General features: G+C 37.4%; 1 protein-coding gene and 1 pseudogene across 1 annotated transcript; one reads left to right on the top strand and one right to left on the bottom strand.

Moving 5' to 3' along the window:
- Positions 1-47,604: 47,604 nt before the first annotated feature.
- LOC149249689 (AT-hook motif nuclear-localized protein 14-like) lies at positions 47,605-114,837 on the bottom strand. The gene is made up of 6 exons (XM_089458761.1): positions 114,683-114,837; positions 113,807-114,583; positions 111,750-111,802; positions 90,973-91,101; positions 48,334-48,495; positions 47,605-48,253 (listed from the first exon to the last, which is right to left on the bottom strand). Exons 2-6 carry the CDS (start codon positions 114,303-114,305, stop codon positions 47,936-47,938), a joined length of 1,161 nt encoding a protein of 386 aa, XP_089314887.1. The 5' UTR covers positions 114,306-114,583; positions 114,683-114,837; the 3' UTR covers positions 47,605-47,935.
- Positions 114,838-131,228: 16,391 nt separating this feature from the next.
- Positions 131,229-144,179, top strand: part of LOC149249688 (putative DEAD-box ATP-dependent RNA helicase 29) — a 15,820-nt pseudogene continuing 2,869 nt past the window's right edge.

Below are 144,179 nucleotides of genomic sequence, written 5' to 3'. Positions count from 1 at the left end.
GCCCTTCTTTTTATCTGCGGCAGCTTGTCCTGCAACTGATGTAGCAGAGGAACCCGCGGTCTTCTTAGATTTCTTTCCCATCTTGCTCAGGCTTCTCTCGAAGGATGAATTATACACAAAGGCAAGAAAAACCGTAACATAGAAACATAACAACAAAAATCTATAGTGGGAGAGATATATCAATCGAAGCGTGCCGAGAGATTAACTCTCAAAAATGGCTGCGGATCCAATCACTGGGAAGATCTTACAGATACATTAAATGGCAGTTTAAGGCCTGCTACTCTTTAAATGCTTATTACACCATTATCCAACTGAATGACCCCCTTAAGCGTGCAATGGATATTTTGGCGGTTGAGCGCAGGTAATCGTTAATCGAAGGGGCAAAACTTTAAATACGAATGCATCACCTTATCCCTCCATTTAACGGCTTTTTCGAAATCCGCGCTTTATCAATCGGATATCAATAATACTTTAGATCTTCAAGTTATGGCTTTTGAAACGCCGATCGCTGATAGCGATATCGCATCGCTTTAGGAGAATAGGTATTATATAACCATAAGCATAGGATCCTCCCGAACGCCGATATGCGACATCGCATCGGATAGTGTGGAGAAATATAACAAGGTGCATTTAGAGTGAAGTGTCGATTCTCCGATCGCCGATATCGCGTCGCATCGGTGGTTAGACCTGGGTGCCTTATTAATGTGCATGGGATGTTGCCGACTGCCGATTGCGAAATTGCATTGGATCGGAGTAAATGTCTTAAGATGGTTTGACCGCATACGAAGTATCGCCGATAGCCGATCGCCGATTGCGCATCGCGTCGGAGCTTATGTTATGTGTGTTTTTTAAGATGTGTATGGAGTATTGCCGATCGCTGATAGCGAAATCGCATCGGCGGAGATCATTGTGCCACTTAAATGTTTTTTCCATGTCATTGCGATATGCGATCTTGCGATCGCTTTATCGCAATAATAAAAGATTGTTTTATTTGTTGAGAAATGGTTGTTCTCAAGGTTTAAATAAATGAGCTCATTTGATCATCGGACCTTTTTTGAACAACAAAAATATTGATACCAATTAAACTTTCAAAGGGACCCATTCCATATGTTAACCTTTATAAATAAAAATGATATGAAATGGGGGGTTGTTGTAGAGCACAACAGAGCCCAAGGTCTAGAAAAAAAAGGAGAATTCAGAGCAGTGCAATGTTGTTTTAAATGCTCATAATAAAGACAGTAATTGTTACTTTGATAGTGGTTGTTCTAGGCACATGTTAGGAGACAAAAGTAATATTTTGACATGGAAACCAATTGAGAAAGGTAATGTCAAAATTTGGTAATAATGCACCAAGCAAAATTGTTGGCAAAGGAGTTGTTAGTATGTCAAATGGCAGAGATAAAACAAAAAATGTATTGTTTGTAGATGGGTTGAAGCATAATCTAGTTAGTGTATCTCAGATGTGTGACCAAGGCTATAATGTGGTTTTCAAGGCTAATAATTGTCAAATCAAGTCTAAAAGCACTGGTGAAGTAGTTGTTGAAGTTGTGAGAACATATAGAAATGTATATGTTCTGAAAGAGAAGACAGAGAGGTGTTGCTTGTAAAATGTTAATGAGATTCAGTTGTGGCATAGGAGACTTGAACATCTGAATTTTGATTAGATAGTCAGATTGGGAAAAAATAATGCAGTCAAGTATCTTCCAAAGCTATCAAATCTTGAGAATACTATTTGCAATTCTTGTCAGTTGAGTAAGCAATCTTGAGTACCATTCAAATCCAAGGATATCTCATAAACTAAGCCATTACAGTTAGTACATATGGACTTGTGTGACCCAACAAGGACGTAAACACCCGCATGTAGATTGTATTTCATGCTTATTATTAACAATTTTAGTATAATGATGTGGGTCGCTTTTCTTAGAGAGAAATCTAAAGCCTTTGAGAAGTTTAAGGACTTTAAATCCATGGTTGGGAATGAGACTGACCATAAAATCAAAATCATAAGATTTGATAATGGAGGTGAGTTTATTTCAAAATAATTTGATGAATTTTGTAAGAAGTATGGCATCAAAAGGCAGTTCACTATAGTCAAGACTCCACAGCAGAATGGTGTAGCAGAAAGAGCAAACATATATGTACAGAAGTTAGCCAGAACCATGATGGGAGAAAGGAATGTTCAGCAAAGGTTTTGGGATGAATCCATTCACACAGCGGTAAGTATTTTCAACAATGCACACTTTAGATCAAATAGTGATAAGACTCTCCATGAGCTTTGTTATGTGAGACTTGAAATAGTCAAGCATTTTAGATTATTTGGAAGCAAGTGCTATATCAAGAGGAACAATGAAAAGCTAGGTAAGTTTGATGCGAGGGATGATGAAGGCATTTTTCCTGGATATTATTATAATAGAAAAAGCAATAGATTCTACAACAAAAATACAAAGAAGATTGTTCATTGTATTGATGTCAAAGTGGACGAGTATATTGAATTTGAAGAGAATCATCCAGCAAACACCAGCTCCACTGGTCTGTTGAAAAGTGTAACTAGGTTCGGTCTTCATAATGACATGTAATTGTGACATTTTTAAATGATGTAATGAAATTATTTTTGTAAGCCTTGCTTCATGGGTTTCATGAGAAAGTGATTTTATTTTAGGTGGCTCCCATTGAGAGCCTTAGGATTTGTCATTAAAGTCAATGAATCAATGTCATGTATTAAGATCTCTTCTTGAGCATATGTAAAATGTGTATGAGTCAATCTAGTGTCTAGAAAGCCCTCCAAAAGACAAGCACAGTCCTCTTCACTTGATGTCAGCCTGCAATATAGATTAATAACTTATGTCGGCTCACCTAAAGTATCACACCAATTCAAATGGTAATGTCAGCTTGAGTATGTTATCACAAAATCTAACCCTGATAGGCTACTGATCAAGGAGACTCTGAGTAACTCTTTCAAACCAATCTTTTGGTTGAGCCTTAGCCTCCTCAACCTAAGACGGCTCTCTCAATAGGTTTAAGATTTTTAATTAATGATTAGATTGCTAACTCTAGGAATAGAAATGGACAAATGTATAACTGGTTGACTGGTTGAATCAAAGATTAGCAAACATCTGTTGGGCTATGGAGTCAAGATAGACTTCAAAAAAACAACATGATCAGCAAAACATGGAAGTCAAGGCACTTAGAGTTTAGGTTTGTAAATAAAACAGTAACACAGTGAATCAACACAGTATACAAGCATGTGAAGAAAGTTAGAGAATTTTCCAATGAATTCTAAGTATCACAAGCTCGTACTACTGCAAATAAGTAATTTTAAAAGGCCTTAAGAACATCAAACACATAAACTCCTTGTGAATCTTGAGTAGTCAAACTGATCTCTATATTAAGTTTGAAAAACCACAGTTTCTTACAATAACACAACTTTATTTTGCCAATGAAATTACCAACCCTGAGGAATTCGATTCTTAAGCTTTATATAGAGTTTTACAACCTTGGATACTATGATCCATATTTAGGGGGATTCAAATTCCTAACTTTGACACCTATCTATTCATAAAACAAACTACTTAATTACAACTTGACAGCTAGTTGTTTTTAAGAGTCGTAATAAAAATAGGAGTGAAACTCCTAAAACATGCTTTCAACAACCTTATCTATGACTTCAATACATTCTTTAATTATCTGCCAACCCATGTCTTCGAGCTTGATGATGTCCACAATGTTGTTGCAAAACCTGCTGAGTCATGACCTAACTGTCCTGAAAACTAGGAGACAGAGTTCCTCCTTTTAAGGCCCTTAATCCTTTATGCTTATCTTCGAGCAGTTTTGTTGGTGTACATGTGGCATGCATTAATAATCCATTAAAATTTCATTTTCCACTTGTGCAAAAAAGGAAACTCGAAAATATGGAGGAAAGGATGAAACATGACTGTGCTACGAAAATACTTTGTTTTCGTAGCACAGCCTTTACATCACTTATGAAATAATTCTTGGAAGTTTGCTTTCTACACCACTTCCATCTGAAACTTCATATATGATCCCATGTCTACCAGCAACTTCAAAATTTGGAACTAATCAGACCCTACCTCTGGAAAGCATCCATAAGTGCTAAATGATCATCCTCAGCAATTTCGTAGCGCGCTACAAAACTGCTGTGTATGCTCTTTTTCAACACAACATTCAAAAATTTGTAGTTTGGGAGTTTTTCAAAATTCCATGAAGACTAATATGATCAACCAAAAATCAAAACCACTTACCCTTATAAGATGTTCTTCTTCACAGTTGTCCTTCCTTTTATATGCCAAAACTCTTTTTATGTGCCAAAACTGTTTTAAGATATATCCTTCACTGCCCTTTTTCATCACCCTGTTTCATTATTGTTGTAGACCCTTTTCAAGATTTGGTTAACTGTATTTCTAGGTATTCAATTTGTCTCTTCAATCTCTTGTTAGTAGCTCTCCACTGAGCATTAATCCTCCTTACAAATCTGGCTTCTTTGATTGCAGGAACAGTGCAAGTAAAGTATTGAGTTTCATTGTTGATTATTTCTGGTTTGAAAACTTTTTCATCTTCCCAGAGAGCCTTTGTCCTTTTGAAATTTTTCCTTTCAGCTGCATGCCTTCTTGCTCTCACTCTCAGTCTATCAATTTCATTATTAGCATCTTTTAACCTTTCTTCCATTTCTTTGTAACTGGCTTTTTCTGTTTGAGTGGAAATAACTGCGTTTTTGTCACCTTCAAGTCTTGGAGATGGAAAGTCTATCAACTCTTCTTGAACAGCGGAGGTTTCTTCTATTCTTCTCAACTCAATGTTGGATTCTTGCATCTTCTTGGATTGCCTGGTTAAGGGCTTTCTGGGTTTGAAAACAAATGCTGTAACATCATCCTCAAATTCCAGTTTCTTAAAGGATTTCATTTTCTTTGACTTTCCTTGATCAAATTTTATTATATCTGCCTGCACCAAAGGGGATTCTGCAATATCAATGGCTTTTAAAATATCAAAATCACCCTTTAAGCATGAACCTTCTCTCGAGATCACTGTTTTACCTTTCTCCTTTGCAATTTGACTTCTAGTCAATCTCCTTTGAACTAGTTTGTTGGTTGACTATTCTTGTGTCATTATTTTAACCTCAGATATCTTTTCCTTTGTAGATTTAGGAGTTTCAAGAATGACTACTGGTGTTTTGCTTACTTGCTCTTTCACCTGCTTCCTAGGTTTCAACTTAACAAACCTTTTTGCCCTGGACATTACAGACTTGTTGGTTTCTGCTGATGGAGTTCCTTTAACCCTAGGGCTAATGTCTACACCTTGATTTTCTACTCCAAAGTCACATAGAAACAAAAATGAAGACCATTCTTTGTTGATCCTTTTGAGTTCATGTAGAAATATCAGTTTAATTAGACCATGATGAAACAGGGAAGTTTCACATCCTTGAAGGGTTCCTCCATGCAACAGCAACAGCAAAGGAATACGGTCATGACAGAACACAGGACCATCTTCTCCTCACCGACAGGGGTACCACACAAGTTTCAAGTGGGCGACAAAGTTTGGTTACCTCTGCACAGAGAACGCCTTACCAGAACCCATCAGAAACTCAGACCACTCTGACATGGTCCTTACACCAGTACCAAGGCTACGGGAAACAATGCTTTGAAGCACGACATTCCTCCATTCCTTCGCTTGCACCTAGTGTTCAATGAGGACCATTGTCGACCATGCTTCCCACCATTTCTGGACACATCAGAGATTGCAGAACAGCTCACCAAAGACCCAAATCAGCAAAAGCTTCCTCATCTCAAGGAGGAACTCAACGCAATGGGTACCATTGCTTCCTAAGGGAGGAGGAATGATCCAAGTGGATGTTGGTGGCCACCCACCTATCCCATTTGGACCCCCACAACTGTCTCTTTCATCATTTTTAGTTTCCTAAATTGCAGCACAGTTTACTATTTTTAGCAGTTTTTCGGGTCCTGAACTTACGGAGCCGTTTTGAAGCCCTAAACGACATTTTTTGGGAAATATGGGGGCAACATGGGTCCATAGACCAATGTTTCCCTTCCCAAAGTTGTATTTCTTGGATATATCTTTCTAACGAGCTATTTTACGCGTCAAACGGAGATCGTATGCCAAAGTTACGACCCCGAGAAATTGATGTACCAATTTACCCAAACGGGGCCCACAATTTGGCATTTCATCTTCTAGCGTTAGGTTTTGGGATGTGAAGGGTTTTCCATTATTTCTCAACAATAAATAGGCCTTCGAGCCTCATTGTAACACAGTTCAGAGGCATGTAGCCGCCACATCTCTTCTCAGAGATAAGCTACCATCACCCTAGCTGGTTTATTTCCATTACTGTTTGTAAGCATATTTCAGTATTTTACATTAATGAAATGAAGTATTATTTCCGCTGCATCTCTGTGTTTATGGTTATCTCTGTAATTTGTTGCGTTCCTGTTTAAATCTGGATCATCTAGGAATCATTCAGAAAAGAAGTTGGATAGCATATCAAAGGAATCTAGTGTGGCTGAGAATCAGTGGTCTGAAGATATAGAATGTTATGAGAATCATCAAACTAATCATGACTTTTTTGACCCTATAGCTGATTACATGAAAAGATTTACTCTTCATATTTCCAGTTATATTTTCATCTTGAAGATCATTTACATCTCATGTTGCCTCGGTTATTTCAGTCTCATGTTTATTTTTTCTTCAAGAACAGTCAAGAGATTCAAGTGTCAGATCATATCAATGACTGCTTCATTGGAAGTTTCATGTTCCTTGACCTACAAATGGAGATTGCAACTGATAGGGTAGGTAGGAGTGTGTGAATAAGCTCAAAGTTGACTGAGCATCTTTTCAGTAGATATAGATTTGTTTCTTCTACAGTGATCATCAAGCTTGAGCCCGAGGTGAAGGCCATTAAAGCTTGAGGAGAAGCTTGATGAAATTTTAGAGTTTTATTGTAAAGGATGGATAGCATCACTGGAGCTATCGGTTCTTAGTGTACCACTGGGGCACACTATCCCTAGTGGAGCCACTATTTTCACCCAAAAAGATTCTCAAAACATCATTGTGTCAACTCTGCTTTTGGTCATGATTTCAAGGAGGTCTAAAGGTCATTTTAGTCTTGATAATGGGTAGGTGATAGGTTAGGAGTCTCAAAGGTTTCATTTTTCATATCCAAATAAAATCTAACATCCTTTTTCCATGTTTCATGAGTCTTACATTCTTTTAAGAAACTCACAGCTTAAGCCCTTTTGAAAATTTTTGGAATTAGCCCCGAAACCACGTTTTCGTAGCGTAGACAGTGTAAAATCTCTGTTTTTCACTACGAAAACGCTGCTCTTTTTGTAGCGCTTTTCCCTGCGCGCTACGAAAGCACGGATTCGTAGAACAGTCTTGTCAAACATCAATCTGTTAATATCCCATTAAAATTTTCATTATTAGATGTCAGCTAGGAGTCAGTCCTTAAGCATGCCGCCATCCAAACTCATCATTTCGAATTTAGGGCTCATTATGAAAGATAATTTCAAATTCGAAAGGGATGGCTAGTCTCATCATTTTAGTTTGCATGCAAACCCTCAAACAGAATTGTTTTCGAACAATATGCTTTGGTAATTTTTCACCAAGGTTTTCCTCATCCATAATTCAGGTGAGGCTCACCACCATTGGCAAGCGAGGTAGGTTTTGTTACAGGAATTCAAAAGGAAAGATGACAGAGGAGATTAAACGTCATAGGTATGGTCATTGTTTAAGAATAGAGCCTAAAAGCACCGAGGTCTTAGTCAGAGATAAATCAGTTGTAGAAGCCTTCAAGAAAGCAGGATGCTGGAAGTTTTGTAAGAAATTACAGGGAGGACATACTCAAGTGACAAAGGAGTTTGCACTACATTTCACCGGCTCAAGCACAAAGGTCGGAATCCTGAACTTGAAAATTTCTCCGGAAGTCATAACTTTGGTGACAGAGATTCCTAGGGGGCAAGATACATGGTTCAAAAACTTCATATTTGAAATGGAACCATGTAAGGTGTTTATAAAGCCAGAGTTTGTAGAATCAGACTTAACCAAGGCAGTTCCTAGAGACTACATCAAGGACAGCTATGCCAACTTGCTCTTCAACATTCAACGTTATTACCTATGAAGGCAGATATCAGAAGGTTTATTCATATCATTTTAAACTCCTGCTACATTTTACTGGTATGATTTCTTTAGATTTGCCTTACTTCTTATATCGAAGTGTAGCTAAGATGGCATATAAAGTACAGTTGAAATCTCAAGGATGTGAAACTTCCCTGTTTCATCATGGTCTAATTAAACTGATAGTTCTACATGAACTCAAAAGGATCAACAAAGAATGGTCTTCATTTTTGTTTCTATGTGACTTTGGAGTAGAAAATCAAGGTGTAGACATTAGCCCTAGGGTTAAAGGAACTCCATCAGCAGAAACCAGCAAGTCTGTAATGTCCAGGGCAAAAAGGTTTGTTAAGTTGAAACCTAGGAAGCAAGTGAAAGAGCAAGTAAGCAAAACACCAGTAGTCATTCTTGAAACTCCTAAATCTACAAAGGAAAAGATATTTGAGGTTAAAAGAATGACACAAGAATATTCAACCAACAAACTAGTTCAAAGGAGATTGACTAGAAGTCAAATTGCAAAGGAGAAAGGTAAAACAGTGATCTTGAGAGAAGGTTCAAGCTTGAAGGGTGATTTTGATATTTTAAAAGCCATTGATATTGCAGAATCCCCTTTGGTGCAGGCAAATGTAATAAAATTTGATCAAGGAAAGTCAAAGAAAATGAAATCCTCCAAGAAACATGGATCATATATGAAGTTTTAGATGGCAGTGGTGTAGAAAGCAAACTTCCAGGAATTATTTCATAAGTGATGTAAAGGCCGTGCTACGAAAACAAAGTATTTTCGTAGCACAGTCATGTTTCATCCTTTCCTCCATATTCTCGAGTTTCCTTTTTTGCACAAGTGGAAAATGAAATTTTAATGGATTATTAATGCATGCCACATGTACACCAACAAAACTGCTCGAAGATAAGCATAAAGGATTAAGGGCCTTAAAAGGAGGAACTCTGTCTCCTAGTCTTCAGGACAGTTAGGTCATGACTCAGCAGGTTTTGCAACAACATTGTGGACATCATCAAGCTCAAAGACATGGGTTGGCAGATAATTAAAGAATGTATTGAAGTCATAGATAAGGTTGTTGAAAGCATGTTTTAGGAGTTTCACTCCTATTTTTATTACGACTCTTAAAAACAGCTAGCTGTCAAGTTGTAATTAAGTAGTTTGTTTTATGAATAGATAGGTGTCAAAGTTAGGAATTTGAATTCCCCTAAATATGGATCATAGTATCCAAGGTTGTAAAACTCTATATAAAGCTTAAGAATCGAATTCCTCAGGGTTGGTAATTTCATTAGCAAAATAAAGTTGTGTTATTGTAAGAAACTGTGGTTTTTCAAACTTAATACAGAGATCAGTTTGACTACTCAAGATTCACAAGGAGTTTATGTGTTTGATGTTCTTATGGCCTTTTAAAATTACTTATTTGCAGCAGTATGAGCTTGTGATACTTAGAATTCATTGGAAAATGCTCTAACTTCCTTCACATGCTTGTAGACTGTGTTGATTCACTGTGTTACTGTTTTATTTACAAACCTAAACTCTTTTGTTGATCATGTTGTTTTGTTGAAGACTATCTTGACTCCATATCCCAACAGATGTTTGCTAATCTTTGATTCAACCAGTCAACCAGTTATACATTTGTCCATTTCTATTCCTAGATTTAGCCATCTAATCATTAATTAAAAATCTTAAACCTATTGAGAGAGCCCTCTCAGGTTGAGGAGGCTAAGGCTCAACCAAAATATTGGTTTGAAAGAGTTACTCAGAGTCTCCTTGATCAGTAGCCTATCAGGGTTAGATTTTGTGATAACATACTCAAGCTGACATGACCATTTGAATCGGTGTGATACTTTAGGTAAGCCGACATAAGTTATTAATCTATATTGCAGGCCGACATCAAGTCAAGAGGACTGTGCTTGTCTTTTGGAGGGCTTTCTAGACACTAGATTGACTCATACACATTTTACATATGCTCAAGAAGAGATCTTAATACATGACATTGATTCATTGACTTTAATGACAAATCCTAAGGCTCTCAATGGGAGCCACCTAAAATAAAATCACTTGCTCATGAAACCCATGAAGCAAGGCTTACAAAAATAATTTCATTACATCATTTAAAAATGTCACAATTACATGTCATTATGAAGACCGAACCTAGTTACACTTTTCAACAGACCAATGGAGTTGGTGTTTGTTGGTTGATTATCTTTAAATTCAATATACTCGTCCACTTTGACATCAAATTCAATATACTCGTCCTCTACTGAAATGAGGTTCTTTTGGCTGCCACTATCGACAATGAATTGCAGAGGTGAACCCTTCACCCACATTTGTGAATGGAAAAGACGCTCCCCTTCCTCTGGATTTTCGGGCTCATTTTTCTGGATCTTGGCGGTGGCAACAGTGGCACTGGGATCCGCATCAATGATCTGCTTCCCTTTTCCATTCCCCTTGTCGGGTTCTGGCTCAGGGTCAGAACATGCATATAATTCGGAAGCCTTCAACTCAGCCACCAGTGACTGCTTGGTCCGACACTCACTTGTGTTATGAGTGGGACTCTTGTGGAACTCACACCACTTTACTGTGTCCTTCTTCAGCTTCGTGGTGTTGTTCTTTTCTTGCAGCTTCGACGGGTTGTCTTGGGTCACCCTGCCTTGGCTTTGTCCTTTGGGCTTCGAATTTGCAAATCCAAAGTTTCGCTTCTTCTGTTTGAACTTTTGCTCGATTTTGACAGCTTATCGGTACGTCGTGCCGAGCGAGGAGATGTTCAGGAACTCCATCTCTTCCTGGATGTATCTGTGTAGGCAGTCGTGGTATTTGAGTACCAGATGCAGATCAAAATCTTTGATACCCAACTATGTGCGAAGGGTATGAAAAATGTTGGTGAACTCTGGGACATCTTGGTCCCTTCCCTACCGCAGTGTGGTCCATTTGATGTATTTGTCCTCATAGCTTTTGACAGGGTAGTACTACTCGTTGATGCATCCCGGAATGAATCCCAAGTGGGTGCGGCTAAAAATAGTGAGCCTTTGATTTCATTCTTCTGCTCGCAGTAGGTTTCCCACCAATCCTTGACGTGGGGGGCTACTTTGAGAAGAGCGAAAATAATCTTTTCCCGACTTGAAAGTTCATGAACAAAAAAAATACCCATCTAGCGGATTTAACCATTTATCTATGGCATCTGCCTCTATTTGACCCTCGAAGATGGGGATTTCAAAATTAACTTGTACCTTAAATGGTGTGGCATTTCCAAAGTAGCTGTTGGAAGCCGATGCATCGCCTCTGGGTAGCCGTTGAAGGATCTGCGGAAAGCTATCCATCATCGCGTTCCTTTGTCGCTCGAGGGCTTCTTCGAGCAAGCTTTTGATAGGATCTCCTGCCCCCTCGTCTTTCTTTTCGTCTGCCATGGGAGGCCGTTGGGATTTGCGAGGCTGGTCTTGCAAAGGTTCGACCAGTTCAAGCCCTAACTCCTTATATCCCGACCTCGTTGGGGACATGCAAAGAAAAACAGAAAAAAAGCAGACCGTTATAACATCACTGATCTAGATTTAAACAGGAATGCAACAAATTACAGAGATAACCATAAACATAGAGATTCAGCAGAAATAATACTTCATTTCATTAATGTAAAATACTGAAATATGCTTATAAACAGTAATGGAAATAAACCAGCTAGGGCAATGGTAGCTTATCTCTGAGAAGAGATGTGGCGGCTACATGCCTCTGAACTGTGTTACAATGAGGATCAAAGGCCTATTTATTGTTGAGAAATAATGGAAAACCCTTCACATCCCAGAACCTAACCCTAGAAGATGAAACGCCAAATTGTGGGCCCCGTTTAGGTAAATTGGTACATCAATTTCCCTGGGTCGTAACTTTGGCATACAATCTCTGTTTGATGCGTACAATAGCTCGTTAGAAAGATCTATCCGAGTACTACAACTTTGGGAAGGGCAACATTGGACCCATGTTGCCCCTAGATTTCCAAAAAAAAACGTCGTTTAGGGCCTCAAAACAACTCCGGAAGTTCAGGACCCGAAAACTGCTAAAAATAGTAAATTGTGCTGCAATTTAGGAAACTGAAAAAGATGAATGGGGGTCCAAATGGGATAGGTGGGTGGCCACCAACATCCACCTGGATCACCAGAAACAATGTAATTTTCCTCACTATTATGATCATTCTTTGATGTAAGCTGTTGCAAAGTATGACATAAAAAATCAACCTTTTCCTTTGCTTGAGGGTCATAAAATCTATCTTCCAGTATTTCTTCTTGGTGTTTGCAATGATTTTCATACTCTTTATGATCAAAAGACCTGCAAGTTTTCTGCATCTTTACATTAATCTCAGAGGATGTAACATGGTTTTCATAAGTAAACCCCTGTTGATTTTCACGTTGCATTTTATGGGATGTTATCCTTTCTTATTGGTGTTGAAATGTATTGTTATGAAGAGCCTCTAAAATTTCTTCATCCATGAATTCATCATCATCATAACAATCCTCCAAATATTGAATAAAACTCACAGAATGTTTACAACAATCTTTGACCAGCAATAAGGAGGGATGACGCTCTTTATACATCTCATAGAATACCTCATGGAAATTAGCAAGAGAATATAATGAACCATTTTCCAAGCCTTTATACCAAGACCATGCTTTTCCTTCTAAAGTGGTCATAAACATCTTCATGAGACAATCTTCAGGGAACTGAACCTTAAGACTGCGTAAATGCAAATGGAACCTAACCAAATGAAGAGTAGCATTGGCTTTCTTTTCATCTTTGAATATTGGAAGATCATCTAACCATTCAAACTTTGGCATAGGATTTGGAAAACCAGGGATATGAGACTGATTCATAGGGGCATACTTGGCATTCATTCTTGCAATGGCACTCATATTGAAACTTCATCAAGCTACTGATCTTCTAGCAATGGAGTCACCTTCCAATTTGTTATTTGATGTGTGGAGTCGCCAAGGTATATGTAGCCTAGAACAACTTCCTGAGCTCCTGCTACCTTCAGAAGTTCAGCTTCTTGATTTCGGGAACGAGTAATCTTCAGGCTCCCGGCAAACGCACCAAAATGTTATCACAAAATCTAACCCTGATAGGCTACTAATCAAGTAGACTCTGAGTAACTCTTTCAAACCAATCTTTTGGTTGAGCCTTAGCCTCCTCAACCTGAGAGGGCTCTCTTAATAGGTTTAAGATTTTTAATTAATGATTAGATCGCTAACTCTAGGAACAGAAATGGACAAATGTATAATTGGTTGACCCGTTGAATCAAAGATTAGCAAACATCTGTTGGGCTATGGAGTCAAGATAGTCTTCAACAAAACAACATGATTAGCAAAACATGGAAGTCAAGGCACTTAGAGTTTAGATTTGTAAATAAAACAGTAACACGGTGAATCAACACAGTCTACAAGCATGTGAAGGAAGTTAGAGCATTTTCCAATGAATTCTAAGTATCACAAGCTCATACTATTGCAAATAAGTAATTGTAAAAGGCCATAAGAACATCAAACACATAAACTCCTAGTGAATCTTGAGTAGTCAAACTGATCTCTGTATTAAGTTTGAAAAACCACAGTTTCTTACAATAACACAACTTTCTTTTGCCAATGAAAATACCAACCCTGAGGAATTCGATTCTCAAGCTTTATATAGAGTTTTACAACCTTGGATACTCTGATCCATCTTTTGGGGAATTCAAATTCCTAACATTGACACCTATCTATTCATAAAAAAAACTACTTAATTACAACTTGACAGCGAGTTGTCTTTAAGAGTCGTAATACAAATAGGAGTGAAACTCCTAAAACATGCTTTCAACAACCTTATCTATGACTTCAATACATTCTTTAATCAGCTGCCAACCCATGTCTTCGAGCTTGATGATGTCCACAATGCTGTTGCAAAACCTGCTGAGTCATGACCTAACTATCCCGAAAACTAGGAAACAGAGTTCCTCCTTTTAAGGCCCTTAATCCTTTATGCTTATCTTCGAGCAGTTTCGCTGGTGTACATGTGGCATGCATTAATAATCCATTAAAATTTCATTTTCCACCTGTGCAAAAAAGGAAACTCGAAAATATGGAGGAAAGGATGAAACATGATCGTGCTATGAAAATACTCTGTTTTCATAGCACAGCCTTTACATCACTTATGAAATAATTCCTAGAAATTTTCTTTCTACACTACTGCCATCTGAAACTTCATATATGATCCCATGTCTACCAGCAACTTCAAAATTTGGAACTAATCAGACCTTACCTCCAAAAAGCATCCATAAGTGCTAAATGATCATCTTCAGCAGTTTCGTAGCGTGCTACGAAACTGCTGTGTATGCTCTTTTTCAACACGGCCTTCAAAAATCTGTAGTTTGGGAGTTTTTCAAAATTCCATGAAGACTGATATGATCAACCAAAAATCAAAACCACTTACCCTTATAAGATGTTCTTCTTCACAGTTGTCCTTCCTTTTATATGCCAAAACTCTTTTTATGTGCCAAAACTGTTTTAAGATATATCCTTCACTACCCTTTTTCATCACCCTGTTTCATTATTGCTATAGACCCTTTTCCAGATTTGGTTAACTGTATTTCTAGGTCTTCAATTTGTCTCTTCAATCTCCTATTAGTAGCTCTCAACTAAGCATTAATCCTCCTTACAAATCTAGATTCTTTGATTGCAGGAACAATCCAGGTAAATCACTGAGTTTCATTGTTGATTATTTCTGGTTTGGAAACTTTTTCATCTTCCCAGAGAGCCTTTATCCTTTTGAAATCTTTCCTTTTAGCTGCATGCCTTCTTGCTCTCACTCTCAGTCTAGAAATTTCATTATTAGCATCTTTTAACCTTTCTTCCATTTCTTTGTAACTAGCTTTTTCTGTTTGAGTGGAAAGAACTGTGTTTTTGTCACCTTCAGGTCTTGGAGATGGAAAGTCTATTAACTCTTCTTGAACAGCGGAGGTTTTTTCTTTTCTTCCCAACTCAATATTGAATTCTTGCATCGTCTTGGATTGCCTTGTTAAGGGCTTTCTGGATTTGAAAACAAATGCTGTAACATCATCCTCAAATTCCAGTTTCTTGGAGGATTTCATTTTCTTTGACTTTCCTTGATCAAATTTTATTACATCTGCCTGCACCAAAGGGGATTCTGCAATATCAATGGCTTTTAAAATATAATTTAAATCACCCTTCAATCTTGAACCTTCTCCCGAGATCATTGTTTTACCTTTCTCCTTTGCAATTTGACTTCTAGTCAATCTCCTTTGAACTAGTTTGTTGGTTGATTGTTCTTGTCTCATTCTTTTAACCTCAGATATATTTTCCTTTGTAGATTTAGGAGTTTCAAGAATGACTACTAGTGTTTTGCTTACTTTCTCTTTCACCTGCTTCCTAGGTTTCAACTTAACAAACCTTTTTGCCCTGAACATTACAGACTTGTTGGTTTTTGTTGATGGAGTTCCTTTAACCCTAGGGCTAATGTCTACACCTTGATTTTCTGCTCCAAAGTCACATAGAAACAAAAACGAAGACCATTCTTTGTTGATCCTTTTGAGTTCATGTAGAACTATCAGTTTAATTAGACCATGATGAAACAGGGAAGTTTCACATCCTTGAGATTTCAACTGTACTTTATCTACCATCTTAGCTACACTTCGATATAAGAAGTAAGGCAAATCTAAAGAAATCATACCAGTAAAATGTAACAGGAGTTTAAAATGATATGAATAAACCTTTTGATATCTGCCTTCACAGGTAAAATAACGTTGAATGTTGAAGAGCAAGTTGGCATAGTTGTCCTTGATGTAGTCTCTGGGAACTGCCTTGGTTAAGTCTGTTTCTACAAACTCTGGCTTTAGAAACACCTTACATGGTTCCATGTCGAATCTGAAGTTTTTGAACCATGTATCTTGCCCCCTAGGAATCTCTGTCACCAAAGCTATGACCTCTGGAGAAATTTGCAAGTTCAGGATTCCAACCTTTGTGCTTGAGCCAGTGAAATGTAGTGCAAACTCCTTTGTCACCTGAGTATGTCCTCCCTGCAATTTCTTACAAAACTTCCAGCATCCTGCTTTCTTGAAGGCTTCTACAACTGATTTATCTCTGACTAAGACCTCGGTGCTTTCAAGCTCTATTCTTAAACAATGACCAGACCTGTGACGTTTCTTCTCCTCTGTCATCTTTCCTTCTGAATTCCTATAACAAAATCGGCCTCGCTTGAAATTCTGTTGATCAGCCTTGCTTGCCAATGGTGGTCAACCTCGCCTGAATTATGGATGAGGAAAACCTTGGTGAAAAATTACCAAAGCTTACTGTTCGAAAACAATTTTGTTTGAGGGTTTGCATGCAAACTAAAATGATGAGACTAGCCAGCCCTTTCGAATTTGAAATTATCTTTCATAATGAGCCCTAAATTTGAAATGATGAGTTTGGATGGCGGCATGCTTAAGGACTGACTCCTAGCTGACACCTAATAATGAAAATTTTAATGGAATATTAACAGATTGATGTTTGACAAGACTGTTCTACGAATCTGCGCTTTCGTAGCGTGCAGGGAAAAGCACTACGAAAAGAGCAGCGTTTTCGTAGTGCAAAACAGACATTTTACACTGTTTGCGCTACGAAAACGTGGTTTCGGGGCTAATTCCAAAAATTTTCAAAATGGCTTAAGCTATGAGTTTCTAAAAAGAATGTAAGACTCATGAAACATGGAAAAAGGATGTTAGATTTTATTTGGATATGAAAAATGAAACCTTTGAGACTCCTAACCTATCACCTACCCATTATCAAGACTAAAATGACCTTTAGACCTCCTTGAAATCATGACCAAAAGCAGAGTTGAAACAATGATGTTTTGAGAATTTTTTGGGTGATAACAGAGTACATGGACGAACTACTATAAATAAGTGGGTATGATCTTTGCATAAGGACAGTTCAGAAATTCGGATACCTTTGTAGTTTTCAGTGGGTAATCACAGTGAAACGTTCAGATGGAAAACCACAAAGAACAGACTTCGCATATCTCTCTATTTCAGAAAAGGGAAAAGGAGTCTTGGTGAACTTTGTTGAATCAGTGAAGGTTCCAAGAATGTGTACTATAGTTCTATAAGGGACTTCGAATCCCTCTCATCTAGAGATCACAGTAACATTGAATAAGAAGGAGAAACTACAGTTGGAATGTCGGTGGCCTCTCATGGTGACTTCAAAAGACAAGGACAGTGGCATAAGTGCGGAAGATAAGGGGAATGTAGTAACATTGTCTCGATGTTGAGGAGAGTCCATTGTTTGTAAGAAGACTATGTTTCGGATCAAGTTCTGTTTAGAAACCTCGGTAGAAGGATCCAGTGCTAAGTCTCAATGATGTTGTTCGGACATGCTTATAGTACAGGGATATTACAGTGATAAATTTTGGATTGCTATCTCGTGAAAGTCTCTAGTATAGCCTCAGCAGTGAAAGAAGCATCGAGAAGAGAGATGCAGAAGAGGACTCGTGTCTTGATCATGGAGTCGCTAATAGGTTAAGGGTTTTGGTCTTGGTCTTGGTCTTGGTATTCATCAATTAGAATCTCTAGAAGAAGAATTTGTGTGGGTTTTCCTCTCAAAGAGTGAGAGGTTTTGACCCTGGCTCATAGCCTACATGCTATATCTCCTGTTTATTTATGTTCTTGCATTGGTTATTGTTTGATGAAGAAGAACACTGAGAATCTAACATAAAGAAGATCCTAATCTAATCAAGTAAAAGCATTCACAAGCAGTCACCAAAGAAGAAAAAGCAACTAATTCTAATGCCCTAGATTTCTCAACATGGTTCGGTCAGCAATGATGAGAAGTATGATGAATCACCTTCAAATGAAGACAATGAAGAACCATTAGAGAAAATTTCAACCTAAAAGTATTCATGAAATGTTAATGTAATTCCCATGTCATGATATGTACACCAATCAAAATAATTTAAATTTAAAAAGAGCAACATGTAAATATTTTGGAGGGAAAAGAAGAAAAACCACTTTTTTTAATTGTATTTTTTGTTTATCTCCTTATAGGATTACGCAAATTTCAAGTGTGGGCATCTGTTGTATGCGGAATTAAATTCTGCATCCAATGAATACCCATTATGCATACTTTTGAGAAGACCCACATTGATAAAAATTGAAAATACATTAAAAAAATGTGTTGAAATTTAATTTTGCATCCAACAAGTGTCTACACTTGAAATTTAAGTAAACCTATAAGGAGATAAGCCAAAAATGGAAGAAAGGAAGCCAACAAGTATTTAACATATCAAGATGAAGTTGTCAGGTCCATGGGATCAACAAGAAATAGGAGATTGTTGACAGGGGGAGCATATTGGTGTTTTTTCCATTGATGTCAAAGGGGGAGAAGTGTTGATGATAAAACAAAGGAGAAGAAATTCAAACAAAGAGGGAGATGTCTTGGTAATAGAATAAGAGAAGCTTTTTATACAAAGGAGAAGTACCACAGTAAATGAGGAGTGAATTTCAGGGGTAGTATCATCCAAAGCAAAAGAAAAAAAAGAACACTTTGTTTCTTTATGGTGATGATTTTGTTTGATCAAGGTGTTGCCCATCAATGCCAAAGGGTGAGAATGTCAAAAATGTGTTGTCAATGATGCAAAAGGTGATGAGCATGAAGGAAGGAGAAGAGAAGATTGAAAGAAAAATGAAGATCAGCTCAAGGTATGTGGAAGGCAAAGGTGGAGATGGTGGAAGTTCTTTAAATCCATTTCTAACTCATAAGATCTCTTCAAACACAGTCGAGACCCACAGAGATAGAAAGAGCTCTAAAAGAGCTTCCTAGCGGTATGTGGAAGATCAAAAATGACCTCGTAGATTGCAATTTATTACTAGTCAAATTTTTGTATCCCCCCAATTCAAAGTCGCAGAGTTAAACTGAAGAAGAACCCCTTGGACCAAGTTAGTTTGGCATTTTGCCAAACATGGCGAAGTAATTTAACAAAGCAACTATCCAAATGACCATGCAAATGTGGCAGACATTGGAGTGGCAACAAGTGGTTTAATTAGTTGATGGTGGAGCCCCACATAACGACTCACCCCAGCGGGAGACTTCCCCGGAAGGTACAAAGGAGCACGAACAAAGGAATGCCTAGGATGACATAACTCCGAGTGGAGTTAGCAAGTGTCAAATTATTAGATGCTCTACAGTGGCAGACTGTAATGGATAGCTCATCCCAGAGGGACCTTCCCAGAAGAAATCAAAGTTGCATTATAGAAAAGAGGTCGAGATGACATAATATTGGGATGATGTAAGCCTGAGTGACAGGGACAATCACAGTTGATTGGCGAAGTTTTAGAGTGGGAGGCCCCCACCTAACAGCTAAGCCCAGGAAGGCTTGCCTAGAAGGATTTTAAGCATTGCAAGAGGTGAGGCATGGGAAAATTAGGTGTTTGGCTAGCATAGCGAAGAACAGTAGCAGATAAGCACCAATAGATACAGAGTTAGGAAATTATGGCAGTTGCAACAATATAAAGGGCTTCAACCCAGTGATTTTTTGTTTAAAACATTAATGAATAAATTCAACAAAAAACAAAAAATATCGGGACTCTTTCTCTCCTCTATGGGAGACATGTTGTAGCATTTTAGTGGCCCATAATGACATAAACATGATGTTAGTGCGAATGATACATGATGAGAAGATTCAACATTTTTGGGGGGCCAAACTGAAGTGACACGTGTCACTACAGAACTACCTCATGGCATTTATGAAGTAAGCATGATGTCATCCCGGAGGCCTTGTCTCATAAGGTTTATAGAGTGCGTAAAGGAGGAGGCTCTAGGATGACTAGATGTCGGGCAGATGCAACAAGTGTCAGAGACGGATCATCCCGACAACATTGTGATTGGTTCACAAGTGCAGCAGTGGAACCCATAGGGACATGTCATCTCATAGGCTTGAACCGGAAGGACTCTTAAGAGTGCAAGCCTAGGAATTGTCGAGCTAACAGTGCACTGGGACAGAATGGTAGTACAGTTGGGCAGCGCAGGACCAATCAAATGAGTACAAGGTGCAGGGAGGCCCCATGCAACAAATCATCCTAGAAATCAAAAGAAAACAAAGGTGCATAAAGGAAAATGGTTGGGATAACAGGCCCAAGAGATGGAAATATTTCCAACAAGTGAAGTTTCGTCATGTAACAGAGAGCACGTCGGGACGCGGTTTTGTTGCAGTTCATTGTGTATTATGATCGAGAACCCTCGGGCTAATTGCAATATAAAAAACATTATGCAAAATTAAAAAGGCTTAGCGCCTTAAGTATGAGTGGGTAGGAAGCTATGAGTTAATCCCTAGGGGCTATAGTAAAAAGAGGGCCCACGCTAGATGAGTCTGCAGCTTTGGAATTTTGTTGTTTATGTCATATACAATGGAGCACTAAAAAAATGAAAAACAAGCACATGAACGAGTTGGCATGTCTAATGGCAGCATGGATATTGTTACACAGTAATTTGTCACCATTGGTCACCGTCCCTATCGCCCCGTTTCCGTACATTGGAGGACACATTCCGGGACCTGTGAGCAGTGACATAACCCAAAAACACTTGCATTATGTTCCCCTGAGTATGCACTTCATGTTCCCTGAAGACACCTTCTGCAAATTATCCCTGAAAAGTGCTCTTTTTCCATTGGTGCAAGTCCACAGTGTCTTACCCGCGCCAATCACTGAGATCCTCAAAAGGGGGTGCGACCATTGGCGCTATGTCACAGAACAACACCCGCGCCAACCAAGTTTGGTAATGATTTTTGGCAAACGCGCACCCATATGTTTTTTCCCTTCAGATCACGAAGTCTTTTGAGGGTAAAATCCATCTGATAGAGGTCGAGAGTCATCATCTATCCTTGACATCTATCCACAGTGGCTTTTCGGAGATAATTTCAATCCACAATGAGTGTCCTGGTGCATTGTATCTTCCTCCCTTCTCCATCTATAAAAGTCCATCCTCATTCATTTGACAAGCTAGTTCTTGAGTTCTGAAGTATTGCTGATAGTGCTAGTATTGATTATACTTGTATTGAGTGAGGTTATGTTGCTGGAAGTCTGAGCTGTGTATCCACAAGTAAAGAGAGAGAGAGATCTATTGCAAGGCATATGTAGCTGCTCGCCCAGCCAGAGGAGAGATTCAGCGTCAGAACATTGGTTGTACTTTTCTCTGCTTGTTCATTAATAAACGACTATTATTATGGTTCCAATCTCACTGTTCATAATGATGACGTTTGATTTATGTCCTTTCTGACTGATATATAGTTGTATATCGTGGATTTTATGCTTGTATTCGCTTCGTTCTTTGCATGTGCAGGTGTCCATACGCAGAGATCGCTAGGATTGTGACCTGCCGGAGCTGAGGAACGGGGATATCAACTCGTCTATGACAATAGCGTTGGATTCCAGGTTGGTTCTTCATATCCACTTTTGATTTACAACTAGGAACTTGCATAATAGCGTGATTGATTGTTGCTAGACCCATTTCGGGCTAGTGGGATCGCCTCTGTCCGCAGAGGGGATTTACCTATCCAACAATTTGGCGACTCCACTGGGGAGGAGCTATTTGTTGTTTGATTCATAAACCTTGGACGGAGTCTGAAGCACAGCCAGGCAGCCTTTGAAACGCTATTGCTTTGCATTAGTGGAGTAGATCAACGCCACTTCAGTCAATCTCCGGTTTGGTTTATGAACCGAACAGCTTGGAGTTTGTCTTGCATGTTAGTTTTCTCTTGCTTGCTTGTGTAAATGAGCTTTCTGGGTCAGTTTTAAAGTTGTTATTTGTTGTTTGATCTGTCTGAGTACTGTCGGCCAGACCCTGGATTGCTTTATTTATTTTTTAGGCCAGCAAACTCTGTTGGCGCGTTTTTTTGCATGACAGTCGCGCCAATTGGCGCCACCTGCCAGTGTATAGCCCGTGCCAACCCTCAATTAGCGCAGTTTTCTTCCTGACAGTCGTGCCAACCCTGTGAACTTGTTCATTTTGCTTGTTTACAGCCTCCCAAGCTTGGGTTTCCTGTTTTGTTCAATCATTTGAATGTATCAGAGTCATTTTTGACTGGGTTTGAGTCTTTTTCTGGCAAATTATTAATTTGATTTCCTTTGATCATTACTCGGAGGTTTGTCTCGATCTTTTCACAATTTTGCATCTTTTTGCTTTTGTTTTTGCAAAAAAAATTCCCCCTCATTCGCCGGGGGGGGGCTAAATTGTGTATGAGTGTTAATTGCCTTTGAGTGTTTTTAGTTTATGCTCTTTGGAACTCTCACCCGTTTTTCTTGGTTTACACTTGATTGGTTCTTAGATTACATTAGAATCATCGTGTGTTTGAGAATTCTCTTGCATAGATCACACTTGCATAATTAGAATTCTCATTTTCAGGATATGAATGAAAAGTGTGCATAGATTACATTTGCATACTTTGGGTGTTTGCCAGTTTCTGTTTCGGTCTTCTCTTGATCCGGTCAACTTTTTGGATACTCTTTTGCATATGTTTGGTGGTTGTTGAAGCTTGTTTTTGGGTTATTCGAGCAATTTAGTTTTTTTTGCTTGATTTCCATATGGCTTCGTTTTGAGCCTAGATCACATTGCTCATTGAGATTTTGGAGTTTTTCTTGGTTTGAAGGATTGCCTTTTTTTTCAAAGACTTGATTGTGTCCATTGAGTGAAATTTGCTTTTGTGCTCTCTGTTATCATATCTCTCAAAATTTACTTAGTGCATTTTGCCAATAAAATAAAAACGAACAATCTCTTTTGCGTTATATTAGTTAATGGAAATTAAAGTTTTTCGTTGTTGTTAGTGATTAATGACTTTAAAGAAAAGTTTCTTTTATTGCCATTAGCTGCATTAGAGTTATCATTGTTTGTTTTATGATCGTTTTGTTCGCTTGAAAGATCTCAACTCTCTCGTAGTTAGCATTCATCGAATGAAATGGTATATTTTGGCATATAGTTTGCATCTAGGAAATTTTGAGATATTACATACGGTAAGGCCTGCAAATCGAAACCTAATTGAAGATCAACTGTAAAATAAACCGAATGAATCTAACAACGCATTGGAACCTAACGCACATATTCTAGAGGTCTAGGCTAGAGACGTGTTCCGGCGTCGTAAAACCTGGTAACTATTGCCTCACTGATGGTTGGGTGATTCCTCCTGAGAGACAATAAGTACCAGTACGGACTGAGCTCCCACGTACCGTCGCGTATATACGGGAGACCCCACTAGGCTATCATCCTTTATCCATAGGAAGCCGAGTCTGCCACCTTCCAAGCCGTAATGCACTGAACACAGCATTCGGGAAGATTGACTGCAGTACGGGAAGTCCTTGGTTTTCATCTGATTGCCAAGGTGTATAAGCAGTTTTACGGATTGTTTGGTAAACCCTTTGTCTAGAGTCTCCAGAGTAGTCACTTTTGATCCTTTTCGGACTCCTTAAAAGAAAAGGTGCCAGTGAGCGTCTTGTCACTTCGTGCTCATTAAACATTCGAAGGAGACTAGAGTCATCTTTTCGTCCTTTTCTCGACTCTTAAAACATGAAAAGGTCAAGTTCAGTTCCTTTGTCTTAAAATTTATTCGGCCACGATTCACATTTACCCGGTTAGATCTTGTTCGCGTTAGCTTGAGTAGGGTTTTTTCTCGTTTTCAATGGCAACCTTCCCCGAGTCTACCGGCCAAGGTGTTCCCCTGGATGGAAACCCTAGTTCATTTCCTTCTTTTGGAAATGCCGGTGCTCCGTATATGGCAACTTTGTCTTTGCCTGGGTTAACCATCGGTTTGCCCATATGGTTGTTTTCAACCTCGGTGGTCCCGAGTGTGATGACTCCTGTTCCACCGTCTCCTCCACCCGAACAACATCATGTTGATTCCAAGGTGGACCTCTCCCCTTCTTCGCCTATTTCTGTGTCCTCATCTTCTACTTCGCCTGGCGAAAGTCTGGATTCAAGTAACCAGGTGGCTAAGAAGAAGAAGAAGAAGACTCCTAAGCGAGAGGTTAAAAGTACAACTCAAGTCGGGCCACCTTCTGCTCCTCCGTGGAAGGTCAAATTTCCTTGTAGGTTGTGCAAGGAGGACCATCTTCTTCGCGATTGTCCTGGCATTCCCAAGGTCTTAGAAGTATGGTCTCGCGATCCGGCCCGCCCCTCATCGTCCTCTGAAGCTCACGGCGATGCTACACTATCAGCTGGAAATGTTAAGGGAAAAGGGAAGATTCGAATCCCCTGTAGACTTTGTGAAGGCAATCATCCCCTTCACCTTTGTCCGCTCATGGATAAAGCCTCTGTTGTCTTGGAAAGTCTTACAGCTCCCTCACCCCAACTTCCCGTTGGTTATCAACGTCTCTCTGCAGCCGCAGATCGTTGCCCTGCTGACAAAGAGATCGACCAAGATTCCTCTCTAGTCCAGCCTCCTCTTCTTGAACCTGGCTCTGCCAAGCCTGTTCCAGACCAACCATTGGTCGGAAAGAGTGTCCACTCGAGTTCACCACTCGACCACTCTATTTCAGAAGAGCAGCATTCCCATGTTCTTCTCGTCTCCTCAGATTCTCCTAAGTACGGAAATGACTCTCCTATCCCAACTGTTCCAGAGAGTCCTGCTTCGGTCCCTTTAGAGCAGGGGGGCAATCATACGAGTCCTCCACCAAGTATTTCAGTGGTTTCCTTCGACTGGAGTCGTTTGACCACCTCCCGCCTTCCGTCCCATGTGCCTTTCTGGGTTACGGTACACGCCTATAATAAGGCGATACCTGGCACTGTTTTGGATGAGGGTGCATCTGTCAGTCTTATGCCTGCCACTACTTGGCAAGCTTTGGGTTCCCCACCGCTTGTGCCAGTCGCGCCGAATCTGACAGCTTTTGATGGAGGAACTAGTCAACCATTAGGGATCCTTCCAAAGTTCCCTATTACTTTGGGAGGCAAAACCGTCTATATAGACGTATCGATTACCCAAGGTGCTTTAGATTTCGGTCTTCTCCTTGGCCGTGACTATGTTTATGTCATGGGGGCCCTTGTCTCTTCACTTTTCCGTGTGGTTTGCTTTCCACACGATGGAAGAATTGTGACTATCGATCAATTATCGTTCGTTCGTCCACGGGTCCCTCCTGCGCAGTCGTCATCCCCTCCTGGTTTTCATCCACCAGTTGCATCTACCCCACCACAGATCAACTACGTGGCCACCTATCCCGTGCCTGTATCCAGCGATGCCGCCGTCGTGCACAGTGTCCTGGGGGCATTGGGTCCTGACTTCCGAGATGTTGTCCTTCCATCGGGAGTGGCACTCTTGGAAGCCCCGACTTCCTGTTCATTATGATGAAGTTTGGGCGGAGCATAGTTCCTTTCCTGTGTCAAGCTCCTTAAAAAATGAAACTAGGTCTTGCATGGAGCATAGTTCCTTTCTTGTGTCAAGCTCCTTAAAAAATGAAACTAGGTTTGGCCGGAGCATAGTTCATTTTCCTGTGTCAAGCTCCTTAAAAAAATGAAACTAGGTGTCCGAGGATAGTTTTGATTTGTGGCGACCTCATTAAAAAATGAAACAAGGGTTATGAGGATAGTTCTTTTACTGCGTCAACCTCATTAAAAAATGAAACAACTCCCTTTCCAAATCGAGTCTTTTGATTAAGATCTTGTAAAATACAAGTCAAGTCTTTCATAGATCTCGAGAGTGAACCTTCATTCCATCCACTTTGTTGAATGCAATGAAGCTTGGGGGGCATGTACCTCGATTTGCGTTATTATGCTGGGGGCATGCGAACTTATAACAAGCATAGTTTTTCGTTTCAAGCTTGTGTAAACATGAAACCGAATCTAAGCAGAGTTCTCCATGGTTCAAGCTTATGTAAAAATGAACCCATACCTGATTTACATCTCGTGATTGCCTATTCGCTAAATTTTGTTAGATGAGCCTTGGTTGTTTCATTCCATCGTCACCATCTCTTTGGCCGATCATATGCTTTCACTTGGTTGTTTATCCTTTCCTGAGGAACCGCAGTGATGAGTGGTTTTATTAGCCAGCCTCTTGACCATTATATGTTTTGAGTAGTTCCACCATTACCGGAACCAGTTACTACCCTTTATACCACTCGTTCCTCCAAGACGAGTCTCCTTTTAAGCTCTTTTCTGACTCATAAAAAATGAAAAGATTGCCGAGTACTTTTCCCTTTTTGACTCGTTAAAGAGAATAAAGATGGAGGTCCTCTTTCAGCTCTTTTCTGACCGTTTAAAGACGAAAAGATTGCCGCGTTACTCCTCTTGACTCGTTAAACGTTAATAAGGGGCGGTCGTTTTAAGTTCTTTTTGTCGACCGTTAAAACATAAAAAGATTGCCGGGTTTTTGTCGTTTCAGACTCGTTAATGGTTACGAAACGACGTGATTTTGACTGCTTTTTTACTTTTTCAGGTCGGGATCACTATTTATGAAAAGTACTCCTCGATCGTAATGGTCGAGCGGTTCTTTCGAGCATTGTTTTATACTTTTTCGGGCTCGGGAGACACAACTTTACGAAAAAGGACACCCCTGGAGTTTCCTTTTCTGCTGTCTTTTCAAACTCTCTAAACATGAAAAGACGCCGAGTTCTTCCTTTGTCAGACTCGTTAAAACCTGATGACATCGGATTTTGTCGAAGTGACACACCATAAGCATATGCTATCCCCATCAAGCTTGTTAAAAATAACTGGGGTACTCGCCAGAAATGGTGGGGGAAAAGAAAATTTTGGAACCGTAATCATTGTCGTGTCGGCAGTATGTCGCTCTTGAACATGGCACTTATCTGCTTTCGTGTCTGGGTGGGGATATCTCATCTCATTTTTCACTGGCCTCCATGGATTTGGGTAATCCTATTTGACCTCTCATCTGCTCATTGCCTCGTCATCATGACCTCTGATCCGTTGATGTCAAATACTGCCAATTCCACTATCGTGCCGCCGATATGTTCAAGAGAAGTTGACCTCTGAAAAGAAACAACCTCCATCTGATAGTTCACATACTCTTGATCCACAACATTATCTCTCTGTCTCGTGTCGATGATGTGGGAAACATTATGGCCCACCTTCGATCAAGGTCACTTCCTGTCGACTTCAGCTCATTATCCAGGAAGTTGATCTAGAGACTCCGTGCCGGTGCCTTGGAGTCTGCATGCCTTAATGGCAGGTTCTTCGTGTTCGACGTGAGGTTTTCATCACTGGCCTCCGATCGAATGATTCTACACGTGTTCAACTTCAGATCACTAATTCACACGCCGTAGATTGTACCTATAGTACCTTGAGGACCATTGTCATTATTGGTGGTACCTCTCGCGTCTGTTAACAGTTTCCAATATTGACTGGTAATCAGACGATGTTCATGCATGTTCGACTTCAGCTCACATATTCACATGCTTGAACTTGTACTTCTGTTCGGGTCGAGATGGAGCGCAAGACCCTGGATTGTGTCTGTTGTAATCCAGGTGTGATTCTTGATATATGACTCATTCACTGGATGGCTGCGACCATACCTGAGTCAATTCATTGATCCTAACCAGATGGTTGCGCCCATACTATGGATCTAGATTGTCATGTACTCTCTTATGGATGGCTGCGACCATATCATGTACATCATGTATTTGAGCTATCAATTGTATTTCTCAATGCAGATTCTCGGCGGCAGCTACATGTGTTCTTGTAAAGCATTTCACCCCCCTCTCCCTTTCGGGCCTCATGCTTTAGGGGGCATCTGTTACACAGTAATTTGTCACCATTGGTCACCGTCCCTATCGCCCCGTTTCCGTACATTGGAGGACACATTCCGGGACCTGTGAGCAGTGACATAACCCAAAAACACTTGCATTATGTTCCCCTGAGTATGCACTTCATGTTCCCTGAAGACACCTTCTGCAAATTATCCCTGAAAAGTGCTCTTTTTCCATTGGCGCAAGTCCACAGTGTCTTACCCGCGCCAATCACTGAGATCCTCAAAAGGGGGTGCGACCATTGGCGCTCTGTCACAGAACAACACCCGCGCCAACCCAGTTTGGTAATGATTTTTGACAAACGCGCACCCATATGTTTTTTCCCTTCAGATCACGAAGTCTTTTGAGGGTAAAATCCATCTGATAGAGGTCGAGAGTCATCATCTATCCTTGACATCTATCCACAGTGGCTTTTCGGAGATAATGTCAATCCACAATGAGTGTCCTGGTGCATTGTATCTTCCTCCCTTCTCCATCTATAAAAGTCCATCCTCATTCATTTGACAAGCTAGTTCTTGAGTTCTGAAGTATTGCTGATAGTGCTAGTATTGATTATACTTGTCTTGAGTGAGGTTATGCTGCCGGAAGTCTGAGTTGTGTATCCACAATTAAAGAGAGAGAGAGATCTATTGCAAGGCATATGTAGCTGCTCGCCCAGCCAAAGGAGAGATTCAGCGTCAGAACATTGGTTGTACTTTTCTCTGCTTGTTCATTAATAAACGACTATTATTATGGTTCCAATCTCACTGTTCATAATGATGACGTTTGATTTATGTCCTTTCTGACTGATATATAGTTGTATATCGTGGATTTTATGCTTGTATTCGCTTCGTTCTTTGCATGTGCAGGTGTCCATACGCGGAGATCGCTAGGATTGTGACCTGCCGGAGCTGAGGAACGGGGATATCAACTCGTCTACGACAATAGCGTTGGATTCCAGGTTGGTTCTTCATATCCACTTTTGATTTACAACTAGGAACTTGCATAATAGCGTGATTGATTGTTGCTAGACCCATTTCGGGCTAGTGGGATCGCCTCTGTCCGCAGAGGGGATTTACCTCTTCAACAGATATGTTTGGAGGAAAATTTGGCCAAAGTGCTAAGTTTGGAGAATCACCAAAATAGGAGCACTAATAAATTCTAATAATTTCCAGAATAGAAAAGTTAAGCAGTTAAGATCAGTTTTTCAAGCAAAAACAGGTAAGGAGAGTTTGAAGACTTAGAGAGCAGATTCAGATGACTTAATAGAAGCAAGACAAAGAAAAAAATAAAGTACTCATGCAAGAAAAAAGTGGAAGATAACATAAGCTTCAATTCTAAAATTATCAGTCCAAATTATTTTATAAGCATAGTTGAATTCACAAATCGTAGGTGAACAGGTGTGGAATTTTGTTGGTGAGATGGATTGATGCTACTAGTGGATGGTGGTGGATTTTTCAGAAATCAAAAACTGTTGAAGGTGTTTTAATGGTGGTTTTGGTGAATGATTGAGGAGTCAAAGTTATTTGTTTATGTATGAAAGTGGGCTTCATAATTTGAATATCAAAATTGTATGAAAGATGAATCATTGAAGTCATGCAAGTTGTAGCTTGCAAATTAGGGGTTATAGTTCCTTCCAATAGTTGTTGGTAAATACAAAGGGGTTGAAGCTCCTTTTAGTGGTAGCTAATAAAGTCATGGGTTGTAGCTCTTTTCAGGTGTAGTTGATAAATCAGGCAGTAGTTGCTTCCTGTTGGTTGTAGCCAGAGAACCTTATAACAGCAAGTAATAGTTTGCTCTTGTGAAGATATAGAAGGAACTTTTGAAGAATCAGTGTACTATTTGTGCTATTTATGTTGATTCTTGTCATGTTCATATGAAATTAATTGTTGAAGTGTGTCTTGGTGTCCTAAGTTTCATTACAAGTGAAAAAAAGCTTTAAAATTCCTACAATATTTATTCAACCCACCCTCTCGGTATTGTCCTAGTTTCTAACATAAATAAGGTTTAGGGGGAGTGTTGACGCAAGAAGGTCAGGTGGTAAGCTATGAATCTTGAAAGCTTAAAAACTAGAAAATGAATTATGCTACCCATGATTTAGAACTATCAGCTATTATCCATGCCTTAAAAATGTGGAGGCACTATCTTACAAGGAGGAAATTCCAATTAAAAATTGATAATGTTATTCTCAAATATCTATTGATCAGCGAAACTTCAATGCTAGGTAAGCTTGGTGGTTGGCATTCTTTAGTGAATATGATGTTTAAATCATACACATTAAAGGAAAAGAAAACAAAATAGGAGATGCTCTTAGGAAACTAAATAAAACCTACATTATTTCTTAAGTAATTAACAAACAAATTTGACTGAATAATAATAAAATAAATAATAAATCAAATAATAAATAAATAAATCAAATAATTAATTAATTAAATAATTAAAAAATAAACAAAATAAATAAATAAATAAATAGCTAGCAAATTTGGATAAGAATATATTTTTTTGTCAAGTTTTCTATGATCCTCCAGCCTTGACCTATGCCTTGAGGAGCCGCAACCCGGGTGCATCTAAGTCGTCAAAGTCACCCGAGGATCGCACCCAGCCTGCGCCACACCAGTTCTTTGCTGACTAGATTTTCTAGCATGTCTCCTCCCCCTAGCACAAGGCACAACCACCCCCGCGAGGTTTGATCCTGGGTCGCCTTGCTAATGAAGCCCATCGTTAATCAATTGTGCTAGTAGGCCTTGACTGGATGAAGAATGTGTTAAAATCAAGGAGAAAAATAAAAAAATAAGATTCTAGAAATGAGGAAGAAAATGACTTTTCAATTAATGAAGAGGATTTGTTGATGTATAGGAATATAATTCATACTCTTCTAGAAATGAGGAAGAAAATGACTTTTCAATTAATGAAGAGGATTTGTTGATGTATAGGAATATAATTTATACTCAATGAGCAAAACATAAAATCATTTATCCTTAATGAATTGCATAAAAAGCCTATAGTTGACATCCTGGGCATAAAAAGCTCATAACTATGTTGAGCAAGGACTTGTAATGGCCTAATATGAACTCAAAAACAGCAAAATATGTAGCAAGATGTTTAGAATGTCAATAGGTTAAAGCTTCCCATCAGCGTTCGGTTGGATTATTATAGCCTTTACCCATTCTAGAATGGAAATTTGAGGTAATATCCATGGATTTTATCACTAGTTTGTTGAAGACAAGAAGACAGCATGACTTTATAATGGTTGTGGTAGACAAATGTAGTAAAGCAGCGCATTTTATACATGTAAAGTCTACTTTGAAAGCCATTAATATAGTCGAAATAATCATGAAAGAAATCTTTAGACTACATGGTATGCCTAGAACTGTAATCTCATATCGAGATGTGAAATTTACTCTTAGGTTTTGGAAGGGTTTATTTGAAGGCATCGGCACAAAACTAAATTTTAGCACAGCTTATCATCCTCAAACGGATGTTCATACAGAAGGGACCAATCAAATTTTGGAGGACACGCTGCAAATGTATGTTATGGATAGGCCCGCTAAGTGGGAAGACTACCTACATTTAATTGAATTTGCCTACAATAATGGTTATCAGACTTTACTAAAGATGATTGTTTTTGAGGTAAAATCGGCAAAACTTGTTAATCACTTCGTATTTCCAACACTATAATTTCAAATAATGATTGTAAATGGAGGTACCATAAATTGTTCAAGGAAGTGTCATAATATTAAACTAAATATGGGAGGCGGGGCAGGGAGTATTTATTGGTAAGTCCCATGATTACAATCCAAATGGGTGGTGTTTACATTGTATTAGGGGTCCAATGGTTACATTATTGAGAACACTGGCCCTTAATTTTCAATATATTTTCATGAGATTTTCCTCCAAAGGTAAGGGAATTGAACTTAGAGGTATCAAAGGAGAACCTTCTAAAGTGATGAGTTGTAATAGCATGACAAAAGTATTTAACAAGAGACACCATGGTGTAATTGCACAATTGTGTTCATTAAATGTTCAAACATATATATCTTCCGCTCCAATGGACCACTGAAAAGTTATCAACAATCTTCCAAGGTATTTGGAGATAATCCTAAAAGTCTTCCACTTGCTCGAAACCATCATGACCATGTTATTCATTTGCAACTTGGAAGTGTACCATCGAACATTAGGCCTTACAAGAGAGATTGAGAATATATTTCAAGAGATGTGAGAGGCTGTCATCATTCAACCAAGTCAAACTTCTCTCTTCACCAATAATGACAATTACAAAAAAAATATGGTTCATGGCACGTGTAGAAATAAATTAATATTGAGGTATTATGGACCCTACAAAATGTTGCAAAGGAGTGGAATTGTGACTTACACGTTGGAATTGCCTTCATTTTCACGTGTACATCTCATCTTCCATGTTTTTGGCTTAAATAAAGTAATAGGTGACAAGATCTTAGTTCAAACTACTTTACCAGAGATTAATGAAGGGAAAATCATATTAGAACCAGAAACAATCCTTGAAAAAAGGATTAAGCAACTGAGAAATCAAGCAATTACTAAGTACCTCATCAAATGGAAGAACCCACCAATGGAAGAGGCGACATGAGAAGACGAGTTATTCATTCAAAAACACCCACAATTAGTTTGTTAAGGACAAAACTTGTTTGAAAGGGGGAGGCATGTTAAGCCCTAGACAAGCCCCATGTTAACCCTAAAACCCCTTATTAAAGCCCTCACTATTGATTTACTACATTTCTATAGTTATATTGGTATGTAGGCTAGAACCTTTCATTATACCATTCCATTAAAATTGGACACTTTGTTTATCCACATACACACACACACACACCAATGATACCTAGACTTAGGATCATCATACATTGTCTTGTATTGTATTCATTGACTTCTTATCATTATTAAGGCATAAGGTTCATAACAAACACATTAGCGCCAAGTTAAGCAAGTGACTCACCCATTTTCCTAACAAATATTGGCAGTGTGCCAAAACACATAAGATGAATAAATGTTATCAATGAAGTTCCACTAATTCCTACCCTATTCAAATTGAGTAAAAACAAATGACTTCCCTAAATTTTTTCATATTTTATATTTTCATATACATGTTCACTTCTGACATAGAGTAAGGTTTAGGGTGTGTTTTCGTTCTTTCTTTGAAGGGGTGTTGATGGTATTAGATAATTGATTCTCCTTTAAAATATATTTCTCAATAAAAATTGATCTAGCCATGAGTCAACCAATTTGAATTGGAATTTACAAATAACTACCTTCAACCATCAAATTCATGTGTGTGCATGCCTATGCATATCTAATTTTCTCTTATGAAAATAAGCAAGTACCTTTACTATTATCTTTATTATATTACACCTCTAGCATATCATCTACAATATTTCACTTGCTTTGAAATTAAACATCCCCTTATTAGAATATAAAAAGAATAAAATAGTTGCATTAACCCATAATAATAATAATTTTAATAAAAAAAACTCCATAAAACATTTTTTTGTTCTCATAGTCCCTACGCTTTTATAGTATTGTAAATGTCTATACATGGACAAGAAAGTTGCAGTGTGCCAAACTTTATGCAATAAGTTGTAATAGAAAAAGGAAATGGTTTAAATGACAGGTACTCACATAAAAATAAATTACCAGTCCTTAGAATTTTAGGTTTGTTATTTTAACAATCATAGTTTTATAAATGTTTGCAATGTTCTTTATATTGATAAAAAATGTATTTTGTTTTGAATTAAAAATTTCTTCATAAAAACAATGTCTAACATCACAAAAGAAAGATAATATAAATGGAAAACCATTGCATAAATAAAAATAAACTATAAATCACAAAATAAAAATAAGTTAAATATGAAAATAAAAATACTTCAAAGATATTCACATAAAAGTACATTAATGGCCCCAATGAGTTTTGGCTTTTTAATCTTGAAAAACTTGTAATGTTTTATAATATAGAAATCACAATTATATTTTGAATTAGCAACATAAAGCACAAACTATGAATAATTGTATGTGAACCAATCAGCTCAAGAAAAAGAAAATATAAACCCCAAAATATGGATAACCAAATTGGACACTTTGTTTATCCACACACATGCACACCAATGAGACCTAGAATTAGGATCATCCTATATTGTCTTATATTGTATTCATTGACTTCTTATCATTATTAGGTTCATAACAAACACATTAGGGCCAAGTTAAGCAAGTGATTCACCCATTTTCCTAATAAATATATTGTCTTGTATTGTACTCATTGACTTCTTATCATTATTAAGGCATAAGGTTCATAACAAACACAGTAGGGCCAAGTTAAGCAAGTGATTCACCCATTTTCCTAACAAATATTGACCGTTCACCAAAACACATAAGATGAATAAATGTTATAAATGAAATTCCACTAATTCCTAGCCTATTCAAATTGAGTAAAAACAAACGACTTACCTAAAAAATTTCATATTTTATATTTTCATATATATGTTTACTTCCGATGTAGAGTAGGGTTTAGGATGTGATTTCCTTCTTTCTCTGAAGAGGTGGTGAGGGTGCTAAACAATTGATTCTCCTTTAAAATATTTGTCTCAATAAAAATAGATCTAGCGATGAATCAACCAATTTCAATTGGAATTTACAAATAACTACCTTCAACCACCAAGTTCATGTGTGTGCTTACATGTGCATATCCAATTTTCTCTTATGAAAATAGGCAGGTACCTTTAATATTATGTTATACCTATAGCATATCATCTACAATATTTCACTTGCTTTGAGATTAGACATCCCCTTATTAAAATAGAAAAAAAGAATAAAATAGTAGCATTATCCCATAATAATAATAAAATTAATAAACAAATTCCTTAAATTTATTTATTTTTCTCATAGTCCCTACACTTAAATAGCATTGTAAATGTCTATACATAGACAGGAAAGTTGCAGTGTGTCAAACTATATGCAATAAGTTGTAATAGAAAAAGGAAATGGTTTAAATGACGAGTACTCACATAAAAATAAATTACGGGTCTTTAGAATTTCTGGTTTGTTATTTTCATAGTTTTATAGATGTTTGCAATGTTTTATATAGTGATAAAAAATGTACTTTGCTTTTAAAGTAGAAGTTTCTGCATAAAAACAATGTTTAACATCACATATATATATATGGAAAATGGAAAACCAGCATAAATAAAAATAAAAATAAACTATAAATCACAAAATATAAATAAGTTAAATATGAAAATAAAAATACTTAAAAGATATTCACATAAAAGTACATTACTGGCCCCAAAAAGTTTTGGCTTCTTAATCTTGGAAAACTTGTAATGTTTTATAATATAGCAATCACAATTATATTTTGAATTAGCAACATAAAGCACAAACTATGAATAATTGTATGTAAACCAATCATCTCAACAACAAAGAAAATATAAACCACAAAATACAGATAACCAAATATAAAATTCATATTTGAGTTATATGTGAAGTATAAACCTTGATAAGATAGTTTGAAACAGATGGAAGATAAAGAAACATGAATACATAAGGAAAGATTTAGTGGTTTAAAGGCCAAAAATCCAAGTTAACTATTCAAAAACTTCCCAATAAAAATCATTGTGAATATGGATGCACAAAGGAAAGACTAAGATTCAAAATCCAAGTTGCCTATTCAAGGACTTTAATGATATCATTATAGCAATTCTTATTGAGCAAAACGGTATACCCAACAAGTCCATCTAAACAAAAATTACTAATTATGAAGATTCCATGGGATCTTGAGTAAATGTAAAAACCCTAACCCTGATTTTAGCTCCAACAAATTGGAAATAAAGCATTTCGAATCATTCATTTATTACAACCAAGTGTATAATCCAAACAATTTTCTTAAAAACATTCAAAAGAATTAAATCCCAAACATTATGTTCCGAACCATCCAATTTGGAGAGTGAAGCCACAAGTTAAATGGCCATGAAGCCTTTCTACAAAAGTTGCCCACTAAAACACACAAAATGTGTTTGTTGGGGGATTGTAATTCCTGCATTAGTAGTATGGATGTGAAGTTTCAAGCTGCAACATCTATAAAAAATCACGGGAGGTGACCAAATAAATCTAAAAGTGTTTTAAATTTATACTTTCAAAATTAAAAGTAATACATCCTATCCTATCTTTATACAAAATGATAATTCCAGCATTTTTTATAAGGCCATAAATAAGTACCTAATATAAATGCACAAGATGATTAACACACTGGAAGCCCCATAAAATAGTACATTTTAATAGCAATGTCTAAACGTTTTTGCCTTTTCACTAAAATCTGCTTTTATACAATTCTCGATAAAATTGTACGCACAAGATGATTAACACACTAGAAGCCCCATAAAATAGTACATTTTAATGGCAATGTCTAAACGTTTTTGCCTTTTCACTAAAATCTGCTTATACAATTCTCGATAAAATTGTTAGTATTTTTGAATGCATAATAAATTTAAAATCCTAAAAAATCTCAAAAACAGTCCATATATATATATATATATATATATATATATATATTTTTTTTAACCACATGGTGAATCGGTAACTATCAAGTTTAATCCACGGGAGACCCAGGATCAATGCTCATAGCTGCCACTATAACACCAAGAGCATAACCAACCACCTGCAAGTCGGGTATGCTAAGATCCTATGATTTTAGCAAGAGCAGACCCACGGTCAGGGGGGGTCCGCCCCTCTAGCCGCCACCACAGCAGGTCACTGTACTCAATGAGATTTGAACTTTGGTCTCCCGGGCTTCGCCCGTTTGACTTACCGTTAAACCACACATCACTGTACCAGTCCATACATATTTAACAACTCATATTTAACAAATCAAAGGCCGTCTATACATATTTAACGACTCAAATGCCATTCCAACCAATGTTCGGCCAAATTTCAAATAAACCTTATCGGAAAATATGCCCAAAAACAAACATGTAAAACATTTAGACTGCGGTCAATTTAATGCTAGAGTTTTTCCTCGATTGAAGTATTTTCCGTATCAGCCTGTTATTAGTTTGGATAAAAACAGTGCTAAATAATTTTTATGCATGTCCATTTTCCTTCGGAACTAGTATTGAACAGCAAATGTAATAAATATGTTTAAGGCATTATCATCCAAGTCCCTATAGTGTAGTATTTGTTTCCACTTAAGATCTGTTTTGATGACCTGGAAGCATGGCTATAGCATAACATTTGTTTCTACTTGAGATCTGTTTTGATGACCTGGAAGCATGGCTTCAGCAGTTGACAGGTCATAGGATCTCAAAATGTCCGTAAATTAACATATGCAACACCTTTTTCCACATAACATTGGTTTCTACTTAACATCTGTTTTAATGACCTGGAAGCATGGCTTCAGCGGTTGACAGGTCATAGGATCACAAAATGTCCGTAAATTAACATATGCCACACCTTTTTCCACAGCGCTTTCGCAAACACTAGGCTAGGACGTGCCAAGAGAGACGAACCAAAAAGCACCCATTCTGAAGCTATCTCCATTCCAAACTAAGATATATGAATAAATGAGTGAGAAGTGAACTAGAAATATGACCGCTAAACTACACAAATTTGAAAATTAGAAATTGTTCACTCCAGGTGGCGTTTGGTTGAAGCTTTACACAAGTGTATCCTATGCATCATCGCTGGAAATCACACCCATTCACATGCTGAGTGGACACTTGGGACGTGATGTTTACTACATTGTCGGTGTTTGCATCGTTTGGCCAGCAACAAGGCTTCCAACTAATTCAAGGCACATTACCAAATGTCAAGGAAGTCTGTTCATGTGAAGTAAGTTTCGGAGCAGTTTATCCAGGCATTTACGTTCGAAATTAAAGGGAGAATTGAAGGCACATTACCACATGTCAAGGAAGTCTGTTCATGTGAAGTAAGTTTCGGAGCAGTTTATCCAGGCATTTAAGTTCGAAATTAAAGGGAGACCACAAACAGAAGCAATAGCCATGCATAGCATCCCACTCTTGGCTATCTTCTTTGATGTTCAGCCTCTATGTAGATATCTCTATTCAACAATTTTATTGCAACATAATGATGGATCGACAAAGAAATACTAAAATCTAATGAATCCATAAAGACTACTTTCATATGTGACCCTCGTCGACGTCTACTAACAAGGTACTATACAAAATATCAAGGTAAGTTTAGCCATAGACTTGTCCATGCAAGTGGCATACAATACAAATACTAGCAGATATCCCTAACTTCTTAAATAATGAAATGGTTTTGAATGTTTAACCATTATACTAGCAGATATCCCTAACTACTTAAATAATGAAATGGTTTGAATGTTTAATCATTACTCTGTATACTTACATTTGGTTAAGATAAACCAATAAAAAGAATGTGTATATAAATTAATTTTGTATTAGGAATATACATATTTTAGTTTTCGATGGACTGTAAACAATGAAACCATTACAATAAAGTTCATCATATTACTTACAGGAACTGAACCTGGGTGGAGAGGATAACATTCATTCCTCCCAACCATCCGAGATAAACCCAATTGACATGTGTGTGTATCACGAACATGAGAAATGTTTTTATATTCCATATCAGTAATATACATGTTCCAGTCCTCAAGGGACGGTTCAGACAGGCTTGAAGTCATTGCAACAAAGCTCATAATCATCATCATATGCCATTACACCAAAGCTCATCATATCTTATTGTGTGTGTGAGAGAGGAACATGAAAAATATCTTTATATTTCATATCAGGAATAAAAATGTCTGAGTCCTTGAGTGACTGTTCAGTCTCAACAAGACTTGAAGTCATTATAACAAAGCTCATGATATCACTTACAAAATAAACCTGATTGGGGAAAGATAACACAATCATTCCTCCCAACCACCCAAAATAAACATAAATGAAAATACAAACAAAAATCTTATTTATATATATATATATATATTTTGAGACCCACACGATGTGAATTTAACCAAGATGTTCTCAAAGTACTCACCTAAAAGCTCACCACCCGTGGAAAACCTATATATATATATATGAAATAAAATAAAAAATGTGTATGTTATGAGACCCACGAGTGTTCACAAGTTTGACCGACATGCTCACAGAATGAATACTCACCTGGAAATTCAGCACCAGTACAAAACTCGTGAAACTTTGTAAACTTACCAGTAACTAACACAAAACTTTCCATGATTGTTGAGCTTTGTCCAGCCCAAAGTTTGACAAAGCTTTTGCGAAGCCAAGTTCCGGGTATATATATAATCCATGTGAAAATAGTATGTCTATGCCAAGATTCATGCAAAGAAGGTGACGAAATCATAGACAACAATCATCCATGTGAAAATAGTACGTCCATGCCAAGATTCTTTGATTCATGCAAAGAAGATGACTCATAATAGACAACAATCAAATAGGCCAGGCAAGTCGCAAGTCACATGACACAAGGACACGAGACACAAGAGGACATGTAAATATGAGTATTCGACATGAGAAACAGTGATCCCGAAAACAGGACATGAGGGACACATTATATATATATATTTATTAAATTATATTTATATATATATATATATATATATATATATATTTATTAAATTATATATATATATATATATATATATTATTGAAATATAGTTCCTGATCCATATTAAATTATGGAATTATAGTATTTGTTTATTAATTTACTACATCAATGATGTTCAATAATTCATTATTTATTCATAGTTCAATGTTCATTCTTAATCTTCATGTTATTAGCTTACTAACGTTTGTACAAGGTTACAAGCAAATAAGAGAAAACTCACCAGAAATTTGGAAGAACTTAGATATTAAAACCATAAAATGCATATTTTCCATTAAGTAAAACGCAGGAAGACACTTCCAATAGTAATGACATGAAATTGCTTGTTTAAGACCACAAGCAACAGAATGCAGGTTCTATTTCAGAAATGTAGAAAAGCTTTTTGCATTCACTTTGTTGGACTAAATCTAATAGTTTTTAACTTTTTACAAAGACAAGCTTGGAGACAATTCCAAAGGTGTATGCTGCTCCAACATGTGAGTTGCAAGAATTGCTCCAACATGAGCTGCACACTTCTCTTGACCTCCACTTCAAGCCTCATCACATTCCTGTGTGAAGGTGTGAGGACTTGAAAGTCAGGCAACTCTCCATTGAATAATGAAGATCACCCTTCTGTGACTGGTTACATGCAGCCTTCTTCTATATCACCAGCAGCAGAGGGCATAACCCATTTGCTTAAGAATGATGTCAGGTGCAGATTTTGGCAGTTTAAAGAACAAGTCGTCAAATAAGATAGGGTGTGCCATGTTAGGCATGAAATCTATTATTTTTAACACACCTTATCCCATTCTATTTTTATCCTGAAGTCATGCACATGTATACTATGGCACTGGAGGTTTTCTTTATTGGAAATTCGCTTTATTTAATTGGCACAAGTGCATGTGCATCCTGGAAGAGGATTCGATGGGCTGCTGAGGTTGGTGTATTCCTGGAAAGACGGCCATTTACTATGTCAATTTCTAGCTAGATAACTGAGGACATTCTTGTCCATATAACTATCCTATCAAAGCCATCGTCTTCAATCAATTGTGAAAAACGGTACACTGGCATTTTCTTTTAAGAAATTTGGACACACATTTTGAGGTAGAGGAAAGCGTGCAAAGCATCATACAGTATACCTCACCAACTTTATGAAATAGTTGTGCAAAACAATACAGCATCCTCCTAAACAAAAGATTTATGGTTGAAAATCACCAAAGGATTTAAATCACACCGTCCAAACTCCAAAGAATAATTATTATGCAGCATATAAGAGAAACATAATATTCTGAACTCCCCATAGTTCATAACCAACTTTGAAAGCACACTTACAAATGGAGCACAAAGAATGTTCTCAGTGATTTGACCTATGAGATGCATTCGCATATCATAGCATTTATACACGAAATCTAACAAACTTTGAATAAAAACTTACAGATGGAGCACAAAAAAATGTTTTCAGTGACTTAACCTCTGAGATGTAATCACATACCAGAAATATTCATAGCACTTAAACACGGAATCATTATTTCATCAAAATATTTTCTAGGTGTAGGCAGTTTTAACATGTGCCCAAGACGGAATACAGTATTCTAGGCCATCAGTATAAGCACAATGTCTTGTAACATAAATGCATAGGTTTGAAATACAATGTCCTCCAATCTTGCACCACACATCCAAACAGAAGATGCTAATCCACCTACAGGCTACATCTCTTTAGGGAGTGCCAAGCTAGTGGAGCATAAAACATAAAGCATCCAGTTCTGACTAAATATACCCCATCTAAACAACTCTCTTTCTTAGATATCAACCGATAAGATGGACAACAATGTTAAAGAGACCAGCATGCTCATCAACGAGGCACACATTGTCCAACATCTATAACATCACAACTGAAACGATGGTAAGAGCCGCCAGATTACTCCCTAACCACCTCAAACTTAAAGGTAACAAATGAAATTCAGAATAGGAAGTACAACTGCTGATGACTATAAAATTTCATACCACCAAATAAATTATTTCCTCGTCTCTTACAGAAGGCTACACAGACTATCAGCTGCTGGCCAGAGAGGGCTACTCATGTACCATAATGGAAGTGGTCATTTTATATTTTTATGTTAGATCTAACAGAAAGGGAAGTGCTGATGTGAAATGAAACCGCACCATAGGGATAAGCCATTGTACTAAGATAGCACGATACATTACACAGATATAACCAAAAGCCAGAGTCGAATAACAAGGCATCACACCAAAACTGCCAGCAAAGTTAATACTGAAGTGACGGAGTATACTCCAAAGCCAACTGTCAGATTGGCAAAGTTTTTGGTCCAAGTTACCAGGATCGAGATCCTGGTATGGATCCACCAAATTTTAAAAAACCAGCATCTGGATAGGGTGGGGAAACAGCATGTACAAACATATATATAAATATTAATATAGATTGATTATGTGATTTTGCCGAAGATTATCTAAACAATGTTATGGATCACAGAAGTCTAAATTCCTTAATATTAATATAATTTTAAAAATAATAATAATTTTTATTTTTATTTCTATAATGCAGATGCTTTGATCTTGAAAATATCCAGACTGATTGCAGATTCTCCGTAAAAAAAAAAAAAAAAAAAAAAAAAATTGGAATTTTTCTACAAGATGCAGAGTCCAGCAGAATCTTAGTAGTCCTTAATATGCTCAATTATAAGGCATAGGGCAAGGCCTGTTTCCAGCAATAGTGAGAATGCTTTGAAGGTTAGGAACCAGACACGATCAGAATTAGGACTGCATAAGCTCTTTTTCTATCTGTATCACATAGGTTTTGAATTTTAAAAGGAAGTATCAATTTCAAGAGCGAATTATTACCCACCAAAAGCAGGTAAACGCTAGGAGAAAATGTTTCTCACCATCAGTATTATTTCTCCCCAGCAGCCCTATGATGATCCACATATAGCTTTACTTCAGAGCTCTCCACCCATGCTCCAGCCAGTGCTCTCTCCTATCTAGCATACTTCTTGAAGGAAGGTTGGTCATCTATCAGAAGGTACACAAACCATTTTTGTAATCATGTGCTCTCATTTAATGTTTGGGGCATTGCTAATATGGATCACAGGCCAAGCTAGATGATTGACCTATCTTTATTGTACCCTTGTTCCCATACTTCATATGGGAGATTATCTTTCGCCCCAAGTCCAATGTAACCTCCCCTGAGGCCCTTTTCTTCCACTATTGGGAAGGACACTAATTGATATAGCGTGCTCAAGGTAATTCATACCATCTTCCATTTCTCCTTTCATCCACTTCCATTCTTTGGGTTGATTGCCATTGGCGCTAACAACCTATATCCTTGTCTCTAAGTTAGGGCCTAGAAATTTGCCCTAAGAGGTTGATGCAGATGAAAGAACAATAAAAGCATATGAAGCCACAAATGAAAGAAAATTAAAGATGCAAAGGATAGCTGGAACATATAGAAGTGCGTGGAAAAAAACCTGCCATGAGCTCCACCCACCTCTTTAGCCATTACCCAATTCATATGGATTTCATGCTCTATCTAAACAAAGGAACTTATGAATGTCCCAACCCCAATGAGAAATAAACTACTACATCTTTAAGGGGTACTGAAAAAGCATAAAGCAAGTTGGGTCACCTAAGCGATGCAAGAAAGAGAGACAAATCATCAAAGTAAAAGACACACCAAACGGGTGGAAAAACATGATAAGGAAAAGTAACACATGTATCCACGGTTGCTCCCTCTTCTCATCGTACTCAAGATGTTGGACCTCCTTTAGTTGGTACCATGATTATGGTCATCTTCCTTGAAGTCTTTCCCATTCCATGACCACATTTATCATATGCATCTATGGATTGATGGGTCTACATATGAAATTTCTTACACAAGGAAAAGGATGTCTAGCCCAACTTTGAAAGCACATATGGCATTGCAACCCCAATGTTGCCCCTCCTGAGATGAATAGTGGGATTTGAGGAGCCCCCACGTGGTTGTATTCCTCTTGCTACACCTCCAAATGCTAAAACGTTGAGCCAAGACGCCGAGGCATTGGCTTGATTGATGATGTGCCCAAATGGACCCAAGATGCCCCTATGCTAGCCTTGTAATTGTTTGATGGATATTGCCTATTTCAAAGCCCAAATGATGATGGAAACCACTTGAGATGATTTGGGAGGGCCAGCACACCATGTTTTGATGCCAATGCTTGATCCTAGGGCTACCATGTCATCCATGCATGTCTTAGAAGGGTGGCGCGAGCCTACTTCATGATGACATCATGGGGGAGGAGATGTTACTTAGAGATCTACCTATGCACTGATGATGTCCCTTGGAGTGATGAGCACCCTTGGACCCACTTTGTCACTTGCTTGATGGAAATGCCACTTTTTTTATGGATGACCTCATGTTGGAAGCCTCTCTTCCCACACAAGTGGAGGATTTATGACTTATTTCTTATGTTTTATCATTTTGTAAAAGTTATCTTGAAGTTGACTTGTGACCTTCTAGCTTAGTTGAAGGCTTTAAGCAAACTTTTACTATTTTTTATTGTCAATTAGTGGAAAATGACTCGGTTTCCCTGATATAAATAGAAGATTCAAGTAAGTCATTTTCACTTATTCATCATCACATGCACTAATTTCTTCTCTCTTGAGTGAGTGTAGTAGCTTTCTTGTATTTTTCTCTTGGTCGCTATGGAGGAATGATGGAGTGAATTGTCTTGGGAAAGATATTTTTGCATCAAGAGACTATCTTTGGATTGATGAAGTGATTCTTGATTGAATGGTGCAAGTTAATTGTCATTTTTCTTATATTTTGCATGCTATACTCTGGAATTATGATTTCTATTGTGCCATATTAAAAGTGCAAAATCTTTTATAAAATCTTGTTTCCACATGTTATGCAAAATTTGTCATTCGAAAATCCATCAAAGGAACTTCTTGCATGTATCCTTTGACCTTAAATCTCCTACAAGAAGTCACTAGAGTTTCTAAGATAAGTTATTTAGTCTTCCAACCCCCCTCTTCAACCAAGTCCTATCATTCACCTAGCCTCTTTGACTCCATAGCCCAATTGAATATAGGCACTAGTCCGATTGTGGGATTACCTTTTAAACATTTCTATCTTTCCTTTATTTCTTGGTACCTAGGGTTAGGGTTTGGTTTAAATCTACATTCAATAGCATTTTTGTTCCTATATGTTATTGCCCGTTAGGTGTGAAGAGTATTTATTAACATTTGAGAAGCAAAGTCAAACGTGTTGCACATTTTTATACATATTTATGGCTGATGTCTAGGGTTTATGTTGTTTTTCTATGCATTTTTAACCATTAAAAACCTAAAGTTGACCTATCCATTGCTTACCTCTTTGATAGCGTTCAATCCTTTATTGATTTCATCATTTATAGGATATTTCCTCGCTGTTATATGTTTTTGCATGTTGTAAATCTGCATATCATAAAAACCCTAGCTTATAACAACTTTCCTCTAGTTTATTGGGGTTAGTGGAGAACCCTAGCTTATAACAACTTTCCTCTAGTTTATTGGGGTTAGTGGAGAGTGTACTTGAACATTTGTAATTCTTATCTTGGCCTTCAAAAGTTTATTGATACCTTCTCCCATAACCATTAGACTCTTATCACCTTTGAACCCTCCTTTATTGAAGACCTTTTTAAGTGATTTGTCTACAAGCTCATTAGAGAACCATTAGAGAACCATCTGGCTTGGAATCCTGGTCATCTAATCTTTGCCAGAGAAACCTCCCTTGTGGGAATAACATCCAACCACTAAATAGCAGGTGAAAGGCCATTGAGGTGAAAAAGGTGGCTTATCTCTTTGTTGCCATAAGACATAAATTACGTAGTGAAGCTTTGCACTAGGCCTGCTCGATTTTGCAGTAACAAAAACAACATACTTTGCAGTAGAAGTAAACTAGATCATAATTAATCAGTTGCATTGCGTGTGCTTTCCATTCAAGTACTCTCCATGCAACAAATAATAGACATCCAACAAACTAGACAGAGCAACCATAAAAGGGCAGTTAGATTTCTGTGATCGTTTTTAAACTTCGTAACATTTCTCAGGACCTATTCATGAGTCAGTTGATATCCATGAGTCGTTGAATTTTGAAGCACTTCAATCCATGGATGACAGATCCTGGAGCTTCAGTCCTCAATTCAGTCTGTAGTCGATGGATCTTGATCCAAGAACTTCAGTCTTTCAAACTTGGATGCAGTTTGTAGATGAAAAATGAGTCGGTTTACAGTCCTAAGCTTTTGTATTCTGCAATGGGAGAATCAGTCTTCTTACAGAAGTATAAGTGGGGTTTAGCAATTTAGGCAATTAGGATTTTTTTGTATTAAATAATAGTTTTACTAGGGATCCATCATCAAAAGAGCCCCAAATATTTCAGGATCCACTTCATAAAGACAGGATCCATTTTCAAAAGTGGCGATCCATTCCTTCTCCGCAGGCTCTGCCTCCATGACAAATCCTAGACAGATCCCAGTGAATCTGGATCAGGATTCAGATACATGGATCCAAATGAACTGGATGTGGGGACAGCAGATCCAATATCTCAATGTTTGATGCATGAAATGCCTCGTATAATAATAATAGTAATTAAAATTATAAGATTCTAATTTAAGGTCACAGCCTAGCCAGACACCAAATTGACACATGAAACCTCCTTGACTGTGGAACAAGAGTCTACATATCCTACCCCTCTCCACATTCAATCCTATGAACTCCACGAAGGAAACACATGTTCTTGAGTATTACACCCGTTAAACCATCTTATCTCATGATTGTTATGCATGTGGGGTTATTCACAACACAAGCACAAAAAATTCTAAAGAGTACTAATGTGGGACAAAATTCCACCCTAGTGAAATGTCATTGTAGTAAGATAGCATGCAACATCACATAGAAAACAACCGCAACCCTAAGACGGCCCGGAAGACATGAAAACAAAACCAACAGTAATGTTAACAGGTAATGCCAGAGTGATGGAAGATACTATTTAGTATTACATCAACTTAAGGACTTGCACCCCAAAGCCAGTTTCTCAATTGGAAAATCCTTTGGTGCCAGTAATGCCTTGTAAACCATCTCTGTCTCACAGTCGTTATCCATGTTGGATTATTTACAACACACACACAAGTAGAAGGGGATTACCAATATGAAATAAAACCCCACCATAGGGATAATACAAATGAAATAAGTGGGACACAACATCACTTAGATAACAACCACAATAAAAAGGCAATGCACAAGGCCTGATACATAAACCATCAGTAATATTAATACCAGAGTGAGCGAGGATGCTATAACATCAGGCCAAAGACTTGCACCCCAAGCCAGCTTCCAAATTGGCAAAACCTTTGAATCCTTGTCGGGAAAATTTGCATCTCACAATTGTATAGGAAAAATTCAAACTGTGAGTGTTCATTACAGGGAAAGATATATCCACGCTTAGTATCTACTACAGTAGTTCTCAATGGACTAAAGACCATGTCCATCCAAACAATGAAATTAGTACTAAACGTTAGACAGTCTTTAGTCATCACACATTTCAAATCTGTTTCTGAGTTGTGAACTTCCAATCACCCATTCCAAGTTAAAAGGCATGGATAATTATTAACAAGGTATTCAAACGTATATTGCATCATGGCAAAAGACACCTTCACCAAGTCAGTAAAACATAAGCTCCTACGTGCAGACAGAAACCTATTTTTTCATACTGATTTTACTTATTAACAGAACAGGCAAATGTTTTAATTTAAAAAATTTCAAGATAAATATTATGATATGCTAAATACTTCAGGTTCCGTTCAATATAGTTTATAAATCACCTAATAGGGCATTGCCTCAATCCCTGGGCCAATGTGCTGTTGTAGTAGTCCTAGTTTCATGCAAGGTGCACATATGAATTGCATGCTGATTAAACACAAGATTAAGGGAATTCAATAGCATGCCCTTTTAGTTAAATTATTGTGACATGCCATAGAGAATTCTCAATCAAATGCTAAATCGACTTGGCAAATAAAAACAAAAGCATTGGCCAATCTTATTTATGCAGATAATTTTTACAGATTAGAGCAGTTGCACAAGGCATTTTATTCAAGATCATGTTTGCCAGAAAAAATTCACCATGAAAAGAGCACATGAATGTCATTAAATAAAGAAACCCAAAATTTATTGTTCCTGATATAACCCTACCAAAGTTATAAATTTGCATTTTGAATGAGATATTAAAACCCTCTCAACACCCGAGAAATTTGAAGTGGGAGAGTAATATTTGGTAATGTTGGAAATAACAATTGCAGAGATTACACCCCTTCTAGGAGATGTTTCAAGAATATACATGCACATGCCATTAAGACATCATCTGTGGTTAAGATCAAACTTGTCAAAGAAGCCTACCGTAATTGTCCTAAAAAAAATGCCCAAGATCACAACTGACCACAAACATTTAGTCAAGACCCACCTGTCATTGTTGCTTCAGCATTACTCCTTGCCTCAGCGTCAAACTGAGGCCCCCAGTCCATGGACTGCATATTCATATTATGCATGATCTCAGAATTCAGACTATAACCACCTCCTCCAGTAGCATGTTCAGAATAGCTTCCTTCATCTGTTCTCAGGCCACCAAAACCCTCGGTCCTTGACTGTAAACCTACTGGGGAAGGTGGATGCCCTGATATAGACGCTGGCAAAGTGGCACCGGAAGGCTCGCTATTTTCAGTTCGTCCAAAGCCCTTCTTCGCATCAGCTTGGAAAGTACCAACAACTACCTGAAGGTAGAAAAGTTTCAATAAATCAATTGCAGTTAGGAAGCTGCACGACAAAGAAAGGCCTACTTAAATATCATTACCTGTACAGGACTTGCAGCTATAAGAAGACCTGCCACTTCACCACCAACAACACTGCCATCCGTCCCAGCCAGAGCTACAGTCAGCTTACCAGTTCGTGTTTGCTTTCCTCCAGCTTCATTTAGTACAAAAGAGCCAGATAATGAAAGAATTTCATATTTTCCCTGAAAAGCAGTATCAAACAGAATCATGGCTATATTCAACTAGCAACATACAGGAACAATGATTCTTGCAAGTAAATGAAGAAAAATATAACTATTGCCTCAGAAATGCTTATTCTGGCTGAAACATATAAGATAAAAGAATATTTCAACGCCATGACTGCAGAACAACTATTATTTGCACTATAAAATGATCAGAAGTTTTTCCTTCCATTATGTCGCAAATTGCTCAGTAGTAATGCGATGAATCACAGCCTCACAAAAGCAATTTACCCATCTAGTACATATAATATTTAACAATAATAACGTATATAATTTCATCTTCTTAGTTCCAATGCCAAACAAGTGCCTTGTAGAATTCTGCCACAAAAGTATTTCACAGAACCATTTATGATTTAACCAATGAATCAAGAATTTTCGATTAAAATAGTTCCATGAGCACCCGAGTTTCAATATAACCAAAAGAACCTAGTTCCAAATTATATCTGATCCCATTCTGAAACTACTCCAAACCAGTGTCGTAAGAATCGGCTGATTCTGACCTGAATTGGGCAAAAAATGGTCCAAATCAGAAACTGACTCCTTAGGCTGAGTCAAATCTGGCTTGACCAAGCCCGTGTCTGTCAGATACGACGGACACATCAGCCTGCTGGCAGGGCCAAAGTTTAAAATACAAAAAAATAAAAATAAAAGAATTAAAGATCCTTAAACCCTAAATCTGTCTTGCTAAAACCCGGCCTCGTCTTTCATACCTCATTTCACTTCTCAAAAAATTTATTTGGATTGTTTGGAGCTGAAGAAAACCTTTCCTCGTAGCTGATTTAGCACCGACTCGAAACTGATTTCAGAGAGGAATTGATTTGTGGTTTCTGTCTAACCATTTTCTCGCAGATCGAAGAAGGATTTTATAGAATTTCATGCCCATTCAACCAAATATATGTATCTCAGAACTTATGTCTTGTTTTCTCATCACCGGGGGCTTGACTGGTTGGTTAAGTAGAAGAGATGACAATCCCCCACCAGGATTCAATTCTCACCACCAAAGTGAAGTGACATATTTAGCCCCTCCAAAAAAAAAATTGAGGGGGCATCATGACTTTGTGAAGGCCCTACGTGAGCGACGGGCAGAGTTTCTAGCCCCTGCTGTCTTAGGCTTTCCACCTAGGTGTTGATTGGATGGCGTTGTTAATTGTTAAAGGAAGTTTCTTCAGATTGCTCTAATTGATATGCAAATTTGTATTTTTAGTTCTTAACTTCTTAGTTATTATTTTACAGTGATGTGTATGAGTATTATACTCTTAAGCTAAATTTTGAATATTATATATATATATATATAAAAGGTTATTCCGGAGTCAAAGGCCAAGTCTGACTCTCGCTGCTTTGATTCCAAATGCATCTCCTAGACATGCAAAAACATCAAAATCTGACAAGAGCAGAAGTCAAAGCAAATTAATAGGCATATCAGATAATAGGGTAATTTAAATTGTACCGCTATTCAGTAAATGACCACAAAAGTAGGTCAATGGGACTACAAAGAACACAATCAATGTGATACATTATGGGAATGAAGAAGCAACTCTTATAGTTACATTAACAGCTATAAAAAAAATTATATATCCAAGGACAAAGATGCAAAGCGCTAAAAAACTAAATAAAAAAAATAAAGATACAGAGACATAAAATGAGTGCACAAGCACAAATTCATCAAGAACATGTCAAGTGATACTAGCACTAAAAGTCAATGTCTAAATAGGGAGAGAAGAATAAGTCTCCTCATCCAAATCCTCAATCATCATGAAGGTTATGAGTCATGACACACTATCCCAGAAGATCTAAAGAGTACCCAAGACTAAGGGAGTACAACAACGCAATCATGGGAGGAATCCTAGGGGTGGGCCCTAGATCGAGGAGGCCCATCAAAACTAACAATCAAGGCCAGGTAGGCTCCCCCTCCCTCGTGGAGTCTCGGCTCTTGCTAAGTCATAAATTCCTGGTATATATGGCTTATGGATATACTCTTCATATCATAGACTATAGTAGAAGCCGCTAGGTTTGATCTTGGGCTTTCCAAATTACTTCGATGAGTTACTGATTCACCATGGTTAAAAAAAAATCTCTGAATAATGACTGGTTGCTCAATGGAGCCTATAGTGTGGTACTTTGTGCGTAGGAAATTTGTCTGTCTTTGTGTCCTCCGAGAACTGCTATTTCTACAGATTTGATGAAGACTATCCCAAGGTCTGGGATGGGAGCTCCTCGAAAGTATCACAAAAGTAGGCCAACCTATCAAGGGAGGGGCAAGATTGTGAAGAGATCTGAGGTCTCGCCAATTTGATATCCAAACACATCCATCACTTGTTAACTTGAGCTAAGTGAAGAAGCAGCAAGAAAAAGGTAATCATCCTAGAAGGCTCTCGATGGGAAGACCTCGTAGGGACTATGATCTATACCCCAAAATTCCAACAAAAAAGAGCTATACATATGTAAATGGATAAAAAACAAGAATCCCCCTCACCCCCCATCAAAAAAAAAGATCTAGACATCTCTAATCGAGTTAACCAAAAAAAGTGGAGAGGGAGCAACGGCCCCAGTAATGGCAATAAAGTCTCCCCTGATCTCATATTAAATGGGGCATCTAAAGATGAGGTGATATTTGTACTCAATCAACTATTAAGGTAAGGAAGGTGGTGATCAATATTGACTTGCAGTTGATGAGATCCCACTTGAAACTACCCAAAGGGTACCGTAAGGCCATGCATCCAATGTTTATGCATATTTGTAAGTCTGACAATAAGGCCATCCCTCAGCTACAGAAATAAGCCACCCTCGGACCACAATTCTTAAGAGGTACAATCCAAGTAACCTAAATACACTATATGTAGATGCCCTCTCTAATTACCCTATTCAGCTCTTGTTTCCATCCAAATCGAAATGAAAACAATATGAAAGAACAAAACATTGCAAAGAGAATAAAATATGTAATATTAAAATCAAGGCATTGCATTGAAAATCAAAGTCTATTAATGAATCAAATGGTGAAAAATGCTACAATGCACATAGAATAAAAAGTGCATAAATGACAGTAGCTTATCTCTAAGAAGACATGTTACAGTTACGCTTATTCACAAAGAACCATCAACTACATTTTAAGAATCATTCCCAAAAGCCTATGAAAAAACACCCCAAAATGCAAGAATCCTAACCCTAGTGTGATTAGTGCTAAGCGGGAATGTTGAGATGAACAAATCTTAGTTGTTTGGAAAAAAGCAAAGCCTCGTTGGGATTGTTACACACCCAAGTGAGTGACCCCTAGGAGAAATCATTTTTTCCCGTTTAGTTCAGTGTGCCAACCAACAGCTCTATGTGATCTACAGGTTGCTAGCCTCAAAGGCCCTCCAAAAATGCTCCAATCCGTGCTTTGTGACATCTATTTTACTTACCAAATGAAGGTGGGTCATACATTATAAGGTACACAAACCATTTTTGTAATTAAGTGCTTTCATCTAATGTTTAATAGCATATTGGTATGAAAGGTTGAATTAGATGAATGACTGTTTTTCGTTGTATTTGTGTTCCCATTGCTTCACCTTGGTGGTTATCCCTTGCCTCTAATCCAAAGTGACCTTCCTTGAGGCCTTTATTTCCACTATCTAGGAGGGGCACAAATAGGAGACACTAATTGATCTTGCGTCCATGGTGATCAATACTTGACACTTACCACCAATCCCCTATTGCACATCCCATCTTCGAGTTGATTGCGATCTATCACCAATATTGGTTCCCTGTTTTCGTCATTCTTGAGTAGGGCCCTAGAAACTTGGCCCTAAGAGGTTAACGCAGCAAAAAGAAAAGAAAGAGCACAACCATTATGATAAAATGCAAAAGAATGGCTGGGATATAATAAAGTATATGGACAAAAGCCTAGCGAGAGCTCTATCACCCCCCGCCCCCCAACACCCATTATCCCTCACCTAGTTCCTAGCTAATGCATGAACAAATCAAAATGAAAGGATCTTTAATATCCCAACCTCGATGAACAATAAACTACTTTATCTTTAGGGGAAATTGCCACATAAATTAAAGCTTGTGACTAAAGCTATGTAAGAAAAAGAAAATCATTAAAGAAAAAGAAGCACAAGAGGGGTCAAAAAATATGCCAAAGAAAGGGATAACTCAGGTACCACAACTACTTCCTCTTCACATTATAAAGCTCAAGAATGATGGTATTTCATAACCAATACACAGATGGTGGAATCTTCCATGAAGTAAACCCCCACCATACCACTATTCCCTTGCACCTATTGATTGATGTGTCAACCTAAAAATTGTTCCTCCCCTTGGGGTTAGAAGCACCTCATAGCGCTTCTGGATAACCCCATATCTAAGCAATGGTAACTTGTTTTCAAACCCTAAGCTAGAAAGACATTTGAAGAGGATGCTTGTGTGAAGTACTATTGTGCCTTTTGTATTAGAAATGGTTCATTGTGATATTCTTATGGTTATTTTCACTATTACCCACCACCTGTAGGTAGTATGTATAGGAGAATTTTTCTCCTAGATGGTCCTCAGCCGACAACCAGCAGCCCCTTGCAACCACTAGATAGCTCGATGTGCCATTATCTCCACCACCTAAGCCAACCATCGTCCCTCGCCCATTTGTTATGATTGTATGTTTGAAGGTGGGCCTCCCACCCCGAAGGTATGGCTTTTCATTGGTATAGTTGAGTAATTTTCCTTAATTGTCATGGGCACTTTTGGGCATGGATTGGTGGAGGGATTTAGCAGAAAGAGGGGCATAGGTCTATACTCTTGCCTCCACTGCCCAATTTCGTGGTTAGCCTTGTATCTTAATCCCGTGGGATCTCCCTTACTGGCCACTAGCTTTAGGGTTGACACTACATCGAAAATCTCGATTTTGGTTGTGTAGTCCCGCTTCCCAACACCATATACATCAAGCCTCATTCATCTCTTTTCCCATTCGGGTCCACATAGAATTAGCCTCCCCCTCCCCTTGTCCACACCTTGGGTCGAGCCTAGAACGATGCCCGGAAGGTTGATGCAACTAAAAGAAAAGAAAAAGCAAAATTTGGCCACTCTTAATAGGAAATGTACCACAAAATGCAAAAGATGGTCGAGACATACAAATTTAGCACGTTGGCAAAAGTCAAACATGAAATCTACCCCTTATCCATGGCCATCACCCTAGTTCCTATGGGCCTTAGATGAGCTCCCTCCATCATTAAGGAACCCATGATTGTCCCAAACCCTGGTGGGCAATGAAATGCCCCACCTCAAAAAGGGGTACCTACTACTTCATCTTACAAATCATGCTCTCATTCCCTGGAGCCTCGAGCAGTTATGAAGAGAAATCAATCAAAGGCGAAAGGCATGATTAGAAGGGTGGAAAAACAAAGGTCAGGGTAACTCATGTACCACTATTTGCTCCCTCCTTCACTCATATACCCAGGTGTGGGCTTCCCTTATTATAGCTACCCTTGTACCATGGCATGTGGCTTGAAGCATTCCCCTGATTCCCACTTCGTTCCATCACTATATCATTTGCCACCTACCACTTGATGGATGTACCATGGACATGTCACCCCCTTTAAAGATTGAAACCACCTAATAGGGTCCTTGAGTAACCCCCTCATTGAACTTGGAAACACTTGTACATGCCAAAGCCCACTATGAGAGGGCATGCCACCATGAAGCGCCCCATTGATTCCATGACTTGTAAGCTCTTTTACTTGATTATTCTAATGATTTGTTGTATTGGAGTGCAAGGGGACGCATTGGATCTTATGCAGAATTGAAGGTGGGTCTGCATTTGGGGCTTAGTCTCCCTATACAAGGTCCTAGCCCTCCAGAAGGCCACATTGGCACTTGTAGAGTGAGTGTTGAGAGCCATGGGCCTTCACCATAGCAGAGAATACTTCATGGATCCCTAGCACCACTCATTGATTGCTCACGTTCCACCGTTTTCGATGAAGATGATGCACCTTGTTCACCATGCCCAAATGGCTCCACATTTGTACCATACAATTGGCAGATGTTCCAGGGTCTAGATGAGGATGTGTCTCGCAGCTCACTACAGGAAACAAAGGGAGGGCTTATGTCGTCATCCTGGCCCTTACAAATCATTTACAGGGATTTTTGATCCACTTGGAGACCCATGAGGATGTCCTTGTGCTCCACACCCACTTGGGAGCACCACAGGGATTTGCTTGGAAAACAAGGGGCCAACCCCTTGTCCACTATGTTTGAGGTCCATTCTCACATCATGGCACACTCTAGACTTCATTAGGCCTCCTCAAAGGCCCAACGACTCATTTTATTGATCATTCTACCCTCTTGAGAGGCTTATTCTTATGTTATTGAGCTATCTTGGTGGGCTTGTCACTAAGGGATGTTATTATTGCACATTATTTTATTATTTGGGGCTCAATTAGGCCAAATTAGGCAAATCGAACTCATTAGAGATTGTATAAATAGATGAGAGGTGATTCATTCTCTCATCATCACTTGGATTGGGATTTAGTAGCTACTTGAGAATTCTGCATTGTCTTTTCGAGAACGAGTTTGGATTGCATGGATGAATTTTGATGTTTGCATCTATTTCTCTCGTCTTGGAGCTTCATTATTAGCATAATTTGATGATTGGACATACTCATTTGTACATGTAAGTGATATTTTCATGCTTATTCTTGTTATTTACTTTGTCACATGAATTGTCACTGGGATTTTCGCTATGTAAGTCTTAAATAACTGTTTTTCTATGCAAAATTGTGGAAAATTTAATCTTCTGTAACGATGCATCATAGCATGGGCCATGTATGAATAGGTGAATGTTCCTAGAGATTATTGTTGTTGAATACATCTTGATAAGTCATCAATTGTTGCATATCGAATTATAAATACCTTAAGTGGTTGCTCTCATGCCCTAATGCCATCTGAAGTTGCTTGAAGGCCTCCTTCATTGGGTAAATCTTTTCCAAACACAAAATTCTCTGACTCCATCTCTCCTAAAGGATAAGGCATTGATCATTTCATAGGTGATCACTTTTAAAGAATATTTCTCACATCACCTTCTTTTTCTAGGGCTAGCCTCCATACGTCACCTAGGGCATCATTTTTCTCCCACTGTAGCCATCAAAAAAGTTTGATCTCTTGTCCATAACTGCGTTAGGGTTTTCTCTAGAAGCCCTCCAAATTTCAAGAAATTTCAACAGTGGAATCTTGAGATATAACAAGCCCTTGCTCAAGGATCACTCCTTGCCCTAGGTTTCCCTTAGCAAGTATCCTCATTTGGATCATTGCATTTAATTCCCGAAAGAATATTCGTCATTCAATCCTCTTCCCTTCCGTAATTAGGCCAAGCCCCTCCTTGGTTGATCAACTCCACATCCTTGACCTAATTCTGGTCCACTTGGTCCTGTGGTCCCGCACCCTTACAACCCTAATTCCACAAAGATCACATAATGACCATTTCTTCATAAGGATTCTCGGGACTAGGAACCCTCTTGACAAGACATATTCCCAAACCCTAACCTCAAGGATCCTCTTAGCCCTTCCTAGAGAGCCTATCACCTTGCTTTTCAACAAAGAAAGCCATATAATCAAGCCTCTTGTGAACAGGCCTTGTGAATCACCCTTCATCTTGTCATTGACATACTCATTATTGTGATTCCACTTATATCGGGTCTCCTCCCATCGATGAAAGTCCGTAAAGAGCAGGGAGCCTTACCTGAGGTGACAGTGGGCTATCACTCCATTGTTTCCCCTTGACCTAGTAGTTGCTCTATAGGATTCCCTCCTAGGACCCCTGCTAGTTTGAGCGGTAATAGTTACCACAAAATCTAGCAACCTAATGCAAAGACTCACTAGGCACTCTAGGTATAGGGAAATAATGAGATCAACCACAACTGTCACCTCAGTGGTTTCTCCCCTGTAGTTTTATGGTTGGATATTATCCCTGTTGTTGCACAAACTGGCAAGCCTTGTAAAGAGGAAAAAGCTAGAGGGCACAACAACACTTGGGATAGAGGCCCACTGTCACCGCAGCCTAAGTCCCCTACTCTTCTTGGATTTTCACCGACGAGAGGAGTCCCAAATCACTCACTTGTGATAAATGTCTCTATGGTAAGCTTGAAGTGAGGCAAGGTAGCTCATTCAATGGAAAGGTTCAACAAAGGTGCAAGCTTTGGGAGAAGCTATAAAGACTTTCCATGAAAAGTTCCTTAGAGAAGAAACTACACGAGACCTAGGTTTGAAATTTTGACACAATATATATATATATATATATATCCAAGGTCAAGGTAGGAGAGAGAAAAGGCAATGGAGATTTCCTTCAAAGAATCCCTAAGCTAAAGGATTCGCTTCTAGGGTTCCCTCTTGATGTGACGACTAGGGCATTAAAATTTATGGAGAATCCACTGTGGGAATTCCACCAAAACTTGAGCACCTTTAGAGGAGACACAAAGGAAGATTTCTATCCAAACCAAACTAAAAAATTCCTCCTCTAAGAGAATTCACACCAAGCCCTAGATAAGCTTCCTTGTCCTTAAAGGGACGAAAATTAAGAAGAGAAAAGAAGGAAAATTTATGGATTAAATCCAAGTTCGACCACTAAGGGACTTGATTAGTGCCTAAACCATTGGGAGTATGGAGTCATGGTGCTTATAAAATTGACCTTCAAGGAGGCTAAAAGAGGAAGCCCTAGTTACCCCCTTCAACAATTACCTTCCTTAACATTAGTTTATGGAGTTTGATGGATTAAATGCAATCATTATCCACTAGGAACATTCTTTCCACATCATCAATGAGTAACACATGCAAAGCTTCCCAAGATTACAATTTTGGAATGTATTCAATAGAACAAGAGTGTGAATTCTTATCATGAGAACAAATTCCATGCATTAGACATTATTTGCAAGATAATTTCACCATAAAGAAACATTTACAAGACAATGTAGAGTATATCCATCTATCAACAATGCTTTAGAAGCTCCAAAAAGATAGCAATAAAGATCCATACATCAAAGTTCATCCCAAGAGCATCCAAAAATCTCCTCAATTTGCAGGTCCGAATTCTTTAATTAGGCATTTGAAAATCCCAAGTGTGATGGTTTGAGATGAGAATAGGTCTCATCTATTTATAAAGTCTTATGAGTTCAAATTACAAATAATAAAGCCCCTCTAACATGTCTACTATGCAAAGCAACCCACCCATGGTTACAAGCCAACCATGATAGCTTTAAAAATTAAATTAATCTCTCTCTTAAGGCCCACACAATTCTGTCGTCATGCATGTGTGGAGGTCCAGAGAGGCAACACTGAGGCCTCTTGTGCTATAAATGTGGGAGAGGGCCTCAAAAATTATGAAGAGGTTGGTACCCTCCTTGTGCTGCAAAACATCTCCATACCCCCATTTGGGCTTTATGGGCTCCAAATGGGTCTCCATGTCACTCAAAATAAAGTCAATGTTGCATCAATGAGGGCTAGAACACACATGCCCTCCCATGTCTCCCTAGGAAAGACACAACCTCCTTTGGGCTTTGGATCAGTTTCCAAGTGTTGTGAGCGATGTGTCGCCGACTAGGGCATCCTGGTCCAAGTGGATCATCATCTCGAATAACTGGGGCACGAACAAGCAAGTGGTGGTGCTGAAGAAGCCCATGGTGTGGCAATCAATGTTTCGCATGAATAAATGCCCATGGCTCTCAACGCTCACCCTACAAATTCCATTGTGATCCTCTAGGAGGCCAATTCCAAGATGAAAACCCACTTGCAATCATCTACAACATCTAATGTGTCTCCTCATCACCAGATACAATGATACATTATTGCAATTGAGTGAATAAGCTTGTTAATCGGAAATAAATGGACACTTCATAGTGGGTTTCCCTTCCAAATTTGGGGCTTTGAACATGTAATAATGATATCTTCCTAGGTAGGAGTGGTTAATGATGGACCCTATTAGGTGGTTTCAACCTCTAAGGGAACGACGTGTCCAAGGTACACCCTTCAAATAGTAGGTGTCATGTGAAATAATGATGGAATGGAGTGGGGACAAAGGGAAGGCTCCAAAGCATATGGCCATGGTACAAGGGGTAGCTATAATAGGGAAAGCCCACAGGACAGGGGATGAGAGCATGATGTGTATAATATAGCAATGATTACCCCCTCAAGGTGGGGCAGTTCATCGTCCACAAGGAGTTAGGGCATACATGAGTTCCTTAATGATGCAAGGGGCACTCATAGGGGCCCTAGGAACCAAGGTGATGACCATAATGATAGGGGCTAGAGCTCATGTTTGGCTTTTTCCCACGTGCTAAATTTTATTGCCCCAACCATCTTTTGCATTTTGTGGTACATTCCCTATTGTATGTGGCCATATTATGCTTTTATCTTATTTTTTTAGTTACATCAAACTATGGCGCATCGTTCCAGGCCCAACCCAAAGTGTGGACAAGGGGAAGGGGATGCTAGCACCTTCTGGACCCAATGGACAAATGTGGACCAAAATAGGAAAAATATGAAAAAGGCTTGTAATGAGCGAAGGGGAGTGAGATATATGGTATCGAAAAGCGAGACCAGGCAACCAAAATCAGGGTTTCTCATGTAGGGTCCTTCCTAAAGCTAATAGCCAATAAAGGAGATCCCACGAGACTAGGATTTATGATTAACCCCCCAGTTGAGGCAAGGGAACAAAACTACAGTCAAAGCCCTTCCTCTTTCCATGTCACGTAGTAATCCACACCCAAGTGTGCCTAAGAAAAACAAGCATAAACACCTAATTACATAATGAAAAATCATACCTTTAGGGATTGGATGGCCCACCTTCAAACATACGAATCATGACAGATAGGTGATGGTACATAACAGTTGGTTCAAGTGGCAGAGAAAAGGTAGCACATCAAAGCTATCAAGTGGTTGTCAAGGGGTTGTTGATTGCCGACTGAAGACAAGTCTAGGAGAAAAATTGTCTTATGGGGTCACCCACAGGTGGTGGGTAACGATCCCCACAAGGGAGAATTTCCAAGCGGGACTTAAAAATTAGATGACTAAAGAATTAGAGTCCAGATGGCTCTCTAAAGAGCTTGCAAATTATACACCCTAGAATGATCTTCAATTAAAAAAGTCTCGAGGTGAAAAGAGATGCTGGATTGGAGGAAACTACAAACAAAACCTTGTAGGCCAAGATAATGTTTATAGGTGTTCAAGTAAGCTTTTCCACTAGCCACCATCAACCTTAAAATGTAATTGTAACTTGTAAGTAAAAAATTCAAGAGTATGCAGATTTACAACATGCAAAATGTTACAATAGCAATGGAAAAAGCCTATTCAAAGTATGATCAAATAATGGATTTTTAAAGAGGGGGAAACAAGGGTTAGGTCAAGAATGTGCTTTAATTGCTAAAAGTGCACACAATAGCAAATATGATTTAGACGTCACCCCTCTAAATGGGGGTAAAACATGAATAAAATGATAGATTTTGCTTTTTAAACATTAATAGATGCAATGCCCTCTTAAAAGACCATAACATATAGGTGTAATTATGTTATAAAACGCAAATTTAACGAAAACCCTAACCCTCATTTACCATAAAATAAAGAAACATGGAAGATTTATAATGATTAGCACACAATTACTAGTGCCTTCAGTCAAATTGGCAATGCAGTCAATAGGACAAGATCAAAAGGTAAAGGACCTTGGATAGAGAGGGATATGAGAGAGTTCGCTACACCTCCAAGCCCTAGAAACTCTCTTCTTTAAGAAATTTAAGGTCAAAGGATGCAATCTATTTCCTTTGACGGATCCTTGATGACAAATCTTGCATATTAAGAAACAAGAGTTCATAAATGATACTACAATTTTTAATATGGCACAAGATAAACCCTAATTTCAGCTATTTATACAAAATGGCAAAAAAATAGCATTAAACTTCAAACAAGCATCACTTCATTAATTAATAGAAAGTCTCTTCATGCAAAACACATCCTCCCCAAGACAATTCACATCTGTTATTTGGTCATTGTGTCCAACCGAAAGAGAAAGAACTAGAGCACACTTTTTGCAAGAGAAAGAAATGAGTGTGTCACAAAGATCCAAAACAATTCGACTTCCCTCTATTTATATGAGGGAAACCAAGTCTAGGTTGTCTTAATTTACACTAAAAGCCTTAAAACATGACTTGAAGCGTTCAACAAGGATAATAGGCCACAAGTCGGCCCAAAGATATCTTTACATAGCGATAAAACATAACATATGACTCCCTTTTCATCACACGTGTGGGAAAGGAAGCTTTCCAACATGACATCATTCTAATAAAGTGAGAGTCTGTCATGTCCCCACTTTCATTCTTCTTCATAGTACAGCCAAGGTGGATTTCCAAGGTAGGGGGCAGCCAAATCAGTGGAGCAGGTTTATGTCATCAGGGGTCCCGATGGAGTTTGAGGAGTTTTTATGGGATTTGATGGCATTTGCTTTGGCATATTCCATCATCTGCACAGTTTTCCTTTCATTCCGTCGCATTTCGACAACTTTAAAAAATCAACGTTATTATTGGGCATAACTTAATTAATTATGCTCAAAGTGGCATTCCGGGGAGATTAATTGATGGAACACCTCAGTGTAATAGCTCGTTAGAACTAGAACGAGAAGATCTACAAGATGGGATGGTTAGATATAATTTTCAGTGACCTGAGGAGACGTGGTGACCAATTTACCCCTTTCCCACATTAAAAAGAATATTTTAATTGAAATGAAGGAGGGAAAAGTGCTCCATGATTAAAATAATAATAAAATAGAAGGTTCTAGAGGAGCCCATCAAATCTATAAAAGAGGAGGAGGAGACCATTGGAGGACATCTTGGATTTGTGTATTGTTTTTGTATGAGAGGTTGAGAACTCGGTTCTCTACTCCAGCAGTAGCCCCAAGACGGAAACCCTCAGGTGATTCAGTGAGAGTGGGCAAGCACCCATCTCTTCCCTTGGTGAATCCATTCAGGGTCCACAGGTTGCAGTATATTGTTTTTTCAGTTTGTTTTGGAGGCCAATTGTGGCATTATTGTAGATTTGTCTGAGGCCATTTTATCTTAGCTATATGGGTTGTATTTGTTGCATGTAAACCCCAATTCTTCTAATATAATAAAGCTGAGAATTTCCTGTTCATTGTGTTCTGAGATTGCAGTGCTTTATTTGCTTATTTTTACATAGCAATCTTTTGTTAAATGTATGATAAATTTTATGTGAGGGGTTTGTTCCAAATTTTTTTCATTTTGGACATTATAGAGTCTCCATCAAGCAAGGTACTAAGAAGGGTCAAAGAGTGCTCCTCACTCCAAGACATCTCAACAATGTGAAAGGGTGTATCTCCAAGCCACAACTCCTCATCCAAGTGTCATCATCATGAAGCCATACATCATCATCCTAGAGTTTGCATGGGTAACTTTGATCATAGAGCATGACATCATCAAGAGAAGGTGTACCAGCCCTATCAAAGTGTCTCAATTCATAATCGTCCTCATATGGGCTCTAGAATAAGGAAATGCCCATCAACAAGCTGCAAGGCCAACCTAGGGACATCATGGGTCCTCTAGTGTGCATCATCAATCCTACTGATGTTGTAACATCTTAGCTCCGTATTTTGACATCTAGAGTTGTAAGAGGTCTCATGCATCCATATGAGGGCTCCTCAAGGCCCAACGCTCATCTCCGTGTAGGTAACATTGTGGCTACAAGGTCATAAGTGCTCTCGTGCTAGGCTAGACGTCCCCTTCAAGGTGTTGCGAAGGTGTCAAGCCATCTCTCAAAGGATATCCAATGCATCTAAGAGAAAACACCCAAGAAATACCCTCAAGAGCAAGCGAGATCAACATCATTAGGTAAAGAAACCATAAAAGTATCATAATGGACCATATTTAATATAAGGAACATTAAAATACTTCACACAAGTCCTACCTTCAAATGTCTTTCTAACTAATGATTTGTAAGCAAGTTACCACACTTATATTTGCATGGGAGTCCAATTAGCCATATTAAGTGCTCCACCCGAAGGGGACAGACAATTCCTAGGAAGGCACATCAATCCACAGATGCATGTGATAAAGATGGTCATGGAATGGCAAGACTTCAAGGAAGATGTCATTGTCATAGTATCAACTCCAACATCTTGAGTGTAATGATGTGAAGAGGGAGCAATCTTGGAGGCCTAAGTTACCCCTTTCCCTGGCCTATTTTTACCGCTACTCTAGTGCGCCTTTTACTTTAATAATTTACTTTTCTTTTCTTACATAGCTTGGGTAACCAATTTGCTTGATGCTTTCAAATACCCCTTAAAGATGTAGCATTTTATTGCTCATCAAGGTTGGAGCATTCATGATTTCATTTTATTTAGATAGAGAATGATATGCTAGGAACTAGTTGATGGCTAATGAGGGGAGTAGAGCTTAAGCTAAGCTTTTGTCCACGCACATTAATTTTGTCCCATCCATCTTTTGCATTTTACATTTGCTTTCATTTGTGGCTATACATGCTTTTATCTTTTTTTCAGCTACATCAACCTCTTAAGGGAAAAAGTTTATGGGCCCCTCCTCAAAGATGAGGATAAGATGGTGCCAATATTGGTGACAAATGACAATCAACCCAAAGAGTGGAGGTGGATACAAGGCACTTGTGGAAAGTGATAATTATGGATTACATCGGGCACACTATATCAATCAATGGCTCTTACTTGTTTCCCTCCTAATATCAATCAATGGCTCTTACTTGTTTCCCTCCTAAACAATGGGAAGGAAAGGCATCAGGGAAGGTCACATTGGGGATAACCTCCCAGGTGAACCGTGAGAACAAGGATACAATCAAGAGCAATCAATCATCTAGCTAGACCCATGATTCATATTAGAATGCCCTTAAACATTATAAATGAAAGCACGTGATTACAGAAATGGTTGATGTACCTAGTAATAAATGATTCACCTTCCTTAAGAAGTATGTGAGGTGAGGAAGAAAGCACTAATCTAGGGCATACCTATATGTGGATCATCCATAGAGTTGTTGACGGGTAGGCAGATCAAACAGGAGAAAAAAATTCTCCTGGGGTTACCCACTTGGGTGGATACCAATCACTTTACCTATGATGATGATCTCACTTGATTTTGAGGGTATGTTTCAAAGGTTTCTTCCCAGGCATAGTTGTTGTCCCTTGAAGAATTGATTGATACTTCACCAGCACTTCAAAGACGTCATTCATCCCCACTTTATAACACTTCGAGACAATGTAGCTTGCACATTGACCACTTAGAGAAGAGTCTTGACCTTGGGATAGATCCAACATTGATGATGACCACCTCCTCTCCCTCAAGGACTTAAAATGTTGATCATTAAGACCAAAAAAGGATAAGTACCCCATAAACCACAAGACACCCCCAAGCTAGCGTTGCACCTTGATGGGCATTGCCTTGTTTGTGGACTATTTGAGGATGATGATGACATGAGCTCCCTTTGGAAGTGATGGTACACCTACTTAAATGATGATGTCATCCCCTAGGCTTGTGACATCACCCTCACGAGGCCTAGAATGATGATGGAGCTTGATTGATGATGCCATGATGATGAGGGGGGTTTTGCTTGATAATGCACATTTGTTAACAAAGAGATGGCTTGGAGTGAGGTGCACACTTTTGACCCATCCTTAGCACCTTTTTGATGGAGATCTTCACCATTAGAGGATGACATCACCCTTGACAAACCTTTTTCTCACACATGTGGGCTAAAAGGGAGCTAGCACCTTTTTGATGGAGATCTTCACCATTAGAGGATGACATCACCCTTGAAAAACATTTTTCTCACACATGTGGGCTAAAAGGGAGCCTAGCACGTTTTTGATGGAGATCTTCACCATTAGAGGATGACATCACCCTTAAAAAACCTTTTTCTCACACATGTGGGCTAAAAGGGAGCCTTTGGTTACGTTTTTAACATTGAGACCTTCTGAGTCTTGTGTTTTTGGGACTCCGTAAGTCTTGGTGTAGTTTCCAAGATGCACTAAGTGGCAGAGAGAATCTTCCCAGTTGGGAAAGGTTATGAAGTGGTTGTGTTCAAGAAGAGATCCGGAGAGGCACGAGAGTTGGTAGAGAAGCTCCAACAGAGGATGTGGAGAACTTTTCCCTGGTAAGCAAAGGTAGCATAGCCAAGGACAAGAAGCACCGAGAAGAGGTCAAGTCTAGTCAAAAGGGTGAGAGAGAAGAAGAACAGGAAGGATTTGAGCAAGATCAAGTGCTTCCATTGCCATGAGTTTGGGTACTATGCCACTAAATGCCCTAATCGGAAGGAGGAGTCCAGTAAGGATCATGTGGCTGCATCAGCAGAGGTAGATGCATTTTCTGCCCAATTCCAGAAAGATTTCTCATTGATAGCTTACATGGCAAGCTCAATAGACAACATCATATGGTATATTGATTCAAGAGCACAATTCCACATGACCAAGAACAAGAAGTATTTCAGCCACCTGAAGGAGAAGGAACATGCAATTTCAAATTGAGTTAAGAGATGATGGCATGTATGCGACTAGAGGAGTTGGTACTATCAGTTTTCAGAGGGAGCTAGGTAATCCTCTCCATCTCAGAATGCCCTCTATGTTTCAGGCTTGAAGCAGAATCTTGTTTCAGTAGCTAACCTTGAGGACAAGGGTTATGATGTCATTGTCAGCAGCGATAAAGCTTACCTCCAGCACTCATCTTCTGGATGTAACAAGCAAATAGGTATGAGAATGAAGGATCTCTACAAGTTCCAAGTAGAGAAAGGTGTAGCCTTGAACAGCAAGACAAGAAGTGCATAGAGTAAAGAAGTGGTGGTTGAGGAGAGCAAAGCTCTAAATGTGTCCTTAGAGCAAGAGCAGGTTAGAGTACTTGAGGAAAAACTACTCCAGATGGATCCTCAACCAGTGTCTCAATTTGTCTCGGCTAATTAGCAATTGGGCAGACCAATAGGATGATGAGGCGCAGAGCCCAAGGCAAGTGGAAGCAGCCACTCAATCAATGACTCCTATTATAGGGAGAGTTCGAGCCAAGTGGGCAAAAGAGTTGTTTAGGGAGAATCAGAACAGAGTTGGACCTCCCAGTACCACCTTCAAGTAGAGTAAGCAGCTACATAGATAGACAGGGTGCATGCCACTTATGACTGAGGTGATAGACTCGCATAGCATGGTTGGAGAGAACAGGACTTCAGATCAAATTCTGTAGCAAGAAGTAGGGAATTCTTTTAATTTGAAGGGAGAAACTACTACAACGGATAACGTGGTGGTGTTGAAGACAAACCTAGGTGGAAGAGGTTCTTCTAAAAGTACCTTCCTTGCTAAGAGGGAGTGCTGAAAATTGTCGCGAGTGAAGGCCTTTTGGCTTGTACCTTAAATCAAAAAGACCACGAGTTTGTCTTTCTCTTAGCATGGTTCGAAATCATGAGATAGACTTCAGTGCATGTGTAGTGTTGGAGGATCAATTATGTGGAGCCTTCTTCAGTTAACTACAGGATTGGGTGGCATTTCGAGTTAAGATAGAACAAGTGGGGACTTCAGTTGTTGATTGAAGAAAGGACGAGTTATGACTCCAGTGATGATTGGAGAGAGAACTAGTACAACTCAGTTAACTTGTCAATCACAACTCAAGTTCTAAATTTGTACTTGCCTAATTTAGTATGGATCAAATCTATAAAGGAAGGACGAAGGAACATGTATTATTCATTGTTGAGTGTACAAGTTTGTGTGAGATCATATTTTCTTGTGAGTGCATATCTTGGAGGAGCGCGGTATTGAGGAGGCTTTCTTGTGCTACAGAATAGGGCAGATTTACGCTAAGAAATAGGAGGCAAATCTGTGCTAGGACATAGGGCCACTATTGCGCTAGGAAATAGGGCCAGGATATGCACAAGGAAGTAGGAGCAGGGGCTCAAGTGTTTGTAGGGTGAGTCCAAGCTAGTTCAGTAAGAGAACAAGCGTGTTCTCAATGTGACAGATAACCTTGTAAGAGATTCAATTGACCAAGCTCTATCAATAAAATACTCCAACAAAGAAGTAAGTTTTCCCAATTGGGTTCCCTGAGAAATCAAGTGTGTCAATTTGTGTGATTGTGTTTTATCTCTGTGTTTATATTCTGCTACTTTATATCTTGGTGAAAGTAAATTTGGTTTCAACACTGGTTGCCTTGTTTCCAATTATTCACTAAGTGGTTGCAGAGTTTTATGGAAATTTAACATCCTTGACATAACCCAACTACAATTTGATGTTCAACAAATATTCACAAAACATAAATGGAAGACGCTTTTTGGACTGATTTGTAACAGCAAATACCCTGGGCTTTTAACTAGCATAAAGAGCAGAAGCAAAACTCATAAAGCCAAACACACATAAAAGAATGACATGGATATACACTAAAATCCCCAGTGTGGGGAAAACCAACAAACCGTGGGCTTCGATTCAATTTTAGAGATTTAGTTTACAGCAGATCTTTACAACAGAAAATCGCTATAGCAATTTGTCCCATTAAATCTAAGTCAAATCAGTCCCTACACAGCTCTGTACAACCTAGCAAATCAGCGTCTATGCCCAACAAATTTCGGCTTGTATGGCCCAAGAAACTCATGGTTGTATAACCACATTTCTTTGACCTGCTCATTGATCTAATCTTGCCCTGTACACTGCCATATTGTCTCAGCCTGCTCTTTGTTGCTCTGACTATCGGTTCTCAATGTGACAGATAGCCTTGTAATAGATTCAATTGATCAAGCTCTATTAATAAAATACTCCAACAAAGAAGTAAGCTTTCCCAATTGGGTTTCCTGAGAAATCAAGTGTGTCAATTTGTGTGATTGTGTTTTATCTGTGTGTTTATATTCTGCTATTTTATATCTTGGTGAAAGTAAATTTGGTTTCAATATTGGTTGCCTAGTTTCCAATTATTCACTAAGTGGTTGCAAAGTTTTATGGAAATTTAACATCCTTGACATAACCCAACTACAAATTTGATGTTCAACAAATATTCACAAAACATAAATGGAAGACGCTTTTTGGACTGATTTGTAACAGCAAATACCCTGGGCTTTTAACTAGCATAAAGAGCAGAAGCAAAACTCATAAAGCCAAACACACATAAAATAATGACATGGATATACACTAAAATCCCCAGTGTGGGGAAAACCAACAAACCGTGGCTTCAATTCAATTTTAGAAATTTAGTTTACAGCAGATCTTTACAACAGAAAATTGCTATAGCAATTTGTCCCATTAAATCTAAGTCAAATCAGCCCCTACACAGCTCTGTACAACCTAGCAAATCAGTGTCTACGCTCAACAAATTTCGGCTTGTATGGCCCAAGAAACTCATGGTTGTACAACCTCATTTACTTGACCTGCTCATTGATCTAATCTTGCCCTGTACGCTCCCCTATTGTCTCAACCTGCTCTTTGTTGCTCTGACTATCAAAATGTTCTTTCCAGCTAAATGCCCAAGCGTGCCAATCGAATGATCTCCTCAACAACTCAAACTCCCTTCATAAAGTGCTTAACCCTAATCTCCAAAGAGATGGATGGCTGAGATTTCATCTCATCTCTTAAGATCAAGGGCTACAAATTGATCTATCATTAACCCTTTTACCATTTTCCAAAAAGGTGGCTAGCAAATCAAATAATTAAATTAAATTGTTGTCTAAAGTCCTGACTTAGGGAATTAATTAAATAATCATTGTAGGAGTTATTTGAGGTGGTTGGTTGCATGTCATGGCACATGACCTATGCAGAACCACCTTCCAAGCTACAAATTCAACATTCCCTCTTAGTGAGGAAGGTGTTTTGCACAACACCCAACTTATCCTTGAAGAATACAATTTTGCCCTTCATCAAGGCCTTGGTCAAGATGTCTACTACTTGCTCATCTATAAGGACGTATTTTAGCTTCATTGTCCCCTTCTACACACAATCTTTGATGAAGTGGTACTTGGTCTGAATGTGCTTCAACTTGTCATGAAACACCAGATTCTCAGAGAGCTTGATGCAACTCTGATTGTCACAGTGAATGATAGTTGGCTCCAATTCCCAATCGAAAAGCCCAACAAGAAGTTTCTAAAGCCAAATGGCCTCACAGGTTGCCAAACTAGCAGCCATGTACTCAGCCTCAATAGAACTCGGAGCAACTAACTTTTGTTTCCTGCTAAACCAAGAGATTGCTGCTAATCCTAGACTGAAACTGCACCTGGAACTGCTCTTTCTATCAATTGTATTGCCTGCCTAGCTTGGATCGATATATCCCTCCAACTCCACTCCATCATGTTGAATGTGTGTGTCTTGGCCCATACTCAATTGTGCATCGGAGATATATCAACACAAGTTTTGCAACTACCCAGTGAACTCCCTTAAGATCCACCATACATTGATTGGATATCCAACCTAGTGTTGATCAAATACATGAGAGAGACAATCAAATGTTTGTACAAAGTAGGGTCCATTGCCTCTGATATAGAAGTATCAATCTTCTTCCAGTTGGTCACTAGTGGCATGGATATGGGCCTATTATCCTACATCCCGAATCACATCAGGATCTCAATTGTGTACTTCCCTTGCCCAAGGAAGATCTCTCCCTCTTTTTGCCACACCTCCAAACCCAAAAAGTAGTGCATCAAACCCAAATCCTTCATCTCGAACTCTACTGCTAGGTCCCTTTTGCAGTTTGCTATGAGCTTCTCAGATCTTGTGAGAAACAAGTCATCAACATATAACACCAATATGAGAGGTTCTCCCTTCACCTAAATGTAATACAGGTTTGGGTCTGCCTCGCTCTTGGTGAAGCCCGTGCTCTGCAAGTTGTTGTCAATCCTGGTATACCACACCCTGGGAGCCTACTTGAGCCCATACAATGCTCTCCTCAATCTGCACACATGGAAATCCCTCCCATGCACCTCAAAACCCTTTGGCTACTCAATGTAGATTTCTTCCTCAACAACACCATTGAAGAAGGTTGTCTTCACATCCATCTGGTGAATTCTCCAACCCATATATGTTGCTATAAAGATAATAGCCCTGATGGATGAGTACTTGGCAACAAGAACAAAGGTCTCGTCATAGTCGATTATTTCCTTCTGCGAAAACCCCTTAGCCACAAAACGGACTTTGAACTTCTCCACGATGCCATCTACAACATTCATAATCTTTTACACCCATTTGGAGCCAAACATTTTCTTACCCTTTGGTCATGACACTACCTCCCAAACATTGTTCTTGATGATGGAAGAGTACTCCTCCACCATGCCAACCATCCATACCTAATGCTCAAATGCCTCTTGAAAATTCGCAAGTCCAACCTCAATCAGCTCATTCATTAATGTCAAGTAACCAGAATAGTGATGAGGAACCTTGACCTATCTAACTGAATATCTTGAAGTACCAACATACTCCTAGGCCTCTCTCAGTGTCTGCTCAACCCACTTGGCCCTCCTCCTCCCTGTGCTAGGAGTCTAAGGCAAGCTGTGAGTAGCCCTCTACCCCTCGTCTTGTTCTTCCTGCTCGCTCTACACTCCAAACTGTGTGATAATGCTCTGAGGAGTCTGTGTTGTCTCGGCCTTTGGTGTTTGTTGCTCTTGAACCTCAACTATAAGTAGATCTATGTTGCAAGACTTCCGAAGAGCACTCTCTTCCTCGAATTTCACATTCCTGCATATCATTATCTTCTTGAGAGCAGGAATGTACACTCAATAGATTTTTGAAGTCTCATTGTGCCCCACAAGAATCCCCTTCTCTGCAATAGGTTCCAATTTCGTGCTCTTTTCAGAAGGAACATGACACTACACAAAGCATCCAAAAATGTAGATGTGTCCCAAATCTAGTTTCTTCCCTATAAATGCCTCCTCAAGTGCCAATCTGCCCAACACCATGTGTGGGCTTCTATTCTGCAAATATACCACAATATTGCAAGCCTCTACCCAGAAAAACATGGGTAGCTCCTGATCATGAAGCATAGCCTTAGCTCCTCCAACAATAGCCCTATTCTTCCATTCTACAACCTCATTCTGTTGAGGGTTGTATGGAACTATCAACTCCTTCTTGATGCTCTCCTGCGCACAGGAGCCCTTGAGGGCATTAGAGGTGTACTCACCTCCATTATCAAACCTTAGTGTCTTAATCTTTCTCCCAGTTTGGTTCTCAACAAGAGCCTTGAACTCCTTGAACCAGCTAAAAACTTCGTCCTTATTCTTCATGAAATAGATCTAGGTCTTCTTGGAGAAGTCTTCTATGAAGGTCACATAGTAATGGTACCCATTTAAGGATACAATTGGCATCAGCCGACACACATCTGAGTGTAACAGGTCCAAATCCCTTTGGGCCTAGTGTCGCTACTCAGAAAGCTAGTCTTGGCATACTTAGTGCGTAGCCCTTGCACACCTCATGTTGCTCAACCTTCAGCTTTGGCATCTCTGTCACAATCTCCCTAAGCACATTAAGTGCTCCATGATGAAGATGAGCCATCCTTCTAAGCCACATCTACCCCAACCCTTTGCTAGAACTCACCAATGCCTGTGTTGGCTCAAACTGAAGCTTGGACAAATTGCCTTTCCTGACCCTTATCACTTTGATTGTCCTAGAGTTCTTGGGCCTAATGTATACATTACCCTCCTTAAAGGTTACGATGTAACCCTTGTCCTCGAAGGTAGCAACTGAAATCAGGTTCTTGGTCATGCTCGGAATGTACAACATGTCCTCCACCAATAATAGTTTGTCAGATTCCCTCTGAAACTTGATTGTGCCAACACCATTTGCCCAGTACTTCGCATTCTCTCCAAGTTCTATGTAGAAATCCATCTCCTTTTCCTTCAAGCTGGTGAAGTACACCTTAACTCCCATCATATGGCAAGAAGCCCTGCTATCAATATACCACATGTTGGTGGCAATTATGCTTGAGAGACAAGCAATGAGTGAAAACTCATTCTCAACCCTTCCAGCGAATTTGTCCACTTTTGCAGTAGCAACAACCTGCTTCTTTTGTTTTCCCTTCTTCTTATTAAGGCATTGGTTGGTGAAATGTCTTGGTTGACGACATGCAATACACTTTGTCTTACTTCTTTTTCTCACTCTCTGAAGATGACCCATCAGTTGGCCCCTTCTTGACCTTAAACTTACCCTTGCTTGCTAGGGCAAGATTCTCCTCCTCTTTGAATCTCTTCTTCGGGTCAAGGTGTTGAGCTCCCTCTTGGATTTCCTCCTAGATGAAATTGTCCCACACAATGTTGCAGGAAACGTCCCCCCCCCCCGCAGATCTAATGCCCGAAGCGCGGTCCATACGGATGCATCCAGGAAGCGGCTCTAGAAGCGTGGTTCCGAAATTCCGAAACGCGTTTCGAACTGATATTGACGCTTCCTGGAAATTTCAGAAGCGTCCCTCCGAAACGCGTTTCGAAATATCTGAAGAGCGTTTCGTACGACGCTTTGGCCGTACGAAGCGTGGCGCTTTGGAGGCCGAATCATACGGTTCCGTATGCGCTTCCGAAAAGTGCACCACGCTGCTTAGAAAATCAATTTTTTATTTTTATTTTTTTTATTTTTGGTGAGTTTGCAGACTGGGGGTGGGTCCACCTTGGGTTAAGGTGAGGTTAGGGTGAGGAATGAAGGGAATAAAGCCCCCATTCATTCCTCATTTGCTCACTTTGAGTTTATGAGAGTTAGAGAAGAGAAGAGAAGAGAGGAAAGGAAAGGAGAGGATAAGAGAGGAGAAGAGAGGAGAGCTTGGAAGAGTGAAGGAGGAGGAGCTTGGAGGACTTCATCTACAAGAGCTAAATAGGTAAGTTCAAACCCCAAACTCCCTTATTTTTTTGACAATTTTTTTGTATTTTTCTCCTCCCTCTCCTACTCTTTCCCATTGCTTCTACTTGCTCCTTTACTTGCAGGTTGTCCACCACCTATATCCATATTCCAAGATGGTGTTCTTTTGGCTTCTATGTATCATATTCATTCCACTTTTGGTTTTAATGATGGCAAGGGGGGGTAGGAATAGAAGGGAAGAAGCACAAGAGGACAGTGATCCCAATATGAGTGACCCAATGTATGATGAGGAGGAAGGGTTTGAAGAGGACGGGGATGATGTTGAACCTAAAGGGGAAACTGAAACACTAGAGGGGAAAGCTACATTAACACCCTTGTGGAACTATGTGACCAAACTTGACGGGGGAAAGGGTGGTGGAAGCTACAAATTTTTGTGCCCTCATGGTTGTCATGGAGGAAAACCATTTAGTGGTTCATATACCCATGTGAGGAGGCATCTTTGTTGGGTGCTAGACAGTGATGATAAAAAGGGTCCTGTGGGGATACAAATTTGCCCAAACATTTCATCTGAACAAAGAAGAAAATAAATCCAAATAGAAGAGGCAGCACAACAAAAAAACAAGAAACAAAAAACTCATTCTGAATCAAGTGCAACCTCTAGATTTGGTAGCTCATCTCCTCATGGTACTTCTGGAAGCTCTGGAGGTAGAAGAACAATAGGGGATTTCCTTAATGTTGCTGGGAGGGATGATGTGGATGGAAAGATAGTCTGTTTTCTTTGTGCTTGCGGTGTACCATTGAATGTGCTTCACTCTCCCTATTGGCATGAAATGGTAAAGGCCATAAATGAAGCCCCAGAAGGATAAAAGGCCCCCAACTATGAGAAAGCTAGAACAGTGTTATTAGAAAGAGAAAAAGCTAAGGTTCAAAGAGCTTTGACACGTTTTACAAATGAGTGGGTAGATTGTGGGGTATCCATTGTATCAGATGGGTGGACAAATATTAGAAACCAACATCTGATAAATGTTCTTGGTGTTTCTACTAGTGGTGCAGTATTTATTACATGTCATGACTCCTCCTCCATCAATGCATCTGCACAAAACATTGCAGATCTCCTATTGCAATCAATCAAAGATGTTGGTTCGAATAATGTGGTTCAAGTGATCACAGATAATGCAGCAAATTGTAAGGCAGCAGGAAAAATTATTGAGCATACTCATCCATACATCTTTTGGTCTGGGTGCCTGGTTCACACATTGAACCTTTTGATGCATGATATTGTGAAGCACAAAGAATGTGGGTGGATTATTGAGCTTTACAGGACAGGGAAGCAACTCATTAAATTCATCACAGGGCATACAATGGTAAACTACTTCTATGGCACTTACTCCAAGTTGCAGTTGCTTAAACTTGCAAAGACAAGATTTGTCAGTTATTACCTCACCTTTAGGCGGCTAGTGAAGGTGAGACAAGCTTTAACTAATTTGGTGTGTGCTGAATCATGGGATGAAATTAACACTGACAGAGATGGTGCTAATGCAGTCAAGGACATTGTTCTTGACATTTACTTTTGGTCACAGGTTAAATATGTTTTGCAATTCACCAAACCAATTTATTACATGATCAAGTTTGGAGATTCAGATCGACCAATAATTAGGGAGGTGTATGAGCAAATGGATAGCATGTTGGGGCAGATTAAAGACATTGTTGAGCCTAGAGATATCAACTTGTACAATTATATTCGTGCAGAGGTGGAAAACCGATGGGAAATGCTAAATGTTCCATTGCATGCATTAGCATATGTTTTGACACCTAAATACTATCATCCATCATGGCCTTCAACACCAGCACCCAGAGTGGGAAGCAAGAGAAAACCACACCAAGATCAAGAGGTCCACAAAAAATATAGGGCTGCCATGGTACGGAGACAGTTGAGCAACTATACGCTTAACACTGGTCCATTTGGGAGCATGCATGCAATTAGAGATTGAGAGACTTTTTCTTCTCTTGAGTGGTGGAATATGCATGGAGGGGCTACTCCACTTCTACAGACTTTGGCATTGCGGGTGCTATCACAGGTGGTAAACACTTCTTCTGCAAAGAGGTGTTGGAGCAATTATTCTTTCATCCATAGTGTTAAAAGGAATAGGTTGAGTTTAGACCGAGCAGAGAGCTTGGTTCATGTTCATTACAACTTGCGATCGTTGTCCCATTACTGTGAAGATGCAAAGACTAATAAAGACCTATTGATTTGGGACAAGAATCCAGAGGAGCCCAATTTGGAGGATGGAGTGTTGCGATTAGAGCAATTAGAGGATGCTCTTATCCAGGTATGTCCATTGTGGTATGAATTTTCCTTATAAAGCATTTCTCTAATTCATGTTTTTTATTTTTTTGTTAACTAGTGCTTTTTTTGCATGAATTTTTTGAGCGATTCCAGGATGATGATGATCGTGTTGATATGCCACCCCCACCCCCATCTGGTCCCTTGGTTCCTAGGTTCCATGGTTCAACACCAACAGCATGGGGTTCGTCTTCATCAGTTTCAGTGCCGCTGCCACAACTTCCACAGGCACCATCTTCTTCATTGCCACCACGTGGAGGCCTGCCACCATGTGGAGGTCTGCCGCCACGTTCTCTTCGTGGTGGAAGGAGGAGAGATTAGTAGATATATTCACAATTTACTACTTTTGTCATAGATTACTCATTAGACTTGTAGGCTTGTGAATTTGAACCTTTTTTGTCTTGGCGATGACCAAGTGACATATTTTGTAAACATTATTATTTGAATTTTGGACATGACAAATGTTGACAGTTGCTCACTTGCTAGATAAATCATAATATGCTCTATGTTTTATGTTTTATAATATGCTTAAATGTTTTATGTTTTATAATATGCTTAAAAATTTGATGTATGTTTGTAATTGCTAGAATATAGATGGTTGATGTACATACTAGTAACTACAATGGAATCATGGATACCATATCTATCTTGATTTATGCAAAAATATGCATGTTTTCATGTCTTCTACAACTAATTTGGTATTTGGGATGTTTGTTTTGATTATAAATGCAAAAAAATATAAATATATATATATATATAGCAGACACTTCGCTTCCTAGATTTTTGGAAAATGACGCTTCCGCGTCCCTGCTTCCAAAAAACGTCCCCACTTCATGCAACATTAGTCCTACCCACATCCTTTCCCAAGAGGGTAGGTGCTCTCAATCAACAATACACTTGACGAACACCTCCCATTGTATTGTAAATCCATTTAGCGCTATATGCACTAGCTCAAGTTCTAAGATTGTATCCCCAACAGTCGCCAATTCATCCCTCAACTGTGTTATCATGGTCAAGTGAAGCTACACCCTCACCCTTGGACATTTTGATGTTGTGAAGCTTGTCCCTCGGCACCCATCTTATGACTCTCCAGTACAACTTGGTGAACGCATCACACATCTTCATAGCGATGTCTTTCCCTGACAAATGGTATTTGACCCCATCAAGAATAATCCTCTATGCCTTGGCCTCTTTAACCTCATGAATGTCTAGAGCAATGGGATCTGAACTAGGCAAAACAATTGTTCTATTGACAAAGTTTGACAGCTTGTTCTCCTCGATCATTGTTGAGATTCGAACCCTCCACTAAGGATAGTTCGAGGAACCTTCTAGTTTGTCTTCATATTGAACTCTGGTGGCCATGGCAAAAAACCCTAGAAGCTTGTTCGTTGAACTCTAATTGCTTGACCTAGTATCCTGTTGCAAATCACCTGGCTTTGTATTCAAAGGCTATAGCTCTAATACCATGTTAATTCTTGAAAACCCAGCTACAGATTTGATGTTCAACAAATATTCACATAACATAAATGAAAGATGCTTTCTAAATTGATTTGTAACAACAAATACTCTGGGTTCTTAACTAGCATAAACAGCAGAAGCAAAACTCACAAAGCCAAACACACATAAAAGAATGACACAAATATACCTTAGAAACCCTACTGTGGGGAAAACCAACAAATGGTGGGCTTCAATTCAGCTTCAACAATTTAGTTTACAACAAAAAATTGCTATAGCAATTTGTCCTAGTAAATCTAAGTCAGATTGAACCCTACCCAGCACTATACAGCCCAGCAAATCAGCCTCTGCACCCAACAAATTTCAGCCTATACGACCCAAGAAACTTGTGGTTGTGCAGCCTCCTTTGCTTGACCTACTCATTGATCTGATCTTGCCATGTATGTTGCCCTAGTATGTCAAACTACTCTTTGTTGCTCTAACTATCAAAACACTCTTTAAAGTCGAATTCCCAAGCATGCCAATTGAATGATCTCCTCAACAACTCGAACTCCCTTCATAAAAAAACTTAACCCTAATCTCCAAAGAGATGGATAGTTGAGATTTCATCTCATTTCTTGAGATCAAGGTCTATGACTTAATATGTCATTGACCCATTTACCTTTTCTAAAAAGGTGGCCAACAAGTCAAATAATTAAATTAAACTATTGTCTAAAGTATTGACTTAGGGAATTAATTAAATAATTGTTGTAGGAGTTATTTGAGGTGGTTGGTTGCATGTCATAGCACATGACCTATGCAAAACCACCTTCCAAGCTACAAATTCAACAAACTTTAAATCTCCAATTGATTGAACATCGCTAGGGTTTGATTGAGAGGATTTCCCTATCTTACTAGTTCCACCCAAAGTCTTCCACCTTTGACCTTGCCTTTTTTACTCCATATATCCAAGATATATAAGGCACTAGTCTTTGTGTGTGCCAATCTTTTAAAAATTTTATCTTTTTTCTTCTTTTCATAGTAAACTAGGGGTAGGTTACAACAAAATCTGCATTTAATAACATAAACTACATCATTATCCCAAGGTTAGGTTTTGCATATCTTAAATTGAAAAAGGAAAAATATCTTTTTTATGTATATTTGATCCATAATTCTAGGGCTAACATCTAAGGTTTGGTAGTTGTTTTATGCATTTTCAGCCGCTAAAAATTTGATGTAATCTCTTCCCTTATTTGCTCATTAAATAGCCTTTGATAGTATATTTCTTATCATTAATTGTAGGTTGTTTTTGTTATTGTTGTCATAAAGTTTGCATGTTTTAAATTATCCCTATTTTATAACAGCAGCCATTAAATTTAAGGTTGCATTTGCTTGAAATTTATTTGAGCATCCCCCGGACTTATCTTAGCCCTCTAGACTTAGCCATAAGTTCTTTGAACTCACTACCTCACTTCACCCGAAGCCCTATCTTATTAAGTATTATTCTAAGGTGTTTAAACACAGAGTCCTTAGAGAGTATTTACCCTATGAATTCTCAAGTTACTTAATCTCCAAGGCCTGTTGGGGAAGCCTCCCTTGTGGGCATAGCATCCATCCACAAAACAACAAGGGAATAGCTACTAAGGTGATAGTGGTAATTGATCCCATTGTTGCCCTTAAATTAGAGCGCCTAGTGAGGCTTTGCAATAGGCTACTAGATTTTGGAGTAATAGGGATCATAACATTTCACTAGATGCTTTGTTTTGAGTCTCCTTTGGCTCATTGTAAGAAGCTATGTCCCATACCCAACCATTGTGTGTAAATACCTTAAAAATTGCATTGAAAATCTTGACACAAAACATGGCAATATGAGGATCATTTTCAAATAGTCATTTATTTCTATGCTTCACCCTTGGGTAACAAAGTTCCCCATTACAACAAGCTCCTATACTAGATAGGGGACCTTTTGTTGGATTTGATTCCAAGCCATTTTCCTTAACAATGACCTTACCCTACTTTGACAACCCAAAACAGTTGTATGCCCTACATTGAGTTCAAGTTCGAGTTTGACAAGGATTAGGTTTGGTTCAAGTTTGAATTTTTCAATGAGTTTTAGATGAGGTTCACTATATATATATATATAAACTTTAAAATGAAATATAGCATAAAATAATAAGCAATCGACATCAACAAATATAAAAAATGTTATGGTGACGTGGAAATTGCAAGGATAGATTATGAGCTTGAGATGTGACACAAGGTTACAAGCTTGAGCTACCGACTCGATCAACGACCATGCGATTCGACCAACCACAACGAACCTCAAAAAAAAATTGTTGATCTTTTCTTGGCAATTCAGAATCAGGTCTATGTCTAAAACACAACCACAAACACACTAAAATGCCACAACACCAAGAACTTTACACAATATAAAATGTACAGCAGTGAATCAATGAAGTACACAAAAGTTTTTCCAACCCAAAACTTGTTATATTACAAATTTAATACAACAAACATAGGGTTCCCGTCCCAAGGATCATGGCCCTTACAGTTAGCCTTGATACAAGGAAAACTAAGGCTTGATGTCAACAACACATGATAATCAATCTACCCTTGAACAAGAACAACTTGATTTACTTGTTGACGTGCTTACACCAGCCCTTTCAGCCACTTGTCTTGAACACCTGCCAGATCCTTCGCCACCTATACATGCAGAGAATATGTTGCTCCAATACCTCTACCCTAGTTGCTCACAAGGTCCTATGTTGTTTTAGATTTGCTTGTACATATCAGCTTCTCGATCTACATTCTATCAACGGTCTATGTTGCTCCAAGGATCACTGAACATGGGACTTCAATAATTTTCCTTCTCAATTATGAATATGTTGCTCCAAGGTCATAGTACATTAGGCTACAAAATTCTGCCCTCACACAACAACTTTGTTGCTTCATCATTGTTCATGGGCTGCAACAAATTGCCTTCTTGCAATGATTTGCCACACCAAATGTCATTATGTCATTGCACATAAGGTCTTCAAAAGGTTGCCTTCTAACAGTGATTTGACACTTCAAATAGCATTGTGCATAAGCACATAAAACCATTGTCCAAACCCTCTTGTTGAACAGAATTTCATCCAATCAAACCTTGCAATCATCAACTAGAAAACACAACCACTTACATTCATCACAGTCTCTTCTTAGCCATGATGAAACTCAGTGTTGTGCACTCAATATCACGGAGGATTTTCGGCCCTCTTTAGGTCTCATGCAACAACCTCAAGAAGTGCCATAACCTGCAATAGATGAGTCCTCAAACTCTGTGTATACCTCCCTTTTTTGCCCTTGATCTTTTGCGCGGTACCTTAAGAACCTTCAGCCCTCACTCTAGCATCATCACAGGCCTCATGGCCTTACTATGCACCAGATTCTAGGGTCTCAGCTCTCCTCTAAGCAACAGAAAATATCTCGGCCTATTCACAGAGATTGACACAGTTTGGATGTGCCCAGAACCATGCACAAATCACACGTCCCACCCTCCTAACTTGACCTGTACCAAAACACAAGAAACAAGGAAACTTTGATCCTCTTCCTTCACTCCAACTCAGTTCATTTAGGTCTGCAGCAACTTGTGCTTGTCTTCACTTGAGATGATTGCACTTGTTGATGTAACAAATGAGCTCATTCCTATCTCCTTTTATAATGTTCTTGGTGGAGTCCATTAGCCACCAAGAGTCATGACTTTTGCCCAAGCCGACCTAAGCCAAACATGCCTAAGCACTAATAACTTTAGAGATAAAATTTCTTTCATTTGTTTTTGCCACGTCCATTGAAGTCCTAGGTGCCCCTTAGTCCATCAAGGGTGTTGCTCATGCATCGAATTAATAAACAATCATTTTTCACTTAGGTCTTTTGCCCACTGCTTTGGGTACAAAGCCCACTGATTGGGTACATTACCCACAAAACATTTTTCGTGGGTTGACTCCTCACAAACCTAGTACCCCAGGGGTTGTGGGAGTACCTCCCAAGCTACACATTTCAACAAAAATTACATTTGTTGTATTTTGAACCTCAATATTGAAGTTCAATAAACCTTGTGACATATCTAGCAAAGTGCTCTTCATCTTGATGTCCATGATCTGGCCAAAGGGCTCTACCACCTTCGAGGTGTCCAACAAAGCTAGAAAGTATGGTCAAAGATGCTCCACATTAAAGATAGGATATAAGTCAAGGAGGATGGAAGGTTAAATTCAAAAGCATTTTCATTCACACCCTTCAGGACAATGTAAGGGACCATACCAAAGTGGTGTGAACTTCCTGTGGGGCCTGTGAATCATTCTTTCTAGAAAAGCAACCATTGTTAGTTTCTCTAAAAACCTAGCTAATTAATTTCTAGAACTTACAAGTAAATGATTGAAACTGAAATTTAACTTCTTCCACAAATATGCTGAGTTTTATCCAACTGAACATGCAGTGGAAATTTAACAAGGAACCTAGAAATAAAAACACAATCACATCACCATAAAGACACAAAATTTACCCAAGAAACCCAACATGGGAAAACCTACCTGTTTGGTGGTTGGTTTCTATTAGGGTTGCCTCAGCAAAAATTCCAATGTTCCACCAAGACGGGGAGACGCACAAGGGGGGCCTGTGGGAGTACCCTCAAATTTTAGGGAAAATTAGGGGGAACAGGGGGACGTAGAGGTATATAAAATAAAAAAAAAAAAAAAATCTTTTTTAATATATATATATATATAGATATATATATCAAATTCATATGCAATAATGAAAGCATAAATACATTGATTCATACATAATTGAATTATATAATGAAATACACTAATCCATACTCAACATTCTTACTAATACATACATCATTCATCCATAGACCACGAGATTCAATAATGAAATACTCTTGTCCATTTTCATCATTCATTATTCATCGTTCTAGAATCTACATCGATTTAAAAATTAAATTCATCATTCGTCATTCTAGATTCTAAATTGAATTAAAATTAAAATTCATCATTCATCATTCTAGAATCTAATTAATACTAAGCAAAATAGACTATAGTAGGTATTGAAATCTAAAGACTGGAATAGTAAATTGATATAACTAAAACTCAAAAAGAGTAGAGTGATGAGTCAAAAAGTCACTCGAAAGTACACAAAGGGCTTGGTGCTCTTGATTAAATACTAATTCCATACCCTTGTACATAACAAAATCCAATGGAAACATTGCAATCCCCCCAATTCTGAATTCTTGAAAAACTGTTTAAGTCTGCTAGATTTTGAGTGAGATCTAAAATTCTACTTTCTCCATATGAAATCTAATGAGGTCGGAACCACTCTCAAACATCCTGAGTCATTTCATGATAATGTTAAAAATTTAAGTAAAAGAATGAAAATGAAAGATAAAGGAGACATTCTCCTTTATCTTTCATTTTCCATTTTCATCCTTTTACTTTAAGAATTTAACATCACCATGAATTGCATAGCATTAGTAGCGCAATAAGGTCAAACACTACACCTCCCCTATCATAAATCATTGTTTACAAGCAAAACTAAAGGGGGCGCCTACCTTTTTGAGGGGGGGTGCCCAAGCGTCGCCCTTTTGGGGAGTCGTGTCCCCCACACTAGGGAAACACCCCCTGTGTCTCCCCAAAAGGAGGACGTGGGGAAACGTTTCCCCAAACGTCCCCCCATCCTGGGTGCGTGGGGTGCGAGAGGTGTGCGCACCCGACCTTGGAGGATGCGTCCCCGTGGAACACTGAAAAAATCTTCAGAAAAAAAATTACAATGAGAAGGAAAAAATTTCCTTTCGACAAATCTGATTCAGAAAAACAAATTGGCCCAGCTGGAAAATAAACCAGCTCACAGCCTCCCTGCGCAGGATGCGCTATACAAGTTATGTATAGGTCGTACGCCCCCCCTGTGTGCCAAATCTACACTTTTTTTTAGTGTTGGTTGTTGCTACTTGGTCCTGTAGTTGTTATGCCCTCTTGCTCTTGTGCCCTAGCATGTTGTTGAAGCCATGTCTTTGTTGTAGTTGTGTTGCCCTAGTTTATGAAACCTTCACCAAACAATCTGATGCATAATGATTCCCTTCAAAGCCTTTTTCCCTCTTCTAAGTCGACTTGGGCCCACCAACAAGATCTATGGCTAAGATGCCAATGATCCAAGGGTTGAGATCATCTATGGCTAAGATGCCAATGATCCAAGGGTTGAGATCAACTTAGATTTAACATAAGGAAATTTAAAATATTTCCAAGGTTAACTTTACAGAAAATATTAAAAAATTGCACCTTAGTGGAATGTGGGTCCCTTGCCAAGTTTAGTGAACCTCCAAATCTGGCTGGACCACTTTCTCTCTAACTTCAACAACCATAACTTATGACCAACTTAAAACTTCTGTAAAACCCAATGTTGATTGTGTTGCTAATTGTATTTGTTGAAATGTGTAACTAGGTTCAATCTTCATAATGTCTAATGTAATCATAATATTATATATTTGATGAAAAGAGAAAAAGAAATTTTATTATTATTATTTTGTAGCAAGGGTTTCATGCTCAAGATTAATTTATTTATAGATGAAGCACCCATTGAGTGCTTTTAGGGCTTTGTCATAAAGTTGAGTAATCAATTGAGTCATTGTAATATGTAAGACCCCTTTGGGCATCTTGTATTGTGTAAAAGGAATTTAATTGAGTCATAAAAGACACTCCAAGACAAGTCAACCTAGCTGCAACAAGTTGGCCTACATGAAAGATCAAGTCGACCTCATGGAGGCAATTCGCACCCCAGGAAAGCCTATATATAAGAGGCATTTGACCTCACTTGCAGGACACACACAAGAAATATGAAGAAGAAAGAAAAGTTCGATCTTAAAAGGAAGAAGTCCTAAGGCAAGCGAAGTTCAAGAAGGAAGCTAAAGTCAAAGTTTTTGGGTCTCTCTCTCTCTCTTATGTGCAGCGAAATTTTGAAATTGTTGGGGTCGAAGTTGTTGGAGAAGATTGTCGGGGTCGAAGTTGTTGGGTTCGAAGTTGTTGGAAAAGTTGTTGGGGTAAAAGTTGTTGGAAAAGTTGTTGGGGTCGTAGTTGCTAGATAAGTTGTTTGAAGGTTAAAGTTTGTTGTGCAAGGAAAACTCATCAAGAAGGAAGGTTGACTTGGTCTTGGAGGTCTTTATCAAGGGTCATAGGTCTTGGAATTCATCCTCTGAACATTCTATAAGAAGAGAAAAATTCTTGTGGGTTTTCCTCTCAAGAGAGGTTTCGGCCCTGGCTAGCAGCCTACATTTTGTGTCCTCTTCTCTCATTGATATTGATTGTTTGGTAGATGTTTGATGATAGAAAATACAATAATAATAAAGTGAAAGGGGAAGTTAATAACAAGAACATCAAGTTAAGTAAAAGAACATCACAAGCAGTTATCAAAGTAAGAGAAATCACCTAATCTAGCCGCCCCTAGATTTCTCAACATGGTATCTGAGCTAAGGTGACAACAACAACAACAAGAGGCAGCTTGAAGATCACTCCATTGAAGAAGGATACATTTGGTTCGAGCATATGAAGGGCATCAAGGGAATCAAGGATTCAAGAAGGACTTAACACATTTAAAGCATTTTGAAGTCTCCACAATCTACATTTCTACATCCAAAGGAAGCAAGAAGAAGCATTGTCATCATCATCAAAGAAATCAAGTAAGGAAGACATCACCAAGGAAGCAATCATCTTCAAAAAGGCATCTTCAACTGTCAACATCATCAAGAAGGCATCAAGTTGAAGATATCATCCTCAAAGGAGCATCTTCACTTGACAAGTAAGTATTCTACATTTTTATGTCTCAATCTACAAACCAAATGACAACATTATGCAAGGAGAACAATAAATTAATTGGGACCTCGAACTACCTTGCATGGAAGAAGAGAATTGATCTAATTCTCATGGAGAATGAAATTATTGAATATGTAAAGGGCTCCATCATCAAACCATCTCAAGAGCAAGCTCAAGCACTGTCAAAGTACATGAAAGGAGAGATAAGGGCAAAAAGGATCCTCATAGAGTCAATCAAGGATTCTCTCATCCCTTATGTTACAAAGTTGACGACAACAAAGGAGATCTATGAAAAATTGGTGGAGTTGTTTTCAGTAAGCACTGCAGGTGAAATCATATCTTTGAGAACCAAACTATACAAGATGAAAATCTCAAGGGAAGAAGGGATAGCTTTGTATTTCATGAAGGTATCTGAAATTAGAGATCAATTACAAGAACTTGGAGAAGTAATGTCTGATCGTGAGATGACCACCATTGTGCTCAATGCACTACCTGATGAATGGGGCAACTTTGTGTCAAGTATATATGGGAAGAAGGAAACCACTCCATTCAGTGATTTGTGGTCATTATGAAAAATTGAAGAATCTAGATCGAAACTGAAGAATGATGTTGGGTCAAATGAACAATTACAAGCATATGCAGCATCAATAAGGAAGAAAGGAAATTTTGGGAAATTTGAGCCTCGAAAGAAGTTTCACAAAAGAATTGATATGTCAAAGATCCAATGCTATGAGTGTAATGAATATGGGCATTTCAAAAGGAATTGTCCTAAACTCAAGAAGGACAACGAAAAGAGAAAGGAAAGAAATGAAGCGCATGTCACCAAAGAAGTAGAAGAACCTGAAAAGAAGAAGACCAAGAAGGAGGAAGTAAAAGATCTTTATTATGACTAAGATAACCTCCTTCACTTATTAGTTTATTTCAGCATATAAAAGTTAGCAGTCATGATGGAAATCATCTCAAATATGATAGGATGCATTGTAGCAAGATAGAGATGACATCATCGTATAAAGATAAGTAGAAAGTCTACATGGTTGTAGCAATCATCATGATAGAAAGAAAGTAGCTCATGGCATCTCCATTGGAAGCATATAAGGACAACAGAAGTAGCGGTATATATGGATGGAGGAAAGTTATTTAGCAAGATAGGAGATAAAGAGATCATCATACATCATTTTAATTGAGGTAAAATGTTGAGTAATATAATTTTCCCAGGTTTGTGATCTATGGTCCCTTTTCCTCCCCCGAAGATTCAAAAGTTTCCAAAAAGTCTTCCAAAATAGTTGATTTTGGCTTTAGTTCTACATCTCCATTCCAAACCCCTTGGATTTTGGCCAAATGCTTCCCAAGTATTTTCATGTCTATGCCCTGACTCACTACAAAAATTTCGTCATCAGCAGGGCTTCTATCAAGGACTACCAAAATGTTCTTCAAAAGCCTCCAATTCACAGTTTTTGTATTGGCCAATAATCCTAACACACACTTTTGTCGACTATGGACTTACCCCTAAGCTTTCATTGGCTTTTGAAGTTTTCTATTCATATTATTGCCAAAAACAAGATTTTAGTTCCAAACTTTTTTAAATACATTTATAGGTTGGTAGAAAAGATTTTTGGATTTACCACCTCCATTTTTATTGCGTGTAACGGCAATAAAAGTGGATACAGTAATCCAAATATCTTTGCTACCAACAATATTTCCTATCCAAGAAATACCTTCGTATGACTGACATCGCCACCTGGCTGATGTGGCATAGCATATGGCTACTCATGTGACACTATATCCATCTAATAGCATATGGCTACTCATGTGACACTGATATCCACCTAACAAGCCCTCGCATTCCCATGTCACCATACTCTTTTTTTTTCGACGTTCCACATTTACTTCCTATCGGTGATCACAACTCACTTTACTTCGGCCATCACCATTCACTTTGGTGTCGACGGGCAAATTCGTCTTTCATCAGCGACCAAAAGTGACTTGTTATCGCGTACCATAAAAAGCTTATCCATCAGTGAACCACAACAACTGCCTCCTCAGCGAACCAGTAAACTTTGCTTCCGATGGACGAAAGACTCTTTATATCGGCAAACAAAGTCCACTTTGGTTTTAGCAACGAAATATACTTTTGTTCCGCGGCGGAAATAGCTTGGCTTTCGAGAGCCAAAATAACTTCGCTTTCGGTGGTCAAAGTAAACATGACTTTCGATAACAAAATAACCTAGTTTTCGACAACCGAAATAAACTTGCTTTACTAACTGCTTGGAAATTTTTCTAGCTTTCTCCAGACAGATCTGGGTCGTTGACTTCTGAGTCAAGCGTGATCCGAACCATTGATCTTCACGCTGTGACTTCTAGGCTTTGCCAGCATGGACTAATGTTGACTGTCCATGTAACCACTAAGGTCAACACAAGTCATCCGTCCACATCACCATCTCCGGCAAATCAAGCAAACTCAAAAAATTTCAAAAATTTAATATTTCCAGAAATTTTCTTTTTCTAAAGCCATGGAAGCGATGGACTTTAGCTTCCCGTTGTCCATTCCAACCGTGTGCTCGTCAAATTGACGATGGTATCTGTCAATTTTATTGTTCCCGAGCAGACTTGAACTCAGAATTTCACCCAGAAATTGGGGATTCCACTCCCATTTTATCATTTTCCCCAATTTTTCGAAGTGGTCGATTTCACAATTTTAGCAAGTTCCTCGACAGACTCTGTAATCTAGCCAATTTTCGACCTTTCCACACTCTGGCTAAGTGCAAATTATGGGAATATTAATCCCTGAGGCTTAATTTCCACGAAATTTTCCATAGTTCACACATGAAATTTTTGACAACCTGATTACAAGCCAACTCTGCAATTTTCACTTCGGCAATTTCTGATTTTTAGCCTATGCAGGTCCAGTGTTTGAATGTGAGACTCTGATAACACAATGTAATAGACCTAGATCCCCAAGACTAAGCTCTCATACCAAATGTTACACAGCCAAATACTCAGTCCTAGCATGGTTACAACATCACATATCCAACTCTCTAGTGTCAATTCTCTAACCTCGCTCGCCAATTCTCTAGTACCATCAACAATTATGCCCAAACATAGCTTTGAAACCAAACTATAACAGTAGTCGGACCTCTGTCTAAGCTCTGGCACTAAATGTGACATCACCCGACCAATTCTACATACTGTAATTTCAAACTTTCTCTAACCTGGCTCGCCAATTCTCTAGTACCATCAACAATTATGCCCAAACATGGCTTTGAAACCAAACTATAACTGTAGTCGGACCTCTGTCTAAGCTCTAGCACTAAATGTGACATCACCCAACCATTCTACAGGCTGATGTTGTCATAATTACACTAAATGTGACATCACCCAACCATTCTACAGGCTGATGTTGTCATAATTACACTAAATGTGACATCACCCAACCATTCTACAGGCTGATGTTGTCATAAATTATAATTACAGCTCTGATAACGGGGAGCAAATTGGCAATGGTTCCATTGAGTTGGGATGGCAAAAGGTTCAGAAAAAAAAGAAAAATTAAGTGATTACGATTACACTGGTGTTTGTTATTTTATCATCTACAAAATATAATTATATTTTTTTTCAAAAGTTGAATAAAATTAAGGGTTTTTCTCCTTTGCAAAAAATATCCTCTGGCTATGAAATGCATCTGACTAATAATTTGCTATGCACTTTCACTTATACATGTAAACAAATAATTATGCATGAACACAGATGCATAACGTATAAATTGTATAAATTCCAAAATAGCACATGGAATAGATAATATAATTCTATTCCTTTTTTCAAAAGTTGAATAAATGAGGGATTTTTCTCTTTTGGAGAAAAACAACACATTATCCTCTAGTTATGAAATGCATCTGCCTAATAATTTGCGATGCACTCTCACTTATACAGGTAAACAAATAATTATGCATGAACACAGATGCATAACGTATAAATTTCAAAAGAGCACATGGAATAGACCATGTACACAACAATTAAGCATTTAAACATGTAATAAGTTCATAAAACTTATCTTTTGCAAATATCTACCCATTGATTGTATATCTCAAGCATTCCACCTAGCCATATACACTGTTGTTCCAATTCTCTATACAGCACCTTGGGGTTATGATTCCACCTAAGCAAAGGCTTCCTAAACCAAAATAAAATCTCATCGACATTGCAGGCTTCTCTAGCCAAGGTACAGTTTATGATTCCACCTAAGCAAAGGCTTCCGAAGCCAAACTAAAATCTCATGGACATTGCAGGCGTTCTCTAGCCAAGGTACCAAACTGTAGTAGCGAATTACAACCTATAGCCTCTCATCCCCATCAATCTCTCATCCTCATCAATCTATATAGTTGAAGGAAGTGTATCCCGTTCACTGCACTTCAATATCCTGAAGTGTATCCCGTTCACTGCACTTCAATATCCCCTACAGTCTCTTAGGATGCCCCACTTCCCTTCCAAGGCCCAGCACAGGCTGGGCAGTAAGTCTCAAAGCACTGTAGCTCCAGAAATTCCAGGGGTAATCACGAGTCTCTAGGCACTCTCCGAGATTCACACTTTGGGCAACCACCTAAACAATCCTCATTCCAAAGCTCCAACCTTCCTCAAGGCAACCCATGAGAATTGTGCACTGAAGTCCCAATGGAATTCAGCTAAAATTCAAAGGAATCACTGACAAAACAGGGTTACAGAGCTTTCCTAGCTCACCTTCAACTCAGTTCAGCAATAACGAACCAGAAACAGTTCAGCAAAATACCGATTACTTAGCAGGGTCAACAAGTACAAAAGTACAGATCTGCTACAGCAAAGTGCAGTAGTATAGATGAGGTACAATGGGTAAGAATGAATGGAATAATGCTCTTTGTTGTAGAAAACAGGGTTAAATATGCATGGCAATCCAAGAACCACTTTGGAACTTTTTCTGAGACTTAGGTTAAAAATGTGACTTTTGCGTTAGAATGTAATATTATTTTTGGCATTAAGTCCATTTCTAGCCTCCTAGTGCCCCTTGACCTTTGCCTCTTGTGGAATTCTAGCCCTTTATACTCTTTTGTCCTATAATATACATTCATGATAGATTTTTATTAATTATAAGAAATCATGTGATCATTTTTATCTTTTTTATTAATTACAAGAAATAATGTGATCATTTTTATCTTTACAAGCACACTGCCCAAAACATAACAGCTCACTAACCTAACCTAAGTATCACATGTATATATACATTTACAATAAAGGAATCAAGTAGAGATATCACAAGTTTGATCAAGAAATCTAGAAAACTTTCTCCTTTGATCCCAGAATTGTCGAAATCTTTCCTCTTGGCTGCCTTTTCTTCAGCATTGTCCTTTCTCTCCTCATCTTGACCCAACTCTTTCAAATACCTTGGCCTTTCTATATTTTCTGTAACTTGAACTTTACATGCAGGTAAAATGTACGAAGGTTCTGGAGCTGATAAATACTTCCCATTCATGATTCTCCGAAAGATGCTCCAAAGTGGTGGTTGATCGTTCTCCCTGGATGCTTTTACAGATGTTTCTTAATGGACTATTCTAACTGTAGCAAATACCTATTAAAAAACACATAGAATCACGATGCAACTCCAAACTTTTGACCTACGAGAATGAAGGTGTATGACCGAAAAAAAAGAGACGTGAGAAATTGTGACCTTAGTCTTGCGCGATGTGCCTTATATATGATGTTTGTAACACGATGGAATGTGTGGATGAGTTCAATAACCGTATGCAAAACTTGTATAATTAAATAAACAAGAGGAATAGCGATGTGCCTTATATATGATGTTTGTAACACGATGGAATGTGTGGTGAGTTCAATAACCGTATGCAAAACTTGTCTAATTAAATAAGCAAGAGGAATACATGTCTGCTCGACTCCAATCAATTAGGCATGAAGATAAATCTTTACGAGAAAAAATCAATTGATCAACAAATATGCTCTTATAGCTGATATTTGTCTTGGCATTTGCAAAATAATCTATATGAGCTTGAACTACCATGCATAAGAATTCTGCACAAGTACAGCCTATATGTCTGGAAAAGAATTCTGCACAAGTACAACCTATATATCTGGAAAATTTTCAATTTTCAGTGCTAATTATTTTCTTTTCCCGGCTAGTTTGGAAGCCAGTAGGATTTAGATAACAGAGAAAACGCTGAGCTTTCACCTTTAAAAATTAATAAAGCACCTAAACAAAATAAGGAAACCACCCCAGAGTCAACTCCCTACCATCCATACACCTTTGATTCAAAAATATGGCCAAAGTCCAAATGTAACTTTGAATAAATAAATAAAGGAAGCCCTTCATGCTGTATAGTTATCTATAGTTATCCTCCTTCCTAGATTGATCATTACTCTAAATAATCTTTGAAAATGTGCTAACTTTAGAGGGTCTGAATCTTTGAAAATGTGCTAACTTTAGAGGGTCCTGTAAACTTTCATAGGGTCAATTCTTATTCATGCAATTCTAATTAAAAAAATTACTAAAACAGGAAGATTCAATATTGTTGTTCCAAATCAGACTTCATATCGAGTAGAGAATGAGGTTCTTCATATTATATAGATTTTTTTGTAAGTTTGGTAGAACTACATTTTCATTATGTCTAATTTCTCACTTCGAAAAAAAGATAGCATAAAATTTGAACTCAAGACTTACAATTTAGTGAGACTTCATTTCCATAGCTATTACTAATTAAACTACCCTAAATAGACTCTTCATATTATATAATTATCATCCTTATCAAAAGTATTTGATAATGTTCAAATCCATCACAACGGAAGAGATTTCTCAAAAAAATATAAAAAAAAATATTTGCAATAACAGTATAAGAACGTTAATGTAAGTAATCTATGTTTGCACATAGGAAATATTCAAGTTCACAATTTCCAAATAGGTGAAAATAGATATAAAAATGACAATATTTAATCTATTCTACATCATTATTATTATTTCCAAAACTCTATGACAAAAATAGCCATCCTAAATACAAATACAAACGTGTTTCAAGGAAGGTATTGAATTCCTATACCTCATACGTTACATTGCCACCTGACATCCCTGAATGAAGAGTCACACTTGAAATTGTTCCATTAGCTGAGAGCACACACACTGCCCAAGGTGCTTGCTGCGTAAACGCTGATATCTTCTTCGACACATCCTACATAACAATTACCATGTTAAAACAGTAGTATAAATTTCGGCATGTCGCAAGTTAACAAAAGTTCCTAACATTACTAGTGATGTATCTAGAAAGACTTTTAGATAAGTATAAAAATCATCCCCAGCTAATGCAACAGAGCATATGTACGAAGTTTGAACAATGATAGAAGTGGATCATTGGATAGAAATGTTTACATTTTTAATAAAATATTAATATAGATTTATTTTAATTATAAATTTTATAGATTTATTTTAACTATAAATTTTATAAGTTTTGGGAAAAAAATTTGAAGTTTGAAAAATGTTAAAAGTATAGATCATTGAAATGTTTATATCATTAATAAAATATTAATATAAATTTATTTTAATTATAGATTTGGTAAGTTTTGAGAGATAAAAAAAATTTGAAAAGTAAATTTTTTTTAAAATATAAAACTTGAAAAAAGATTTTTACCTTTAAAGAGTTGATCCTAATAAGTGTTTGATAAATTTGTGGTGGATGGATCTTTTTTCTCTATATATATTCGTTGTTTAAATTGCATTTTTGAATGCATAAATAGATTCAACTTTTTGAAAATTCCCTTGGACACTTGGATTGTATAAATTACATAGACTAAATTTACAATTCCAACAAATTTTTGCTAGATTTCAGACAAAATTGACAGAAAATATACCTTAAAACATGTCAAAAAGTAAGATAGTTGCTAGATTTCAGATGAAATTGATGGAAAAATATACCTTAAAAAGAGTCCAGACTTAATAATGAAACTACTTGAAATGCTTTTCACCTTAAAACATATTTTTTCCAATTACTTTATATAATATAGTTGATATTGATATGATATATTTTAATTGATAGAGGCATTGAAACAGTGTATTTATCAATCACAATGTCCAAATTAATTTTTTTGTTATTAATATATTTTTAAATACACATCAATATTACTTAACCCTGCATATTAAAATATCTTATTTATGACCCACATTAAAAAAACTATTAATTATATCTTTTAAATGTCACATATTAATTTCATAATAAAAATTGAATGAATTACACATTTCACTCTTATTGCACTTATTAAGAAGTAATTGAACTTTTTTACTTTCAAGTTTTAATTACTTTAAATAAATTTATGAAGTTGATTATTAAAATAAATTGTTTAAGATTGATATTCAAATAGTTTATTTAAATCTTGTATTGAAATATATTTAAAAAATATAAAAATTATACATCTTCTTTATATTTAAAAGTGATTAAAAATATTAATATAAGATTATTTTTACTTTTAATTGTTTTTCTTTTTAAAGTTAACATAAAACTATTTATGGCTAAAAGTGAGGGTAAAATATTTTGACCAAATGTCTCATATAGATTGTAATATCAATAAAGAACTAAGCAAGCACAATTAGAATAAGATTATTGATATTTTATAATGTTTTTAATTAAAATTAACCAAACATATACATTCATTTCATTTTTTATCCTAACTAATATTATTTTTTATGTAAATAATAATTTATTAAAAAACAAATCTGTCCACTTAAAATTGAAAACAGTAAAAATTACACATCTCCTTATTATCAGAATAAAAAATATACCGCTCAACACGATAAAATACAACTAAATAACAGCTCCAATAAACATGTTCAAGCAAATTGAAAAATTGAAAGTATTTTCTTTCAAAAGGTTCTACCAATGCAAATGTGACATTGGTGACCGAGATACGGGTCCGCCAACTAAGCACTAAATATGTACTTGGATCAAGAGGGATAGAGGATTACAATAGATTCCTAAACGTGAGACTATGTAGAGATGATTAACTGACAGAACACCATTGAGGCACTCTTGGGAAGGAGTATGCAGATTAACATAAACTAGCAGGATATACTTAATAGTAAGGACCACTAACTTGTCCACAAGATCATTTATATGGAACTGTGCTCACTGCTACAGAAGGTTTAAATCTGATTCAGAAATTTGGGTTTAAGGAAATAAAGGTGAAGCTGGAATGCCTTATTTCGGGAAGACGTCGCAAGCGCAACCTTTAATTTGTTATCCACAGCTGCAATAAAGCTTGCCACATCGAATTCGAAACAACAAACTTCAAGAAAGAAGATTTTAGACTCCTTCAAGTTAGCATCCCGGTATCTCTAATGAAGCAAAGATCTTTTGTGGGAATAGTATCAGGCCCAGGTTGAGGCTCTCTTTGGGAGGCTGACAGTCTCATTGGGAATGCTCCAGTTCAATATTGAGAAACGGAATTGGACTTTTTTACTATGACCATAAATAAAAAGCCTCCTTGAAGTTAACGATGAAAGAATGGATTTTGACATGGAACAAAATTCAAAAACTGGGATACGATGGGCCGTATCAATATGTCTTCTGCTACCTACCTAAAGAATCTCAAGGGACTTTTTTATTATGACCATAAATAAAAAGCCTCCTTGAAGTTAACGGTGAAAGAATGGATTTTGACATGGAACAAAATTCAAAAACTGGGATACGATGGGCCGTATCAATATGTCTTCTGCTACCTACCTAAAGAATCTCAAGATCATATGTTGTTACAATGTTCGGCAGTTCAATTCAGGACGAACGTTAATAGGTACTGATAGAGTTAATATCTAATAGTAAACACATCATGTATTACATAGCAGCGAACTTTATCTTAGGTTAGTAAAGCGGTGACATAATAAAGTCGCTTAGAAGTGTATTAGTCATGAATCACTATAGAGTTAGGTGAGAAGTTTCGTAACCTGCGTCCAATTAGGTCGTTTCCCTGAGACATCTGTCTTGACTTTTACACATTGAATAATATTAAATATCTCCTCTCTGCAAGTATTTTCCATGACACATATGTCCTGACTTGAGTCATCTGATATTAAATATGAGTACTTGACACATGGCACAATGACTCTCGGAACATGATATAGAGGATATGTTAGATAATATACATTAAAAAATATAAAAATTTAGTAAATTATATATAAAATATGAATTTGAAATATAAAAGACATTTATATGATGACGATACAAATTCAATCACACAACTAATATATATAACCAAAATAATGTTGAGTGTAAATGTAATCTATCTCTAAACCAAAAATACATCAATAAAGAGGCTCTAAATGGCCTATATAGTCCAAAACAAATCATGTTACAACAAATAACTAGTACTATATATTATCAAAATCATTGCCTATATTGGAATCCTCATCATCAATATCACCACCCTCTATACATTAAAATAAAGATAGAAAAAGCTTAACATGTCAAATCAAGATTTTGTTTGAGTGGGGTGCATTTTTACTAGGGTCATGACAAAGGAATTCAACAATCAATGCCGCCAACATTGAGGTACATAGAAGACTTGGCCCTCTTAATTAAACGTTAGTTCCATACCCTTATACACGACAACCTCCAATGGAAACATTGTAATCCCCCTAATCCTGAAATCTTGAAAACTATTGAGTTTGTTGGATTTTGAGTGGGATCTAAAATTCTAGTTTCTCCATATGAAATCTAATGAGGTTGAAACCACTCTCAAACATCCTGAGCCAATTAATGGTAATTTTAAAATTTTAAGTAAAAGGATGACAATTGTCATCCTTTTACTTCAAGAATTTAACATTATCATTAATAGCGTCAGTAGGGCCTAGACAAATCCACTTCCCAACACTTAGAATCCCTTTTACCATTGCTTAATTGCCCTTAGTTTCACTCCCAAACCTTTGCGAGCTCCAAAATTGTGACTAAGTTGTGCGACACTGAGGCAGTAAATCGATTTCAGGATGTTCTTTTCGTAGGACACGTGTCCAAATTTTGGGACACCAATAAGGGCTCATGTCTGACACCAGTAAACCTTGTGTCCTATGTGTCATGTCCAACACGAAGGATTCAAAACACGAGGGGGAGACATGTCAAATGACTTAGGTGTTCACTTTTATACATTGAATAATATTAAATCTCTTCTCTCTGCAAAGAGTTTCCATATTCATTATGTCACATAACTTATGTGCAACTTTAATATCGAATCAGAGTCAGGGTATAACATTAGCATTTAGGAGGTCAAAGCCTAGTAGCACAAGCTATTTCATGAAGCACATTGTAGAAGAACATTTAATGACAAGAACATGGTCAGGAAGACTGGCACACGAGTAAACAGATCAAAAGTAGAGGACAGTAGAAAAGAAAAGAAACACAAACATTAAAAGCCACAGCAAAGCTCAAAGATAAATCTTCTTGTCTACACAATTTTATGCGACGACCAAAAAGACGCATTTGTTATGATTGAGGAGCATTGCACTTGCAATTAAAGATTAGAATGGAATAGAGAGGAGACCAAAAGCGTAGTTGGAAAGGAATCAATATCAAAAGGATAGTGCATGAAAAAAATGATCTTAGATTAGTCAAATATCTTAAGATAAATCAATCAATCTGTGCACAACATAACATAAAATAAATGGTCAATAAGCCATTCACTGCATTGTTGGCCAACTTGCAATTATGCATGACGCAACGGAACAATCACATATTACGTTGACCCAAGTTTGTCTACACAAAGTTGTTCCATCTAAGACAATGAACATCAACCTACAGAATTTCACTTTCTACCACAATCTTGAAAACTGGACAACTAACAACTAGGATGAAGGGATAGAGAAAATGTATCATAGATCAGTGAAATATCTTAAGATAAACCAATCAATATATATATATATAACATAACATAAAATAAATGGTCAATAAGCCATTGACTGCATTGTACGGTCCAACTTACAATTATGCATGACACAGTGAAACAATCACATACCACATTGACCCAAGTTTGTCTGCACAAAGTTGTTCCATCTAACACAATAAATATCGGCCTACAAAATTTCACTTTCTACCACATTTTTGAAAACTGAACTAACCACTAGGTGAAAATGCAACATTAACTAAAAGTTAACCTAGAGAATGAAAGATGTATAGTACAAATAAACATTGGGTAGGTTATAAGCCACCTTACATTTATGCATGAAAACATTGAGTAAGCTATAGCACCCCTTACAAATATGCAGGGAAGAATTGACTAGCATATGATCACGAAAGGCATAGCTAACTAGGCGACAATCAGTGGAATGAAGAATGTAATAAAAAAACCATTGAGTAGGTTACAGGTCACTTTACAATATATATATCTATATGAAAGAATACCCAAAGGAATGAAAGATGTATGGAGAAAACATTAAGTTATAAGTGAGGGAGGATTTATAGTTTGTGTTTTATCTTTATAATAGGTAGGGAGAATTTAAAGTTCTATGATATATGGATAAATATATAGTACTCAATACATATATGTGTTAAATTTTTATAGTTAAGATAAAGTTTGAAACAAAATGGTAAAAAAAATTAAAAAATTGTTTTTATATTTATGAATAGTATTTCAAAAAAATCAAAATTATTTTTCCGCAAATAGTATTTTTAATAGAACCATTCATATATTCCATTTACGAATATTCAAACTAAATATTTTTCAACATGAAACTAATAAAAAAATCATCAATATAAACCATAATTGATTAAATTAAACCTTTGAATTTTTTTAAACTAAGATATATACAACTAGAATATGACAATTAAAAAATATTACACAATATATTTTTGTATACAATGTAAAAGCAAAATAAATTGTAAAACTAAAACAAAATATAAATATCACTAAATAATTAAATATTAAATAGTTTATCCAATTATGATATAATTGTTAAGTAATATTTTTATATATAATTTCCGTGAATTGGGCTCTAAGCAAGTTCTGGGTGTTATGGGTGACAGATTGTTTTTCTCAATGCCCTATGTTGTTATGGTGGACTATGCATGGGGTTTTTTGGGGTTGCTTTCAGTATTTAGGTTCTATTTTATCCTTTGCATTTTGGGACTTGTTGTGTTTGGTGCTCTGGGGAATTATTTCTTCGGCGTTTAAGTATTTGGCTGAGGTGGAAATTGTGCTACTTCTTGGTGTAAATGGAGACTTATGGGGTGTTGCGGGGCTTTCTTCTCTGGTCCTGGCAAGGGGGCGATTTTTCAAGGGGCGTCAGCGTTGTACGCTGGCTAGGGGGCTCCGGTAGTGGTGGAACTACAGGTCGTTGGGGAAGCAGAAAGAGTTGTGCGTCTGGAGCGTGGCTCCCCAGCGGTAAGAAAGGTGTTGGTGGATTGGCATCTGGCTGGAGGTGGAAATTCCTGGCCTTGGGAGCGAGTGGCGATTTTGGGGGGGGAAGGGGGGTGGGGCTCCTTATAATTTCTTCCGGTCTTAGCAGAGGCAGCTTGGTTGAAGGACTGGTGCACTCTTTGGGAGTTTCGCAGTGGTATTGGGGTGGCAAGAAACCAATAGCTTGTGTTCATGTTTGTTGGCTTTTTGATGTTTCCTGTGCGGTCGGGGCTAATATGAAACCGACCCCGAGGTCTTCTCGTGTGGCCAAAGCCTCTCCAGCCCCAGCTAGTTTAAAGGGGAGCGATCATCGTGGGGGCGCTAACGCTGGATGGGGTCATGGAAGTGGCAGAATTACAAGGCAGGGTCATGGTTGTGGTGGTGGTGCGAAACGGCACGGCGGTAGGGGTGGTAGCATGAGCCCCGCTGGGCTTGGGCATGGGGGCCCTCCTCGTCATGCGGCTTCGTCTAGGTCATCAAAGCAATCTGTGAAGGCTATTGGAGGCTCAGGACAGGACTCACTGGGAGGAACATGAGAAAGTGATGGAAGCACTCCAACAACGACATACTTCCAATGCCACCTTTGTGAGCGAGTGGTTGTGGTGTGGCGTGGCTAGAATCTTCTTGGTGTGGCGTGGCTAGAATCTTATTGCAGAAAAGATTGACAAATTGGAAGCATGGCTAACTTATCTAGAGTAGCATGTAGACTGCCCATATCATCCTCCTCCCCCCAAGGCCAGGGCCTGACAATCCTGCGTCATCACTTTTGATGATTAGCCATGGTGATTGGGGTGTTATGTATCTTGCAGGTGTTTTGGTGTTTTTGGCCTCATCGGATTTGGGCGGCAGCCCTTAGTTTATTTTGGATGTTTTGTAATGGTTAGTTATCAATGGTCAACAAACCCAGTCAGGGTGAGACCACTAGTTTTTTGGTATTGTATGTAAAATATTTTGACAATTAATAGAAAGTCTGATTCACAAAAAAATATTTTTATATATGATGCTCACAGTGATGGGGTGTACTATTAAGGCACTCTGTAATGTGAAGGTCACTAGTTCGAAACTCCATGGGCAAAAATCCAGCCATCTTAAGGGTTGGTGTGGCCCAAAGCAAGTGCAATCCCTGAGTGATTCTGACAGCTTAGATACCGCTAAGTCGCAGTTTCTCAAGCCAAAGATTAAGCAACACGTCATCTCAGAACTCACACAACTTAACAAACAAACGAACAAAATATTTTTATATATAATATAAAAAGACAAAAATTAATAATGATTAATTAAAATACAAATTTTAGCTTTTAAAATTAAAACATATATACTAAAATATTACATAACATATTTTTATACATCATAATAAATTTTAAAAAACACACACACAACTGCTTTAAGACTAAAATAAAATATAAATATTATTAAATAATTAAAAATTCTATCAAATTATGTTATGATGATTATAAAATAATGTTTCCATGTAAATTATTTTGATAATGATTATAATATAACATTTTCATGTAAATTCAATAGGTTCTTGATAATTCTCAAGTTTTACATGTTTCTACACCAAGTTGGTTCATTTTGGCATCTTGGCTCCTACAACCAGGCTGGTCAATGGATGGCTTAGCGCCATTCAATTCATAGTAGAAAAAACTATCTCTTATATTGACTTGTTTAAATCCAATGTATCAAGCTACTGTTTCTGGTTTCCCCTCAGCGACAGAGGATTTTGCGTCTCAATCTTTGGTTTCCCCACTCCAAGGAAAAGTTTTCCGACAGGTAAAGGGCTCAGACCCCCATGATCTCTAGACTGTCTGCTATGTATTTTACACTGTTGATCTAATGTGAATATCTTGGCTTATATATATATATATATATATATCAAAGTTTTCAAAACCAGCCTTGCTAACCGGTCACTGGTCTAACCGGTCGGTTAGCGAGCCCACCAGTCAAAACCAGCCAAAAAACCTGGTCAGGGTTTGTATCAAACCGACCAGTTAGGAGGCACACCCACCGTCAATTGAGAACAAAAAAAAAACAAACAAACAAAAAAACTTTTTGATTGTGTTTTAGGGGTTATGGAGGGAAACTAAGGGTGCTTTCCCTCCAAAAACACCCTCTCCAAGCCTTTAAGAGGTCCCTCTCCCTCTCATTGTCTCACACATCTCATTTAGAGTGTTTGTGAGTTTGCTTGGTAGCTTGGAGAGTGTTGAGTTTTCGCTGGAGTAGTGCAACAACAGAGTTTAAGCTAAGTAGTAGTCATCATGCCTCCAAAAGCCAAAGACACTGCATGGGCTCATTGTGATATGATTGATGGCAAAATGATCTGCAAATATTGCCAAAAATGCATTCAAGGAGGGGGTATTAACAGGTTCAAGCAACACTTGGCTGGGATAAGAGGCCATGTGGAGCACCAAATGAAATAATAGGGCATATTACGGCAGAATACCTTCAGAAGTTTGAGACTCAAGTCACTAAACCAATAGAGAAGTTTGTGATTGCAAAGTTTGGGAGTCGAGACTCAACCAACTGAGTTTGATCATGATGACTCATGAGAAGTTTCAAGTGATAATGTTGATCACTATGATAGTATTATCATATATGTAGACTTGAATCTTATAGTAGGCCACTGGCCCCATAGTTTGTAGGCTTTGTTTTTGCACTCTAGAGGCCATTTAAAGCCTCATTGCTTTTGTATTTTGTTGATGATATGTATTGCACTCGGTGCCATTTTGATATATTCACCTTTACATGGTATATAAATGAGCAATTTTTGCATATTTTGTCTCTATTGGCTTGGAATCATGGTTTTAAATCTTAAAAATAGTTTTTTCATTAAAAATTATTATTTAATGTATTTTTTTAAAACCGGTTCATTTAGACCAAACCAATGCCTGTTAGACCGGTTCCGGTCGGTCAACCGGTTCATTAGGTAAACCAATCCGATCACCGGTTCCAATTTTAAAAACATTGATATATTTATATATTGATACACATAAAATGTGTATTTGGATAAATTTAAAAGCTATCATCACTAAATGATTATAAATATGATAATGAATTCACATTTGTATGCTTTCACTTCTATATTATTTCAAGAAAATGAAAAACTAAAAAACAAGCAACCTAGAAAATGAAAAATGGATTAAAAAGGATATAAGACCTTATTTATAAATGACAATTTAAAAAACATTGTTATATATATATATATAAAAAACACGAGTCTAAAATCAAGACAATTATAATATTATTATAGAGTGAAATATTAAATAACCCATCAAGTTGTAACTTGTGGCATAGTGGTTGCAACGAGGCATTGCCATGTAAATGACCTATATTCAAATTTAGACAAGCATAAAATGTGTGCCTTGACAAATTTGGAAGGTTCTCCTTAGTAAAGTGGGACCATGATAATGCGGAGATGGGGTTTATTTCATAAATAAAAAATGTGTTTACCCTGATCAAAAAAATAAATATTTGAATAATCAATATTACTCGCAAAGACTTGAAGGTTAGTTTAATTTGTTAAACCATCCACCTAAGAAAAAACCATAAATCATAAATTCAAATTTTGTCAAATCTCTCAAAACTAACAACTAATTTTATGACTAAATACCCTCTATTTTAAAATTATTTAAACAAAAACATTTCACAAAATTTTCTTTAAAACATATAAAAATATAATTATTACATAATTACATATTATAAATAAAATATAAATATTTTTAATACACTAAAATTTAAAACTTAAACAATAGAATTCCCAAAAAAATAGATAATAACAGTAAGGAAAAAAAGAAAAAACAAGAAAGTGAACAAGACTACTTAAAAAAAGAGATATTTTTGGAATTATATAAGCAAAATCGGCGAGAAGAAGAAGAAAGCAGGCAGAAATCAAGATGTCTATGGTTGAAAGCGGACAACAAAAACACCGCTTTTTTTCATAACACAATGAAAATAAGGAGAGCTGGAAATCAGATTGAGCAAATACAAGTAGAGGGGCAAGAAATAAAAGGAATAGAAGAAATTAAGAAGGCAGCCCACAACCACTTCAAAGGTCTACTTTCAGCTAGTGACCAGCAAGCTGATAGTGAAGAATTTTTACAGCAAATAAATAAAAAAATCAGCGAGCAGCAAAACAGAGAATTAGATAAAGATGTCACTGAGGAGGAAATCAAAGAAGCAGTGTGGAGTCTACATCCTGATAAAGCTCCAGGACCGGATGGCTTCACAATAGCTTTTTACAGGAATCATTGGGAAACTATCAAGAAAGATTTAATGAGAATGATTAAAAATGCCTTTAAAAAAAACAAAATTGGGGGAAATACAAAAGCCTCCTACTTGGCCCTCATTCCCAAAGAGCCAAATCCAACTTCCTTTGGCAGATATAGGCCTATCTCCTTGTGTAATTCGTCCTACAAAATAATCACCAAAATTTTGGCAAATAGAATTAAAAAAATTCTGCCAACTATTATTTCAGAAAATCAAGGTGGTTTTGTACCAAGAAGACAAATCACAGATAATGTGATAATTGTACAGGAAGCCATTCACAGTAGCATCCAAAGAAAAGAAAAGGGAATGGTCATCAAGTTAGACATGGCCAATGCATTTGATAGAGTGAATCATAAATTTCTTGTAGCAGTCCTCAAAAAGTTCGGCATCTCAATAAAGTTCATAGATACCATTTTGGCTTGTATCACAAATCCATGGATAGCTCCTTTAATTAATGGAAGACCAAGTAATTTTTTTCAAAGCTCTAGAGGATTGAGACAAGGATGTCCTCTCTCCCCCTTTCTTTACATTATAATGGCAGAATCTCTAAGTGTTCAGCTAGAAAATCAGAGAGAAAAAAAAAAATAGGTATTCAGATCTCAAGAGGAGTCAAAGAGATAAATCATTCCCTTTTTGCAGACGATACCCTCCTCATAGGGGGAGCATCTTGCATCATTGCAAAACGATTCAAAAAAGTTTTAGATGATTTTCTTTCTATCTCAGGAGGACTTTTAAACAACAACAAATGCAAAATCTACAGCTGGAATATTTCTATAAATACAATGCAGAGAATCTCCCAAATAATGGAAATACCGGTACAAATAAAATGGAGTCATTTCATTTATCTTGGGCTTCCATTAGCAAAGGAAATGGTCAAATCAGAAGTTTGGAATAAGCATGTGGAGAAAATGAGGGGAAAAATTCAGAATTGGGGAATGATGTGGCTCAACCTGGCAGGAAGAACAATAATGATTAAGGCCCTTCTTTCGGCTCTGCCAATATATCAGTATGCAATAATAATGGCTCTGGCAAGCGCCCACAAGCAAATGGAACTAATAATCAGAAGCTTCCTCTGGCAAGGAGGAAAACAAGAAAATAAAAAATTCAGCTTAGTTCGATGGGAGCAAGTAACTCTTCCATTTGAGAAAGGAGGAATTGCAATTCGGTTACCAGGATTAATGAATATTGCTCTAGGGACCAAAATCATCTGGAGAATGATAAATGGCAAAGAACAGTGGTGGGAAAAAGCTCTAACAAGGAAATATTTAAATTGTCAAAGGACAAAAATGCTCTCTGAAATAATCCCAGATCGGCCCTGTACCCAAATTTGGAAATTGGTGAAAAAGACCATTCCCCACATAAGAGATCAAATTTCTAAAAATCCTGGCAATGGAGAAACAATTTCTATATGGGATGATAGAATAATGGGGGAAAATCCTCTAAGACAGCAGCAAAATCTAAGAGGATTGCAAAATTGGATGGAGGAAAAAAATCTCAACACCTTATACTCAATTTCTGAGTGGGATCAGAATATTTGGATAAAATGGAGAGTGTCAGCACTACCTCCAAGATTGAAAAGCCAATGGGAAGCTTTGAAAATTCGGTTAGTTGGAGCAGCTTCTATAAATAAAGAGGACCAAGATGAGTTTGTTTGGGATCCAAGCGGGGGAAACTATACAGTGAAATTAGGTTATGATTATCTCCAAAATTACAACAACCGTGATTCTGGAATCTCTGGAAAGCAGTTTGGAAAATGAGTGTTTGCCCAAAATTAAATTCTTCATATGGTCTCTTATGAAAGGTAAAATACTCACAGCGGAAAACTTAAAAAAAAGGCTTTCAAGGGCCTTCTAAATGTGTCATGTGCCAAATGGAGGAGGAAAATATCCAGCACTTGTTTATGAACTGCATGATGGCGAGGGAATGCTGGAAGCAATTGATAAGCCCTCTAGATTTAAGCATAAGCTCCTCAACGCAACTGACAAATCTTCACAAAAACTAGGTAAAAAGCTACCCTTATACTAAGAAGAAAAAAGCCATAATAAATAGAATATGGAAATGCCTTCCCTCCATTCTATGCTGGCAAATATGGCTAGCTCGAAACAAGTGCATATTTAAAGGACAAAAACCAAGTATAGGGAATATTCTATCAAAAACTTGGAGTCAAGTTTCAGAAATAATAGGTACAAATGGAGCAACAAGAATGGACCAGAACAACTTACAACAAGAAGAAAGAGACTGGTACAGCAAAGCTTCAATAGAAAACAAATCAGAAGCTTTTAAAAAAAAAAACAAAGACATTGCAAAAAACAAGGAGTGGAAATTACGTCTGAATGATACAGAAATGGCTGAGTGGATCAAAGAACAAAGGAAGTATATTCTATTCTTTGACGGAGCCTCAAAAAACAACCCAGGTAGAGCAGGAGCAGGTGGTCTAATTCTAGATCCGAATGGTAAGAGAATATCAACCTATGAATGGGGCCTAGGAGAGATGTCAAACAACAAGGCGGAAGCTTATAGTCTTCTGCTAGGCACAAAGATCTTAAATAAAAAAGGGATAAAGGACCCAATAATAATTGGGGATTCCGCAATCATTATTGCAGCTATGGAAACAGGAAAGGAGTTCAAAAGCTCAGCAATTAACAAAATAAGTCAGAGAATCAAAATAAACACAAAAAATATGGGAAAAATAGCCTATAAGCATGTTTTAAGAATTCAAAATAAGGATGCGGACACTCTAGCCAACAAGGCAGTGGAGAGGCAAGTCGGGACTGTGAAAGAGAACAATAAAACTTATGAAGAAAATATCCCATAATTCGTTTTCAAATGAGGTATGGATTGAAAATCACATGAGGACATATAACATCAAATCAGGCAGCAGAATAACTGAAGTTAGCAGCAATGACCAGGGGATCCTTTCTCAGTCGACAGTCCATACCATCAAGTGTTATCTTTCTCGCACAGAGCAGGGGATCCTTTCAATCCCAAAAATGATCCATCACAACTTAAAACAAGCCAACAATCGTCCTTCAGTTCTGAATAAAGAAGGTATTAGTCATATCAGGCATTATCAGTTCAGAAATGGTATCGACAGTCAATCTTGGTCTACAGTGGACACCTATGCTGTCATGAGCAAACGAAGCATGATGGATACCTGCAGCATTAGGTATTCTCACCATCCAAAAAATTATACATTGAAAGCATCTGCATAGTGGTTTTCATCACTGGGATAAGTAACGTGTAAGTATCACTCTAAGAAATGCAAGGAACATTTACGAAGAGCTCAGCAGAACGCATCTAAGTCATTGGCGGAATAGCTCCACAATCCTCCTCACTCAGCAATCGGATCACGTCCAGCGAAGTCTTGTAGATGAAGACTCAAGAGCTAAATGTGCGCTGAATTTTTACTACAACAGCAAAACTCAGAGCAAAGGTAAAAGTAACGCCCGTTTTTCCAAATTTCATTCACAGTATAAAAATGACATTGGCTTTTGGATTGAAAGCAATCTCAGTTTAGTTTCTATTCCTAAAATCCGTCCCTATCTGATCTGTATCTTTCATCTCCATTTTGCTTCCTCCATAATCATCAATACCCAAAGCCTTCTCTCCACCTCTGATCCTGAGAATATTGATCCCCCCTCCTCACTGTCTTACAAGCAAAACACTACCCCGCCCTCAAATTGTCATTGGGTTTCAAAGTTTCCACAGCATTGCAGGCTTAACAAGGAATCTTTGAAGATATCAAAAATAGTCCAGAACAAAGCCAAAAGAAGCAGAGATAAAAGAAGCAATCAGTCAAAGCCAAGAGCACATCCTCCAAGCAAAGAAAAAACAGCTGACAGAATAAAACAGAGAGGAAAAATGTCTTGCAATCCGTTAGAGAAAGTAGAGAAGAACGAGAGTTGCCCGACCTGTAGGGCCAACAGATTTATGATTGGTCGTTTCAACCAATCTCTTAAAGATCTAAGAGCCGAGATGAAGATGATTAATGTATACAAGCAAAGAGAAATCGACAATCAAAGAGCTGAAATTGAAGACTTGAAGGATAAATGCAAGCACCTGGAAGAAGTTGTGGATTATATCAAATCACTAAACCAAAGTCAACAGGGAGAAACCTCCTCCAGGTACAGCAAGAAAAGGGGACAGCAGCCGGAAGAGTCGGTGAACCAATTTTGGTGAATCTGATGTAATCTTTTCATCTATGCTTTGTAAATTTTGTTTGTTACTTGGGCAGTTTGTTAGACAGTATGTTTTCTTAGCTTTCGAAAAATATAGAATCAAGGTTCCAAAGGCCGAGGCAAGGACTGCGTTCCCATTTTGTGTCTCCCTTGTCAACCAGAACCCTCTGGAATGTGGACTTAGCTCCTTCCTTTTTCTTTTTTGTAATACAAAAATAACCAATCTTGTAAAAAAAAACAAAACAAAACAAAACAAAAAACAAAAACATCTCAACTTAATTCATCTTAAGTTTAAAACTTGAGAAGGTAATTTAAAACCTAAAAACATTGAAAAAGCTAATTTAAAACTTAAAAACCTTTTCAAGTCTTTAAACTATATAACTTGTATGCATAAACTAAGGCTTCATTGTCGCTTATGAAAATGAATTGAAAAAGGTAATTTAAAACTTAAAAACCTTTTCCAGTCTTTAAATTTTATAACTTGTATGCATAAACTAAGGCTTCATTGTTGCTTATGAAAATGGATTGAAGGTATTGGATATATCTTCAAAACTTTGGAAGCTTCCTCGTTAGTGAGGAAATGTAAACGGAATATAAAGATGTAATTATGGGAGACACGCTCTTCCGTGATGGTAGATCACTAAGCAATAGAGCTTCATAGCCTGCACACATATTTAGGAAGTCTGGGAAAGAAATGTTTACTTGATGTATAGCACTGTATAATATTTTATATAGAGGAGCAAGTAAAATTATTTATCAGATAATTGTAACAAGAACCATAATCATAGTGCCAATAAGATAATAAGCCTAGCTATAAACATATGAAATGGGAATTTGCTTTGTACAAACACTCACAAGGTTAATAAGATAATAAGCCTAGCTATAAACATATGAAATGGGAATTTGCTTTGTACAGACACTCACAAGGTTAACCACAGCTAGGTCATTATATTAAGAATTTCATTAAGCTGAAATTACATACGAACAAGCACGTTCTCAGTAAGATTGCAGTTGGCAAAGTAAACCAACTACGATAGCTTTCAAGCCTCATAATTTACTTTATTTCTAATGCCAAAGGATGGTGTAGCAAGCAAACTTACTGCGGTACTAGAGTCAAGCGAAAGAACGATATTAAGAACGCAGTGAGTATGAAAATTAAGGATAGACGCTAAAGTGCATTTAGTCACTTGGCAAATCATAAACATGAAAAGATGCACACCGTGACTTTGGCAAGTCATCCATGAAAGAAGATCCCCATGAACGACAAACCGAAAACTTCCAATCTACCGATGGCAAGTGCTCAGTCTATAAAGCAATGGAGTCCGTTAAGCATGTGTTTGGGATCACAGGCCTAGTTTATGAGGCTAAGGATCCTAGATCAGATTCCAACTATAGTCAATTACCTTTTGACGTGGAAAACCAAGTTTTTAAGATAATTTTTGATGTTTTTAAGATAATTTTTTATGTTTTGGGTGAGTAGCTCGAGCCATGGAGGTCATGGTTTTTTCTATTATTCATCTGTGTTTAATTTTAAGGAATATTTTTAAGGAATATGTTTGGCTTAATGTGATAAGTCTTATAGGCAAGTGATTTTTGGGATAGATTCTATTCCGATAGAGTTAGGATATTTAAGCTTTTGCTAAGTCATAAATTATTGGTGTATCTAATTTGTGGGCTATTATAATGTTAACTTACTAAATTTAGATCCTTATTAATAATCACACTACACACTTGAGAATTTTGTAGCAGACTTCTAAATCCTTTCAAGTTAATAATTTGCAAAATAAAAATGAAGCAGGTTAAATCGACAACTCAAGATGCGATAAAATAAGTTCCTCCATTTTGAAATCGCACCATAGAAGATAGCAAACTGAAACACCTTTTCTATATAGACTCGAGTGAACAAATGGTGGAGATGACAAGTAGCTAAGGTCAGCTTAACATAGCAATAAGCACATTGACATTCATTAAGAAAATAGAGTTTAGGCTTCTGTGATCCATATTATGTTAGAGAAAGATTTCGGCGAAAATCTTTCTCTAACAAATGATTTTCCATGTGATTTTATCTGACAAATGATTTTCCATGTGATTTTCGCCGAAATCTTTCTCTAACAATTCATTAAGAAAATTAAGAACAAAAATAACGGATCCTATTTTTGGTCCTTAAGATAATATCTATTTTGAATTGCCATAGCTTTAGGAGTGGGCTGGCTAGCAATCACAAAGTCATTAGCCACGGAGAGCACCAAAGGACAAACTTACGGTGCTATCACATGCCCCAATCTTGATTTCCAATGGGCTGATTTATCTTGTACCATATGTATTCAGTGTTTTATTGATCTAGGTAGCATTTCGAAGAATCAACATATCGGAAATGCCAAAATAATAAGAAAATGCAATCATAACTGTACAGACACCTGATTAGAAATGTGAAATTTTATAAATCTAACACATTTGCAATGTGAAATTTTATAAGATCTAACATGTGGAATGTGAAATTTTATAATATCTAACATGTGCAAGGAAAAAGGTAACCTTCTGCGTGCTTATCATGTACAACAATATAAAGAAAATGCGTCAATTAATTTGTACCAATGTGGAAAAAGTCTAAGTCGGGATTAATTCAGCAAAGGTCCAAAAGTTGAAAAACTTGTCAAAGTCGGGAGTTTTTTGAAAAAGTCGGCAAAATTAAAAAAACACAAAACTATTCATTTTTTTTTTAATTTTTTCTTACATCTAGAGTATCCACAACATCAAATAAATGCATTTCCACATAAACATGTAAAGAAAGCTAATATATAATACGTATATGAAGTCTAGTGCTATATCACATATCAAAATAGTGAATCAACTACTGAATTTTGAGTCTTGTCTGAGTCTCAACTCTCAAGGGTCAAAATATCAACAAAAAATATAATAAATGTATATCATGAGTTATCTAAAAGTCATCAAGTAATCAGTCACTGAGATCCTCTTCCCCTTATAATTTTTGTTTCCGCTAATTGTATTAAGAAATGAGTCATGCATTTATTTAGTAGATTGTAATCTACTTGGGTAATAAGGTGTTAGGTGGTAAGTCCAATGAAAATTAACAGTGAGTATCACAGTAGATGTGAAAATTAACGCTTGGTGACTCCAAACTGCTTATTTTCTGAGAAAACAGTAGATGTCAGATTACTAACCTAGCCTTGGCATTTCCCCATATTTACAGGGAGTTCACCACTAAAGAAGATTCCCTTTCAAAACATGCTCTCATTGTAGGAAGGATCTTTGTTGTCACAAGATTTCACAGGTACTTTGTTCCTGTCTGAAAAATGGGTTCTTTTTTGAGGCACTGGTTTTGTTTTTTTTTGACAGGTTGTTGTTGTTTGATCTTCATGACCTCCTCTTTGTTGTTTCTTCTGGAAGCATTCAACAATTGTAACAATGATTTTGATGGTGTGGGGTTCTTTCTACGAAAGACTATTGTATGCCTATCCTTTTGGTACTTTTGTAATCTTTTGAAGGGGCAGTGGCTGTTAGAGTCTGGATCACTGAAAGCCTGGAGGCTTAGCCAATGTATACTTTGCTTTCTAACTAGAAATATGAAGTATAAAGATTTGTTTTTCCTTGGAAAACAAAAACATATCCTAACCTCAAAACTAACAGATTACAAATGACACTGCTATGCTCGCAAGAAGTATGACAAACAATACTATGCAATAACTTGAAAATGCATGGATGGAAGCTTCAATTTACAGTTTTTTCATCTTTGCGGCCTCTTTATCCGTGGCTTGGGAAGGGAGGCCGACTTTTTGGGTCGACTCCCGATTTAACGAAAAAATCGCGATTTTTCCCTATGTGAAAAAGTCGCCAAAAAGTCGAGGGATAAATCATTTAGATCAAAAAATCGCGTTTTTAGAATTAAATCACAATTTTTTGCAAACTTTTTCCACACTGATTTGTACTACTTACAACAAGGGAAAGATTTAAACCTTATTTCTACAAGTTCAAGTGGAGATTAAGAGATTAAACTCCTACTTCTTTTAATTTCAGGGCGAAACTCAACTGTGAGAGTCTTTACTAAGAATTACTTGCATTATTGTACCTGCATTTATTGTCCAAGGAAAGATGGGGGCTCGGCAATTAAATTCTAGACTCTTTTCATTTATTAAAGAGACATTCCACCATATGAGCTTTTTTCCAAAAATGTACTCAACAACAACATATACTTGGCAACAAACAGCTCCCCCACCTAACCACACATGGACCATACAAGTTGCATATACAGCATGCACCTAAGGATGCAATATGAGCTCAAACTTTTAGAAAACTAAGGTTGAGATCTTTCTTGGGAAATACAAGAAAGAAGCACAGAAAACAATACGACTAGAAGACAAGAGGACCATTTGCAGAAGCAGGTCTAAAAATTTTAATGTATCATTATTAACTACTATCACAAATAAAAGCAGCTTATTTATTTGGCTGATACCACTATCACAAATAAAAGCAGCTTATTTATTTGGTTGATACCACTATCACAAATAAAAGCAGCTTATTTATTTGGTTGATACCACTATCACAAATAAAAGCAGCTTATTTATTTGGTTGATACCATTATTGTGGTAGTAGAGATTCCTCAAATAAATTACAGTACAGGGTGGATAATAATTAAATATTAAATTATAAATGTTATTAGAGATCCCTCATATAAAATATACATAAAATATATATTGGATAATAATTAAATATTAAATTATGATTGTTATTAGAGATCCCTCATATAAAATATACATAAAATGTATATTGGATAATAAGTAAATATTAAATTATAAATGGTATATTGGATAATAATTAAATATTAAATTATAAATGGTAGTTTAATTATTTAGTTTAACTAACTGCTATCAATGTTATTAAGATTTAGGCTAATTTTATTCTAATAGGTGTCTAGTTTGAATTCTTTTTGGGTGATGTACACTAAGTTACATTGAGAGATTTACTAGAGATATCATCCCAATAGGTGTCTGATTTCAATCCTCTTTGGATGCTGCACATTAATTTACACTGAGAGATTTATTAGAGATACCATCCATGAATGTGGGGAAGCATTCCTTAGATTTCTCCATAACCTCTTGAACAAAAAAAACATATGAAATTAAGTAAACTGTTTACAACCGGCTGAGAATCAACATGTTGATGTGTCACAAAGCATCTCAACAAGAGTTTTACGTTATATTAATATAAAACTAGCTTTGTTCAGGTAAAAAACAATTAATGTTTACCATATTCAAGCAATGACGTAAATTCATTCATTTTAGAGATATGAAAATAACATGTACTGACTGTTTCACATGTGCATTAAATTAAAACCACTGTAAATCCATCTTAACCGGATCTCTTAAACATCGAGAGATCAAAAAACAATTGAGATGCAATTTTTTTGACGCTTAAAAAACCCCGAGTTAAGATGGATTCGCAGTGATATACTTTATATAAATATAAATAGAGAAAGATGAAAGATAATACTTTGTGTTTACAAATTTGATATGAAACAATTTACTATATAATATATATGGTTGATTGACTCAAAAAAAATATTTAAAAACGATACCAAATAAAATTAATAAATTATTTCATTTTTTTATTTTTAATAATTAATATGATTTCATTTTTATATATATATATATATATATATATATATTAAAAATCATTATTTTACCCATATTTAATTTATACATATTTTATGTGTATGAATCACTCCAATATATCCTAGTACAAAGAAAGCTAATCTACCAGAAATAAAAACATGAATCAGGTGCCAAATAATTTGCCTTCTTCTTTTTCAAACAATATAAAGGCGATGGACAGAATTACTTAATTCATAAATTCATTCAAAGATGCAACTTCAATATTCATTCACTGTTTCATATGTGTGTTTAATTGAATTGAGGCCAGGTATGCTAAAATATAACACAGATGAGTTACAAATGAAGAAATTGCACAAGAAACTGAAAGATACGTACCTCCCCGTCTTCAATTGTGATGATGTGTGGAGTAAATCCATGACCCGAACTCCCTGTGAGAGACACAGTTATAAGTAAACAGAGTAAAACAATTCATTGTCAAGGAATGGCCTCGAGAACAATTCATCGACTAATAGCCTCTTTTAAAAACACACACCATCTGAGACACATCTAATTTGAAAAACACTAAGTAAATTTAAAAGATTGGAAGAACGAAAATCAAATTCACTGCAAGCATAAGTGGAGCCATTTATACAAACCATCCAGCGCTAAATAGAGGGAATTCAACAATGTGCTCGGTACAGAATGTCATTAAGATCCATATTTTCATACCTAAGAAGAATTTGTTATATCACACAGAGAAATGCATATCCAAATTCTAAATGGAGTTTATATTCAGTTCCTTATTGTGCATTTGCAGCTACCAAGAATGGAATATGCTGAATAGCACGCCTGTCACACATATTTGTTGATCTACCTAAAACGAGAAAGAGTTTGCGTATGACCTATTTCAAACATTATTACAAGCCTGCAGGATAAAGGAAGATCAGATTCAGAAACTTAGAGAACAACACGCAAGCCCTCTTTAAAACGCTAAGTCTTTCTACGAAGATACCGATTTTTTTTTAAATCAGTTGAAGTTAGCTACAACTGAACTTCCACATATTAAGTCAAAGTTAACTACAACTGATCCTCCACAGATTAAGTCAAAGTTAACTACAACTGAACCTCCACATATTATGACGGACGTGGTGAGAAGTTCCAAACACAATCAATGACGGAAGTGGTGAGAAGTTCCAAACACAATCAATATGTAGATTTATGACGCTCTTTATTACATAGAAAAGGAATCCCAAACTTAGGGGGCATTTCCTGCATGGCTCCACTAGGGGAAGCCAAGTAGCCTGCACCAAGCTTGATGGAAATCCAAATAAAAATCCTATATCTCAATTTCCTATAAATTTTCTGCAGGCTATTCAGACGCACTAATTCTGCTAAGGTGAACTTTTCAATTACTTATTAAATTGTTGAACTGTCTACCTGACATATGTTGGTACAATTTCCCTCCCAACGGATGAAAATGAACTTCACACAAACAGCAGTTTACCTAGAGATCAAACCCATTCTAATGCATCCAGTAGTAGGAATCAAAGTGCTTAATCTACTTTCAATTTCGCCACTGGCACCTGACCAATCGTGCTACAGTTTTCTATCATTCAGGTTAGTGAAATAATGATTCAATTATACATGCCAACCACTAATAGAAACTAACTACATCTAATGCCAATTGGAGGACTTAATATTAATTACTGGAATTCAGAACAAACCTGTGCCAATAAGAAACTAGTTTTGATATCAGAATTGATCATATTTCTGTAAAAGAAAGCCAGTCAATGAGATATGAGTGAATCTTAATATAGTAGTAGCTAATTATCACTTAGTTTTTTTTTTGCATCAAGAGAAATCATGTGAATTCTATAATTTGACCTAATAACTTTTCAATAAAGAATTTAATATTAATTATTAAAATTCAAAATAAGCATATGTAAATAAGAAGCCAATTTAAAATAAGATTAGGCTACCTTTTCTATTTAAAGAACTCAGTAAATAAGAAATCATAGTAAGTAGTTATAATTGTTATATACTTTTGGTATTAAGAGGAGCAAGAAGAATTTTACAGACGGAATAATCTATCAAACCTGTGTGAATATATGTCTTAATAACAATGTATTAAATCTACACAATGTATTGAGCATGGACATAGAAACAAAAACCTATCTAAAACATATTTTCTTCCTTCCTTGTATAAAGAACTATGAACCCCAAACTCCCCATTAACAGAGTATAACACCCACTTCAAAAAAATTGCAGGTTTAATCTTCCCTGTTGCACCCACTTTAAAAGCATTTACAGCTTTAATCCTCCCTAGTGCTAGTGTTAAGATTGGGGTTAGAACAGAATTACTCCCTTTCTCGGAACCTAACATTAAATGAGATTATTAAATTACCATTCACAGCAACACAAAAGAAGGAGGATGGTAAAGGACAACCATGTACCAAGTGCAGCCAACTGAACTTTCTTGTTGGAGCCGGCGCCGGAGCCGGAGCCGCGGGCTCGTTTTTCGGATAATGACTGAGAGCTGGGAGTCAATGGAGATAGTCCCAAACCTACTCCATCACTACTGTATTTCCTGGGTCTTCCTCTCTTTCTCTTCAAAGGCTCTGAACGAAACCCCATATTCATTCCCATCCTAGGAGGTAATGGATTATGAGGACCCGGTGAAGCAGCAGGCCCTTCTGGAGGAGAATTATTTGGATTGGCATTGCCAATTGCTAAAGATGAAGGAGGACTGGACATGAAGCGCAGTGTAGCGTTACTGGCAATGCCTCCCTGTGGGATGTAGAATGGATTGACATTAGAAATAGCATTGTTATTAGCAGCAGCAGCATTGAGATTCGTGGAGCCGTGGAGGTGGTGATGCTGTTGGAATCCTGGGTGTAAGAATGAAGTCGGCCCTGAAGTATGAAGGCCGGGGAAATCTCTCCTTTCATTCATAAATACTCTACTGTACTCTGCTTAATTCAGCTTATAGGCTTGAATTTCTTTATAAATCTCAGTGTAGTTATATGGAATTTCTTGTGTGTTTTCTAGAGCATTACTGAAAGCAGCAGAGATTCCAGATCTGAGTAAGAGTAAATTTTAGTGTGAAAAGAAGCTGATCTTGATCTTAGCTGCTGCGGCCACCGGATTTGTAACGTTTCGAATGCTGAGAGCCGCCGCGGGGGCTCGAACCGTCCACCACCGCGGGAGGACAAAAAAATTATGTTGTTCTTCTGCAAAACCCCGGAGATTTAAAGGTACCCAACACAAATAATATAAAAAGATTTTAAAAGATTTGAAAAAAGATTAAAAAGACTTTTAAAAGAAAAAACCTGAGTAGACAGTGGTGTAAAAGCTCAGACAGAAAGATCCGCAGGGCATTAAAAAAATGGGCGAGAAAGACAGATGGATCTGGAATTTAACCCCATAATAATAATTTAATATAAGAAGAAATAAGAGGCCTCCCGTGCTCTCTATGCCATTGCCTTCCATGCATCCATAGATACACACAAACCATGCATGCAGATGTATGCATGTGAACATGCATCCAGCCTTGCTTTATGACCGCCATTGTTGAACATTGCAATCCAATTTCAACCGTTCAATCGAGCCCATCAACGGCATGGCCGGTCACTGTACGTTAGTGGTAGGACAGATGGCGAGGGTAGGGTAAGGTAGGTTAGGTTCGGGTCACACTTTATGGGTTTGATTGCTCGCTTATCCAATCTTCAACCACCATGACCATGCCTATTAAAAAACTTTTCCATCTTTAGCTTTCCTCACTCCCACCGATCCTAACCTTTCTCGTGCATGCTTTTCCACCTCTAACCCTAGGTGTGGGATAAGGGAGCTTTGGAACTTATAGTTCCATTGTTCATTGGAATTTATACTTTCAATATTATTATTTATTTGAGTTTTTGTTTTCCAGAGGTTTAGTGAAGGTAATTCGTTGTTATTATTTTATTTAATTGAAGTTTTTTTAATTATGTAGTTTAATTAAGAGTAGAAATGGTTTTTTTTGGTTTTTTTTTTTGGGTTAATTTTAACTAAAATATGATCAGATCTTTGTTTAATTTTAATTAGGATTTTTAAGTTTTTTTTTTTTGGCTTAATTTTAACTAAAATATGATAAAGATCTTTAAACACTTGAGTTTAAGTTATTTAATTTATAGAATTCATGTCTCAAGGTTTTTCAAAGTATTGAATTTATTTATGCATTCAAGAATGTATTTTAAATAATAAAATATCGGTCTTACTTGAAATTTTATCATCAGATTCCAGTGAAAAACTAGTTGTCTTTTAGTGCGACTTTTTGGAAGCTTTTCTGGTGGGTTTTTCCGGTCTAATTTCTCTGAAATTTCTCTGAAATCCGGCAGGAATTTATTGAAATCACAAGTTTGATGGGTAACCCTTACACAATCCAAGTGCCCTAGGAGTTTTTTAGGGTGCTAAATCCATTTATATACAATTAAAAAACCAGTTGAAGTAACACAAATCAAGATTTCACCTCAATTTTTTCCGTCACATTCCGGCAACAGAAAATCCAAAAATTCGCGTTAAAGACAATTGTAGTGAAAAATATCATTTCATCTATGAATTATGAGTTAGACTACGACATTTTAAAAATATATAATTATGTTTTTAAGTATTAGTGTTTATCAAAATAGATAAGCTCGAGAACAAGTTTTAGTAAAATAAATATGCAAGTTTTTCAATCAATTAATTTTGGAATTTATAATTCCAATATTCTTTGGAACTTAGAGGTTCTTTATTATTAGGTTTTTCCAATAATAATATACATATAAAAACTTGAATATTCTTGGGAACTTATAGTTTCATTATTATTAGGGTTTTGTTAATAATAATATAAGTATAAAAATAAATTTTTATTATTATTTGTTATTATTTAACATGGTTTGAGTTTTTCCAATGACATGTTTGTGTTTTGAAGTGTTGGTGTTTATCAAAATAGGTAAGATCCAAAACGAGCTTTAATGAAATAGATATCTCACACTTGTAACTTTTAAATCAACTAATAACTTCCACAACATGCAAGATGTTTTAAGTCAACTAATAACTTTGGGAACATGCAAGATGTTTTAAATCAACTAATAACTTCCACATGTTTTAAATCAACCAATAACTTCCGCAAAATACCAGATGTTTTAAATCAACTAATAACTTTGGCAACATGCAAGATGTTTTGATCTCTAGATTATCTATAAAATAAAGTAGTTGTTAGTTAATTAAGAAAGCATTCAATAAAAACAAAAAATACATAAAATTGTGGCCACTATGAAACTCTACCCTTAGGATTTTTATGCTCTTTTAATTAAACTTGAACTTTGAATAAGCTTTAAAATAAGTGGATCAATGGGAATTTTGACCATAGAGTTTTTTGTTGAATTCCAATTCCAACATGATCTGTTTAAATGTGGTGTTTGCAATGCTTATCACCAAATTACTCAAATTTATACACCATTGTTTTCTATACGTAATTTGGTTTGATAATGGTTGTTTAAATGTGGTGTTTGCAATGCTTATCATCAAATTCATCAACTTTATACACCATTGTTTTCTATACGTAATTTGGTTTGATAATGGTTGTGTTGCCAGATGTATAAATATTTAAATAAGTGGATCAATATGAATTTTGACCACAAAGTTTTTTGTTGAATTCCAATTCCAACATGATCTATTTAAATGTGGTGTTTGCAATGCTTATCATCAAATTCCTCAACTTTATACACCATTGTTTTCTATACGTAATTTGGTTTGATAATGGTTGTGTTGCCAGATGCATAAATATTTATATAAGTGGATCAATGAGAATTTTGACCACAAAGTTTTTTGTTGAATTCCAATTCCAACATGATCTGTTTAAATGTGGTGTTTGCAATGCTTATCATCAAATTCCTCAACTTTATACACCATTGTTTTCTATACGTAATTTGGTTTGATAATGGTTGTGTTGCCAAATGTATAAATATTTAAATAAGTGGGTCAATGAGAATTTTGACCACAAAGTTTTTTGCTGAATTCCAATTCCAACATGATCTGTTTAAATGTGGTGTTTGCAATGCTTATCATCAAATTCCTCAACTTTATACACCATTGCTTTCTATACGTAATTTGGTTTGATAATGGTTGTGTTGCCAGATGTATAAATATTTAAATAAGTGGATCAATGAGAATTTTGACCACAAAGTTTTTTGCTGAATTCCAGTTCCAACATGATCTGTTTAAATGTGGTGTTTGCAATGCTTATCATCAAATTCCTCAACTTTATACACCACTGTTTTCTATACGTAATTTGGTTTGATAATGGTTGTGTTGCGAGATGTATAAATATTTAAATAAGTGGATCAATGAGAATTTTGACCACAAAGTTTTTTTGTTGAATTCCAATTCCAACATGATCTGTTTAAATGTGGTGTTTGCAATGATTATAATCAAATTCCTCAACTTTATACACCATTGTTTTCTATAGGTAATTTGGTTTGATAATGGTTGTGTTGCCAGATGTATAAATATTTAAATAAGTGGATCAATGAGAATTTTGACCATAGATTTTTTTTGTTGAATTCCAATTCCAACATGATCTGTTTAAATGTGGTGTTTGCAATGCTTATCATCAAATTCCTCAACTTTATACACCATTGTTTTCTATACGTAATTTGGTTTGATAATGGTTGTGTTGCCAGATGTATAAATATTTTCCTTATGTGGTAAAGAAGCATACCTTCTCTATTTTTCAATCTATTTTAAGGGTTGCTACAAAATTCCTAATCCCTCAACATTTTCCTAAGAACCAATGGCCAACCCCTGGGCCCCAACAATTCTAGGAAACCAAAAACCAACCCCTCAACAATTCTAAGAAACCAAAAACCAACCCCTCAACATTTTCCAAGGAATCCAAAGAACAACTCAATAGGAGTTTGAATGAAAGAGTATGCTTTTAGTGAGTTGACTTATGTTTTAACAACTATTGTACCAAATCAATTCCACTTTAATACACATGTAGAGTACATGGAGTTTCAAAAAGATTCCAGTGAGGTTCAAAACCCTAATAATCTTATTTAAAAATTTGGATATCTAAAAGTTTTAATTATGACTTTAACCATTATGAAGAGAAGATTCTAGTAAGGTTCAAAACCCTAATAATCTTAATTAAAAATTTGGATATCTAAAAGTTTTAATTATAGCTTTAACCATGATGAAAAAAAGATAAAACTTCAACCTCTCCAGGAAAAAAACGTTTTGTATTAAATATAATAATTTATTATTTTATTATTCAACCAATTGAAAAAAATAACCTTATAATAATTTACTTAAATCAAAATATCAATTTACTTCGTAATATTATCTTTATTTATTTTTTACATTACAAATTTAAAAATAAAATTAAAGTACAATCTCTGTAAATTCTTTAATAATTAAAGTACAATCTCTTTAAATTCTTTAATTTTATGGTTTTTCTAAAGTACATTTTTAAGCCTATATGCTAATGATATATTCAATTCATTTTAGTATCATGACTTTTATTTTATTTTCTCAAATAATTTTTAAATTAAAAATAATATACTATATAATTTGATTAGAAAATATGTATAAAAATAATATACTATATAATTTGATTAGAAAATATGTATAATTTCACTTATTTAAGTAATATTTTATAAATTATTTTTTAATATTTTTACTTATTAAAAATTTATAAATTTAATATTAAAAATTTATAATAAAAAAAATATTAATTAAATATATTTTAACCCACCCAAGTTAAAATACCTCTAAATTATTACTTGATGTAACTTTCTTATTATTTACACCAAGAAAATATCTAACTAAAAATCATGCACATTCCTACCTAAAATCCTTCATTAAAATATCCAAAAGTCCAACCGTAATATTAAATTGAATGACTACATTTGTAAACCATGTGTCATTTTCACTATGAAGGATCCTTTTGAAATTACCAAAACTTCTTGAAGGGTGAATTGTTAATGAGTGGGAATTTTGGGATGAGCAAGATATCCTCCTTTTTGGAAGACGAACTTCTGTTTTGGCCTGTGTGCAAAAAGTATCATACCTAAATGTTATTAAAGTATCATTTTCAAGGGCTTTGATACCATACAACTACTTAAGTGGACTTGGGACCTAATCTCCTCGCATATTGGGCATCATCACCTAGACAAGAAAATCATTGTAAAGTTCTCATTATATAAAGTGCATTGAAAGTGTATATATATATATAATATTTTATATAAGAGATATTTTAAAAATAATAATTTATTTAAAATATATTTTAAAAAATAATATTTGATTAGTTTTAAATTCATATAAAAAATATTTATTAAAATTTGTTGTTTTATATCAAATATAGACAAAATTATAAAATTTATTATATAAATATATTTAAAAAGGGAAAAAACAATATGAAATTTATTATAATTATGAAGTACTAATGTAGAACTCAAGAATATGTGTTTTATGTATAAGATTTATTATACATATGAAGTAATAATGCAAAACTTAAAAACACAATATGTGTTTTATGTATTTTATTAGCGTTTGATAAGGGATTAAAGACATAAAACACATAGATCTTCTACATATACTAAATAAGAATTATGAAGGCAAGGCCTAAGCACATTAGGGTATAACAAAACATTAAAAGATTTATAGCTTTTAAATGTTTCACTTTTATATTTGCACGCAGGATATGTATGTTATTTAACACAATGGAGTATGAAGGTGAGATTCAAATATGTGTCTATAATAAAATATTAAAAATGATTTACTCCTATATTACATATTTGTATGTGGGATATGTATGTTATTTAACACGATGGAGTATGAAGGTGAGACTCGAACATATGTGTCTATAATAAAATATTAAAAATTAGTGTTTATGATAATGGAATAACAATTACAATATATGCATATATGTGCATCTAACTTTTATTTTCACAAAGGTGTACATATCGCATAACTTAGAAAAGAGGGGTAAAAGGACAAATAGAAGGTATGTACATCCCACAACTAATTTAGCAATATGTTGTAGGATATGCTATTACTACTATGGGTAGGAGGACAGGTAGAAGGCATATGCGTAACAACCTCCCTTCCACCCTATTGACGGTGTTGGACCCACAAACATGTCAGGGGATATCCCCAGTAATAAATCTCAACTAGACCTCAGACCCTTTGGAGTAGGAGTCCCAACAGTGGGTAATAAAGTAATGCCTTAACTACGGTAGCGCGTAGTGGGAAGTGTGATAACTTTGTTGGAAGCAAGTGTGTGACCTTGCAGCGAGTCAAGTGAGATGCATGGGGGTTCTACACACACAAGGGAAAAGGAAATGTGTCCCTTAGAAGCCTGTAATATTACACAACCTAAAAGGAACACACGAGCGGAATGACATCACAAGCTGGAAAGCGGAATAGTCCACAAACCAAAGTGACGGGTTAAACCAACAACACGTCTGCAACAAGATTCATACAATTGCATACAAAATAGTTCATACACAAATGTGTAAGTTAAATAACATACATTGCTAAAGCAACCAGAATAGTCCAACTACAATAACAACATATGCATGAAAACGTGTTGGCTTTGTTATATATTATTAAGTGAAAGTTTCATCCATACATACACCATTGACAGCCACTAGCCCCAATAGTGGAACATTACAGTCAACATCACCTGCTCCTCCAAAGAGATGTACTCGCTCTACACTGTGGAGAAGCCAAGGCTCGTCACAATACTCTCCAAGCCTCCTCTAAGAAATGCCTAGCCAAAAGCTTGGCTCCCAAAAACTCATTCTATGAGTTATGAGGTTATATTTATAACAAAGGGTGGGGTGACTTATGACATCCCCCTTTGTGACTCTTCGACTACCCTCATGACTCTTCAACTTCTTTACAAATAACTCTTTACATTACATAGTGATTGTTCACATTCCACTAATGACACTTGGAATTTCACTTACAACATATTTACAAATAATATACATTTTCCACATGTGCCCATGCGAGACAAAATAGGCTAGACACAACCTAATAACACAAAACACTATGACTCTAAGGTTTAGGGAAAGACCAACTCAGCAACATCCACTTGATGCTTCTCGGTCATGTACTGATGCCAAGCTTGGTATTGTGTTGTGATGTCGCCAAACTACTTGGTGTTGTTTTGCTGAAAGCAAACTCTTACCTCCATGGCATCCATGCATGTGGTCTTGGAACTTGTCTGTCTCATCCTAAAGCATGTGCAACATTGCCCTCGGTGTGGTTGGATCACCAATGCACTTTTGCATGTTGTTTGCACTCAGCTACAAATCATCACTAGTGGCCTCACGCATCAACTGCTCCACGTACCTGTTGACCTCCAGTCGGACTTGGTTCTTGTGCTTAACTTTGGTGAGGGAACCTGCATCTTTTCACTCTCTTCCTTAGTTACTGGTTATTCCAGCTCATCAACCTATATTAACATTATTTTCTTTGTCATTGCACCTTGCCTTTGTTCTTCTTACTGTTTCTGCTTCTCAACTCTTGTTCTTCCTTCGACTATTGTTCAACTTGCTACGGTCTCAGTTCTGATACCTGCAAGCCTTACTTTTCTCACTTCCTTCGCTCTATTGTTTGTGTCCTCTGCTTCCTTTTGCTTTTGCTATCAAAGCTACCTGCATGAAGATTGAATCTGCTTTCACTCTGCAGCTTTGTTCTCCCTCTCTTATGTCAGCAATTTCCTCTTTCCCTAATCCTGTATTGGATTGTTACCTTCTGCCACTGCTGCTGGTCTTGTTGCCATGTTAGTGTTGACTCATTTTATGTAAATAGTTGGGCATCTACATATATTGGCAAGTAAGTTGGCGTCTGCCCAACTGCTTCCCTAGTACTGCTTTCAGTGGTCGCTCTTGAAACATCTATCTTTGGTGCCATGGTACAATGACTGCTGGAGAGAATTGCTTCATGAGTGTGGTACTTGTGGGGCAGAAATGACACTCATGGCAAGCAAACATTATCTCTTACAAATCTAACTTTACAACATGATCAAGCAGCAACCAAGGCATCTGATGAGAGGAAATGCACAATTTTGATTGACAGGGGTGATTGACTGACTATGGGAACTGTGTACTGTGCAGTCCTAGTAGTCAGTGTGGAATCTTCATGATTGGAATTGCACAATGTGTAGTTTAGTCTAGGATAGGGCCTAGGAGAGACTGTGCATTACTCAGTCTCAGTGGCCAAGTTGGGAGATTGGTTCCTGGAATTACGCAGTGCATAGTTGGAGCCAACTCAGGACAGGCTCTGTACAATTCCATAAGCCAAGGCAGAGGCCTTGAGATACCAGATTGCGCAGTGCATGCCGTGAGATGTGAGATATGGGCAAGGGGAGCCCATACCTATTCATGGGGAGCGTGCAAACAAGCAGATTTGAAGGATGGTGTGATGTTGATTGTAGATCTGACTAAGTGTAGATGTATGCATGTGAAATAAGTGTGGCAATCAATTAAACTAAAGGAACATGAAGCGTGTGAAGGGAGTCGTCGCGACAGCGATAATTTGTGAAAAAATGGGAAAACTCATGCGAAACTTGAGAAAGGCAATCTATAACTTGAAACAACACTTCTACGAGCTAAAACAAGTTAAAATGCCAATGATCATTCAACAAAACAAGTGAAACAACACTCTCATAAGATACATAAAACGCAACAAAATTTGATAAAAGCAAAACTCACCTCAAAAAGAAATGACAATTCTCTGAAGGCCCTTGATCTCCTAGGGAAGTTAGAGCTTGATAATCGAATGAATAAGTGAGCTCTAAAGGCATGCATTACATAGATTTGAGAAAAATGGAGTTCATGATGCATATGCTTGAGATCAAGGACAACAACGACACTTGATAGAAACTTCTAAAGATGGCAATGTGTCACCTTCGAGAAACTAATAATGGATCCCTACTTCCTAGGGATACTTTTCCTCTTAGCTTCTTGCTTTTCGGGAAAACTACCATGCACTGCCCAGAAAGATTGTGCAGTTCTGGGAAGGACCGAGCAACTCTCTGGTTGATGCACTGAGCAGTTTCTGAGCACAGTAGGTTCTGCGCAATTTTTGGGTTGAGTGGCTCTGGGCTTCCTCTCAAGCTCTGTGCAATTTCCCAGTTGAAGGTAGGTTGTCAGCTGGCTCTGTGCAATTTTGGAGTTGAACGCTCACTTGCTAGCTTGGACTGCTCTGCGCAATTTCCCAACTAAAGACAAGCTGTCAGTTGGGTCTGTGAAATTTTGGAGTCGAAGCTCACTGTTGGGTTACACTGCACATTTCCTGAAAGCAAGGTTGGTTGTCCTCAAGGATTGCACAGATCATCAAGGCAGTGTTAGAACCGGTTTGCAACCAAGTCATGGGGTCAGCTTGTGGTTAGACGGCAAAACAAGTAAGTGAACACAAGTTGTAAAGCGAAATATAAACTCAAGTGAAAGCACAAGTACCTGGGCAATGCAAGACAAGCTGCTAATATTTGAGGAGGGAGGCTCCAAAATGAAGCGAAGGAAAAATTTTGGAGGGTGGATGTAGCCGCTACAACACACCCCCTAAAGATTCTTGTGTTGAGGAAGTTGTTACTTGTTGATTTGATGTCTAGGGTTTGTTATGCAGACGGTGTTACCAAAAACCTCAACTTTAAATGTCTGCAAAATTTAATCCTCATACCATAAACGTGGTCAATTCAGTGTGATCTTTCCAGCAATATAAAATTTATCTCAATCTGAGTCTTGAGTCAAAAGTTACGCATGCCAAAAGTTTGGCCTATTAACAGAGGCCATGTCAGTACATCACCCATGTGGCATCCACATGGCCTCTACTATGTTTGTGTGACCTTGTCACGTTATTATAATGAGGTCCATGGTACTTACCCAATGGAGAACCAATTTCACGTCGCGTCGAAGTGACCGCTCCTTCACGTGATCGCCCATTGCATAATAATAATTTACAAATACTTGCGATACCTGATCTCCAAGGGGGTGGTCTCCTGATGGGAAAAATTCCAACACCATAACCACAACCATGTTGACGTGTAAACCACTTTAACCAAAACATTTGTAGTGTGAACCCCTCACAAATGGTTTCAAGTCTAAGATAGGGGGAACTCACAATCATTTCTAGCCATTAATTAAGGAGTGGTGGATCGACACTAATCCCAACCGTGGCCCCCACCCTCCCTATTAAACATTGACGATGAGGGGGGGGCTCAATGAACCTAGAACATCAATCTAGTGCCAGACGGCCATCCATCACTTGACCAGTTACCCCACTCCACAACATTAATGACCAACAACCTGGTGGTAGGGTTCCTCCCACATGGTTTCATCATCAGTTCAAAATTCCTTGATCCCTAGCATGGTTCCATTAAAAAACGCGCCTAGTGCCATTGACCTCAAACCGGTGGGGTCTACCCCTTAGCCATGTCACGCCAAATCGCCCCCTCTTTACTCATTCTACTACTTTACTCTTCCATGGACCCTACGACTGGTCATCAAGTGGCAAGGTTTCATGGGGATAGAACCTCCATTGGACCACCCGTTGGCAAGGTTTAACAAGTGCAAAAGTCTTTGCGGTGAGCGGTGAGTGGTGGCAAGGTTCCACTGTTAGAACCTCACCCAGATTGACAAACTTCCATCGTCGCATATTAGCAATGAGAACAAGTTTCAAAGGGTCTTTGCAATGAGTGGTGGGCGATGGCACCACAACCAAGTTAAGATGTGATTTTCGTCCAATGGGGAATAATCAGTCTCGTTCATCTCCCATATTAGTATGGTATGAGCCATCCATAACTTGTACTCTGATTCTAGTGTGTGAAATTAACAAAATGGGAAACTCTAAAATGCCTATCTCCTAGAAATGAAATTCCAAGGGCTTGGTCCTAAAACCTCAAGAAGTTATTGCATGAATGATAGTGAACAGGGAGTCTCAATGTATGACTTGCTAAGAATTTAGTGAAAATTCAGGTCCTAAGGCCAAATTCAGACATGGGCAAGGCTTACAAGAGAGACTTATGATGTATTTCCATCTATGTTACCTTCTAGCAAGCTAGTTGAACACCTTTAGAGGCTTATATTCATTCATCACACAAACATAGAATTGCATCAGCAAAAGGACGATCACAATCTAACCACACACATTATGAGTCCATTGAATTCATTGGTTCCTTCACTTAATTCCATTACTATCAAGTAATATAAAGAGAGAACATGATATATGAGTTAGCACATTATTCCCGATCTAGCAATTATCAAGACCAACCAAGTGGTCATTCAAATTATAGTGTACAAGTTGCCTGTATATCATGGACAGGGAAGTAGCTCCACAGTTCAAATATCCAATGTTAGTAATCATGTATGGAGATTCATAGATCTTTTAGAAAAGCAACTATAATTCCTTTGAGTGCATGTCTCATTGTCGTCTTTAGACATACCAGTCAAGAAAAGAAAGGGAAATTATGAACAAAATTAACATCTTGACAATAAACACAATATTAGATAGCTTTGTCCAATCACCCATTAAAACCATAAACATACAGGATAGTTGCAAATCATAAATATGGGATAAATCCTCATAGTTCAAGCATAAGATCTATATTAATAAATGCATAAGATGATCAATTATTAGCATAACAGTGAGTATCGGGCATTCATTCATGAACTTACGAGATTATGCATCGAACTTAAGCACAATAAGGAATATCATAGTCCATAGTCCAGTATGCTCGAACAATTACACTTCTCTAAGTATGTTTAATGATGGTTGGAAACTGGAATAGGGACTTCCACTCTCCACCCAACCATAGGTTAGCTACACTGCACCTTTCTTACAGTTGACCACCCTTAAGCCAGATCCAAAGTCTAAGGGGATGTTTTCTAAGGGAAATTGACTTCAAGGTATGGTAAACACTCAGGAGGGTGTCCATTATTTAGGTGGTTTATCAACTTACCTCTAGCATTAAACCTCACAATGACTCATTTACTTTTCCGAGCTCATTCACAAGACTTCCTTATCATCTGCTACCAGTAACCAAGGGATTCTCCACTTTGGGGAGGGCATTCCTCGTTTTGTCCTCTCCTACTGTGTGTTTTGTTGTGTCTCAGAGAACGAAATGCTCTTCCCCTCTCTCCTCTCCTCCTTTCTACTATGTTGTCACTGATGACTGAGAAAGCACTCTCTGCTCTTCTGTCTACTCGCTCTTTGCTCATTGAATTTCTTCTCCTCTATGTGAGCCTCCTTTTACCTGAGGTAGTCATCACGGGCCTCGATCTAGGAGGGTGATGGGATGGGTTTTTTCCTTTTCCCATACTGCCCAATCCTATCTCATAATTGCTTATCAACGCATGTGGGTGGATGGATCAGCAAGTTGTTCATGAATACAATGCCATCGTCTATGGCTTGCTCATGGCATGCAACAAGTTTTTCTTGAATCACGTCTCATAAACTATTTGTCAAGTAATGAATTTCTTGGTTTGCAAGTGACCCCAGTTATTAAATTCAAGCTGGGTTCATGGCCTTTAAGGCATGCAAGCAAGCAAGCCCCCCTCTGACAATGGATCCATAAGGCAGTCATTCCTTTTGTCAACAATTAATTAATTTTAAAATCTAAGTCAGTGTATTAGCCGATCGTGGCTCTCCACACTGGCAATACAATCATAATCCCATATTACATAAACAGGGGCAAAGCGAGGGATGTTATAATGTACATCTCAGAGCTAATTTAGTAATATGTTGTAGGAGATGCACGACTACTATGGGTCCGCCTTTACTGGCATAAAAATTGTTACACTGTTAGAGACTCCTCCTAAAACTAATGTGAGAAATACAAAAAAAGAAATAGAGAGAAGAGGGGAAAGGAGATTTTAAAGGCATAGAAAATATTCTGAAATATCAAACATAATATATGTGGCTATTTAGTATTCATTAGTATTCATGCACACACACCCATACAACACATCCCAAAAGTGGAAAGGGGGAGGCCAATCAAGCACACATATTCATATTGTAATCAATAGACCATTATGTTAGTGAGAGGGCCACTACTTATATGAACACACGATTGCGAGGAACATGGTACGTTGAGACACATGTGCTAGTATAGAATGGATCATGGTATGCTAGGACATATGTGTTGATATAAAGTTCACAACCAATGTAAGATAACACATAAAAAGAGATGGATTTTTGACATTGTAGAAGTTATTCCAAAAAGCTAAATAAACTAAATACAATGTATCCAATTGTTTATTATTCATTATTATTCACACACATACATTTACACAACCTGTCCTATAAAAAAATAAATTATATATATATAAAACCATCCTATTAAAAAAAAATTATAATAATTTATAATTATAAAACTAATTATTATTGTATATTTAATTTTTAATAAATGTACTTTATTCCGTTGATAATAAAAAAAAACCCAAAAAAACAAAAACATCTCACAACCAAATTCTAAATACCAATTACCAAATTCTAAATACCAATTACCAAGTTAATGTTTATTTATATATATAAAATCAATGTTGTTACACTTAGATTAGTAAATTTTCTGAAGTAGACTTAATGTATATATTTACTAAACAATATGTATAAAGGTTTTTCTTTATTGATTAAGATTATAATTTCTTTTAAAAAATTGTTTTGAAAAAGTTGCAAGATAAGAGGGTAAATTAAATGAAGTAAATTATTTTGGTTAATTTGTACTTAATTGAATTAGTGAAAGCATGATGTTGTGATGATTTCACTTAGGTTGAAATCTCTTCAATGAGATGTTTGTGCATTTGAGCTCACAAAAATAGGTGGGCCACGTGTATGTCTCAATGAGAATAGATATGTCTCATATGTTGCTTTTTAGTTGAAAGATAACTACCTTAACATGTTAGATATTTGTTTGTGTTCATGTTAAATCTAAAATCAAGTTAGTTTATACTCTGCCATGTAAAAAGGAAGCATTTAATTGAAAAAACAATCTAAATTTTGGCAGTCTACCCTATTCTACACGCCTTTGTTTTATACACTCACTTTAGTTTGGTAATGGTTGTGATTTTCCTACCAATATATTTTTAAATTTGTTGTAAGATGTATATGTTTACTCTTTATAGGGTGAAAAATCAGAGCTTTTGCAATATTAGTCCATTTTTTTTTAAGGCTGATTTGGAGTCATTGAACTCTTAAATCCTACTTGAGTATTAAGTTGAAATATTTTACTCTAAAACTCTGATAACATGGTTTCAAATTTTTGAATGTTGTTTTACTCATTGAGATATCTAATACACCATTTGGTTTAGTTAAAATAAGAGTTATACTTTTAGTAAGTTGGTTTAGTTAAAATAAGAGTTATACTTTTAGTAATTTTATTTATGCTTTACATGTCATGGTACAAATTGGATGTCACATTGATGCACATGCAAAATTAGTCACGCCATGGAATTTAAAAAAGATTTTGGAACTTCGAAACTTATTTAGGAGTTAGAGCCTATAAAAACTCTAACCGTAACCTTAGTAGCTATGAGGATATGTTAAAATCTTAAGTTATAAAAGATAAAGGGACTCCCCTCCTATTATAATGACTTTTTGTTCCATCATTAAGCAAAGCAAAGGAGTGGAATACCAAAGCAAAGTAGTAGAAGACAACCTTGTAGTATCTTCCTCAAGCCATAGTGTCTAATTACTTCATAGTGTGATTATCTTTATTGGTTTTTCTTATTGTAAATTTAAGAATAAAAAAGGCAAGACATAATTTTTATTTCTTAACATAATTTTGACTTTCACAAATTTCTCCAAAGTACTTCTGTTGAATATGTTAATTGTGTCGTCATTCTACTATTATAACTTTTATCTCATCCTCTCAATTATGAGAAAGGAAGTACATCTTGTGTTGAATATGTTAATCCTTCCCCCATTCTACTATTATAGCTTTTATTTTATCTGCTCAACTATGAGCAAAAAGTACATATGTTGAATATGTTAATAGTGTCCTCATTCTACTATTATGACTTGTATCGTATCTTCTCAATTATAAGCAAGAAATTCTTTTTTTTGGGAAGGGGAAATGGAAGGGGAATTTATGTGTTGACCCTTGTGATGACACATCATACTTAAATGTTATTAAAGTATCACTCTCAAGGGATATTAATCTTGTTTGATCTGACACAATTACTCAAATGGACTTGGCATCTAATCTTGACTTGGTATTGGTTTCTAATCCTTACCATATTTAGCATAACAATGGAGTATGAAGCTAAGACCCAAGCATATGTATCTATAACAAAAAAAAAATATTATGATTCACTGAGAGTCTAGGGATGTAGAGCATATACATTTGTCGCTCATACATTGTGCATTTGCACATGGGATATACTAACTAACAACCATGGAGAATGGAGGCAAGACCCAAGCACATGACCCATTGCAAAACACCAAAGATTGATGTGTGTTAAGGGATAAGGATGCAGAAGAATAAATCCTTCACTCCACCATGCATATTTGTATGTGGGATAAACTAATTAACAACGATGGACTATGAGGTCAAAACCCAAGTACATGTTCTCATAACAAAACACTAGAGTTCAATGTCTATTGATAATTGTATAACAATATCAACACATACATTAAAAATGCATCCAACTTTTATTTACAAATGTGTACTCATATCACGCAACCCACAAAAGAGGGGTAAGAGGTCAAGTAGAAAGTATATACATCCCATGACCAATATAGCAATATGTTTTTTTTTTAGGGGAATCAACAGATAGGGCGGGCTCATTCTCATATGACACAGGGTCAATTCTTATTGCAATATACCAACATGTTAGCAAGAGACATCACAACTAATATGGATTCATCTCTAATGGCATAAGCTTTGTCACATGTGAGGACTTTATCTTAGTGACTGTGGCCCCTCCAACAAATGTGAGACACACAAGAAGAAAAGAGGGAGGAGAGTAGAGAGAAGATTTTAAAGTTAAAGAAACCATTACAAAATGTCAAACATAACATATGTTCTTGTTCATTATTCATCATTATTCACACAAACATGTACCCATAGAACACATCTCATAAAGGAAGAGAGGGAGACCAAGAAAGTATTCATATTCGTCTTCCAACTAATCAACCCTTGTGTTAATAAGAGAGCTACTACCTTGTGAACATGTTACTGGTATAAGAAACATCACATGTTGAGACTTATCTACTGGTGTGAATAAAAACTAACAATCAACATGGTATAGTAAAAAAGAAATCAACATGAAATAGTACAAAAGGAAAAAGCAAATTTTAAAATTGCAGAGACCACTCTAAAGTGTCAAATATGATATATCCAATTGTTATGTCCCTCGGGGGACATCTATGATCCATCTTGATGTATTAATTTGAGAGTACAATTTTTGTTTTTTGTTTTTTATTTGTTTTTTTATTTGTTTGTTTGTTTGTTTGTTTTTGTTTTTGTTTTGTTCTTGTTTTGTTTTGTTTTTTTTTTTTTTGGTTTTTTTGTTTTTTTTTTTAAATAAATTAATTAATCTTATTGGTTGCTTAAAGAGAACGCCATCTCCCAATTTTTGAGCCTTATATGGGGCAACGGGATGACATTGGTAGTGTTTTCTTTGTATGCGTTGAGGATTACATATGATCGTCAACATTCATTATTCTCTGTATGTTGGTTGTACCTCATCTCTTTGGGTGATTTCCTAGCCAAGTCTATCATTTCCTTCTCTAATCCCGAAGTGGATAAGGGCACTGTGACTCTCGATATGGCGTAAACACCCAAAGCTTCTTTTCTGCAGGTTGAAGGAGGTCCCTTGATTGAATCCCAATCCTGGTTTTATCGCCATGGAGTTAGACAAGATGAAAAACCTCAAGGTGAACTCTGTCACACAATTGAAATTATAGGAGAAGCTCAAGAAGAAAGCCAAGTTGGGAGGGTTCGAGCCCCTGGGATTGGGTCCCCCGGTTTTCCGAGGAGTGAAATGAAAGGGTTATCGATTTTTTTATCCCCATTAAGTGCAAGATGATGCCCCTTATTATGGATAAACTAGATGTCCTGGCCATGGCCTGCATGAGGCTGGTAAAATAACGACCTTTCTTGTCACCATGCTCAAGAAATTAAGGGAGAATTATGTAAGCGTTTACATTAGGGCTCTAATTTTGTTGCCAACTACGCAACTCACACTTCATATGTTTAAGTTTTCTAAAGAGCTTGGTCGCTACATAGGCCAGTGATGAATTCTAGTTATGCTTTTTAGAGTTTTATGTATGAATTGCAGTGGTTGCTTTTAGTGACATTGGGGTTAATCCTCACGTTTTAAGTTTGTTAACTCAGGGATTTTTCTTTTGTGTAGACATTCAGACTACTTTGCTTGTTGGTGGTGACAACGTGGAGACTCAATTTGAAGAACTAGAAAAAGTCCAAATGTTATTATCGCAACTCTTGGTCGTCTCACACATTATCTTACCAAGGTAGAAGAAATGTCTTTGAAAACTGTGGAATATGTTGTTGTTAATGAGGCATACCGTTTATTTGAGATGGGTTTTGTAGACCAATTGTGAAAAATACTTGTTTTTAGGTCCCTATAATACTAGTGTAGCCACCTTATTGTTTTTTTTTTTTTTTTACAAGAACAGTTATGATGCTTTGTATTAATCTTGGGCAAAATGCCAAATTCTGATTACATTTTGAGCGTCTTTGTCCTGCTGCATTTCTTTGCTAAGGCTGTAGCTGAAGCTTACAATTTTCTTCTTAAGATAGACCCCCATTGAGTTAATTTCAGAGGTTTCCCCCCACTTGTAAATACAAACAAATTGATTTAGTAGCAGACAGTAGAACATGACAGCAGTTTATTTATGGAATAGGCTCCCATGATTCTTCATCCTCTTTCTTTTTGATCCCAACAGAAAGAAGGACAACTTTATTGGCTTCAATATCCGCCTTTTTATTATGGATTCTCAACACGTGATAGTACTTCAAATCCTGGAAGCTTTTTTCCATATCTTTGATCCTGATAATCAACCTTGCTAGATTGAGGTCCTGTACAGGGGTGTTGGTAACCATTGCATTTATAATGACTTGAGAGTCGCCTATGACGATTGCTTCATTTATGCCCAGTTCTTTGAGGGTCTTGAGACCTTGGAAGAGGGCCAAGGCTTCAGCTTGGATGCTGGTAGTGTAATCTAGTCCCCAAGCGTAAGAGTGAATTTTTTCCCCTGATTGTTTTAGGACAACACCTCCTGCACCTGCTTTGCCCGGATTTCCCTTAGCTGCTCCATCAAAGAAAAGGAAGTGTCTTGCTTGCGATTTTAGCCACTCTTGAAAGTCATTCTCAGATTTTCTTATTTACCATTCTTTGAAGATGAGGGCTTTTTTGACTGCTGGCTGAAATTGGAGTTCTAGCGTTGATCCCCATGCTATTTCCTGCTGTTTGAGATTGGTGTCGTCTTTTATATCCATCAGGCATTCCTTTATATGGATTTTTATCTTGGCTTCCAAGACTTTGTGACTCTGCTTTGTGTCTCTAAAGATTCTTTTGTTACGCTCTATCCATAGCTGCCAACACATGATTTTTAGGAGGACAGCCCATGTTGCCTTGATAATTAGATTTTTAGAGGGAGGACCTGGAAATCTGATTGACCATTTAGCGAAAAGATCACAAGGGGAGCAAGGACAGTGAAATTTGGGTCCAGGTCGTGAGTAAAATATGACCAAATCTGCCTGGAGAAACTACATTCTAGCATTAGATGGGTTGCTGTCTCAACACTTTCATTACACAGTGGGCACATGGAAGGGCCGTGAAATCCTTTTTTCTCCAGATTATCAAACATTAATATTTTCCCGTGACAGAGGACCCAGGTGAAGAAGTCGACCTTGGGCCATGAGGGCTGATGCCATACGCCTTGCCACAGAGCTGGGTTCTGAGGGACGTGAGGTTTCTCATTCAATTTGGCGTATCCCTGTGCGACTGCGTAACCTTTGATTTTTGGTCCCCAACCCAACTCGTCTCTCTTCCTCGAATGCGTGGGAGCAAGTCCTTGGAGGGCGTCTAACAGCATGCTCCACTTAGCTTTCAGGTTGTCCAACAGTGCAGTGTATTGATGGAGGCTCTGGCTTCTATTGGCTCTTTGTTCATGATTTTGTCCGACCAGATGCTGATTTTTTTACCGTTGCCTGGTATCCAGTAGGAGTGATCGATGATTAGAGAAGCGACTCTGTCATAAATTTTGAGGAATGTCGAATTAGTCAGGTGAATCACATTTGTTAAGCATCTAAGTCTTGGACCTCTGAAATATTTTTTCCAGATCATCTTTTGAGCCCAACCAGGGTTGGGGGCGATGATCCTCCACACGGTTTTTGCAGCCATTGCTACATTTTGCTGACGAAGGTTCTTAAAATTTAGGCCACCTTCCCACAGCGGCTTGGATATGTTGTCCCAGCTGACAAGAGGGATATTTTTTTCATTTTGTTTCCCTCCCTTCCAAAAAAATCTCCTTATGTAATCCTCCATTTTGTTTAATATAGATGCCGGAGCGAGGAGACCTGCAAATTGGAATAGGGGCAAGCTATTGAGAACAAACTTTATTAAGATTGTTTTGCCTGCAGCATTCAGCCAGGAATAACCCCAGGCTTGAATCTTTGCCTTGAAATTTTCTAACAGCGGAAGCCAATCTTTGCTGGTTGGTCTCTTTTGAGATATTGGAAGGCCCAGGTATTTGAAGGACGACTAGGTGGAGGAAGCTTCGAAACCCAAGCATCTGGATAAGGCAGATAACAGTCTAGGCGGAGTGTTCCAATTGAAAATGTGGCATTTGCTTTTGTTTACAACACTGCCTGAAGCTTCACTAAATTCGTCCAGTACCTCTTTAAACTTTGTGGCAGAGGGAACAGTGGCAGGACCTAACAACAATGTGTCATCTGCAAATAAAGCATGATTGATATTTTTGGTTCCTCTTGCAATGCGCAGACCATTGATCTCTTGTTCCTGCAACTTTTTATCTAGCAGAAAGCTAAGGGCTGAGGCCTGGATGACAAAGAGCAGGGGGGGATAGAGGACATCCCTGCTGAGTCCTCTCGAGGCTTTAAAGAAGTCAGTCTCGAGATGCAAGCCCGGATCCAATTAATGAAGTTTGTTCCAAAACCTAGCTCACACATGTCATTCAAAAGGAAGCTATGATTGACTTGATCAAAAGCATTTGCTAAATCAAGTTTGATCACCATACCTTGTTCTTTTCGGAGTTGGCTCGAGTGTATTGCTTCCTGGACCAGAAGAAAGTTGTCCACGATCTGCCTCCCATGTATGAAGCCTCCTTGATTCTCTGGAATTATTTTGGGGAGGATAAACTTCAGTCTATTTGCAATTACTTTGGTGATCAGTTTGTACCCTGTATTACATAGAGAAATCGGCCGAAATCTGTTGAAGTTGTTGGCCCCTTTTTCTTTGGGTATGAGTGCTAAAAACGCAGAATTGGTACTGCCTTCGATTTTTTGAATGTTTTGGGATTTTTGTACCATTTTGAGAAGATCTTTTTCAATAATTGGCCAGCACATTTGGAGGAATCTAGCAGAGAAACCATCCGGCCCAGGGGCCTTGTCCGGATCCATGTCGAAGAGCGCCTTTTTCACCTCATCTTTAGTGACTTTGGTCTCCAAAGATTCATTGATTCGCTGAGAAATTACTGAGGGTATATTATGTAATATCTCCGGAAAATGACTTGGGTCTTTGTCTTCACTATATAAATTCTGAAAGTGAGTGAACGCAGCTCTCTTTATATGCTCGAAGTCCTTATGGATATCTCCCTCCTCTTTAATTTCTGAGATAGTATTGAAGCATTTCCTTGCCTGGGCTTGTTTGTGGAAATAAGTTGTGTTCCTATCCCCTGCTTGTAGCCAGAGATTCCGAGATTTCATTCTCCAATACTCTTCTTCATCTAAACATGCCTTGTGGTATTGCTGTTGTAGGAGGGTTTCTTGTTCTAATGAGTCCTTTGTGAGTATTACGTTTTCCATACTATTTTGGTGAGAAGTAAGAGCCTCTTTAATGGTTTTCCTTTTTTTGATTGGGTTGGGCAGCGTTTTGGCCCATCTTTTTAGGACTCTTTTCATCCTTCTGAGTTTTTCCTCCCAAATATAGAATGGCGATCCATTGACCGGATGATTCCAACATTCCTTAACTGTTTGCATGAATTCATTCTCCTTTACCCAAAGAGGGCTGAACCTAAATGGGATGGGGCCCAGATCATGATGTGCTAACAAGTCTAACATTATGGGCTTATGATCAGAGATGCTGTTGGCAAGTATATACATTCTAGGCTCTAATCCTAGCAGCAGAAAGGAACTTTGAATGATAAACATATCTAACCTAGCAGCAATGTGGCCAGGGCCCATTATTTTATTAGACCAAGAGTACTTACCTGAAGAGGGTTTAATGTCTAGCAGATCCCAGTCTTGCACTATGTCCTCCACCCATTCTCTAGCTGGGTCTCTAACTATGCTGCCTCCCCTTTTTTCTGATGGATGTAGGGTAAGATTGAGATCGCCAGCAATTATTATGTTTTCCAGAGAGTCCCAACAATCTTTTTTTTCCCCAACATTAACTGGAGAGTAAATGTTGAAGAGGCAGAACGTTTGCTTAGTATCCAAATTCTGCATTTTTAGCATCAACCAGTGGGTATTCCTGGCCTCTAGTTGAACTGTAAATTTATTGGGATTCCAAAGAGTACCTATTCCTCCTGAGGCGCCTCGGGCGGAGATTGCTCTTGCTTCGCTTTTATTCCAAATTTTCTTGCTTGTTTGGAGGAAGACTATGTCTTCCAGCTTTGTCTCCTGGACGAGAAGGAGATCTGGGGTTTCTGTCCTGATTAGGCTTCTGGTAGCTTCTTCTTTCATTTTGCTCCCCATCCCTCTACAGTTCCAGGAGATGACCTTCATTATTTATGCTTTAGGTGAGCTCCCTTGGAGCCTTGGGGCGGATTTTTCAATATCTTTGGCTTTGAAGCTAGCATTTTTTCCAAGGTTGGCTGGCTTCCCTGGATTTTTTCTTTGTATGTCTCCTGTTCCCTTTTTCCCTGTCTGTTTTCTGGCCTCTTGTTGATCTTCTTACCGAGGTGTGGGATTCTCCTATTTCTCCTTCCTCTTCTGATTCTTCCGTTTCTTGCTCTTCTTCTTCTTCTTCCATAAACATGCCTGTTAGGCTTGGTCCTTTGAGAGAGGCCGAAGGAGCTTCTTCCTCGTCCTCTTGGGCTGTGAGTTTGAGGTTTTCCACTTCTTTGGGGGAAACTGGAGGTGTGCTTTTCCTTGAGGATTCTGGCTTTTGGATCTCTACCTCTGGAGTGCCTTCTGTCGGTTGGCTTAAAAGGATGAATTTGTTTTCTTGCGCCTTTTTGATAGGAGGCTTCTGGGCATTAATCTGAGAATTGCCTTTGCCGGATGGTCCACCTTGTTTCTGTCCCCTGTGATTGGTTCTAGCTCTTTTTACTTGATTCCAGCCCTCTTCATTTCTTTTCTCTGGCTCTGGATTAGTCGGGCAGTTTCTAGCGAAGTGCCCATACACGTGGCATTTCCTGCATTTGAATGGCAGCTGTTCATAATCCAAGATCTGGACATGGGACCAGCTGCCGACTTTGATTTTGATTGCTTCTGGTAAACCCTCCTCTAGATCTACCTCCACACAGATCCTGGCACAATCGTACTGATCTTTGTTGCTTGCCCGATCTATGAATTTCCCGAGGGAGTTGCCAATGTGTTTCAAGGAGTCCCAGTTCGAGCAGTGAACCAACAGATTTGGTAGACGAACCCGTACTGGAATAGCCTTGGGAGCATCTACCGTTGGATCGAAATCCGGGGTCCATTTGTTCAGGTAGATGCCCTGAGGACCCATGAAATACGGCCCATTTCGAAAGATCAGGTCTTTGTCCTCTCTGGAGGTAAATTCAAAAAGAAAAAATCCTCTTCCTAGAAAATAAGAAGTAACGCTTTGACTGATCAGAGGCGCCCAGTTCCTATTAACCCCTTGCTCTGTAGTTTTCGGGGAGGGCCAAAGTCCTGTGAATTGGCCTATAAGACCCCAATCCGCCAATGAAAAGGCTACTTGCATGGGAGTCTCCGGAGGCAAAGAGATCTCAGGAATTTCATCTAGTTTCTTGACGAATTTGGAGGCTTCGTTTCTTTTTTTCGGAGGCAAACCTGCCAGGAGATGGTTAAATGCGTCTACAACAGGACTGGAGGGTGGATCTTGGCCCTGAGACTCCATTGATGCCAGTCGCCACATGGGCAGTGCAGCAGGGGCCACACCCTGGCCAGGAGAATAGCTAAAAGCCTTAGATCCGATCAGATCTAATTCAAGAGGCCCGCAGGTTGCAGGATCAGCGAACAGCGAGGATCGCAGGCTTAGAGCCCACGGAGGGCGGGTCTTGAGAGGAGCCGAGGCTCACAATGCAGGCTTGATCGCCGTGGACGCCCAATCTATCGAGTCGACTTAGTGTAGCCACCTTATTGTTATTGTTAGTGTAGCCCCCTATTGTTATTTTTGTGCCCCATATAAGAACACTATTGTTATTGTTGTGCCCCATAGAAGGACACTGTTGTTATTGTTGTGCCCTTACATCATTATTGTTATGTAGGCTCTGATTATATTGTGACCCCTTATACTCCTATATATACCAAGGAGGTCTCGTCATTTGTATCATCAAAGAATTGTTCATTTATGTAATATAAAGGAGATTTCCCCCTCGAAGAGGATAATTTTTAAGTCATTGATCTATATTTTCTTTTGTTTTGTGAGTTGGTTGCATAACATTTAGTATCAGAGCTTTGGATTCTAGGGTTTCACTACTTCAAACAAATCATCTTGTCATTTTTGCTATAACTTTTCTTTTATGCGGCTTCAGAAGCTCAAATTACAACCACACGAAAATTAAATATTGGTGAACTTTGTGTACGAATTTCAGATCTTCATTCGCTATATTTTCAGAGATATGATTCGAGGAAGTTAGGCTTTTTGCAAGCTCCAGAATTCCATATCAAACAGATGACCTAGGGAAAATCATCATAAATTTCTCTTCGAGCATCGGATTTGAATTTCGCAAAAAGTGACTGAAATTGCACAAAATTTATTTTTTCATGTGCCATTTTCAGGGAAGAAGGTTGAAAAAGTGACACGTGACACTTCATACAAGTTCGCTTTACTAAACCAATCTATAATCAGGTCATTGTGGGCGATTGGGCATAAATCTTTCTTGAAGAATCCAATCTCAGTCTAACTTGTGGGGTTGGAAATAAGACTCATAGTGCTACCTCATGATGAAATTTTAGACCTTGGAGATACTAAATTACAGAGATAAAACAGTTTCAATATCAAGCTCCTAAAACGTAAGAAAAAAGTGTGTATTTTTTTAAAGTTTGCATAACTTTTGTTTTAAAAAACAATTTGAAGTGGTTCAAAGGGCAAAGTGAAGCATATATATCATTGTGTGATTCCAAAATTCCTCGAAACAAAAAATAGACACACCTAGTAAGTAACCAGAAAGCTCTTCTATGAAGCATGAAGAAGATAATATAAAGATACTTATATTTATGTCCAACTAATGATCACAAAGTAGGTCAAAGGGACTATTGAGTATAATGATGTCTATACAAAGCAGGAGAACCAAATGGTCTCCTATAAAAGATACAATGCATGAATTAAATCAACATTTGGCCCTAGCGGAGAAGATCCAGGAGCTAATAGGTCTGAGGATCAAACCCATCTCTCCTAACATCTGAGGCTGAATGGATAACATTGAAGAAACTCAACAAAGTCTGTTGGCCCGATGAAGAGCCATTGGAAAGTGTGGATTGTCCACTAAATTGTTTAAGGGGGGGTTAGCGCATTGCTGAATGCTGGAGGACCTAGTTCGTATTCGTGATATATCAAAATTATGAGACCAAGTGCAACAAATTTCACTTTCGCAAAGAGTAACCAAATATGAACTCAAAGCTAAGATGCATGGTTTGAAATATGACATGGAAGCAATAATGAATGCTAATATGGAAGGTTTGAAGGATGGTTTAAACACAAAAATGAAAAGGGACCTCAAAGGTTTGAAGGAAGGTTTGGCAAATTTGCTATAGGAAAAGCTTCCTAGTGGGGACAAGGTACTCCAAGAAAATCATGATGAGGATAAAAGGGATAAAAATTATGATTTTAGAGACTACCATAGTGGGTTGAAGACTAACCACATTCCAAATGTCGATATGAGGAAGCTTAATGGCAACGATATGGTGACATGGATACTATAGATGGAGCAATTATTTAATCTACATGATGTGTCAAACACACAAAATGTACACATTTCATATTTATATTTAGAACAAAATCAATTTGTGTGGTATCGATAACTTTGTTCTCGTAAATAAATTATCACTTGGAAAAATTTTTGCAGAAGAATTGGTAGCATATTATGAGGGTACAAAGAGCAACACCTTCTTTAGCCAATTGATAAATATAAAACAAAAGGGTTCAATGGTAGAGAACATTGAGGATTTCCAAAGATTTAATATCAAGGTAAATGATATTCCAAAGGGGCATATGAATGATGTCTTCATAGGGACTTTAAAGGATAACATCCAACTTGAGGTTTGCCTTTGGGAAACTGATTCATGGAGAAGGAATTCAAGGTGGCCAGAAAAGTTGAAAGCAAATTATGGCAACAAGGAAGTCTACCACTCACAACTATAAAGATGGGAATATTTCTGCTACTAGCCTTCCTCAACCTACAAGGTTGACACCACAAAAATTGGAGGAAAAAAGAGCAAAAGGGCTTTGTTATAGTTGTGATAGAAAATACACTAAAGGTCATAAGTGTGCTAAGAATAGATTATTTTACATAGATTGCAAAGAGGAGGAAGAAAAGGAACAAGAAGCATCAAAAGAATAGGATATACACCAAGAACCAACCCCCAAAAAAGAAGAAATGAATCCAAAGATATCTTGTAATTCATTGGCGGGAATTACCACTCCTAAAACTCTCAAGATAGAAGGATATATCAAGAAGAAAAAGGTGATAGTGTTGATTGATTCAGGTAGTACCCATAATTTTATTCATTGTAAGATAGCCAAGGAATTGAATTGCTTTCTATATCCAGCACGAGAGTGTCAAGTGATGGTTGCAAATGGAGGAACTATAAATTACTCTAAAAAGTTCCACAATATCAAGCTAACCATGGGAGAATATGTATTGAATAGTCCAATGATTTCCATTCCAATGTGTGGTATTGATATTGTACTAGGATTCCAATGGTTACAATCTTTGGGGACGATAACTTTTAATTTTCAAGAACTTTTCTTGTTTTTTTTTTGGGAATGAAAGGAAATTGAATTAAGATCTCGGGTTTGTTACAACCTTTATCCATTCCAAGTCAGCGTTAGGAGGAGGTCTCGATGGATTTTATCACAAGTTTACCCCCAACTCTAAAGGAAAGAGTGTCATCATGGTGGTAGTTGATAGACTTACCAAGTATGTACACTTTTGTGCACTATCCCATGCTTTTAAAGCCAATACAGTTGTTACTACATTTATGGAAACAATTCAAAAGCTACATGGAAACTCGAAGATTATTGTAAGTCACAAAGATCCCATTTTCACTGGAAATTTTTGAATGTAAATATTTTCTTGTCTTGGTACGCAATTAGCTCATATCTCATCTTATCATCCTCAATCTGAGGGGCAAGAAAAGATAGTGAACAAATGTTTGGAAGGATATCTCTGTCGCTTTGTATCTGACAAACAGACACAATGGGTTAAGTGGTTACCTCTGGCTCAATGGTGGTATAACCCTTCCTTCCATACTACAACAAAAATGATGCCATTGATGGCACTTTATGGATATCATCCATTGTCCATCACATCACCTTTAACAGAAAATTATAAGGTTAAAGTAGTGGAAGATCACATGGAGAATCAACAACAAGTTCTCCATCTCTTAAAAGATAGCATCACTCTGGTGCAAAATCAAATGAAACAACAGGCATATAAGCATTGTAGTGAAATAAGTTTTGATGTAGGTGATTGGGTAATTTTACGGCTATAACCATACAAACAAATGTCCCTCAAGCAAGCTAATAAGGATAATAAATTATCACCCAAGTACTATGGTCCTTACAAGGTGTTGAATAAGATTGGTTGATCTAGGTGGATGTTGGTGGCCACCCCCCTATCCCACTTGGACCCCCACAACTGTCTCTTTCAGTTTTTCAGTTTCCTTAGTTGTATCACAGTTTACTATTTTTAGCATTTTTTCGGGTCCTGAACTTCTAGAGCTGTTTTGAGGCCCTAAACGACATTTTTTGGGAAAACTGGGAGCAACATGTCCATGGACTGATGGAATGCGAATTGGAGTTGCCTGCATCTTCCCTAGTACACATGTTTTCCATGTTTCATGCTTAAATAAAGTTATTGGTGACAAGTTCCCAGTTCAAACTATATTGCTAAAACTTGACGAAGAAGGAAAAATCATATTGGAGCCTGAAGCAGTCATGGAAACAAGAACCCGATAGCTACGGAATCAATCAATTTCAGAGTATCTCATTAAGTGGAAGAACTCACCCTCTAAAGATTCCACATGGGAGGATGAAAATTTTACACAAAAGCATCCAGAACTACTCAAGCATTGAGGACAACACTTTTTTGAAGGAGAGGTGCATGTTAGGTCCCTATAATACTAGTGTTTCCCCTTATTGTTATTGTTAGTGTAGCCCCCTATTGTTATTGTTGGGCCCCATAGAAGCACACTATTGTTATTGTTGTGCCCTTAAATTATTATTGTTATGTAGACTCTGAATATATTGTGACCCCTTAGACTCCTATATATACCAAGGAGTTCTTGTCGTTTGTATCATCCAATAATCGTTCATTTATGTAATGTAAAGGAGGTTTCCTCCTCAAAGAGGATGATCTTTAAGTCGTTGATCTATATTTTCTTCTATTTTGTGAGTTGGTTGCATAACACTTGACCAATTGAGTGATATCGCCAGGCTTTGCTTTTTAGTGCAACTCTAACTTGGTTGCTCACTGAATTTGCAGAGGCGGGGCTTTGGGATCCTCAAATTGTATGAATTTATTTAGAGACTAATATTAGCCCCAATCTCAAACTCACATTCTTTACCATGCGACCTTGTATTGTCCCTTCTTGGTGAGATAACTTTGATTACACTTGGAGAGGGTGATTTTGATGTAGTGATATAAAGATTATGCATGTTAGACTTACGTATATGCATGTATGCTATAGACCTGGTTTATGTCACACAATTGCTATGTGCTTACGATAAAGATTGATTTTGGTTAAGTGCATATTATCGATGTTTTCTCTTGGTATCCTAGTTTGGACATAGGTGTATGACATGGATGGTGATTCACGATTAAGACACATAGATCCATGGATGATCATGGTTATGTGGAACATATGGTTAATTATTATTTATGGATGATATATGATTTGTATGATTATATGCATAATCTTGTTCTAAGCAGGATGTGGCAGGGAACCTGGTTATTTGCAAACAAGGATGCTCAAATTATAAATGACTGTGGAAGTAATGATACATGATTTGTGTGATTATATATGCTTAATATTGTATTGAGCAAGATGTGGCAGGGGACATGGTTATTTGCAAACAAGGATGCTCAATTTATAAATGACCGTGGAAGTCATGATACATGATTTTATGATTATATATGCTTAATTTTGTATTGAGCAGCATGTGACAAGGGACGTGGTTATTTGCAAACAAGGATGTTAAAATTATAAATGGTTGTGGAAGTTATTTCTCTAGAACCAAAATGACCATGGAAGTCATGCACAATCTTTGGTAAATTGTGAATAAGTTAATTACGAAATTCATTTGATTCCCTTGATCTATGAGATTATGATGTGTGCATGTCTTGGAACAAGGCCTTACCAATGAACCATCAGATGGGTATGAGCTCACAATCAGCACCTTAAGGTGAAGTGTGAAGTTTCAAAGTAGAGTAGATGATAAGCCATGGAAATTAGGGTTTGGAGTCCTAAATCCATGAAAGATAAAGATGTGGAGTCTTGGATCTATAATAAAACGATTGGGACGTAGAGTCCTAAATATTTAAAAGATCAAGGTGTGGAATCTTGGATTCTTGGAGTAGATTGGGCGCAGAGTCCTCAATCTACTAAGACACAGAGATGTATGCAATAGAGATACATAATCCCTGTTCTCTAGAAGAAAATACCACTCATGGGCAGCTCAATGATGAATTTCCTTAATAAAATCTCATTTCTGACAATTTTGGAGTGACTTTCTAAAAATAGAAAGTCATGTCTATCATTTCAAGTATGACTTTCCAAAAATAGTAATTCACCTTCAATCAATGGGTAATCAAGTATAGTTGAAGGAAAATCACTTAACTTATCATTAATCGATCATAATAGTTCAATCTCAACTTAATCCTCAATATTATTAATATTATTATTATCGTTTATGATACTATGATATTATTATTAAAAGAGAATTACAAGTCACCTTCATCTCCTCAATCACTTCACACCTCTGTCCTTGATGATTCTCATGGATCTATGTAACTCTCTCTCTCTTTTAATAATACATTACACTCTTTTTTATGCACTCATCAAATAATGGAATATTCCTCTTACATTCATCAAAGAGATGTCATAAAATATTCCTCTTACACTCTCTTTAATGCATATGTTACACTCTCCTTAACTTAGGCATATATACCACTCCTTAATGGCATGTGTTACACTCCTCTAAATGGAATCCAAGGCAT

This window comes from Pinus tabuliformis, chromosome 7 (genome assembly GCF_031772625.1).
Source record: "Pinus tabuliformis cultivar Carrire ecotype Pingquan chromosome 7, CPIR1, whole genome shotgun sequence".
In the NCBI taxonomy this organism is placed as follows: Eukaryota; Viridiplantae; Streptophyta; class Pinopsida; order Pinales; family Pinaceae; genus Pinus; species Pinus tabuliformis.
This window is presented reverse-complemented; position numbering and strand designations above follow the sequence as displayed.

What these genes read in the sequence shown, in the direction of transcription:
- LOC149249689 (XM_089458761.1), bottom strand. Translation starts at nt 114,305, where the DNA reads ATGAATGAAAGGAGAGATTTCCCCGGCCTTCATACTTCAGGGCCGACT. An exon ending in AGTTCAGTTGGCTGCACTTG is followed by an intron (nt 111,803 to 113,806) that starts GTACATGGTTGT and finishes TGTCTCTCACAG; the next exon opens with GGAGTTCGGGTCATGGATTT. An exon ending in TAGCTGCAAGTCCTGTACAG is followed by an intron (nt 48,254 to 48,333) that starts GTAATGATATTT and finishes TTCTACCTTCAG; the next exon opens with GTAGTTGTTGGTACTTTCCA.